This window comes from Monodelphis domestica, chromosome 1 (assembly GCF_027887165.1).
Source record: "Monodelphis domestica isolate mMonDom1 chromosome 1, mMonDom1.pri, whole genome shotgun sequence".
In the NCBI taxonomy this organism is placed as follows: Eukaryota; Metazoa; Chordata; class Mammalia; order Didelphimorphia; family Didelphidae; genus Monodelphis; species Monodelphis domestica.
The window spans coordinates 570,121,274-570,265,452 of record NC_077227.1 but is presented as its reverse complement, the minus strand read 5'-3'; the positions used below and the strand labels follow the sequence as shown (position 1 = coordinate 570,265,452).

Genomic DNA, 144,179 nt, shown 5'->3' with positions numbered 1-144,179 from the left:
AATGTCTTCATCTATTAAATGGGAATGAGTTGTACTGCCTCATAGTGTGATGTAAAGGAAAGCACTCTGTCCTCTGCAAGCCTTTAGAGAAATGTGAGATACCACTACTAAGACTACTGTCATCATGTCTGCATCATATGGTCTTTATGGAAATCTACTCCCTTGGGCAACTAGGTGCCTCAGCTTATAGAGTTCTGAGCCTGGAGTCATCTCTGTGAGTTCAAATCTGGCCTCAGATACTTACTAGCTATGTGACCCTGAGCAAGTCACTTAACCCTGTTTGCCTCCATTTCCTTGTCTTCCAGGGACAACCAAGAAAACACAAAAAAGGGGTCATGAAGAATTGAACAAGACTGAACAACAGCAACTCCTTCTCTCCCATCTAAATCAGCACAACTGAAATCCTACCTACAAGGTAGGATTATCTATATCCTTAAGCACCTGTAGGCACCATGCTAGGCACTGAGGATACAGATATGAATGGTAAATTATTTCTTCAATTTCCATAGCACTTCTGAGTTTCCAAAGCATTTTCAAAATGTTCTCTCCTTTGATGCTCACCATCACTCTGGGAAGAAGCCAGGGCTAGGCTGGGCAAGACACAGGGGACTCCCCATTCTTGGCCCATTGCTCTTTTCATACCTTTCCCATCCTCCACAAACAGGCAGGGATTATATGTCCATACACACCTTTCCTCCCACAGATAAAGTATTAATTTTAGCCTAATGTGTGAAGGCAATCTCAGGATTTGGCAGTTAATGTTAGAGATGGATAGAAGGCAAGAATCGAAGGAAAAATAGAAATTAATTCATTCTCATGAAACCAATTGGAAGTACTTGATATTCACCCACAAAACAATAATGATAATTATGGCTAACACTTACATAGCATTTTATGCTGTTCAGAGTGTTTTGCAAATATTATCTCATGTGATCCTCACAACCCTCAGAGGTGTGATTATTATCTCCATTTTACAGATGAGGAAACTGAGGCTAAAAGTAGTTAAATGACTTGTCCAGGTTCACATGGCTGGAGGAAGCAGGTGAATTCAGAGCTTCCTGAATCCAGGTTCATTCCTCTACTAAGAAACCAAGCTGTCTTTTCCAAGCTGCTTCCCAACAAACCTTTTAAGGACTGAGTCAGCATAAGCCAGCTAGTTGGCACTGTGGGCAGAGTATCCAAGCTGGTATCAGGGAGACTTATCTTCCTGAGTTCAGATCTGGTCTCATATACTTACTAGCTGTGTGACCCTGAGCAAACAACAAGGTTACTGTTTGCCTCAGTTTCCTCATCTGTAAAATGAACTGGAGAAGGAAATGGCAAACCACTCCAGTATTTCTGCCAAGAAATCCCCAAACGGGATCACAAAAAGTCAGATCTGACCAATACTGGTTTCACTCTGTGTTGGAAGTATCTGTTATGATTTTTTTTTCTCCTTTAAGACAGATACCGTGGATGTTTAAAGAGAAAGACTATTAGGGCCAGGGGAATAGCAATAACTTTGCTTTTATTTCAATGCTTAAAGCATCTGTGATGCATTCAAATACACACAATAGCAAGGTATACACTGACTTTTATAGCAATGTAAAACATGGTGATACTAAAAAGCAGTTCTTGCCTACAACTTTGATGAATTGTAATGAATAACATTGTCCCTTGGAGAAGAGTTAAGGAAACATATCTTCCTCCTCTTAGTCCTGAGGAAGAGAGGGAATCTGGACATAGTTGCTGTGTTAGTTGGCTTCATTTAATTGTTTTTCAGTGTAGAGAAATTATATTGAAATACAATTATAATTTTATTTTTAATTCAGAGATGCTGAGTTAGGAATCTCCGAGGGAGGAGGTTGATCCAAGGAGTTTCCTGGCCAATTAGGTGAATTTACCAAAGAGTGAGTTTTTATATAGGACTTTGGGTAGGTAGGGTTGATGGTGAGAAAAAGGCAAAAGACAAAAGGCATTATTAAGTACTACTTTATGGCAGGCTCTATGCTCTGTGCTTTATAAATTTAAGTCATTTGATCCTTACAATGACCCTGTAACCCTTGTAAACAAGGAGTTGCTGGGAAGTAGCTACTACTTTTATCCCCATTTTTTATTTAAGAAAATTGAATCAGAGATTAAGTGACTTGTCTAGAGCCGTGTACCTATTAAGTATCTGAAGCCCAATTTGAATTTAGGTCTTCCGAATTCTAGGCTCAATCTTTCTCCATTACACTACCTAGTTGCCTTTGGGTAGAGGCACATAGTGAATTGAATGTATTCAATATAAATAAATAGCTGCATTACTTCAGTGCTTACATAAGATCCAAAGGACTCCATATTTGTGTCTAACTACACTCATCAATTTTCCAGAGTAAACTCTAGGTGAGGGAATAACAAATTTTAAAAAGTGGGTTGTTTGTTTTTTTTCCCATAAGACCTTGTCCATGTAATCCCAGAGCTTCTGGGCTTCATCCTTTTTATGAGAAGGAAGAATTCAAGAGCGAGCGATGTACCAGGGTCAGATCAAAGGCTGGCCTCAAGAGGGAGGTGACCTCTCTGGTTTCAGAAAGAGAAGAATCTTCAGAGAAATGGGTGAAGAGGAGGGTGGGGTGGGGGAGATAAAAAGGGAGAAGGGAAAAAAAGAGGTGTAATTTTGGAGCTGGGAAGGAGTTCCTCTGAATGAAGGGAGACAAAGACTTTACACTGGATGAGGTTTGGGAGATTTGATTTTTTTAGTAGTTACTTGTCCTGGGGGTGGGGAAGTTGGAACCTAGAGGCAACAGGCATAGGGAAGAAGACAGACATGGGGGGGGGCACTACCAGAGGACAGAATGGCAGTATCCTTCCTGACATCTGCAATAATTGGCATTGTTCTGAGAGTGAGGCACAATGGAAAGGGCAGTGGCAGAAAGACCTAGATGGGAGATTCTAGAATGGAGACCTTGAAAGTTTTGATGGTACAAAGAATATAGAGAAAATAGAGAAATCAGATTATTTAAAAGAGTCAAAATCAGGGAATAAGGGTCTAAAGTAAACACAGAGTTTGCTTTAGCTTTATCCACTTTATATGAAGAGATAATGAAGAGAATGAAAGAGATCCTTTTTGGAAAGGAGCACAAAAAATGAAATTTTTGAAACTAATGAACAGTTCTAACCAAAGGGGAGAAGATAAAGGGAGAATTTTGACTAACAAAGGGGAAAAAAGAAGATAGAAATATGTAACCACATAAAAATATGTAACCACATAAAACCAAGAGAGAAGAACTAATTAACAAAACCCTAAAGGTAAAGGGGTAGGAAAGAAAAGAAAGATTGTGAGGAGAGGAAAAGAGCCAGTGGTAACAGGACCAACTTAAAAAAAGACTAAAGTAACTGAAGGATCATAATACTCTGGATTGTGGAAAAGTCATAATTCTTTTTAAAATATTTTAAATGGAGGAAAATAGAAGTCTAACTCATAATTCTAAACATGAATGGATTAAGCAATACAATAAAACAAAAAGAGCAACTGTGCAGATAAGAAAACAAAGTCCTACAATCTGTTTACTTATAAGAAACACATTTTTAAAAGACATACATAAAATAGAAGGAATGAAAAGATAATTTACAATGCATCAAATAAATCTACTAAAGCAAGAGTTGCCATTATGCTTTCAAAACAAAAGCAAACATTCAAAAAATAAAAAGGGAAAAACAAAGAAAAAATATTATGCTGAAAGGAATCATAGACAAAAAATACCAATTATCAGTAATAAACTTATATGTCCTACTATGTGAAAGGGCACAACAGATGTGAAAAGAGAGAAATGTTCAACACATATTTTAGAGAACATATACAAAAACAGAAGTTGGTTCAGGTAACCACAAATAAAAATCATAGATCTAAATGGAGATTTAACTATGAAATCTTTAATAATAAGGGGGTCAAAGAACAGATCATAGGACCAGTTAATATCTATGTAAAGAAATTAAAATGATGAAATAATATAGGAAAATTTCTGGAATGCAACTAAAACAGCCCTCAGTGGGAAAAATCATGACATTGCAATCATACATTAATAATAGAAAAAGAAAGGATTAACAAATGTAAAGCACATTTTTAAAAATTAGAAAATAAACCTAAAATAAACACAGAAGAGGAAATATTCAATATTAGATGGAAAATAGATGAATTTGGAAAAATACAGATATGATAAATGAAACTAAAAATTAGTTCTTTGAAAAATTAATAAAATTGGGACAGCTAGATAGCACAGTTAATAAAGCACCAGGCCTGGAGTTGGGAGGACCTGGATTCAAATCTGGTTTCAGATACTTCATAGCTATATGACCCTGGGTAAATCACTTAACCCTGATTGCTTAGCCCTTGCCACTCCTCTATTCTAGAATTAATACTGTCAGAAGATCAGAAAGGCTAATAAAATTGATAAACCCTCTGCTAATCTGATTAAAAAGAAGTTACCAGAAAAATCAAATCAATAAAATGGCAAGTGAGCCAGGTGAAATCACAGCAAAACCAAAAGATATCTAAAAAATAATCAGAACTTATTATATACAATTATATGCTATCAAAACCAAGAACACAAAAGGAAGAAGACTACCTTCCAAAGTTTAAAATACTCAAAATATTAGAAGACCAGATAAAGAACTTGAATAACCCAATCTCAAAAAAAGAAATTGATTTAATTATATAAGGACTTCTAAAAAAAGGGAAAAAAAGACTTGGACCTGATGGATTTGCAGAAAAATTCTATTAAACTTTTAAAGAATAGCTAGTATCCATACATTCCAAATAATTCTCAAAAATTGAGAGCAAACAATCAATAAAAATATTTTATTTTGAAAAATAATTGAGACAAATATACTTAAACCACAGAAAGAAAACTATAGGTTGATATTATTGATGAACATTAACTTAAAAAATAAACAAAATCCTATCAAACAGACTACAGCAATTCATCCAAGACATCATTCATTAACTGGAATCTACACCAGAGATGTAAGGATGGTTCAACACTAGCAAACCATTCATTAGGACCAAGTTGGATTTATGTCAGGGGTGCCAGGATGGTTCAACATAAGTAAATCAATCAATATAATTATTCATATTAAAAAAGCAAACATCCCAAATCACTTGATCATCTCAAAATAGGCAGAAAAAATCTTTGACAAAGTACAATACTTCTTTAAGCTAAAAACCCTATAAGAAAAAGTAAAGCCATAAAGAGTCCTTCTTTTAAAATCATAAAAAGCATTCATCTAAAACCAAAGATAAGCATCATGTGTAATGGGGATACCCTAGAACCTTTCCCAATAAATATTAGAATGAAGAAAGGATGGCCAGTCTCCCCACTATTACTTGTATAGTTCTGGATAGAATAAGAATAGCAATAAACAAGAGAATGAAATTAAAGGAATATAGATAGGTCAAGAGGAGATAAAACTATCCCTGTTTGCTGATGATAAAGAAGTTTACTTGGAAAACTCCAAGAAGTGGACAGATTCTAACTGAGACAATTAATAGCTTCAGCAAAATAGGCAGAATCTCTATTAGACTTCTCAGGAAAAAAGGAGGGGTGAGATGAGGGAAGGAGGGTGGGAAGGAGGAAAAGAATATGGAATTCGAATTTTTTAATGAATGTTAAGGTGGCATCTAGGTGACTCAGTGGATAGAGAGTCAGACTGGAGATGAGGGTCCTGGGTTCAAATTTGGCATCATATACTTCCTACCTATATGGCCCTAGGCAAGTCATTTAAGCCCCATTGACTAGCCCTTACCATTCTTCTGCCTTGAGACCAATACATAGTATTGATTCTAAGATAAAAGATAAGGGTTTTTTTTAAGAATGTTAAAAATTGTTTTTAAATGTAATTGGATAAAAATGAATTTTAAATAGTGTCAGTAAAGTTTCAGGCTACAAAATATATCTTCAAAAATCAACAAAATTTTTACCTAAGAATAGCAAAACACAAGAAGCATTAAGAAAAAGGGAAATCTCATTGCAAATAACTACAAAATGCATAAAACCTCTGGAGATTCAAGGAAAGATTCAAATGTGGAGGTAGTTAGGAAAGGGAAACAGGTTAAGGAAAAATGAATTAGAGTATAAAAACACAAGACAATCACAACACTTAAATAAAATAAAATGAAGTTAGACTAAGTGGTCTCAAAAGACCCTTTCTACTATAAAATACAGTATGATTCATTATTCTAAACAAGGCTTTCAAATATTAAAAGTCTTAAATGGTTGACTTTGACGCCATCAGAATGGGTTGCCGTCTCCAAAGACTGGTACAGATCTCAACCTCTCCATACTTTGATATCTACTACAATTCTTGTCCATGTTTTCTTATAAATACTCATAGACTTTTGGCATCATAAGTGGGTCCTTGTCTTGCTCTATCATCTTCTGGTCACCAGTAATCCATATGGTACCCATTACTCTCCCTACATGATCACTCTACTGGCCCTATATGACTTTTATGCCTCTGCTCACATGAAAGTCATCACTGGAAACTATTACAACTTAGACCTACCATGTGCCATTTGGTTTCTTTTCTGGGTTGTATTTTTCTGAGATTGTGACCTTCTTGCTTCATAGCCATATAACATCACTAAAAGAATATTGTTTTTAAAGAGATGAGTTTTTATGTTAGTGCTATTTGTGATCACTGAAGGCAATACACAGCTCCTAAAAGGTGATCCAGAAACTGCTCTCCTTAATTCTAGACTTGGTCCATTACACATTTGAAGAAATCAAAAGTGGATGCATTAATGGACTCATTTTCAACGGGTTGCTTCTCCAACTGCACATTATAATCTGGAAACTATCCGTTTTTCATCAACTTTGTTTTTTAATGTGGGTGATTAAACCAATACTTTTTTCATTGCTGTAGATTTCCCCAAAGAGTCTTGGAAGTTTTCCATGACTTGATGTAATTAGTATAATGTTACCTTCAAATAGGAGCATTTGGAGAACCTCACAATCAATGGGCAATCATTTCATTTGAATATTATGAAAAATATTTTCTATGATACTTTATCTGGGGAATTCTTAACCCTTTTTTGTGTAAGGAACACCCTCTGATAGTCTGGTGAAGCCTGTGGGCCCCTTCTCAAAAAAATTTCAATACATAAAATAAAATGCAGAGAAAAACTCCATTATAGTGGATTATGGTTATTAAAATACCTTTTAAAAATTCATGGATAGTTTTGTTCCCTTCCCTTTCCTTCTTCCTCTCTCCTCTGACTGGCTTGGGAAGCACCCACAGCAGTCATGCTCAATTCATATTCAGACCAGCCTATGACTCCCCAGACTACTTCTCCATTTTGCCACCAAGTGGGTACTTCCTTCTCCTCTTTTTCAAGTCCCTTCAATATGTTATCCCCCACCATGAGAATCCTTTAGGGCAGGGACTTTCTTTGTTGCTTATATTTATATTCTATAATGGGAATGGGAAATTCCCTACCCCCTTTTATGATTATAATAGCATTAGCTTTTATGATTATTTTTATAATGCAACCATTAGTTTTCAGTTAAAATTTAAGTAATATAGGTAGCCTTATATGATTTGGAAGCATTAGCTAAGAAAACTAGAGCTTAGCGTGGTATTAAATCTTACAGACAGGCACTGTGACCCTTCAGCCTGTAACCCAAATGTTTCTATCAAGTCTACCATGCTCTGATGGGACGGAAGGTTAATCACAGGAGGTGCAATGACATAGATAGTCAGACAAGGGATGTGTGTCCCTAAAGGTGGGCTGACCTAGATTTGCTATCAGCTTAGGTGACTTGCTCCTGACATCCATCAGAACTGTTTGTATATTAGACCCTCTTCCCTTATTTTCCAAGAATAGCAGGGGCCTTGGGAAGGCCAGACCTAAGAATAGATACTGAGTACCTCCTGTAAGTTATAATTCTGTACTTTCCAGCTTATTCAGCATCTGTGTCATCACTGAAGTCATGCCCATCTGGAGGATGTATACCCATACTATTCTGATTCTAATGTATCCCATCTTTCTCTTGATCTGACACTAGATTTCTGTGCATAAAAGAAAAGGCCATCTCCTAAGGCTTGGTGTCTCTGGTCTTGACCAGGGTCCGGCTTTATTGTGAGACCAGCCCTCTCTCAATAAACCTATTTCTTTTTGACTTGGAGATTTTGTTTTCTTTATTGGTGTTTCTGTTAATAAATTTCCCCCATACTGCTTTGTATTAGCAAAGTAATATATAGTATTATGATTAATATATAGTAAGCTTAATAATATATATGTATACTAGTAAATAAATAACAGTGTTTACAAAGTAATACAAAGCAGTTTCAGGAGGAAGGATATTCCAATTTTCAAGGGATCAGAAAAAGCCTTATGTAGGAAGCCATAGGTAAGGCATATTAATGGGGAAGCATGAGAATCTATAAAGTTAATTGACCCAGGAAGCTCATTTTGGGGGCAAACTTTATCATCCTTCAAGATTCCATTAGGCTTAGAGACTCCACCTTTCACTATCCTCTGTCCCTCTGATTAAAGGGTGGAACCATGAATTCTAAAATCTGTTTTTAAGGAGGGAGCTCAGTTCAGAACATCTCACTACTCTTGAACTTCTTTAATTTCTCCATCATTCCCCTTCATAGGACAACTGCCCTGCCTCCAACTTTTCAGCTTTCTTTTGTGTATTGTCTTCCTTTATTAGATTGTAAACTCCATGAGGGTAGGGATTGTCTTTCTTTTTTAGTATTTGTATTCTCAACACCTAGCTCAATGCCTGGCACAGAGTTGGTCAGCCATTATATTATGATATGAACAATAAATGTTTACTGAGTACTGACTGAGACAGATGGGAAATAATTTATGCAAAAGCAGAGGGATGGCAAATGGGATATTGTATACAGAGTACAGCTATCAAGGCTGAGAATGAGGTATGGGGAAACAATATGAAATAAGATTGGAAAGGTAGGTAGGAAACAGATTAGGGAGCCTAAAGATTATGTATTTTGTCCCTTGGATTAGCGGCAATTAGGGATCTTTGAAGACTGAGATTTGGGGCAGTTTTATAGAATTTTCAGAAAGGTAACTCCTGACTGAATAATTACAATAGTCTTTGGTTGGTCTGCCCCTGCCCCATGTCTGCCCATTCTAGCCCATCTTCCACTCTGCTATCAAAGCAATTTTCCTAAAGTGAAGGTGATCATGTCACAAATATCTTCTTCCCCAACCCAATAATATCCAGTGGCTCCCTCTTGCCTCAGGATTGAGTAAAAAGTCTTGGTTTGACATTTAATGGACTTTCTACCAAATATGTTTTGCAGGACTACACATGTGTGACCCATATCAAATTGCTTGCCTTCTCCATGAGCAGGATAGGGAGAGAGAAAGGGAAAGAATTTGGCACTCAAAAAAATTTTAAGTCTATGTTAAAAAATTGTTTTTGCATGTCATTAGAAAAATAAATAAAGGGCTTCCTCCCTTTCTAGTCCAAGCATTTTATGATTCAACCTCACTGTCCTACTTGCTGCTCCTTAAACAGGAACCTCCATCTCTTAGACTAGTGCTTTTTCATTGGATGTCCCCAAACCTAAGATGTTCTCCCTCTACACCTCTTTATCTCCAGGCCCCCCTGACTTTCTTCAAGACTCAGCTCAAATTACCCTGTTTGGAGGAGGCTTTTTCAGATCCTCTAAGTCTCTCTCCTTCTGAGATTACCTTCTATTTATATCTTGTGAGTACCAGTTATTCACATGTTGACTTCCCCTTTAGAATGTGGTAATGAGAGACTGTATATTAATTTATAATTATTTATTAACGAGAGTGAGAGAGACAGAGAGAAACAGAGAGAGAAAGAGAGACAGAGACAGAGAGAAAAGAGAAGAGACAGGAACAGGGACAGACAGACAGAGAGGAGAGAGAGGGAGAAGAGACAGACAGACACAGAGGGAGAGAAATCACTGAGCCACCGTAACAAAAAGCCTCGGAGCCACACCAGGCTTCCCTGGCTCCAGCTCCCAGGCATGGCTCAAGTGGAGCATTAAGTGCTCAGAAGGGAGCATGTCACGTTACCAGCCAGAGGATCCAGAGGGAAAAAAAGAGCGACTGCTCGGCCCCTTTCTTCTAGGGCTAATAATATCACTCCTATTGGGGCTCTCTGATTGGGCAGTCCGGATCCCAAGTCCTGACTTCCAGACACATCACCCATCCTATGCAAACTTCTGAGAGCCTGCCAGGATGCCATGTAGGCACATGTGGGCTTGAGCCATCCTCCTCCAAGAAGCCCCAGTACTGCGTGGGTGGCCAGTCAAAGAATGGGACTATCAAATGGAATAAGAGGGTACGTTTTATATTAAATTTACACAGTGCTAAGCTGTTTCACCTTCCTTTGAACCCCCAGTACTTAGCATTTCGCTTAATGAAATTCTTGTTGATCCATTGACAGATGTAGTATAAAGAACATTGACTTGGGCTTGGAACGAGTTGTGCTACCTTGGGTAAGTCGCATCATTCCTCTGAGACTCAGTTTTACCACCTGTAAAATGGAGTTAGAGAGGGAAACAAGCTTTGGATTTTATATCAAAAGATCTGTGTTCAAATTCCAACTTTCCTAGAGACTTCCTAAAGAAAACACTTCCTCTTTCTAAGCCTAATATCCTCATCTGTAAAATGGCTCCAATGAGATGAGTTATAAGGGCCCTTATAGTTTTAACAGTCTACAATTTAGAGAATAATTTATTATTTAAAATTATTATAAAGGTTCTAGCTGTATCTCTGCTTTTAAGACATGTATTGTTGGTCTAATCTCTGGCTTATTTGATACCAAATCATCAATCAGGAATTCAACCCCTAATTATAGCATTGCTTCTGTAGGAAATTGTGATTCCATTTAAGACGATCTGCTTTACAATGTGGTTTTTAGCAACGCTTTGTGGTGAAAAGTGGAGCCTGTATATATGTCAAATAAAAGGAAATTATTGCTCCCAGCTCCCCCTGGGAAATGCAAGATTTGCAAAATCCAAATATGTTTTCATTTATTAGAGACCTTAATCAAGACATGAAGTATTTCATTAAAATAAAAATCAAGTTTAAGAATAGCAAGCTAAGCAAAAATAGGTCATTGATTTGCCAGTATTTCTTGTCTTGCACTTGACCTTAACTAACACTCACTCAGTCTTTCTCCATGACAACTTTTTTAGGGTGCATGTCCATGCACCTGCCTTCTCTCCCCAGACTGAAAACTTGATGGAAGACCTGGGAGAGTGTTTAGTCCACTGTAGCACATTGTTGGAAGATGACTTAATAAAATTAACTTAAATGATAGCTCTGAACAGAGAGGAATCTTGGCAAAGAAAGGATGAATTAACACATCATTAATGAATTGAATGAGTCATCCTGGTTAATCTGCTACAACCATCTCCTCCCATCAGTCCCCAGAATCTTTCGATTGCCTTTTGTGCAGCTGGCAGTTATGATTCTTCTAAGCAATAGGGGTAACTAATTGCCACAATGGATAGTGGGCTGGGCTTGGATTTAGGAAGGCTTGAGTTCACATCCAGTCTCAGACATTCACTAGTGAGGTGACCCTAAGTGAGTCATCTAACCTATTTGCCTCAATTTCCTCACCTGTAAAATGAGGATAATAACAGCACCTTCCTTGCAGCATTGTTGTAAAGATCAAATGAGATCATATTTGTCAGAGTGCTTAACACGGTGCTTGGCACCTAGTAGGCACTATATAAACACTCCCTTCTTCCCTCCTTTCTCCTTTCCTGATTTATGATTTTATAGTATTGCTAAAAGAATATGAGTATAAAAGAAATAGGCTTTAGCAACAAAGAGAAGCTTGAGATCAAAGTTCATAGACTAAGAAATGGAAGGGACCACGATGGCCATCAAGTGCAATTCCCTGATTTGATAGATGAAGAACCTCCTAAGACAAAAGAAATTAAGTGACACAACCAAAGGGACTGGGTAACGACAGTCCTTTTAACTTCAAATCCAGACATTCCTGCTTTTGTTGATCACTCACCTCATCAAGTATAGGTGGAAAGGCAGCATGATATAGTGGGAAAAGTGTTTAATGTTAGAAGTTATTGTTGCATCATTTTCACTGCCTCCAACTTTTCATGGCCCCATTTGGAATTTTGGTGGCCAAGATGCTGCAAGACTGTAGCAAATTAACCAGGATGACTCCAGGGCAAGTTATGTTTCAATTCATTAATGATGTGTTAAAAGGGTGGTTTGCCATCTCCTTTTCTGGCTAATTTTACAAATGAGAAAACTGAGGCAAACAGGTCTAAGTGACTTGCTCAGGGTCATCCAGCTAGACAAGATTTAAACTCAGAAAAATGAGTCTTTCTGACTCTGGGCTTGGTTGCTTGATGTCACCTTTAACATTAGAAGTCCAGAGTTCAAATCTTGTTTCTTGACACAACCCATTTGATGAATAAGTTATTTAATCTCTCCGAGACTCAGTTTCCTCCTCTGTAAAGCATAAATAAGAAGTTGAAGAGGTTTATTTCTATGGTGTCTTGCAATTCTAAGTCTATAACCCTGTGACATAGATAATTCTAATACAAAGAAGAATAAAATTGTTTATAAAAGAAGTACAAAGTGCCATGAGATATCAAACTATTTCTAGCAAGGTCAAATCAGGGGATGCAACCTTGTGAAAATGGTATTTGAGTTGGGCCTTGGAAATGGATAAACTGTCAATGGGCAGAGATGAGGGTGAGGGTAGAGAAAGAAGGGCACAGGATGCCGAGTCAGAAGCCCTAGATTCAAATCCAGCTCCTTCCCTTATAGTCTATGAAGCCTTGGTTAGATCACTTCCCTCTGGGGGCTTCTATTTCCCCATTTACAAAAGCAGGATAGGTTTTGAACAGAATGGCCTGAGATTGCTCTCAGCTCTAAATCTGATCCTAAAACCAATGAAGCACTCACTACTTATTCTCCATTTTGAAGAACTGAGTGTCTGATTTTTATAACTTGGGGTTTGGCATCCCTTGGCTGAAAAGCACCCCATCCAGGAACAGAAAAATTTGCCTCCAGCCATATGATGTGAATTACCAAGACGCAAATAGAGGGAGAAGAGGCCCCTATGAGTTGACGATTATTAAATATGAAGCCCTTTTGTCAGGAAACCTCTGTTGCTGTAAACAGTAACGAAGACACCATGGAAACCCTTGCTCCATTTCCTTTTCCATGGCCTCCCAGCCAGACTATCACCTCCTGTTTCATTGCTGGCCTGAATTTTCTTTTTTCAATCTTCAGCCAAAATTCCACAATATGATAGTTCAGTTCTCAAGCTCGAGAGAATAAATATTACAAAAAAAGGAGGTGGGGGAGAAAAATGAGTGGAAGCTGTTGCTGCCAGACCTTCTCACACACACTATCTCTCAGTCTCTGTCTCTGTCTCTGTGACTCTCTCAGTCTCTGTCTCTCTCTGTCTCTCTCTGTCTCTCTCTGTCTCTCTGTCTCTCTCTCTCTCTCTCTCCCCTCTGTCTATTTCTGTCTCTCCCTGTCTCTGTCTCTCTGTGTGTCTCTCTGTCTCTATCTCTGTCTCACTGTCTCTCTGCTTGTCTTCTGTCTCTGGCTCTGTCTCTCTGTCTCTCTCCCTGTCTCTCTGTTTCTGTCTGTCTCTGACACTCTCTCTCTCTCTCTCTCTCTGTCTCCTTCTGTCTCTCTCATATTTGGTATTATATATGTTATATATAATAGCTACTGTATTCTTTAGCAAAGGCCTTTCTTTTTTTTTTCAGCAAGATTGATCATCCTGAGCAAAGCGATGCCTTCCGAAGGCAGCTTCCCCTACTGTCTCACCCTCTACGAGCAGCCAAATGAGTTGGCTCCTTGGGCAGACTGCCCTGAGACAGCTGTGCTGGGGCACTTGGGGAAAACTCCAAGAGAAAAATAAACTCACTTCAGGTTATTTTCCTAGAGCTGTTCCCACTGGCCAATCTTTGCCACACGCCATTCTAGAGCCTGTTTCTAAAGAGGCGAGAAACCCTGCACTACTTACTTCAGGTGTTCTGATAGGTGGAGCATCTGACTTGGAGTCTCTGAGTTCAAATCCAGCCTCAAACACTGACTAGCTGAGTGACTTTCAGAAAGTCATTTAACCTCTGCCTGCCTCAGTTTCCTCAATGGTAAGGTGAGGATAAAAACAGCACCTGCCTCCCAGGACTGTGAGAATCAGATGAGAGTCTGTGAAGCACTTTGCAGACCTTAAAGTGTACCTTTATTACTGTTCTGGTCATCCTCAGTGCTTCAAGGATCTGTGACAAGTGTGGTTAGTTGACCCCCCACACCTTAGGACATGACCCTCATTGGCGATAGTGGTCCAAGGACTCATCCTCTGATGGCCATGCTCCAGCTGACAAGCCTTTCCAAACCCTGCTAGGCAGGACTTCCCAAGAGAAGTAGAGACACACAGTCCAAGGCAGCCTGAAAGTTTTTCAGTTTATTAGGGCAAGTACTAAGAAGTGGTCTAGGTGGCACCCCCTCTCACAGGGACTCCAAGTCAGAAAACACAGGGACCGGCTTCTGTCCTAGAGGAGACTGGCCCCAAAGGAAGGGGAGTCATGATTTGGGGTTCAATCTCTGGCTCGTCATGCCTCTACTCTGGAGTCTTAAGGAAAATATCTCACTCATATCTAGGGTCTACACAAAAGGAATTAATGAATTTCTTTTTTAGAATAGTTGCTCAGGCGTAGCTAGGTAGCACAGTGGATAGAGTGCCAAGCGTGGAGTCAGAAGGAGCTGGGGTCAGATCTGGCCTCTGACACTTCCTGGCTGTATGACTGGGCAAGTCACTTAACCTGGATTGTCTAACTCTTGCTGCTCTTCTGTCTTAGAGTTTATACTAAGGGCTTTAAAAAAGAAAAAACAAAAACCTACAAGCTAGTAGATGTCAAATATTGAACAACTACTTATTTCTTCTGCCACAAAAAAAAAGATTCAGATAGAAAAGACTTGCTAGTGTTTACTGGTAAATACTTAAAATATGTTGCTATAACTCATAACTTTTATGTTGTTCTCCTAGTAGGTAGGAAAGTCACCCAGAAGTCTTAAAGATGCAAAGAACCCACTGGAATCCATAAAAAGAAAACCCATCTCTCCTATTATGTTCTCCTGGAAGGTCAAAACTGCTAGAGAGCTGAACAACTTGGTGTATGTGACTAGTCCTGCTGGTATCTCTGGGGCCAGGCAACCCCCAGAAACTCCTCTCTAACATTCATTCACAAGGCAACCACCAACACTAGAAACAAGTAGCTCAGGATCACTGTTGTTCAGAGAAAGAAACACAAAACAGAAAAAGTAACCATAGTTAAAGTCTAGATTGAGATTCAGAGGCAAGCACATGTTTCATTGCTGTGTACGTGTAGTCACCAGGGCTGTTTCTGGGGATTCCAAGGACGAATTGTTAAGAGTTTCCATTTGTATCTTTAAAAGAGAGAAAGAGAGAGAAATATAAAGCTGCTCCTCTCTTTTTTTTTTTAAACCCTTGCCTTCTGTCTTGGAATCAATACTGTGTATTGGCTCCAAGACAGAAGAGTGGTAAGGGATAGGCAATGGGGGTTAAGTGACTTGCCCAGGGTCACACAGCTGGGAAGTGTCTGAGGCCAAAATTGAACCTAGGACCTCCCATCTCTAGGCCTGACTCTCAATCCACTGAGCCACCCAGCTGCCCCACCCCCCTTCTCCTTTTAAAGAATGCTCAGTGGGTAATCCTGGGTTCAGCAGCCAATCTTTGGCCCAGAATTCCTGGGGCACAGAGACACACAGGCTGTATGGTCCCAGGCAAGTCACTAAATTCAGTACCCTCAGCAATTCTCTAAGACAATAAGTTGTAGAAAGGTTCCAACCTGCACTGGTAGAAGGATTTCCTCTCTTGAGAGCTCTCCATGCCAATGAAGTGACAGACTTAATCTCAATCCCTTTTCCCTACAGTTAGATTTACTTTGGAAGTAAGAATGATAGAATTCAAGCTCTCAGTATGAAGGGTATTTGGAGTATGTACTTAGAATCTCAGTGTTGTTAGGGGCCACCAAAGTCATTTAATTCAACCTTATCTGAGCAGGAATCTCCCCCCACATCCTCCCTGATAAGCAGCCACAATTCAAAGTAACCTATTCATTCTACATTGTGTCAGCTTTGGATGTTAGAAAGTTTTTCCCTTTTACAAAGCTAAAATCGAACACCCCAGAAACATCTCCCCATTGCTCCTAGTTTTAATCTCTGGAGTCAGGCAAAAGAAATTGAATTCCTCCTTCTAGTAGTAGTCTCTCGGTAACTGAGGATGACGATTGTCTTTGTGCACTTTCATCTATGATAGATGAGTGTGCACAAAGACACTTGTACGTGAAGGAGATAAGTGGAAAAGCTGATGCACAGAGACAGTCCCACTCTCTCGGCGTTGGAAGCCTGGGTCCATTGGCACGAAAAATCGTTACACCTGGAGACTTCCTCAGCTGCATTGGATGGCCGTGTTGTCCTTTGTGCTCCAACATGCCCTGAGCACTCCACAGTGCTTTGCTGAGTCGCCATCTCAGCCGTTGAACCTTCTTGTTGGTTTTTTCCGCCTGTTCCGCCGAAGCAGTCTTCACATGCTGGGTGAGCAAAGCCCTGGTTCACCAGAGGTCTGCAACCCAATGGCTACCCTCACAAGGTTTAGCCAGCCTGTCGAAGCCGTTGCCTGGGGTGTGGCCGCTGCCGCATGCTAGCAGCTACTAGGAGCCACAAGTGAGAGCTGGGTGTCAGGTGAGGGTCAGAGGCTAGAGAGCTGCCCTAGGAGGGCATGACAAGCCCTCCATACAGAGATACTACTCCTCCCTGAGCACCCCAATATCTGAGCTTAGTGATTCTCCCTCCAACATCTTTTCTCAATAATAAACATGCCCAGTTCCTTATAGCAGTCAAGCTTCCATGGCATCCCTGTACCATCTTGCTGGTCTTTTTTTGAGGATGTTTCCACTTATCAAGGTCCTTCCTTGAAAACTGTGAGACCTAGAACTGAAATGAATGTTCTCTCATTGTGAATGCTAGGTGGTTTTTAATTTATTCTAAGATTGTGTAGGTTTTTTGGATTACCATGTTGCATTTTTTGCTAACATTAAGCTTGCAGTCCAATAAAAGTACAGGTCCTATTCTATATCTCTGCTATCTTGAATTTCAACCATTGTTTTTTTCTAATACACAGAAAGAGTTTTACATTTGTCTATACAAAGAGCTTTGGAGATATTATCTTATTTTACTCTCCCAACAGTACTTTGGGGTAGGGAACAAAAGTCTTCTTATCCCCAAAGCGGGTAGGAAGCCAAATCTCGGTGGTGAAGCTACTCCCCTTGGGATCATGGAACTACTAAGTATCTCAGGCAGGATTCAAACCAGGTGTCTCTTAAAACCAGTTCTAGCCCTCTTTCCATTAGGTCAGTCTTCTTCTAGGGACCTCCCTTTCAACTTGTTGCCATTGATATTTGTAAATTGTCCCTCTTTGCTGTTTCACTGGTAGATCTTAACATTTCCCATGGATTCAGCCATGATCTCTATGCATATTATTTTCTCTCTTAACCCTCATTCTTATACTGCCAACTGCCTTTTGGACATCTTTGAACTGGATATCCTACTTTGTTGTTCAGTTATTTTCTGTCATGTCTAACTCTTCGTGACCCTGTTTGGGGTTAAAAGATGTGGATGTTAAGGCTTCAAGAGATGGTAAGGTTGAAAATATTTCTGTCTGTACCAGGCTAAAAGACCAAAATGGCTGCCTTCAGACCTGGATCTCTTAGTAAAGCAACCTGACTTCCATATTAAAATAATAAAAGGTTTAATATTGTATATAAACAAGGAATGGAATGGAAAGGAGGGCTGAGATAGTTCCCTAACACTCTTAGCTCTATTATTCCACCCTCTGAGCTAAGACGCTTGCAAAAGTCTTTCTTCTTTGTCTTGCTGCTAAGTACCTACCCTACACTATCTATCTGTAACCCTAAATTCCTAAATTCTAGCTGTCCTGACTAAGGCCACTCCAAAACAGTCTTTGGGAAAGGCAGTATAGTTCAGTTGCTGAATAAGGATGGTGACTGGATGTCAGGCAAAAGGCTGAAAGTTTCCTTGATTACAGACAGGTACTTCTCAGGGATACAACGGTATCTTAAAATTCAGGACAAGAACAAAGAGGCAGGAACCAATGGAAGCTAAGTCCAGAAGCTGAAAAGCTAGTCCGAAATCTCAGCTAGCAGGGCACTGCTCCTCTCAGGGAAGGTCAGTCAACTACTCCAGGAAGTTGTCACTCCAATGTTCCAATGCCAACAGGAACTCTCCCAGGGGGCAGCTGGGTAGCTCAGTGGATTGAGAGCCAGGCCTAGAGATGGGAGGATATGAGTTCAGATCTGGTCTCAGACACTTCCTAGATAGGTGACCCTGGCAAAGATGCTAGAGTGGTTTGCCATTTGCTTTTCCAACTCATTTGACAAATGAGGAAACGGAAGCAGACAGAGTTAAATGAATGGCCATAGATCACATAGCCAAGTGTCTAAAACCAGCTTTGAACTCAGAAAGATGAGTCTTCCTGACTTCAGACCTGGTACTCTATCCACTGAGCCACCTAGCTGCCCTACGATATCCTACAGATGTCTTTAACTCAACATGTCCAAAACTAAATTCATTGTCTTTCCTCCCATATACTTGTTTCTTCCCAATTTTCCTATTACTGTCAAGGACACTGCCATCTCCACAGTTATTCAAGTTCAAAATCCAGGTGACAGCCTCAATTCCTCACTCTTTCACCACAACCTCCCCTATCCAATATGTTGCCACAGTCAGTCAATTGTACTTTATCTCCTAATACTTGGCTTATTACTGTAGCCTGCTGATTAGTCTCTATGCCACAAATGAGACTCCCCCCACTACACTACAGTCTATTTTCAAGTTAGCTGTCAAAGTGATCTTCTTAAAGCAAAGATCTAACCTTGCCACCTTCCTACCGAATAAACTCATACCTCTCTATTACTTCTAAGATAGAAATTTCTATATTTCATATAAGTAGATGCTTATTTTGTCTAAATATATTCAAATTATATCCAAATAGAAAACCCTACATTTAGCATTTATTGCTCCTCCCCACCACCTTTCCAGTCTTCTTATAGCTTACTCATTCCTATATATTCTGTGAGCTAGTGACAATGGCCTCTTTGCTGTTCCTGGCATAAATCATTCTTTCACCCAATTTAGAACATATTGATTTGTTATTCCTCATGCCTAGAATTCTCTCTCTTCATCTCTGTTTTTTCAGGTTTCAGCTAAAATTCAAATTTATTTCTATAGGAATTCCTTCCTGCTCCCTATAAATTCTAGTGAATTCCCTTTGTTAATTCATTCTAATTTATATATACATAAATATGTATATATATGCATATATGTGTACACATGTACATATAGAGTTTGTACATAGTTTTTGCATGTTGTCTCCTCCATGAAACTGTGACCGTCTCAAAAGTAGAGACAGGCATTTGTCTTTCTCTGAATATCTTATAATAGCCAGTGTAGAGGGCTAATGAAAGTTTATTGATTGACTAACTGATCCAGCCTCCATTTTTCCATCTTGCCTACATATATACAGTAAAGAGTGGCAATATAAATAAATGATAATGTAATAAATTGATGAATAAAACCAGCTCTGTCTATAGAATTACCAGTTTTAGAGTTGACACAAATATATATCAATTAGTTGGCTCAAATTTTAGGTTATTCATAGTGTTAAATTTCTCATTTATAGTAACTCTCTAAGAACAATAAATAAACAAGGATTTTGCAGTCTGCCTTGATGGAAGAAGTACCCATGTTAATGAAATTACTTCTCCTTATAATATTGAAGTATTTAAGTTAATAGAACTTGAGGATTTTTTCATACATGGACAATTCCCTGGTATTGTCTAGCTTAAGTGACATTATTAAATCTATTATTAAGTTTAGCTTAATTGGAATTATTAAATCAAAGGAAAGAGGAATTAAATTAGAGAACCTGGGCTTAAATTCCAGTTTTACTATTTGGTTCCTATATGAATTTAGGTAGATCATGTCATGGGGTAGGAGGCACTTAGAAATTTCCTTCTAGCTGTAAACCATATAATCTGTTTTATTTTGCCACTATTTATCCTCTTTTTCTCTTCTGTTCTTTCCTCATTCAGAATGCAACCAAAACATTTCTTTCCTAATCCCAAGGAAAATAAAGAGGAACAGTTTGGCTTTGCTCTGAAAGCTTACATTATATATTTTCCTTCTGTACTTAAAATTATAATGTAAGTTTATAGATAATCTATTCTAATATCACTTTAGATAACAGACTGGTGGCCAGAGACTTTCTCAACATGTACATCTCTAATAAGGCATTGGAGCTACCTAGTACAACAATCCTGATGGTTTTCCTAGAAGAAAATATACAATATATATCTAGGAGATGGTTCCAGATGAAGAGTGGGAAAGTAAGTAGCTCCAAGAAGAATCTCTTTATATATCCTATTTCTTCAACTAGCAAAGAGAATTCTAATTCCAGACAGCAAGAATGAGTAAAGGAAAAAAGAGAATATATATAAGCATAGCTGCAGTCTTCAGTAAAGTTTCCACATGGCAGAGATTTAGCATGACTTCCACATCCCTCTATAAAAGAAAAACTGGAGTGTCTCCACTAGGGTAATAAGGGAGATAGATCAAAAAATGTAGAGGCCTGGTATGAAATTCAAGATGAGAGGGAAAATGAACAAGGCATCTAGAAAAGGTTGTAACACAAGGAGTAGTGTGCTGTTAAGAAAACAATCCAAAAATATTCAATAGAAAAATAAGGAAGATGATAATTCTTCAGGAATCCCAGAAATAACGATAGTCAGAAATCCTAGAATGATTCAAAGAGAAATAAAGCTATCAAAAGAAGAAATTAGAGGGAAATCAGGGCAGAATTCAGAATTCACAGTAGAGAAATTAGACATGAAAATATAATAGGAGCTTTGAAAATGAAAATTACTTTCATACAAAATGTAGGAATTTCTTGTGCTTGATTATATTTATTTGGCATAAGGAAAAGCTTCCACTTGGTAGGAAAGGTAATTGGGAAAGAAGTTGGTGAGTAGAATTCTTGGTTCTTTTTGAAAAACAAAAAAAAAGAGTTTTAATAAAAGAAAATTTGAATATACTGAAGAAAGCAAAGATAGTTCTGAAAGGGACAGAAATAAACAGGATAGTTTTGTTGCTATCATGTTAAATTTTGTACACATTTTTAAGCAACATTTTATATAAGAGAAGGTATATATAATTGCTTTTTCTGTTCTTTGTATATTGAAATGTTCATTTAGTTCCTATCTTTAAAGTTTATAATGAAAAAGAAAAAATTAGTGATAAAGAGAAACTCCAACTTCAAAACACTAAACATGTATGTTAAATTTCAGCATTTTTTAGTTATCAAATAAAATCAATTCAAACCTCTGTATGAGAATTCACAGAATAGACTGCAATGATAGTCCCCTCAAAAAGAAAAGAATAATGGTATACACCCCAAAATAACATATCCTGCCAAGTTGAACCTAATCATCAATGAAATAAAGATAAACTTTTAATAAGAGGAAAACATTTGAGTCATTTCTCCAAAAGAAACTACAGAGTCTAATTGCTACAACACTATATTTGAAAGATTATAGAGAATGGAAGATTTACTACAGTTGTAGAAAAAGACAAATGTTTCAACTTTTCAAAAAATGAAAAAAGAATAGAGTACATAAATTCAAGATCAATAAACTTGACTTCCTGGGACAGGGGGAGGGGTGGATTCTTAGCTGGATTGTTAAAGAGATTGTTAAAGAATGTCTTTAAAAAAGCCATGGGACAGTATGGTATCATTAAGAATACATTAAATGAGATTCACCTAATTTCCTTTTTTGACTGGGTTACTAAACTAATAGATCATGGAAATGTCACAAATATAGTTAACCTATATTTTAACAAAACATTTCATGAAGTCTTGCATGCTATTTTCATGGGGAAGATGGAAAGATAAAGGCTAGACAGTGGTAGTAGGATTCAGAACTAGAAACATTAAGATTCAAAGCTTAATCATTAATTGTTCAACCAAGATTCCCTAGGGATATGTGCTTGGATACATGCTTGGACTTGCAGTGTTCAGCCCCTTTGTCAGTGATTTGAATAAAGGTACTGATGACATATTTATCAATTTTGGAAATGACACAAAGTTTGGAAGAAGAGCTGGAATACTGGATGATGTCAGGATACAGAAAGATTTTGATAAGCTTGAACATTAGACTAATTAATAGTGTAAACTGTATTTTTACACTTCATCTTTTTTTAAAAGCATCATTAGTTCAAAACAGAGAAAACAATTAAATAGCAATTTGCCTTTAAAAAGATCTGATTGTTTTAGTGGGTTGCAAGTTCAATATGACATAATATGAGTGATATAGAAGCAAAAAAAAAAAACCAACCTAATACAATATTGGGCTATTTTAAGAGAGATATAATTTATAGTAGTAAGGAGATAATAGTCCCACTGCATTTTGCCCTGGTCAAACCACATCTGGAATATTAAGTTAAGTTCTGTGTACTACATTTTAGGAAGAACATTGATAAACTGGAGTTTGTCCAAAGGAGACCACCCAGGATGGTAAGGAGCCTCAAATTTGTGTCATAAGAATATTGGTTGAAGTAATTGAGGATGTTTATGCTGGAGAAGAAAAACTCCAGGGGGAGCCTTGAGAACTATCTTCAAATATCTAAAAGGCTGCCATGTTATAGAAAGATGAAACTTGTGATGGTTGGCTCTAGAAAGTGGAAATTACAAAAATAGGTCTAGGCATAAGGTTAGGAAAAACTTCCTAAACAGAACGATCCAAAAGTAAGATGGGATGCCTCAGGAGGAGATGAGTTTCCCCACAATGGAGGTCTTCAATTGGAGCCGGATTGACCACTTTTAGGAAACCTTGTGGTAGGAAATCCTTTTCACTCATGGGTTGAACCTCTTAGTCCCTCATGTCCCTTCCAACTCTGGGGTTGCAGTGGGAATAGTACTCAACTTTCAAATACTTCAAGCAATAGAAACATAAAATGATCGTGAGGCTGATGAGGTAGGAGGAACTAGAATAAGCAGGAAAAGGGAGGAGGAATTAAATTAATATTCTATGGACTGAATTCCATGTTTTCTCATAAGTGAATGAACTTTTTTTTTCCTTTTGCCAGCAAATGGAGTAAGTGAAAGGGGAGTCACCTGAGCAGGAAGAGGGGAAGCAGGAATCAGAGGAAAGTTGGTGATGCACTCCTAGATTGATAAGGAGAGAGAAGGTATAGTAATTTCTTCAGCCTATCCACTTGTCTAGAGGAGTGGGAGAAAATAGGTTATGATCAGAGGAGAGAAATGGTTTCACCCAAGAAATAGGAATGATTAGGAGAAGTGGGTATTTAAGTATTTCCATGGTAGAAGAGAACAAGAAAAATCTTATAGTGGGTTTTGTTGAAGAGGGGGGATAAGAAGGAAGTAAATGCACATTTTAAGAGGCCACTTTCTCTGAAGTTGGGTCTTAATTTCCAGGACTTCATCCCAACTCTGAAGAAGTATCTAGGGCAGAAAGGTGAACTTAGGTTCAAAGGCAGACTATACTGGCTTTAGGAAGGGTGGATGGTGAAGGTAACATCAAGAGGCAAGCCTGGGTTTCATGACTCAAGATGTAGAGAGACTCACTACATCATACTGCCTATTCATGATTTTGTATTTCTATGAGTAAGGCTCAGAAGGTGACTCCAAAAACAAACAAAAGGCATGAATGGAGTGCTCCTTCAATTGTCAGATGACACAAAAACTTGTAGAGATATCTAATGTGTTAGGTGGCAAATGCTGGCTAAAATATTTCAATTCCTCAAGAGTTTGACAGTATCTAGGAAAATTAAATATAATGAATATAAGAGTAATAGGCTAAAATAGGCTAAAATTGAGATTTATAACTACAAAATAACTATGGGAAAGACACAGAGGCATGGCTATTTGCCCAGAAAAGTTGAGGGAAGACGGGGAGATTAGTGTGGAGTGAGTTCAATATCAGTAAACAATATAATAAGACAATCCAAAAAGATAATTAAATCATAGACTATTGAAGGGCTTAGGGGCCAATACTAGGGAAGTGTTGCTACCACAATTTTCTGATTTTGTCAGACTAAATTTGAATTATATTCAGTTCTGGAAACTCCATTTGAGGAAGATGAAGAGCATGCACATGACGGCAGTCAGGTTTGTGAAAGGACCTCAAGGTAGATGACCATTTATCAGGTACATAGTAAAGATTCTTGTTCAATTATGAGTTGAACTCAGTAGGCATTAAGATTCTTTCTAATTTTGAGATTCTGTGATTGTTCTGAAGGAAAGACACCAATAGCTTCCTTAGTAAAGAGCAGCATAGTTTGAGGTCAGAAGATCTCAATTCAAGTCCTTCCTTGTTACTTGCTAGTTATGTAATTCTGGATAGGTTCCTATCCCTTTGGGGACTTCAATGATGCCCTTCACACATACTACTCCACAGCCAAATTGACCTATTTGCTCATACACAGCATTCCATCTCTTATCACTAGGCCTTTGCAAAAGCAGGTCCCTTTACCTCAGCCTTTTGGAATCTCTCACTCTATTCAAGGATCAAGCACCAACTCTGACCTAAGATCATTCCCTATACTTCTCATTTTTAGCACTCCTCCCCCCACCCAAAAAAAAATAAATTTATCTAATTTCCTGTATACATGTCCTTCCCCTTCCTTCCTCAAGTAAAATTTAAGTTCCATGTAGGAAGGAACTATTTTCATTCTTGTTTGTGAATTCCTAATGCCTGGTTTCACTTATAATAAGAATGTCAAATTTGTGATTATTTGCCTCCTTAACAATATGTCTACTCACTGGTCACTGGACAATAATCCTGCATGTAGACTATTACTAGGAAATTAGTGAAAATATTAATAGTAAAATTAAGGTTTATACAAAACCTAAAAACTGTATTCTCAGATACCTTTCCCCTATTTTCTAACAATCAGGAACTGCACCTTTGTCCAATCACTACCTGCCCTTAAGCTTCCTTTTTTAATGTTATCTTCTCTTTTAAAAAGTTAAATTCCTTAAAAGTGAGGACTTTCTCCTTGTACTTATATTTCTAGCACCAAGGACAGTGCATGACACATAGTAAGTGCTTACTTAATAAATTATATTTGGCTGGCTCTGTACTGTCTCTGAAGAAGCAAAAGAGTTGGAAAGAGAAACACATTTTCATTTTTCTTTGTTTCATGGATTGTCAAATATTGAAGAAGGAAAGGAAAATGGATTGGAGTGTCCCCAGAATATTGCCAACTTCCTTTAATGCTTCCCATGAAAGCAAAGGTCTATCTTTTTAAGACCAACATTCTTCCACAATTACTGCATGGTAGGTAAACACCTACCATGAATTCAAATAACTAAAAATTTTTAATTATCACAAAAAAGGCAATAAAAAGGCATGCAGGGTGGATGAGTGGGGCATGAGCAGGTTGCAACACATAACCAAGTAATTTCAAAGAATAGTAAAAATGTCATTAGGGAATTATATGACAGAAAGAGGAAAAGAACTGGACATATGGCAAAAGGGAATAGGTGGATATGCAGGATACCCCACTGATACCATCACATATTAAAAGAAAATAAAGAAGGCCTGGAGCATATTGAGTGACCCCCTGTGGAAGGAAGGCAGGAAAGAAGGCAGGAAGAAAGGAAGGCAGGCAGGCAGGTAGGAAGGAAGGAAGGCAGGCAGGAAGGAAGGAACGAACAAACGAACGAATGAAGGAACGGAGAAAAGAACGAATGAAGGAACGAAGGAACAAAGGAAGGGAGGGAGGATATTTTGTATCTGAGATATTTGTGAAGCAGTTTGCAAAGTTTGAAGCACTGTATAAATGCTAATATTATCTCACTTGATCTTCATATCCCCATTTTTCAGATGAGGAAATTGAGGCTGAGAGGGTTTTAAAAACTTACCCAGGGTTACCTAATTAGTATCAGAAACAGGATTTAAGGTTAGGTTTTCCTGACTACAAGTTCCATAGTCTATGTTGTGAAGATTGAATTTAGCTATCTCTTGATTATAACAATGAATATACTTAGCTCTTTCTTTATTGAGAAGATAAAATTGTAATCTCCTGATTCTAACAATGAAGGTACTTAGCTCTTCCTTTATAGTGAAGCTAGAATTGGAAGCTACAATCTATTTTTAGTTTTTAACCACAAAAAAGTGTTAATTAACTAAAAAAGTGAACTTAATAAAAGAGGTGTTAAGTAATTAAAAAAGATAAAATCTAACCATAGAAGGTGAGAACTAAAGAATGGGAAGTCCTAGAGAAAAGTGTCTGCTGTGATTGGTAAATGTGAAAATTTAGAGGAGATGACACAAGAGAAAAAGGTCTTTAAATAGAGGAAACAAATACTGAAGAACACAGTCAGTCACCCAGGTTTGGAGTGAAGGATGGAGGAGCAACTGGGAGACCGACACTCAGACTTCTTTTTTAGACTGTCACCATTGGTGGGTGTAAGACTGACTTAGTGGACTTGTTTTTCTCTTCCGCTGGCTGGGGCTTAAAAATTCTAACTAACTTAATGATCCCACCTTTCTGGAGGCCTGAAGCCTCCAGGTAAAGCCCATCTTCTTGAGACTCTCTTCCCTGGCTGGGGCTTAGAGATTCTAACTGGTATCAGAAGAAGCCAGAGTTTTCTCTCTCTCTCATTCCTTAATATCTTCCTTCTATTATAAATATTTGCAAATAAACTACCATAAATTCCATTTACTTTAGTAATTCATTTTGGGATTTAGAAATTAAATCCCTGGCAACCACCTACATATATATATATATATATAATATATATATATATATATATATATCAGAGTCCAACCACAATTAATTTTAACAATGTCCTAAGATATTTTCCAGAATGATAGTATTCCATAATATGCTGGATCTAGTAGGAAAAAGACTACAGTAAAAGTGAGACTAGTGTTTATCCAAGAAACTAATGCATTTCTCAGAGGATTTTTTTGCAATTCTCCTATCAACCATTGGCGTCACTAATTTGGAGTCATAATCCAAGGGTGGGAATTATGCTGTCATGTATGTCATATTAAAGCTGAAACACTGGCTAAAACTGACATGAGCTCTCCAGCTTAGGAACGTAGAGAAGAATTTCAGGCAGTGAGAGCCAGCCCCAGCTGCCAAACCCCTGGATAATTTTCCAGCTGCCTTAGTCCTAGAGTGATGAGTTGGCCACCTAGTTTGAAAGAGCAAACTAATCACTCACAAATTTTGATTTTACAAAGGGGATATACATGCCAGGGTAGGGTGGGTAGTAGAATGGGTAAGACCAAGTACTTACCCTACTTCTTATTCTGATATTCAGTCTTACTTTTTTGAAGCTTCTCACCCAGGCATTGTTTTTATGCCATGCCAGGGGAAATGTTGGTAGAAATTTGTTTTCTCTTGGGTCCATCCCATTTCACTATCCCAATTCAATGCCAAAATCCTATTTTTGTTTCAGGTTAGCATTTAATAGAACTAATATATACTAATCACTGGACTAAAGGCATATATATCTGTGCAATTTCAGAGGCAAAAAAAGATACATGACTAGAGAGTTGGTGGTCAGGATAAAAGTATGGGATGACCAAAAAGTCATTATAGAGGGTGCTGGTCAGATCAGAAGTGAAGGTCCTCAGGGGTACAGGGCACAGAGGAAGAAAAAAGATAGAAACTGGAATAATGAGGATGAATAAAATCCAGAGAAATTATAGAGGGAGACAAAGGGAACTACAGAAAGTTTCATGTTCCTAAATGGTACCTGCTTAATTCAGGGCCTGGGGACTCAGTGCATAGTTTACAGGTTTTTAGCATCTTAATGTAATTAACAACTCAGGATTAGCCCAGATGAGGAAAATAAATACTATCCTCTCATTACTAGATTGAGGTATAAGAAGGTATTATCACCCCACATAAGAAGTTAAAATATCAGTTGCTTCTCAGAAAATCATTTGAACAAACTCTTATTGTTGGCTTTCCAAAGAAAAAGGTTTGCATTTGGTAAATTAGAGTGGAAAGTAAATTAGTGTGATTTTGCCTTAGAGAACAAATATTACTCTCTAAGGAACAGCTTTAATTTTGAATATAGTTTTTCAAATTTTTCAACACTCTAAATATCAAGCATCTGTAGCCAGTTAGTTCATGATACATAATGAAGCCAAAGTTGTCAGACTGATGTCCCCAAGAGACCAGTTGCTTCCCTGTGTTCTTCTCAACCAAAACTGATTAGTTAGCCACTTTTTATCTGAGCCCTTACTCACAAGAGACACACAGAATATGCACCTAAAATCACAGATGCCCTGAGGTCATTATTCTGAATTTAGAATTGGAAAGGAATTCAGAGCCAAAGTCCAACCTGCATATGAATAAGAACACCCTAACCCCCTCCAAAGCATTCCTCACAAGTGGTCAGACTCAAGCTGCTCCTTAGAAATATGTAGTGATGAAAAACTCACTACCTCTACCAATTCCCCATCAGTCCACCTCTGATCAGATCTAACTGAAATAGAATCTGGCTCTGCGGTTTCTCCACATTGCTGATTGTTTCATCTGCTCTCCCTCACTAAAATACTTCAGATCACCTTGAGTCTGGCTCCTGCCTTGCTCCCTTGAATGTCATGGTTTGTACTTAGGATGCCCATATCAAAGTGGTATGGGTTTAGGCCTAGACAACCATGGTGCGAGGTTCCCTTGCAGCTCTATCCTGGGATGGAGCTCTTGGTCAGATCTCCCAGCCTCCCACTGAGCAGGCCTCCAGCCATGTAGAGCCATCAGCACCTTCTGGCAGCTTGGCTCCAACTTTGTAAGCTCCCTTTACACAGGATCTCCAGCTTTCCATCAGGCACAGTAGACCTTGGTACTGACATTAGAGCTTTTCACTGCATGGCTCCTTGCTAGTTTTCTGGTCTCCTCACATTTACAGTCACGTCCTACTTGCTGTTCCTCACACACGACTGCACCTCCTCTCTCTGCCTTTGAGCCAGCTGTTCATCACGCCACAATGCTCGTCCTCGTCACCTCCACCTAAGAGAATCTTTGAAGGATACCTTTCCTGTTTCACCCAGCTGCTAGTACCTTCTCTCAGGTCGCCTTGGGCCTAATTTGCACAGATATTGTATATAACTACCTATGCATTTATTCTCTCCCCCTGTAGAATAGAAGGTTCTTATAGGCATGGGCCATTGGCAACTTTTCTTTGAATCTTCATTATTTAACCCAGTGCCTGACGTGTATTAAGTACTGATTAACTCTTTCAGCACTTTTATTATTTGCCTCTCTATGTTCTGTGCTTCTTGACTATTCTCCATTATTCTCAGCTTTTTACTTCTCCCCTTTTTTCCATTCCTTTTCCCAAGTTTTTCTGCTGGGGTGTATGAGTGTTCAAGGACAACTAGCATCTCTGTTGTGAAGGCTTGCTGAGCCTTTTTCAGACCTGCTCATCCACCTTTGGTGTCCACCTATGGTTCCAAGAAGTTGTAGCATATGCAGCAGCCAAGGCCCAGTAAACCTTCTCGGCAGATGGGTTAGGCAGGAAGAGGGTAACTGATGGGCCACAAATGTGTCAGTGACCTGGGGGAGTATCGACACCAAGCACACAAAGACTTCTAGTGGAATGAGTGGATGAGGAGAATCTGTTCTGATAGCCACAAAGGCAGCTGAAGTAGGTGCCAGGATGTGCTTAGAATTTGGTCAAACATTGAAGATACCAAAGTCATCCACTGCATCCTAGGTCATCACCACTCATCCTGACTTTCAGCTTGCCACAGGACTTCAATAACTCTGAAAGAGAGTGAGGCTGATCGATGACTGTACATCTCTGCTTCACTTAAATCTGATTCACACTTGAGACAAGATGTCACTCTGAGGTGCCATTGTTCATCTTCAAGTCTTTCTGCCTCTGCCATCATTACTGGGAAATTTCAAATCCCATTACTAACAGTTGAACAGTAACCTTTCCATCCAAAATGAAGCACATGTTCAATTTTATTTTTAATTTCTTTACGTACCAGTGACAATTTGTGTGCAAGATGGGGTGAAACATGATTGAGTACATGTAAGACCAGAAAGGAAGGTAGGATGGTCATGAAGTGAGAGATTCCAGAGGGAAAGCCAAAGTGACCCAGTGGTGTTACCAATATAAAAACAAAATTAAAAACAAAAGAAAGTGCCCCATGTTGCCATGGATAAAAAGATGTAGAGGAATTTCCATATGAGATAGCAAAAGGAGTACTGGTTTCTATGAAAATATTGAATCAAGCACAAAAAGAATTTTTATTGAAATACTATAATATTTAACTATTTAAATACTATAATTTATTTAAATACTATAATAACCTTAAGCTGTCAAAAAAAACTTTTTAAAATTTCAGACACCTTTTTATTTCAATCACATATATATTTAAAGCATATAGGTCAAAATTGACAAACAGTTCTGGGGAAATATTCTATCTACTACAAGGGAAATTATATCTTCAGCTTCTCATGAATTTAGTACTTTAAAAATCACTAGCAACTTAGAAATGAGCAATTAATTTTGTTAAAAGAATAGATAGAGACAAAACTCAAAACAGACATATTCTACAAACTAAAACAAGCCTATGTGCATTTTATAAAAGAAAAAAAAATCCCTAAAACACCAAGTTGACCAAATATAAGAACAGACACTACAGGAATACAAAACTATAGATTTTTTAAAAAGCTTTCCTATCACAGGGGTCCATGGAGAGATTTCAAGGAATCTTTAATTGAATGGGAAAAAATTATATCTTTATTTTCTCTGACCTCTAACTCTAAACTAAAATTTAGGATTTCCTTTAATTATTTGAAAACATTATTCTGAGTTCTCCAAATGCTTCACCAGACTGCCAAAGGGCCATTTGGACATGGTAGAAGGGCTGAGTTAGTTTTTAATCTTCTATCTCAATTCAGAAGTACTATTTTAGAACAATGTATATACTTTCCAAATGAATACAACTATCATTTAAAAAGCAAAATAAAACAAGGGCCAATGTCACCTAGGTTTTCATTGAATATGGAAGTAGTTGGCTGAAACATGTAAGTGTACATCAGGCTTGGAGTTTGTCACCTCGTGAGGTCATTAATTAATACCATTGTACTTCCCATACCAATTTCACTCTCCCAACTTCCAAGGAACCTGGCAAGTGAATCCCCCAGGGGACATGACACACCATCAAAGAGGCATTTAATTTTTTCAACAAATCCTAATGATTTCCTGTATAGACATCTGATTTTTGCCAAAACCCTTGAAATATATCATTCCTCCAAAACCATTCATACCTAGTTTATATCTTTGATTAAATCAATAACTCGAAGACACTGTTACCTGATAAAGGATCAAGACATAGGGCATACTGTTATTTACAATGAGTTTGATGTGTCACTTTGAACTTGTCAGACACTCGATGAATATTTATTAAGGGATGACTTGGTGGCTCAATGAATCGAGAGCCAGCCAGGCCTAGAGACAAGAGTTGCTGGGTTCAAATTTTGCCTCAGACACTTCCAGGTTACCTGGAAGACCCTGAGAAAGCCACTTAACCCCAACTGCCTAGCCCTTACTGCTCTTCTGCCTTAGCAGCAATATCAATTCTAAGGCAGAAATTAAGGGTTGTTGTTGTTTTTTTTTTAAGAGAGAACCAATGACAAATTTCAGTTTGTCTTGTCTTTGATCCAATTAAATATTTAGACACACTAATTGTAATCATTTTTAATTTGGTGGTGTCTATATTGTTTTTGTTTTATAATCCTTTAAATTATTCAATTGGTCACAATCAAGAGAAGTAAATTTATTTCAACGCATGTTGCTTCGTTTAAAAAATAAAAGCCTAAAATGGAATTTTTTATCCATGTGTTTATGTGTATTAACTAAAGATGACCTAAGAGGAAAGATTCTTTTTTCTTTTTTTACTGATGTTCTATAAAAACAGGACTTCTAACATTCCCTTTCAAACCAGGGTATAGTGGCAGTACTATAATTCGAAGAATATGCCTACAAAATCATACTGTCCGCTTCCGTTGTACCAATTAAAACATTTCTGTCATTCAAGAACTGGGAGGAACTATAATTTTCACTTTAAAGATAGAAAAGCACAACACCCATTTCCCTCCAGTCTCCTCAAAGGCAACTAAAAAAAATCAAAAAGAATTTTGCAACTCCCACTATAATGATTAGTCTTGTTTTGAGGAAATTTTTAGGTTTTCAAAAAATACTATATGATCACTTTTCAAGGAGATAGAACAAAGGATAATGTTAAAAATATTCAATGTGGTAGAACTAACTAATGGAATTATGGATAAGGTATTCTGAATGCTCTAAATAGGAAACTATTAAAATCAGGAGTGAGAGAAATTTAACTTGATATAGATACACATTGTGAGAAAATTCTCCAGATCTTGTATACTATTAAACATAATGATTCATTTAATCCCTAGGAATGACCTTTATCAAAATTATAGAATTTAAAGCTAAAAAGGAATTTAGAAATGATCTAGTCTAAACAATGAAGCAACAATTTTATATATGATTAAACTTAAGATCAAGAGAAGAAAAATTACTTACCAAAGTCACACTGATAGAAACAGAATCACATTGCAAATGTTTTCAGATTCAAAACCCAGTGATCTTTCCATTTCACCATGGCTTATTGTTAATAAAAATGGTGTTTAAAAAATAAGCAGCCATATTTTTAATAGCTATACCAAAAAGCTTTTATCTTCTTCCAAAAAGTTTTAATGTTTTATTACTAACAGCAAACTTAATGCTCTACTATATGTAGGTAACTGCCAAGAATGCCTACCACAGAGAACCTACAAATTGTTCTGCTCCCCAATTATCTTAAAGCTATGTAAATGACTAAGTCAGCAAACCTGAGAAGAATTCATTTTCATCACTGCTATAAAAGCCATATATTCTAGCAAAAAATGGATATGTGATTTGAAGGGGCAAAAGGCATATTGCAGAATAAAACACCAAGAAGAATTTGAGAGTTTATGTTCTGCAAATGAACCTCCTTTTTGTTTATTTTTCCCTTTCTCAAATAAAAGGTTGCAATAAATTTTGGTTACATTATTTAGTCAAACATCAGTTCTTTTTAAAAGTACCAGTAAAGTGGTTGGGATGAACATTCAGAGTTGTAAAAAATGGAGACTTGAACCCAGGACTCCAGTCCCGAGAAGACCTTGCTCACTTCTCAGAATGCTTTGTAATTGCACTGAATTCTCATCTGGGCAAGATCATAAATTATTATTTAAAGGAGTTCCCCGCCTACTGAGGGTCTTTTTCCTACTTCCGCTTCCCAGCAGACACATCTCTCATGATGTAAGTGAAATTGAATGGGTCTCTCTGGGCCTAGACACATGCTTTCTTATTCTGTATTTCCTTTAATCCTTAACCTTTAATAAACCTCATAAAATATAATACTCCTTGACAGAGAGAAACTAATTTTAACTGTTACAGAATTGATGGTCTATCCTGGAAACCAATGAAAGAAAGCACAAGCAACATTCTTAATACACTATACAATCTGTAACACAATTACAGTAGCATGCACTCTGATTACTGATAATCTATTACTTCAAAATGCAGTTATCAGTGAGTTTTTTGGTTATCCCAGCATACTTCTGTCAATTTAACATGAAGAAGGCATGTCCAATTGGCTTAGAAAGTGAAACATTCATATCAGAGAACAGGAAACAAAGAGGTAATTGATAAATACATCAAGACAATATAGATACTAAAATATCCATGAATTATAATATAGTCAAATATATTTTATATATACAAAAGGAATGTAGCCATTGCAAGGTGAGGAAACCTAATAGGATCCTTTCTAATGACTGATACAACCAGCAAGGTAAGAAGCTGGATGATTCAGATTTCATAACTTGTTCTTTAAGACATTATTACATTCTTTGATATCAACCTCATATTCATACAAGTTGATATTTCTAAATTTGTGCAAACCCAAAGACTTAAGAGTTCACTACCTTTAATCCCTTACTTCAACCAATTTTCAACCAAAATTCATGTTTATCACTAACTTTTGCATAATGTAATTTGTATCATACTTAAAATGGTGACTATTGGGGTAGTTTTGATTTCTAGAACCAAGTAAAAACCTGAGTTAAGATGAATGTAGATGTAGGATTTTCTGCTATAAAAGATTGTCATTTTCACATGTAAAACCCAGTGAAATTGCATGTTGGCTATGGGAAGGGGTGGTGGGAGGGGAGGGAAAGAACATGACTCTTATAACCAAGGAATAATGTTCTAAATTGATTAAATAAACTTTAAAAATAAAATAAAAAATAAATCAAACTGTAGTTCTTCAGTGCAACTTCATAGATACACTCCCAAATATGGTATAGCTTATTTAGGCATTTGAATCTAATTTCTCTTCTAGCTCTTCCTTCTGGGTTTTATTGTTCACATAGAAGAATGCCAATAATTTATATGGGTTTAAGGTAATTTGTATTGACTCGGGTTTTCTAAGTAAATTATATATGCAAAAAAAAAAGATTGTCATTTTAAAAAAAATAGCGCTTAAAGCAGCTGTACTATCAAAATGATCCCACTTTCATATCAAAATTAAGGTTGTTTTTAAAAGGACTTTAACTTGAAATTATTTTGAATTCATAAATATTAGCAGATTCTGTTTTAAGTATCTTATAACTTTCATAAATTCATAGACTTTGACAATTACCCAAACCAATTTTTTAAAATGCCTACTCAAGAAATGAAGAAGAAAAACATGATAGATCACATGATTCAATGGGGATATGTTTTGGGTTCTGGCTTTAAAAGTGCTTTTAAAAAGTTAAAGATCATTCTACTGCAAATAAGAATAACATGAAAATAGGTTTCGAACAATGATACATGTATAACTCATTGGAATTGTTTGTCAGCTCAGGAAGGGGGGAAGAGAGGTAAGAAAAACTATGAGTCATGTAACCATAGAAAAATATTCTAAATAAATAATTATAAATTTTTTAAAACGCCTACTCATTTGGTGTGAATGTTCACCATAAATTTCCTCTAATTCCAAAAGTCATGGCTATCTTTTGAATGAATAAATCCTTTTCTAAAAATCTTTTCTTTTGCTTTTTTTATCTTTATTTCCTAGGAATTCATTCTTGTTGGGCTTGTATCCAATCTGCATTTTTCTTTTGAGGCTTTCCTTGTTGTTTCCAAGTTGTCTTCTTCTGAGTTTGTCTTAAGCTGTCACCTTATGACCTTTTATGTCCTTTTATGTCTTGTCACCTTTTTTTTATTGTTTGGTCATTTTTTTCAACCTATTTCTTGACTTTGGGCTTTAGGTTAGAATTGGAATCTGCTTACCTCTGGTGAAAATAACTGCCTTGAATGGAATTTCCCCTTTTATATGTTTCTGCTTTCACAACTTGAACTGATAGCCTATAGGATTTGGTGCTTCTAACATTGTGTAATCCACAGAAAGGTATGGCCATTGTCCTCCTGCTCTGTGCTCAGGTTCTTATACAGGTATGGCCCCTGCCCCCTCATACTCTGCCCCGGAAGTGCAACAAAGAATGGAGTAATAGGCAACAGAGTTGCTAAATGGCTCCCAATCTTGTGCTCAGCACTAATATGAAGGTTTCCTGGAATCTTTTTCTGATGAAGAGTTCAGTCAGTCTTGTCCTTTACCCTCCCTGGCTGCTGCTGGTGTCCCACATTCTGAAAGTAGTCCCTTGCTACTTCCACACTCCACTTCTGCATTACTAGTGAGCTCCCAACCCCATTGTCCACATCTTAATTTCTTCCTAAGCTGTCCTGGGATGGAAAAATGACTCACTTGGCTTTCTTGCTCACAACTGTGTTCAATGATTTCTATGGTTATTGTGGAGGAAACTGTTTTTGGGATACTTGAACAGTTGTGGCCTTTCATTTATGCATCTTGATTCCACCCTAAAATAAATCCTTTTCACAGCAATCTATTCTAGCACCTCTTGCTGATCAAAAAAAAACCCAATACTTTGACTATTATAGGCTTATATGAAAACACATATGTACAGAAAAAATTCAACATTAAATAAATAAGGTTTTCCTTATCCATGCTTTGCACTGATTGATTTTAACAGTAGTATGTCTATAAGCCATAGTGACTTACTTGCACTGATCATCTTAATAACTATAAAATGGACATGACACTTCTGCAATGAACATCCTAACATTAACTTTATAAATCATAAACTACTCTATAAATCTGTATTATTATTAATATATACCTTAGTGTTTGCCAATTATACCAATTAATTTATCAGTAAATAAAATTACAGTGAGGATTCACTTTTCTAATTTTATATGATTTCTTTAATAAAAATTTTTCCAGCACCTTTTTTTGGCATCTAACTTTTAAAACTATCCCTATTTGAGGGGGCAGCTGGGTATCTTAGTGGATTGAGAGTCAGGCCTAGAGACAGGAGGTCCTAGGTTCAAATCTGGCCTCAGATACTTCCCAGCTGTGTGACCCTGGGCAAGTCACTTAACCCCCATTGCCTAGCCCAGTATTGACTCCAAGACAGAAGGTAAGGGTTTTTAAAAAAAACAACCCCTATTTGTAATTGTGCATCTTATTTCCATAAATAAGTTACTTTATATCATATTAATAATTTATCAAGATACCTTAATAAAATTAAGACTAGAATGAATACTGCAAATCCACACATGATGAAATCACTTATTCAAAATATCAGGTCACCAAAAGTTCTAATAAACAAATTGCCTATAGATGAAAGCTTTTAACTATATTTATTTATTGGGGAGGAGTCTGAATTTTATTTAATGAGTCTCTACAAATCTGAATCTTTAATAGAACTACTGTGTTGTTTCCATTCATATCAACTTGTTCATAAAATGCCAGTGTCGTACACATAAGCTGAATTTCTCTCTAATGGAGACATCAGAATACCTAATAATCTCAATTTTTACACCAATCCTTGGTAACAAAAAATACCACACTTTGTATATCTCAACTTTGTAAAACTTGAAATTCCTAATTTTTTCCATTATAAAAATTAATTTTAAAAAAGGGCAACAAGTATTCTAAGAGGAAGAGACTGAATTTTCTTTATTTTCCAGAATGTCCCATTTTTTCCAAGTTAAATATTACAAAACACTGAGAAAAAGAGAATTAAGCAAACAATAAACATATTATATTCTCCTCTTCCCTCCCCCAGATCCTAATAAAAAATAATCTAGTGCTACAATAATCAATCAGCAAGCATTCATTAAGCACCTCCTACATTTGAGTCACTGTACTAAGACTGGGGATACAAATGCACAAGTAAGATAATTCCACTTGTTAAGGAGTTTACTTTCAAATATGAAGTCACTGAACTTAGAAAGTATGATATCTATTATGTTCAATTCATATATTAACACTAGATGTAAAAATGTACATTATATGTATTTCATTTCAAATAGTCATTCCTCTCCTTTATATTCTCACTGCTTAGTTAAGGTTTTCATTATCTCCCACGTGTACTTTGCCAGCTCCAATGTCAGATTCTCTCTCCAATATCTTCATAGATACAGCTGTCAAAGTAATCTTCCTAATATACAAGGCAGATCACATTTCTTCCATGCCTAAAAGCTTTCCAAATCTCCCGATTGCCTACAAAATAAACTATAAATTCCTTAGTCTAGCCTTCCACAATATAGCCCCAATTTACCTCTGGCTAAACCTTATTCCACGCAATTCTCCTTATTGCATTGTACATTCCAGCCAAATTAAACTTCTGTTCCTGATTTCATCTTCCCCTCTTTCACCTCTATACATTTGTACACACTACCCTCCATATATAATCTCTCAATAAATACCTTTGCCTACAATGAACCACCCTGATATTCTCAACTTCAAGCCTTCACCTCCATCTTGAATCTCTCAAGTTAGAGTCTAATTTGTAAAGTCTTAGCAAAGCCTCTAAGGTGTGGAGAAAAGGGCCAACAGATATAGAATGAACATCTTCTTAGAGGGATTCTGATATCAATGAAATCACTAATCCAGCCTTTCTCTATCCTCTTTTAATTTAAAGTATGTGTCTTCCATCCACCCCACTAGATCTTAAGTTCCCCAGAACAAGGGCTTTCATTTTTTATCTTTGTATCCTCTAACATCTAGTACAAAGTCTTTCTTGTATAAAATAGGTCTAAAAATGTTTGTTGAAATTTAAATTACCACCTCAAACCAGAAGTTTCCACTTCTGGCATTAAACCAGTTGAAGTAGCATTAAACCAGTTGAAGACTTTGCAAAGTTATTCATATTTCTTTCACTACAAATTTATCTCCCAGGAAATCAATGTAGAAAATGCAAAGAATAAAGCCCAAGAAAAATGAATATGATACAATGTAAACAAATCCTTTACATATGTACATATAAATGTGTTCAGCTTTGTTCAGTCAAGCCTTCTCAATGCTCTCCCAGATGAAGTCAAATCATAACTAAAGAAATTGCAGTCCTCTACTACCATGAGGAGTCAAACTGGCACCAAAGAACTACAAAAAATTGATATAATTAAACAGTCAAATGTACTTATGTCACTGCATGAGACTCTTCAATGAGCTAGCAAGAGATTAGCATTGGTGGCAGTTTCATGTTTTTGTGGTTAAGAGGCTCCAAATTAGACATACCAGTATTGATATAATTTGCAAGCATTTGGTAGCATCCCTAGTCTGTGTTTTCAAGAGCAAGATGAAATAAGTGATTCAGCTACCATGAATATAGGATATCACTACCATAAAAAGTTTAATATCTATATTTTAGTTAGATGAACAAAGGGCATCCTCAGAATATGTATGTGGTAAATTCAATGAAAAAAATATCACTATAAGAGAACTTACTTGACATTACTCAAATGAGCTCCAAGTTAGAAAAACCTAATGTCCTAATATATAACTTCCTCCTAAATTCTTACTATCTTTGGGAAGTTAAAGGGTTAAATACTAATTAAATTTAGCCAATGAAATTTTCAGTTTACAAGTTTTACAAATTAAAAAAAAAATCAAAATAAATCAAAGCCACACATCTTCATATCTCATTTAGTAAAATCTGAATATAGTTTTCAGACATTGGCACATATCAACACTAGCTTTGGATAATAAAATGCACTACTTCATTGGTCTGAATGAATAAAGCATGGCACAGGAAACACTGTATATTTAATAAAATAAACCCCTCTTCAGAGGACCAAAACTTGAGCCTTAACAATCTTTTAAAGAAAAATGGTCTACCTGACAGAGATTTCATTATTCAAAACAACAAAAATACAAGTTCAAAAAATATAAGAAATCATTTTCACAAAAAAACACTAAGTAAGTGGAAAAATAATAATAGTTGATAAATCTCGATTTAATGAAATAAGGCTAAAAGGGGATGATTTTAAAAATCAAGTTATTTGATACAAGAAAGCTTCTTTCACTGTTATCTCCTTTGCTGTTTCAGATGTACTTTATTCCACAGTAACAGATTTGGCCAGATTTCTTGGGAAATCAACCTATAATGAAAAAAAGGCAAAAATAAAATGAAAAATTAGAAGTTATTTTTTAAAACAGAAATTATACACTGTCCTACTGACAATAAGAAGATATAAATTCATCTAGCTCTCACATGCCCATTAAAAGTAAGTCCAATTATATATCAATGCAATTAGCATGGGAAAAAAGGAAAAAGTTATTTCTAAATTAATTTTGCTAGGTTTTAGGAATATCATATCAATTTTCTCCTGCTGATAGAACACCATTTCCTTGTATCTGTTAAATAAAATATGGTATGACAGCAACACTGTGTACACATCAGGAAATATTTAAGTAATAATTGCTGATCAACTTATAAACTTTGTATCAAAAAGTGATCAAATGAGTCATTTGATCAAAATATTTCTAGAGGAAACTCAGATGAATCTGTGATTTCATCAATCTAAATATTCTCTTTAGAGATACAGATTGTAATCTATCCATCCTCATTAATCCTACATTACTCTCATCCAAATCTTCCCATAAAGTCACTACAGGACATCCACCTAAGAACCTGGAAACCTTCCTTGCTTTATTTCAACACCCTGAGAATACCACTAAAGAACTCATATTACCTACCTGTCATCCCTCACTCTTGCAACAACACAAGTCCTTCCTTTGGTATCATAAATTCTTTGATTATATTTTTATTCCTATCCTTTCTCAGTTCCTCAATGAGTATATGTGGAGGCCAGCTCACATTCACCTCTCCATTGCCCTTGATGTGATATTCTTTTTCAGCTCTGCAGAAGTTGCTATGTTACACATTTTACAATAGTACCAGCAGAATATTTCTACTAAAAAGATTGGCCACCTTTGTTTCTGGGGGAAACTTTGAGTCATTAAAGGAACTCTGTAATTACCTGAAGGCAATTAGCCCATTCTCCTATTTAATTCTGGACAATTTGTCCATTTGTATTGTGTCAAGTTTATCCCCTCTCTCTCCTATCAAACATTCCTGACATAGCATAGTTGTGCCAGGTTTGCGTCTGCACACGTTCGGTACATCAATAAAGGTCAAGGTTTGGGATTTCTGAGTGGGAGAATCGAGAGAGAATCGGGAGAGAACAAAGGAGGAAGAAGTCAGGATGCAGAGCAGGCAGGTGAGGGAAGGAAAGGGGAAAGAGACTGGCAGGGTAGGCACCACGCGGTCAGGTTACTTATAGGAACATTTGTCTACCCTTCCAATAAACTTTATAAAATATATATCTGGGTAGAAATATTATTTTCAATTCTTACAGTATCATCTGTCCCAGATATACATACTGATGGACAAACTCCATAATCTGTCTATCCAACTATGGTCATAATCTAGGTAAGAGGCATGCCTTATCCACTTGGTCTTTGCTCTGCAGATGGTCATGACGAACTCTGAGCAATTACAGATCTCTTCTGGAAAGGACTACAAAGGTTGGAAGTCTGATGCTCATCATCTACAAAGAATCTTTCTTCAACTCAGATTATATGCTAGATAATCACCTTTAGCAAGCAAACCTCATTTTATAAACTTTCACCTAATGTTTATGATCATAAGGTTCAAAAATAAGGTCATTTGTTTTGTTATGTTCATCAGGAATTTTGAATGATTTTTACATATGTAAAACAATGTTGGAAATGTCTTTAAAGTAACAGTTTGTTCTACTAACTAAAATCTTTTTATCAAGATTTTCATAAAAGTATAGATCATTATGAACCACAGATTAAGGTCTACTTGTTCCCTACCAATATACAAATTGAGAATGCCTTCAATTCATATGTAGATGAGTTTCAAAGATTTTATACACATGGAAAATGAAGCATACAAGATAATGGCTGCTATTTTTCAGCAGTCACTTTTTCTATTATTAATAACGTTGAGTTTCTTTCCACACCTTTGGTATCTTCTTTACATATCTGGTGAATCAGTCCTTCAATGTCCTAACAACTGTTTCATCTGTAGCACCAATTGCTTCTATGTCCTGTTGGTATAGTCCAGGGGCTTTCTTTTGTTTTGTGTCCTTAAGTGACATTAAGCTACTGTATTATCATTTCTTTAAGAAACTGATGCTAAAGTTGAAGTGTATATTCTACAGTCACTGATGGGAGAAAATAGTTTGTTGTAAACTTTGCAGATTTTTTTTCTCTTTTTCTTCAGTTTGGTTTTCTTCTACCATTTTCATTCTTAAATTCTCTTGGGATGACTTTACTTAGTTGGATATCTCTTCCCCTCCCTGCCCAATTACATGCAAAAACCGTTTCCAACATATTACAAAGAATCTTGAGTTTTGAATTCTCTACTTCTCTTCTTCTCCACCAACCTCTTATTTTTTTTTTTGCAATGTAAGCAATCTTATATACATTTGATATGTGCAATTATGTAAAACATTTCCCCATACTAATCCTCTTATGGAAAGAAACTCAAATAGGAAAAAATTAAGATAGTGAAAATAGTTTGTTTTGTTCTGGATTCAGTTCTTTTTCTCTGGAAGTAGATGGCATTTTTTATCATGCCATTTGGGATAGTTTGGGATCATTGTATTGCTGAGAATTGTTGTTATTCGCAGTTGTTCATTGTAAAGTATTCCTGTCACTATACAATGAGCTCCTGTTTCTACTTATTTCATTCTGCTTCAGTTCATGTAAGTCTTCCTATGTTTTTTTTTAATTCCTCTTACTTGTCACTTCTTACAGCACAATAGTAGTCCCTTATAATCATTTATTATAATTTACTCATCCATTCCCCAATTGATGGGTATCCCTCCACTTTCCAAATCTTGAAACCCTCCTTTAAGAGCTACTTTAAATATTTTTGTACTCATAGGCTTTTCCCCTTTTTTAAATCTCTTTAGGAAACAAACCTAATAACAGTATTGCTGGGTCAAAGGATATGTATTGTTTTATAGTCCTTTGGGCTCTCCTGAATGGTTGAATCAGTTCACAACTCTCCCAACAATGCATTTGTGTCCCAGTTTTCCCATATTCCTTCAAGTGTTGTCATTTTCCTTTTCTGTCATAATAGTCATCTGATAGGTTAACTAAGAGTTGTTTTAATTTGCATTTCTCTAAATAATAATGATTTAGAGCATTTTTTGCATATCTATAGAGAACTTTAATTACTTTGTCTAAGAACTACCTATTCATAACCCTTGATCATTTATCAACTGGGGAATGACTTTCTTATATATTCAACTCATTTCTTTATGTATTTGGAAAATTAGTTATTAGACTTGCAAAAAAATTTTGCACCATTATGATTACTGTCTATGACTTTACATTTTATTTACCCATATTTAGTTTCTGACCTACACCTGCCCCCAATTTGCCCTCTTTTCTATTAACTCCAACCCCTTCTGTTTTCCCCTTTTCCTATTTTCCTGTAGGGTAAGATAGCTTTCTATACCCAAATGACAGTGTATGTTTTTCCCTCACTGAGCCCATTCTGATGAGAATAAGGTTCACACACTCTCCTCCCTATCACCTCCATCTTCTCCTCCACTGTGAACTCTTTAATGCCTTTTTTTTATGTGCAATAATTTGCCCCATTCAATTTCTCCCTTCCTCTACCTCCCAATGCACTCCTGTTTCTCATACCTCAATTTTGTTATTTTTTAAATTATTCTATCACATTCAACTCACACCCCCAGCCGATGTATATACTATTTCTAACTTCTTTAATAATGATGAAGATGTTTGGAGTTACAAGAATCATCTCCTCATATAGGATGTATATAGTTTAACCTTCTGAATGTTTTTTTATTTCTTTTTCCTGTTTATCTTTTAGTGATTCTTTTGAGTTATATTTGAGAGTCAAATTTTCCATTCAGCTCTGGACTTTTTATCAGGAATGTTTGAAAGTCCTCTATTTCACCAAATACCCATTTTCCCCCCTAAAGGATTATGCTCAGTTTTGCTGGGTGATTCTTGGTTGAAATCCCAGCATCTTTGCTCTCTGGAATATCATATTCCAGGTCCACTAAACCTTTAATGCAGAAGCTCCTAAGTCATATGTTATCATGACTATGGCTCCAAGATATTTGAATTGTTTCTTTTTGGTTGCTTGAAATATTTTCTCCTTGACCTGGGAGTTTTGGAATTTGGCTACAATATTCCTGGGAGTTATTTTTTTGGGGTCTCTTTCAGAAAGTGATCAGTAGATTCTTTCAATTTCTATTTTGTCCTCTGGTTCCAGAATATCAGGGCAGTTTTTCTTGATGCTTTCTTGAAAGATGATGTCTAAGCTCTTTTTTTTGATGGTGGATTTTGGATAGTCCAACAATTCTTAAATTATCTCTCTAGGTTTTATTTTTCCAGGTCAGTTGTTTTTACCACCAAATATTTCATATTTTCTCCTATTTTTTCATTCTTTTGACTTTGTATGATTATTTCTTGCTGTCTCCCAGAGTCATTAGCTTCTACTTGCTCAATTCTCATTTTTAAGGCATTTGATTTTATTGAGTGAGCTTTTGTACCTCCTTTTCCATTTGGCCAATTCTAATTTGTAAAGAACTCTTCCTCAGTAAATTTTTGTACCTCTTTTTCCAAAGGGTCAATTCTGTCATTCAAGAAGTCTTTCTCTTCAGTGCATTTTGATATATCTTTTTCCATTTAGTCAATTCTTTTTTGTTTTAAAAAAGTTCTTTCATTCTTTGAATTTTTGTGCATCTTTTACCAATTGGTCCATTCCGTTTTTAAGATATTTATTACTTCAATATTTTTTGTGCCTCCTTTACCAAGTTATTGACTCTTTTTTCATGATTTTCCTATATCATTCTTATTTCCTTTACCCATTTTTCTTCTAGCTCTCTTATTTGATTTTTAAAATCCTTTTTGAGCTCCTTCATTAATTCTATTTTGGGCTTGAGAGTAAAACATATTTTTCATAGCGAGGTTTTGGATGCAGCACTATTGACTTTGTTGTCTTCTTCTAAGTTTGAATCTACCCTATCTCCAAAATAATTTTCTATGTTGAGTTTTTTTGTTGTTGTTGTTTGCTCATTTTCCTATTTTTTTCTTTTCTTTTAGTCTAAAAAATCTATTAAAGTTAGGCTCTGTAATTGTGGTATATGGAACACTGTTTCAAACTTCAGGTTCTTTGTGCAGCTGCCTTCAGAGCTGGCACTGATGATGATCTATCTACTTTCAGTTCCTCCAAAGTGATATGATGAGAGATGTGTTTAATACTCTACCCGATGGTGCTCTGGGCATGAATAACCCCAAGCATTCTTTTATCTCTTGGAACTATAACCAGGGTCCCCTACTCCCCCTGTGGCAGCAAGTGCTGATATATGCTGGTCGCTCCTCATTCGGCAAATATGCCCCTTTGCCCTGGTTCTGCACATGGGCAATGTGACAAGTCTTGCCCACAGAGTCAGCAAAGGGACCACTGTAATCTCCTTCTGAGCAATTGTCCAAGCCCCCTTATCTGTGGCTGAGAATTCTGGAAGCCTTCGCTGCTACTTCAGTTACACACAAAGCCTGTTGCTTCACTGGGGCCTGCCCTAGTGAGCTGCACTAGGCACCTTTTACCCTCTGCACTAGATCCCTCATGTTGGCCTTTCAAGTTGTTTTGGGCTGAAAAATAATTTCACCTTGTCTTTTTGTGGGGTATGCTGCTCCAGAATTCATTTGGGGGCATTATATTATTGCTTTGTAGAAGGTAATTTGGTAAAAATCAGATGGGTTCCTGTATCTATTTCACCATCTTGGTTTTGCCCTGTCTTCATTTGATTTCTTGACAAAATTTCTTTAAATTAGTTTTACCCTTTACTATTTCTCTCTGTTTTAGGAACTGATTATAATCATCTATCATATTTTATCATTACTATTTTACAAACCCATCTTTATTCTAACATATTACATTTGACTGCTACCTTTCTACCTGACAGTCAGGTGTAAAAATCAGGTGTAAAAAAAGTCAGGTGTAAAAAATACTAAAGTATTTTTTAAAAACCCTTACCCTCTCATCTTACAATCAAGACTACATATTGGTTCCAAGGCAGAAGAATGGCTTAGGCAATGGGGGATAAGAGCCTTGCCAAGGGTCACCTAGCTAGAAGGCGCAAGGCCAGAACTGAACACAGGGCCTCACGTCTCTGGGCCTAACTCTCAATCCATTAAGTCACCTAGCTGCCCCCAACTAAGGTACTTTTTAAGCTCCTTACATTGATTAAACTTTTGTATAAAATTATAATAATTGGTTTCAATGTTGTTCTACTGTCTAGAAATAATTTTTTATTTTTAATTACTTTTTAACTAGAACTAGTTCAAGACTAAATGGTTTCCATTGCATTCCAAGTATTTTTTCCTTATTATTACTTTTCCTTCTAGTTTTTAATACTTATTCTGATATTTTCTCTAATAAGCCAGTAGGCAAAATAAATAGAGAACTAATTAAAGGATGATGTCAATACTTATTACCAATTATTCATGATTATAATTTTTCTAGCTATTCATATAGTTTTCATTTTATCATTTTTATGCTCAGTTTTGCCACATCCAGTGCCTACAAAAAATTTTTGAAGAAAATATTCAAGATATAATGAGAATGTAAAGAAAGATGATGAGTTAGTTCCTCCAGTGTTGAGTCCATTACAAAGTCACTAGAAAGGATTTCATATTAAAAGACCAAGAGTCAAGTTAAAGTTTGCAAATGACCTAAGAACTGTGTGATTTCTTTCGATCCTCTGCCTCTTTTCTGCCACTTTGTCACATTACTGGAAAAGTGGAAGAAGGTAGCACAGGACTAAAATCCATCTTTTTTCTTCATTTATTTCATGAATTTTCATGGGTAAAGAATTTGTCATCAGTTAAAGACACCTGATGATCAGAAAAAAAAGTTGAATATCATTTCATAAATCTTTTTGCTAAGTGTTAGTGTTACATGAAAAGCTTATAAAAATTTATTAGGAATATCTGGTTCAAGTTCCACCTCTCAAACAAACTTGCTGCGTATGGCCTTGAATTTTAAAATCAATAAAATAAGCAAACAAAGAAATAAAGCATATAAAACATTCTACCATAATCATCCACTTACATCATATCCTCTCAGAACCGCAAGGTGGAAAGCCAGTAGTTGCAAGGGAATAACACTGAGAATACCCTGCAGACAATCCACTGAATGGGGCACCTTGATTGTCCTCTTAGTGTTCTTGATGGTTTCAGTATCTTCTTTGTCACAGATAACTACAGGTCGTCCCTAAAAAAAAATAAAAAAGATTTAACCAAAAAGAATTAGCAATAAAACCAGGGGAATAGACCTGGAAAATAGGACTTCTCCCTTCAATCCCAACTCTCCATATTTAATGAGATTCACCAAACTAGTGATTTGTCATGGTTACTCAGTAATTCCATTGTATCTGTGTCCTCATGACATAGTAGACCACACTGTCTATGGGTTTTCTTAGCAAAGACGCTTGGGTAGTTTGCCATTTCCTTCCTTTATCTAGCCATCTAGATGATTAACTAATAACTAACTATTATTAATAATGAATTTTTTACATTATGTCATAATGCATCATTGGGTTAAATATTGTCTCTCTCTCAAAATATGATAAACTCTAAAAATCTCTTTAAAAATGAATATATGCCTATATAGATATAGACACATGTGTACAACAGTCACACAAAGAATAATTACACAAAATTAAATATTTTTTAAAACTGTCATCTTTGAGAGAAATTGCTTCTTAATATCTCCATCCCAAGCTCCCTCAAGAAAGGTTTGTTTTGTAAGGTCTCTCTTTCCACAGATGGAAATTCCTCAATTTCCTACTTTTATCCATCTCTTGCTGAACTATTGTATTTTCTCAACATCTCCAACAAAAACATGTCAGGCACTTTAGAAACCAAGAACAAATGCAAACTTCTCCACCTCCTCCAACTCTCTCCAAACTCAACTGCCTTCATCATCTTTGGCCAGGATCCAGGCTTTCTTAGGCCCTAAAGCTAAGTGCACCAAGTAGTCTCTAAAAAGAAAGTTCTTTATCACTATGTAGACAGGGAGTACTTGGGTTCCAGAACTTCAACAGACTCTTCACAGCCAAGCTAGCCAAGAAGGCTAACAAGAACAAGCTACTCTAAGGTGTCTTTTTTCTCTTTTTCATTCTTTTTTTCTCACTTCATTGACCAAGAATCCCAACATTTCAGGTGAAAAGCATGAAAATTCTCCATAAAAATTAATACTTCAGCCTCCATTTCCATTTGTGATTTATCACTACAAAAGCAACACTGCAACTCTAAACAAAGATCTCAAGAGCCTAAGCCTCAGGGCAAAGCACAAATTCATTTAAGAAACTGGAAGGAGGAAGAAGGGGAAAGCTTCAAGGATACTGAAATTATGTATTGCAATGGGTTTTTATACAAACCAGATTTGGGGGGAAACTGTGACCTATACTTAGATCAATGTAGTATCTCTTACACAGGATAGTAACTCATCCAAATAAAGTTGTATTTATTTCTTTAAGAAAACTTAAGTCAAATAGATTAAGCCATTTTTACTCCCCAAATACCACTTACTAAAACCTAAACTAGTAGTTTTCCTACATAATGAAGTACAACTGGAAAATTAATTTAAGGGCAATAAATTCTTCTACTATAGTCTTCCTCCAAAGCCTTATCTCAATGTAAAAACAACTTTGGTTTTTTAAAAGTTATATCAGCTAGCCTACCCTCAAAATATTCTTTAAAAAAATCTAGTCAAAGACAACCAGGTTAGCCAAAACTAAAGAAGTTATTTGTCTTCTTGTAAGAACAATGGTTAAAAGGTGACGAATTTTTCTTACTTCAACAATTCAAACTATCTATTAAGATGTGGATATTAGGCAATCAACATTGGTGAAAATACACACACACATACACACACACACACACACACACACACACACACACACACACACACAAAATGAATCATAAATCAGTCAATTCCAACAAAGCTCTATTAACCAAATCCTTACATTTCCAAAGTAAATGAAAAAAAGAAAACCAACAATGCGATGCAATAATATTTGACTTACCTGCCGAGCAACAACTTGCTGTAGAGCATTCTGACATTTGGCATATGTGTTATCTCTCATGATGATCATGATGACAGGCATCAATTTATCTACCAAAGCCAATGGGCCATGCTTTAATTCACCTGCTAAGATACCTTCTGAATGCATGTATGTGATTTCTTTGATTTTCTAAGGGAAAAGAACCAGATGCATTAGTCCCTCATTCAGTCTTTCCCCTCTCTAGTTCTAAATAAAAAGAAATCGCATGCCTTCTGCTAACTAATAGATGTCTCATACTGGTATAAAGGTAAGGCAATATGCCAAGAGGACTTGGTCTCTGATAAGGAGTATTCCTAGGCAGTACAAATTTGGAAATGTTGCAAATACAGGCTCAGTTACAGTATGCATTCCTATTGTCAGATGACCATATGTGCTAAATCTGGAGAGTTTCATGAGCAGAAAGATGGCTATCAGACCTAAATGCTGGGGATGCAAAGTTAGACAATAATAGTGTCTGCTCTCAAGGAGCTCAGTATGATGGAATAGATAACATGCAAACAACTATGAGGAAACAAAATATATATAAGATTAATAAGAGATAATGTCAGTGGAAAGGCAATAAGATTGAGGAAACTGAGAAAGACTTCTTGGAGAAGGTGAGACTTTACTTAAAAAGATAAATGAAGCCAAAGAGGCCAGGAGTTAGAGGTAAGAAGGGAAAGTTCCTGGCATAGGAGATATCCACTGAAAATAAATTGAATTATCTGTGTGACCCTGGGCAAGACACTCAACCTCCACTGCCTATCCATTACCACTCTTCAGCCTGCCTTGTAACCAATAAACAATATTGATTCTAAGATGGAAGGGAGGGAAGGAGGGAAGGAAGGAAGGAAGGAAGGAGGGAAGGAAGGAAAGAGGGAAGGAGGGAGGGAAGGAAGGAAGGAGGGAAGGAAGGAAGGAAGGAAGGAAGGAAGGAAGGAAGGAAGGAAGGAAGGAAGGAAGGAAGGAAGGAAGGAAGGAAGGAAGGAAGGAAGGAAGGAAGGAAGGAAGGAAGGAAGGAAGGAGGGAAGGAGGGAAGGAGGGAAGGAGGGAAGGAGGGAAGGAGGGAAGGAGGGAAGGAGGGAAGGAGGGAAGGAGGGAAGGAGGGAAGGAGGGAAGGAGGGAAGGAGGGAAGGAGGGAAGGAAGGAAGGAAGGAGGGAAGGAGGGAAGGAGGGAAGGAGGGAAGGAGGGAAGGAGGGAAGGAGGGAAGGAGGGAAGGAGGGAAGGAGGGAAGGAGGGAAGGAGGGAAGGAGGGAAGGAGGGAAGGAGGGAAGGAGGGAAGGAGGGAAGGAAGGAAGGAAGGAAGGAAGGAAGGAAGGAAGGAAGGAAGGAAGGAAGGAAGGAAGGAAGGAAGGAAGGAAGGAAGGAAGGAAGGAGGGAAGGAGGGAAGGAGGGAAGGAGGGAAGGAAGGAAGGAGGGAAGGAAGGAAGGAAGGAAGGAAGGAAGGAAGGAAGGAAGGAAGGAAGGAAGGAAGGAAGGAAGGAAGGAAGGAAGGAAGGAAGGAAGGAAGGAAGGAAGGAAGGAAGGAAGGAAGGAAGGAAGGAAGGAAGGAAGGAAGGAAGGAAGGAAGGAAGGAAGGAAGGAAGGAAGGAAGGAAGGAAGGAAGGAAGGAAGGAAGGAAGGAAGGAAGGAAGGGAGGAAGGGAGGAAGGGAGGAAGGGAGGGAGGAAGGGAGGAAGGAAGGGAAGGAGGAAGGGAGGGAGGAAGGGAGGGAGGAAGGGAGGGAGGAAGGGAAGGAGGAAGGGAGGGAGGAAGGGAGGAAGGGAGGAAGGGAGGGAAGGTAGGGAAGGGAAGGGAAGGGAGGGAGGGAGGGAAGGGAAGGGAGGGAGGGAGGGAGGGAGGGAAGGAATAAGTTAAGAGATGGATCATTTTATAAGAGGAACAGCACAAAAAATTCTACCTACCTAATTCCTCCTAACATCTCTCTGTTGTTCCACATTTTCCAAGATATTATGCATATATTTATACCATAAAGTTATTTAAAATATTCTTTTTTTTAAACAATGTCTAACTTGGGTTGTAGGCATAACAAAAATAATCCAGAAATTATATTCAAAATAAAATTTGTTCAAGTTTAAAATTAATTACATAATTGTATGTAATATATAATTTCAAACCAAATACAGGCTACTCCTCACAGATGCCACATCCCAAAAGAAATTTTTTAAAAGAAAACAATTGGGGGAGTGGGTCTACAGACTTTAAAAAATCACACTGATTACAAGTCCTTCAACTATTATACAAGCCTGTTTTAAGGGTGAAAAGTGTAACACATTTTAACCAGTATGGCATTTTTATTCCAGATTTTTTAAAAAAAGCTTGTATAAAGAAAAATTATGTTATAAGACTAATAGAAATGTAGTCCATCAGCAGTAAGAAAACAATTCAATATTCATTATGAAAACTATTCATTATTTCTATGACTACATCCTCAATTATTCAATGTTTAAAGTTTTAAGAACTTTTAAACAGAGAATTTGAGAAGCACAATGTTTTGTCTTATACTTATTGCTACATAAGTTTATAACTACTTCATTTTTTATCTCCCCAATTGGATGTTAAATGAGGCATAATGGAAGACATATCTTAAAACTTAAAAGTCAAAGTTCAAATCTCAGTCTCTTCTTACATTTACTGGCTAGCTGTGCTTCCTTTTCTTCTTCTATAAAAAGGAATTATACTACCTAAATGTGATTCAAAGCAAACTATTAAACTACAACAAACACTTGATTTGTGCTTCCTAGAGAGAAACCAAGAAATATATGAGCACTTTGACAAGGTTCCAGATTCTCTAGTCCCAGAGAAATATTTATTGTGAAAATGACTTTAAAATAAACAAGCAGACTACTTACTAGGGCTCCTTCCAGACATGTAGCATAGTGATATCCACGTCCCATAATCAATACTGATTTTTGATGATAAAGTTCTATGGCCAGTTTTTGAATTTCATCATCCATACTCAGCACTTCCTTTATTAAATCTGTAAAAGAAAAGAAAAAAGGATAACAAACAACTGCACATGTATGTTCACAATAAAGAATTAGAAATAATCACATAAAATATCAGTTCTTAATCACTTAATTACTGATTCTGGTTGAGGAGCAATAGAACTTCTTTCATTATGCAATAGATTTTAGGGACTATTTTAGAAGTTCTATCTCCAAAGTGTTTAAGGGGGGCAGCTGAGTGACTCAGTGGAATGAGAACCAGGCCTAGAGATGGGAGGTACTGGGTTCAAATCTGGCCTCAGACACTTCCCAGTTGTGTGACCCTGGGCAAGTCACTTGACCCCCATTACCTAGCCCTTACCGCCCTTCTGCCTTGGAACCAATACACAGTATTGATTCTAAAACAGAAGGTAAGGATCTTTTAAAAATGTGTATAAGAGAATTTTTCAGAAACAAATTACATTTCACCTATAATTACATCTAGAAAATAGAATAAGGAAGAATGAAAAAATACTCTATTTCACATAACCTACCAGGCAACCCCTTCAAGCCAAGTACTATTTCTTTGCGTCTTTCTTGCATTGAGATCCTATCATCACACATCATAAGGGCAAACATTACCAAAGATACAAATTGGCTTGTATAAGCCTAAAACACAAAGAGAAAATGAGAACATTATTTTCAATCACATTTTAACAATTTGTTCAAGGTTTATATTTTCCTTAAAGCTAAAGGGGAAAATACCTATGTAATCTGACATCATAAGATTGTCCATGTTTTAGTAACAGCAGGGCAGTATGCCAAGAAACAAATAGAAGTTTGGTTGCTACACCCTATTCAAGATTTTTGGCAAATCATTTTATCTGTCTGTATTTCAGTTTCCCTATTAAAGTAGAAATACTTTAACAATATTATATTCATATGTAATGTGGTGGTACACTTTCTCTTTCTTGAGACCTACCTTCTAACATTCCCTCCATTTCTGTTTCTCTATTTTTCAATACCCTTCATAAGTTGACTACTTTTACGACTTTTATCTAATGCTGCTTTTATTGAATCACAACCTTGTCCCACTGTTTTTCAAGGGCTTTTGAAAAAATGCTTTTCTTCTAAAAGCCTAGCCTACTAACTCCTAAAATATGTTCTAAAAAAAAAAATCAAGCTAATTTCATCATCACTCCAATAAAGTACCACTCAATTCTCCATTAATATCAATAACTTTTACTATCTTCACAAGCAGCCATATTTACAACATTCACAAAAAACTAATTTTTTCACTCTATTATAATTTGTTTAAAAAAGAAAAAGGGCACCTAGGCAGTATAGCTGGTGGTAGAATAAAGAAGACTCAAGTTAAAATCTGACCTGAGACTAGCTATATAACCCTGGACAAGTAAGTCACTTAACTTCTGTTTGCTTCAGTTTCCTCATCTGTAAAATGGGGGTATTAATAGCACCTCCATCCCAGGCTTGTGATAATATTTGTAAAGGCACTTGGCATGGTGAGTGGCCCATAGGAACCACTAGATAAATATTAATATTTGAGTAAGTGCTTAATAAATTTTTTTCTATTCATTCATTCATTCCTTTGTCCTCCACCAAAAAGAAAATCATTATTCACCCCTAAAGTCTGTGGACTTCCACAAAAGAACCCTTCTTGACCCACAGTGCTATAACTATTCTAAACAACTACTACATGTAAAGCACTATACTATAGTATAAGAATACAAAGATCAAATAAAACATGTCACCTGACTTGTAATAACTAACAACTGAGTAGAAATTTTGAGAGACTATGATGTATAGTAGAAAGAACACTACAGATACAATATGGAAAGGTCTAGGTTTAAATTCTGCCTTTTAACCCTTGCCAGCTGCATGACTACAAACAAGTCAATTTCCTCATCTAAAATAAAGTGATTTTACATCAGTTGTAACTTACCTAACACAGGTATAGTGAGGCTCAAAGAAAAATAATGGATGCAAAATGCTTTAATACTAAAATACTATATAAACTATTAGGGAAGAAAAGACAAATTAGAAAAAGGTAGCTGCAAAAGAAGTTTTCAAAGTTTCAAATCACTCAAAAAGAAATATTCAAGAAAGGAAAAATTTCCTCCCAGCTAAGGAGATTTGAATAGGGCCTTCAAGGATTGGAAAATTTTCAAAAGAGTAGATAGTTTCTAATCTAAACATGGAACATAACTTTTTTTTTTTGAAAGCTTTGAAAAACAGCAGGACAAGATTGTGATTCATTGAAAGCAGGATTAGATAAAAGGTTGGAAAGTAGTCAACTTACGAAAAGTAAAGAATTTGCACTTTGTTCAGTAGGCAATGAGGAGTCACTTTTCAAACAAAATATATGCTTATATATATATATATATATTATAAATATATGCTGTATATTTCAGTCTTGTGTTCCATCCAACAAGCCTGGTTAATAACTCTTCAGTTTGTATTTATGTCCTTGTGTTTATTGTCCATACACTGCACACTGATGTATAGACTCCCACAGCGATAAGAATAAATTATGTTTGTTCCTATGTTATTTTCTCCTGAAAAGACTGGATACATCCCAACCACTGTTCTTTCTGTCATACCTATGGTTCTCCACAGCACATGATTCAACAAGGTTCATATCTGAGTACTTTTCATCTTACTATATTTTTAGTTTAAAACCTTCTTTGTCATACCAGAAGGACTGTGGGAAAAATATATTCTATGTATTCATCAGATGTAATCCATTGCTGGCCAAACTAGCTCAGCATCCTTCTATATTAATTTATGATCACCAAAAAGAAAAGCCCATTTTTTCCTTTGGCATCTTAATCATTTGCTAACTTATAATCTCTTTTTTCTAAAGACCCAATCTTTGCTTGCAAATAATTAAGCACTTAGCATAGTACCTGGTACACAGCAGGCATTTAATAAATACTTTTTTTCAAATTATGAAAGTACCACTTGTCCCCACCACAAGATATTTGGTTTCCAGGCTAGTATTCCATGATCCCTTTCCAGAGATTCTTTCTAGGATTCTCCTGGTGCTATCATTCAACCTTATATGAATAACAAGAAGTAGGTAGCATGTAGTAATAAAGCTCAGTCAATGTTCAGTTGTTTCACAGACAGATACATACTATAGGACCAATGACAAAATTCTTTATACACTGGTACATATATTATCCTCATTATCATTCCTTGGAATATGAAATGCTATTTTTGCTTCAGAAAGTTCAAATCTACTAAGGAAAAAGTCTCATATTTAGTAGAAAGATTCAGAATTGCTTTTCCTCTTCCTCTTTATATAAGGCATAATCGGTCAAGAATGCTAATGTTCAGAAGTAGAGGCTAGTATAAACTATGCTGGAGAAAAGAAAAAAATCAAAGAGGGGAGAAAACTATGAAAACTGGTAAGAGAGAAGGCAGGAGATGCTCAATATTTCTTTTGCTTCTGTTTTCTCTAACAAAGTAATTGACATACAAAAATGCTTTATAGGAAGCTAATATCCAGGAATAGTAAGGAGACAATAAAGAGAACACCTAAATGTTCTTGATGAATTCAAAACTACCTTTTGTTAAAACTCTAATTATAGTGTCCTTATAGTCTCTCTGAATCTAAGTTATACATTCCTCACATTTCAATATTGTTCATTCATTGCTACTAAATGCTTTATACATATTATATATATATATATATATATATAGGTTTAGGCAAAACCCAAGTGATACAGTAAGATGTTCTAGCTAAGATCATGAATCTCTAGTTACATATGATAAAAACCCACCCAAAAAAAAGTGATGTTAAATATATCAATAAAATAATTCTTCTGTTGGCTCATTGCTTTCTAAGTTAAACCTAACAGTACTCTTGATTTTTCTCACCACTAACTCTCTTTCGATCAAGAAAACCTATTCACCACCTCTATGCTCTTATATATGTATGTGCAATTATATTATTTTCTTCACCTATAATGTTTTTACGTTTACTGACTTCCTTTGCCTTTAAAAAGTCTCAAAAAACATTTTCTGCATCCAACTCAGTAAAATGAAATCAATGCGGGGGGAGGCGGGGCTGCGCGGGTGCAAAGTCAAGATGGCAGAGTAATCCTCAACAACTCTGTGCTACCATGAGACCTCTCCAACCAAGATTAAAATAGCACCACAAAACAAAAGAACCAAGAAGGAGACAGAGTGAAACAACTTTCAAGAAAAGAAAAACCCAAAATGTAGGGAACAAACATCTGGGGGACTGGGGTGAGAGGAGAGCAGAGACAACAAGAAGCTGTAGCAAGGGGGGAACAGCAAGCCAACACACACACACACACACACACACACACACACACACACACACACACACACACACACACACACACACACACAAACACATCTACTGTCTGAGGTTTGAGAACCCATTCCTGAACCGAAATCTAGACCTGAGACCCTGCCTGAGCAAATAAAGGTACAAGCCAACCCATACCTCTTGAAATTTCAAACCTGTGGTGAAGTCGGGAGCCCTAGCCCAGGGAATTCTAGTCTGGGCTATTGACAAGGACTTAATTCACACTTTGGGGTGGATACTACTAAGTACTAAGTACTGATCTTTTTGCCTAGGCTCAGGGTGGAGCTCCAAGACAGGACAAACAAGGGTATGCCTGATTGGATCAAGTAGACAGTGAAATCAAAAACTTGAGACTAAGCCTGAGGCTAGAATTTGATCAGTCCCTGACCTGATCAAGATCAGAGTGAGATCAAAAGCTTGTACCTAAGCCTGATTACAAGGGCCAACTGAATTAGCAGGGGGAGGGGGCTCTCAGAGCTCTCAGCCCTCAGAGTATCACATCATCCCCACAAGTCCACCTATAATTAGATAGGAAAAATGAGCAAACAACAAAAAAGCATCTCACACTAAAGAATTTTTATAGAGATAAGGAGCAAGATACAGACACAGAAGGGGACAGTGAACGCAAAGGAACCACACCCCATAGTCCAAAAGGAAAATATGGATTGGACATGAATTCTGGAAGAACCCAAAAAGGATTTTAAATACCAATTAAGAGAGACAGAGGAAAAATGGGAAAGGGAAATGAAAGTGATGCAAGGAGAAAGGAAAGTGATGTAAGAAGAAATGAAAGTAATGCAAGAAGAAAAAATAGAGGAAAACATGAAATATCTTATTGAAAAAAACAACTGACCTAGAAAATAGATCTAGGAGAGACAATTTGAGAATTATTGCACTACCTGAAAGCCATGATCAAAAAAGAAAAACAAATAAAAACCTGTGGATATTAAATTACAACAAATTATCAAAGATAACTGCCCAGAGATCATCAAACAAGAAAATAAAATTGAAATTGAAAGAATTCACAGATCACCTCCAGAAAAATCCTCAAATAACAACTTCCAGGAATATAATAGCTAAATTCAAGAGCCACCAAACCAAGGCAAAAATACTTCAAACAATCAAAAAGAAACCATTCACAATCAGGATCACACAGGACCTAGAGGCTTCTACATTACCGGATTGAAAGGCATGTAATATGATATTACAGAAGGCAAAAGATTTGGATTTACAACCCAGAGTCACTTATCCAATAAAACTGAGTATATTCTTTCATGGGGAAACATGGACATTCAATAAGACAGATTTCCAAGCATTCCTGAGGAATAAGCAAGACCTAAGCAAAAAATTTGAGGTCCAAATATAAGCCCAAAAAGATAAAAAGAAAGAGAAAATCTAAAGGACTCATTAAGGTCAAAAAGTTTATATGTATACATGAAAAAAGATTTCTGTAATTCTCAAAAATTACTCTCAGTAGTAGAGAAGATAGAAGGAATTTGCTCATAAAGAGGGTGGTGAAAGTAAGCTGATTATAAGGATATGATGTATATGTAAATGTGATGATATATAAAGATATATATGTATGACATGATATGTATGCATATGAATAATATGTTTAAAAAATCGATCAAGGGATGAAAGAGGGTTTCACTAAGAGAAAAGGGAAGGGAAAGATGGAATTGGATAAATTATATAACATAAAGAGGTGGCAAGGGGCAATGCTTAAACTTTACTCTCATCAGAAAGGGCTCAGAGAGGGTAAAACAAGTATACTCAATGGGGTATATAGAATGCTATCTTACCCCACAGAGAAGTAGAAGGGGAATAAGACAAGGGAAGAGGGTGTTAATTGGAGGAAAGGGGAAGAGGGGGTGTAACAAAAAGCAAACATATCTACAGGCCATGGGTTTCTCACTTATGAACTAAAGGAATTGAAGCAGATGATGAGCATGGTCTATTTCAAATCTAAATCCAATCAAAATATATACTTTAGTATCTCAGGTAAAGGAAAGGAGTTCAGTTGGAAAGAACAACTATGATCTAGGCACTGAATTGATAAAGGATGGACAATGTCCTAGGAGTCAAAAGATGACAGACACTGGGATCAAGACTGGGTAAAAAATGTGCATAGAGGAACAAGGAGAGGTAGCTGAGAGATGGCAACAAAAGGAGAATCCAGAAGTAGCAATTTGAAGCTAGAAGTAATCTCACTTCCTTCCTGGAATCAATAAGTTGGCCAGCATGAGAACAAGTACCAGTACTAGAAATCACAGACAGGTAGGGATGCAATGTCATCCAGGAATAGCTGAGGCTCTTGAGTAGAAAAGATAGGAGCATGTGAGCAATTTGACAATAAATAGCACAGCATCGGTTCATAAATGAATCAATAAGTGGTTACAAAAAAATCTTTTTAAAACCTCCCTTGTCTAGAAATTTATGTTCTGAAAAGAAAACATCAATGTAAGGGCAATAAAAACATGTGGAAGATCACTCTAAATGTGTTCTAAATGCAACCATGGGTCAAAACAAAAGAGTAGAAAAAAGAATTAGGAAAGAAGTTGGGGAAGGGGGAATATTTTTTTCCCATTTTATTATTAGTGCCTGTATTCTGAGGAGTGACTCCCCTTTTAAACTTCTCAATTCAGTACCTGTACCTATAGTCTTCTCTCTTTTTTGGGGGGTAGGGGGGAAGGAATGAGGAGAGAACCAGATTTGTGATTTACTTGAGTGGGGTGAGGGAGCTCCTGATTTGTGATATGAATACCTCCTCCACTGATCTTCACTGTCCTCTATATTTTCCAGTTTTGTGGATGTGTCTAATAAGTTAAATGACTTGCCCACAGTCATACATCCCTTGGACCAACACTTGTCAAAAGAAATATTTTGTGTGTGGCAAGACTTAAAACTTGGTTGTATGGACTCCAAGGCTAGCATTCTGACCACTATGCCAAATTTATAAATTATAAATCTCTCTTTTTGAGAACCGCTCAAGAGAAGACCTTCACAAACAAACATACACACATACACACACACACACAATATATGGCATCTACTCTAAGAAGCACTAAAAGGGAGCAACTAGGTAGTGGAGCAGATAGAGCTCCAGGCCTAGTCAGGAGGACTTGGGTTCAAATCTGATCTCAGGCACTTCCATCTGTGAGACCCTGAACAAGTCACTTAACTTCGATTGCCTAGCCCTTACCACTCTTCTGTCTTAGAATTGATACTAAGAAATAAGGTAAGGGTTTAAAAAAATGATTATAATGTGAGCTTCTTGAGAACAAAGACCATCTTCCAGTTCTAAAATCTATATGCTCAGAACCCCTACCAAATGCTTTGTACATAAAGAACTTCACAAATGCTAAAAGCTTTTCTAGATTAAATGACGTTTCAAAAACATATCTAAAACAATTCAGTTTGGAAGTCTTCTCAATCCTTAATTCACTACAGTAGGTTTTATATGTAGTATGCAATCAACAAGTATTTACTAAGTATCCATTATTTGTCAAGAACAGTATTGGGCTTTGTGAATACAAATTAAATGAATGGAAAAGGAGTTTTTGTTCCAATGGAATTAATAACATTCTCTATGTCTAAGTCATAATAGAAATATTATCTCTATATTCTAGGATTGTGGTAGGGAAAGAGGGCAGGATTTGGCAAAGGGCCTAGATTCTAAGACTCACAATCTGTGGAACCCTAGGCAAATCATTTTAACTCTCTATGTCTCAGTTCCTTCATCTGTAAAATTAAATGGTTGAACTAAATAACTCAATAGTCTCTTCCAGCATTAAATCTATGCATAAAATCTCCTAGGAACTTTAGGGAACTTTAAGGTTCCATGACCAAAAGGAGAATATGTCAAAGAAACTATATTTTATTGGCAACTTGCAGTTCAGGAAGGGTTTTAGAAAACAGGAACTCTACTGTAATGCTACTGTATTAATCTTCATTAGCCTTCTGGTTTTATTAGGCAGCTGGTGGTACAGTAGATATAGCACTGGACCTGGAATCAGGAAGGCAATTCCCATTTGACCCCAGATACTAGCTGTGTTATCCTATGTATGTCAGTTAACCTGTTTGCCTCAATTTCCTCATCTATAGAACAAGAACACCTACCCTACAAGATTATTGTGAGGGTCAAATGAGATATTTATAATTTGCTTAGCATAGTATCTGGCACATAAAAGGCACTTACTAAAAACCTGCTCCCTTCCTCCCTCCCACAATGTTATAAACAAAAAATATGAGATCTAATTCACTAAATAAAGTTTTCTTTTCAATACGTTTCCAAGAGTCTAAGGCCAATACCCTGAAGATCAGAAATTACTTATAGTTTACTAGTAATTCAGCTACAGAATGACTCCACAAATACAAACATTTTAGGTGTTTAATTTATCACTAAGAAAAAGCAAAGAGGTTTAGGAGGTGTGATCAGTAAGATACTGGTAATACTGAAACAATCCAGGAACAAATGACTCATTCCAAAGTTTGAAAAAGTATGAGTTTTCCATGATCAAAATCCCCAAACTAATTATTTTTAAAGCTCAAATGTGATTTTGCCTAAAATTATATAGATTATATAGATGTATAGATTACATACATCTCCCAATTACCTAAAATTTTTATTAAATTAAAGCAGATTTTAATGTATAGCAAACTATTACTAAACTAAAAGAAATACTAGAAATTAAACTTTTGAAAGTAAGCAAAACTCTTTCTCCCTAGCTGAAGCTACAGGAAAGAAAGAAGGTTTACGACTAACAATTCTTTTTAAAATATGGACCAGTTTCCAGTTCCAATTTTCATTATCAACACTCTCTCTGTACCTACTCTACTTCCAAAGAGCAAAACAGTCAAATCAAAGCTTTAAAGGAAATAAATGTGTACTTAAGTACTTTCAATCCTCAAACAAGCATCACATATGAAGTGTCTAAAATGGATGTATTACTTTTATATAAAAGTATAAAATATATATATATACTAATTGCATCATTTTCCCTGGTTTATGCTTAATAGGAGAAATTATTTTATTTAAATACTTACAAAAATATTAAAGACAAAATATCACATACAGACTTTGATATAGTTCTGATACAATGCTTATTTTTTAAAAATGAATTTATCCAATACATTTAATATATAAAGGAAAAACTTTAGCATAACACAAATTTCACTTTGTATTATGCACAATTTTAACCTCAAGAACTCAGAAAACTGTACCACATCACAATAACTGACAAGCTGCAATTCAAACTTTTCCAGTGCTCATTTGCACAAGTAAACTTCAGGTCTTTTTCAAGGTAAAGTGCCATGTTCATTGTATAAATACTGGTACAGTAGGAGCTGTGGGCAAAGAAAGGCGAATCCATACCCAGGTATTTCACTAGAACTCTACCCTTCTGTCCTCCTACTCATGCTTGCTCTTTCCTCCAGCTATAAACTTCACAAACCCAGCTGAAAGAATGGCAGCCTCAGGCCATGGATGATGCTACCATGATTTATTGTAGTATTTATGTATTTCTAACTATTTAATATCTATGAAACTATGCTAACATTTTTGAGTGCATATCTTTTCTATATATCACTGTCAACTTTTTTGAGTGTTTCCTTTAAACCTCTTTTCCCCATAAGCTCTTTAGTTTTTATTGAATGATTTTGTATAGCATCATGATTTTAGTAACACATTATATCCTGCTACAGTATAACTAACATATTTTGAGAGTATTTCCACATACTTACTAGAACAATCAACCCATAAATAAGTCTTGAGAATAAAGACTGAAGGACTTTAATTGGATGCTTGCTGACTTAACAAACAAAAAAATTATTTTATGTAAATTTGGTCTCCTCAAATAGTCAATTCCTCAAAGACAATAGTGGTATGCTTCCCTGTCACTCACTACCATGTCCAGAAAATAACTGGAAATATAGTAGATTCTAGGTGGTTATTTTTTGATTATGGCAAAAGTAAGGGGAGAAAACATCACAGTAATTGAGTAATGGTGATATGAGCATGAGGAAATGAATAAAATGCATTTTTGCATATGAAGGCAACAAAGGCCATGGTGTCTTCATGCCACATATGCATCTCAAAGTTGAGATTTTTATGGTATTTCCATGGTTACATTTTAAATTGTTCCCATTTCTGTTATTTAATCCACCAAAACTTTTTCAGAGAGGAAAATGAGGCCAAAAGAGTTGGTTTTTGCCAAAAGTTCTCAGGCAATAAATGGAAGAGTTGTAATTTAAACACAGACATCTTCTATTTTCAAATTTATTTCATTTCTATTATGTTACATCTCATTCAGAGCTACTGATTTTTTTAGTATAATCTTGAAGTTAGTTACTTATCTTTTTAGGACTTGTAACAACTTTTAGGGGCAAAGATTATTACTTTTTTTGTTATTTTACTTCATGTATACTGAAGTCTGGGACTAAGAAGTTTGGTCTAGGGATGTTTTAAGACTTCAGCATCACTGCTATACTTCTACACTCCTTAACACTAAAATTCCATTCTCTAAACACAATTTTCCATTATTCCACCTCTCCCATGTTTTTACACTTTGCATACTCTTATTATGACCTTCAATTCATTGCCTCTGCCCTATTTTCCCAATCTGTCATAACAAAATTACTGCTGTCATTGCTATGTGATTCCACTCTCCATCTCTCTAACTTTCCAAACCATCTTTGTCCTTAGTCATCGCTGTCCTGTATGTTTTCAGTTTCCCATTAGAATACAAGCTCCTTGAGGTCAATGCCAAAGTTCACTTTGTACTTTTATTCCACTGCCTGGCACATTATAAATACTTAATAAATGCTTTTTCATTCACTTACAGTTTGTTATGATGTCTGTGAGTTCAAGCTAAACTATATTTAGCCATTTAGTGGAAAGAATTAGACACCATCTAAAACTCTGTGCTAAAAAAGGAATTCAGAGGTTGTAACAACATCAAAATTCAGAGTTTTGACATGGTTAACTACTTCTTCATCAAAAACATCAAATAAAGCATAATTTCCTTAGCTATTCACATGACCAAAATATCCCACAAACTAATCCTTAACTTCCTTCACAGAACTTTCTCTGTAAATTATAAGATTAAAATATATTTACATGTGTTTAATAGATTTTCTGGCTTACAAATGAGATGCATTGAATTTATTGTCTGTATTTGTGGCCTAACATTTTTCTTTACTAAAACATGTATGTCATTACTATTAATATTGTATAAAATTTATAGACTCCAATGAGTAATAAATCTCCCTTATAGAAAGATGTTTTCCTTACACAAATTTTCTTTAGTACCAGAATCAACTGACTTCCTTTTCTTTAAAGGTATTTTATCACATGATAAAATTAAAATTGCATCTAAGCCCTCTATTAGCTTATTATAAGCAATTAATGAATACCATAATCTTCCATCTCTCATCAAATTGGAAGATGTTTCAAAAGTCTATTATTTCACAACTTACATGTAGGAGAAAAGAAGTTAAAAACATATGTGACAAAAGAATATCTCAAATACTATCCATAAATGGGCTTAACAATAATAGCTTCCATTTATAGAGCACCTTAAGTTTAACCAATATATTCCTATCAGCCTGATAAAGTTTTGTTGTTCAGCCATTTCAGTCATACCTGACTCTTTGTGACCTCATTTCTTTTAGTCTAGTAATAGTTTGCTATACATTAAAATCTGCTTTAATTTAATAAAAATTTTAGGTAATTGGGAGATGTATGGAACCTATACATCTATATAATCTATATAATTTTAGGCAAAATCACCTTACCTGACTCTTAGAATTTTATTCCCTTCAAAACTCTGCTTATCAACTATTGTCATATAAAAATTACTTGTTAATTTTCCTAGCATCTGGTGCCTTCCTCCTCACCAAAATTATATTATATATGTTTATTTAGGTACACATTATCTTCAATAATAGAATATGAACTCCTTAAGAATAGGTACTATTTCATTTTTGTCTTTGTATCCACAGGATATGACACATACTAGGTGCTTAATAGAACATAAAGGTACCTATCAATGTTTGTTGACTGATTATATAGGATGGAGTTCAATGGGGACTAGCATCATTCCTGGTATTGTTTCTAATAATGAAGCCTAGCACTGTATTAGTTTTTTTTTTTTTTGGGGGGGGGGGTGACAACCTTACCACAATGTGGGCTCAGTATGCAATACACTAAAATTCTTAACTCTCTTCTACAAGAACTCATGTTTCCTTAATGCTCTACATGTAAGCTGACATTATAAACTTAAGCAGGTGCCTTTTTACTTATCTGTAGTAGATTTTCTTTTTTATTTTGACTGATCCTTCTTTCTAAGATAATTACAATATTTTAAGATCCTATCTTATGATCTCTGGATATTTGCCAAATCATTTATGAAAGTTTTAAACAACAGAATACAGAACTAATTTATTAATCAACAGTTTGAAAGTAATATAATTCATAGAGTTTAAAATCTACTTTTCTATCAGAGCGAGCAGCAATAGGTAGAAGAACAAAATTTGAGTCGAGACCTCAATGTGAATCTCAATTAATTATGTCATCTATGATTTCAAGCAAGAAAGTTCAATTCATTCCTTTTTTTCTTCATTTGTAGAATGAGGATAATAACGAATATACTAGTATTTTTTAATACTTTTGCAAATTGTTAAGAGCCATATACAAAAATGAGCTACTATTCACATAATTCATCCCACGCCTCTCTATTTGGCTTAGTTACTGAGAAAGCTGGGTAGAAGCCTAGTCTCTGAACCAGAGTAGAACACATCAAAATACCACCATAGCAGTTACCTTAGTTTCTTCTTTTACTTTCTAAAATTTGAAATTCACAGCAATTCAAAAATTTATGTGCTTTACTTTTAGGTAAAGAGTAGCCTTGAGTATTTATATACTCCTGTTTCAATGCCAGATTTGTACCAAGAATTCATTATTCATTTCTTCAATCTGGCTAGACACCTCTAACATATATCATTGCTTCTATTTCTCTGTCCTTCAATCCTTACCCAAATGTTCACTTCCAGTCATATTCATCAATTGTGGTCCAAGTAAATGAATATTTTCTTGATAGATAGTACTGCCCTGCCATCTTTCCTTTCTAAACTGCTCCCTTTGAACAATGTCTACCCTTTCAGTGCCATGTTTCAGTATTAAATCTATAATGCTAAGCCTTAAAGATAAAATAAGGTCATACATTCCTAACATACCCACAGTTTTCCTTTGTTCACTACTCACAATCTGTCCATGTATGTTTAGACATCTAAGGATATGAGTATCATTTTCTTCCCTTTATTTTCTTCAGCAAATTACTAGATACCAAATTTCTTCTCTAGGTTATAACCTTTCTCCGTAATATCTTACTTAGAAGATATACTTGGGGACTATACTGTTGAACCTTCCTTTTTTCAGCTTATAACCCTCTTGATCAGATTTTTCACAAAATAAATTATATTCTACTGGCTAAATCCTCCATCTAGAATGAAAGAATCTAACTAAAAAGCATTTAAGTGATATGCACTAAATACTAAACTAAGTGATGGGGCTACAGATAAGAAAACTCAGTCAGTCCCTGCTCTCAAAGAGCTAACATTCTAATGGAGGTAACAATAGTTATTGTAGACTTCAGCTGCAAAGCAAATAGAAAGGTCCTTAAGGATACGGTGGCATAGTGGATGCTAATGCCTCTTCTTTAATGTCATTTCTAGTGATAAAACTCTATTAGCTTATGATGTTGAATCATCTGACAGTATTAAGGACTTTAGGGGCAAGAATTTTCTTTACAGGGCCTTTAGTACCTGTGGTGACAACACCCACAGATGGTGGGGTCAGAATGTGTATCTCTAAAGGGGAAGCTTCCCCCCGGCTAGAAGGAGGACCCTGTGGTCTAGGGAGTGCTGTCACATCCAAGGTTCTTAGATACTGGATTCTTGGCCACCTCTTACTTCCCTTTAAGGATGCCTTGCTGCCTCAGATTAAGCGGGTCACCCGTCCTATAAGTGGGAGCTGGTAAGCAATTTGTAGGGATGACTGATGCCTTATGTAGAGAGGTTGATTCACTAAATGATGGTTTTAGGGGTGGACTAGCAGAATTAGTGGTCTAGGTGTTCCCAGGCTCTCTGGCTTACCTAACTGTCTTTGCCATCTTTTCACACATACATACACATCCTCTTCCTATTCTCTTTAATATCTCTATCTTCAGCTATGAGTAATAATGCTCTAAAGTCCTTCAATTTTCTATCTTCATGATCCCAAAACTTCATAATCTCTAGATCAATATTGTTCATTTCATAAATCATCATATCCACATTTAACAACTTCTTCCCTCAAATAATCAATGCCACTATAGTTGACTTCTCTCCTATGTAGTCTTCATACATATGTGTGAAATACAAACTTGCATTTCAGGAATTTATGTATACTTTGCCTGCCTGCTCCCATACACATAATTAAATTAGGAACTTTTAACACATAATCTATGCTGGTTTTTTGTCATTTTATTCCCAGTGCATAAAACAGTACACTATGTACTAGAGGCAACCAGGTGGCACAGTTGCTAAAGAGCTAGGCCCAAACTCATCTTTCTGAGTACAAATCTGGCCTCAGACACTTATTAGCTCTGTAATCCTAGAGAAGTCACTTAAGCCTGTTTGCCTTGGTTTCTTCATCTGAAAAATGAGCTGAAGAAGAAAATAGCAAACCTCTCCATTATCCTTTGCCAAGAAAATCACAAATGGGGTTATAAAAAGTTGGATATGACTAAAAATCAACTAAGCAACACATAGAATAGTTTCTTAATAAATATAGTAGGTATGGGAGTTATTCTCTGAAACAGACATTAACCAATACTTTCAAAATAACATTTTAAACACAGTTTTTCAACATTCAATAATATTGGCAAAACTCTCTTCCAAAAAATTCTTTCCTACCTTGGCTTCTATGGAACACTGTTCTCTCTTGATTCTCTTACTTATCCATTACCCATTCAGTTTCTGCTCAGTCTGCTTTGCTCTAACCATTTTTTCCTTATTAAACATATTCTCCAAAAATTTACCCTAGCCCCTCCTGTTTCTCAATACTTTTTTGGTGATCTATTGTGAAGTGTGAACACTAAGTAAGGGAGTTCATAAGTCACTTGCTAAAATGAGTGATAACTCCAGAAAATGGGTGATAACTCAATTAGTCAGAAACTTGTGAATTCTTTTAAGAGTTCGGACCCACAGACACTTTTCAATCAGGAAACTGAACCTTTTTGATGAGAAATTGACCTTCAGAAGGTGAGAACAGGTTCCCACAAACACTGAGACAATTTGGAAGGTGTAACTGATTGGTCCCTGTGAAAAGAGGAAGAGACAAGAATATGCTATAAAAGGCCCTGAATTTCTGGGCCTAAAGGAGGAAGTCGATTCCAAGAAGGAAGTCAGCTTCAAGGAGTTGGACTTCAAGAAGGAAGTCAGCCTAAGGAAGAAGGTTGGCTCAAGAAAGAATGTCAGCCTCAGGAGTCACCTTCAGCTTGAGTCATAGTCTTGACCTGCCTCTTGGAGGGAACTTGGGTGAGTGGACAGCTGTTTTTCCCTTCCTATCTTCTGGAGAGTTTCATTCTGGTTGAAGGTCGATAAGTCCTGGCTGAGTAGGTCTTCTCTACCCTCTTTTTGTATTTCTCTACTTTCACTCTTTCTACCTCTTTTGTAAATAAAAGCTATTAAAGGTCACTTCCACTTTGAGCAATAATACTTTGAATCATATATTTTAGTCAAAGCCTTAATTTTAACCCTTACACTATCTATTCCAATATTCATCTCTTACAAATGACTCAAAATATAAATATCTAGATACATACATACAAACACACACACACACACACACACACACACACACACACACACACACACACACACACATTCAGCAGTAAAATCTCTCATAAACTCTAGAGTCCTACTTCCCCCACTGCCTTCTATGTATCTCTACCCTGTTGTGCCACTAGCATTTTAAAGTCAATATGTCCAAAATGGAATATAATTTGTTTCCTCTAAACCCACTCTTCTTCCAAACTTGTTGATTTCTGTTACTGATACCATCATCATTGTAATCACTTGGGTTCAGAACCTCACACTCATCTCTGCCTCTTCTCTCCTTCACCCCTTAAAAATCCAATTAGTTGCCAAGTCCTGATAATTATAATCTTGCAACAAAAATTTCACATCCATTTCCTTCTCTCAACTCATAAGGCCACCACTCTAGTTCAGGACCTCATTACTAATTACTAATAGGCCCTTCTTTAATAGTCTGCTAATTGGTTTCACCACCAATGGTCTCTCTTCCAACCAATTCAGCCTTCATATATCTTCAAAAATAATCTTCATATGAAACAAGTCTAACTATGTAATTTCCCAATTATAAAACCTGCAGAGGTTCTCTATTGCATCTAAAATCAAATACAAACTCCTTGATCTGACATTTATGGCCCTCCATAATCTACTTCCAAACTATATTGCATTATTACATTTCCTATTATCTTGCCCCCTACTTTAAGACCTTTAAGTTCTAGTCCACCAGGACTACTAGTAGTTCTATGAATTCAGCATGCCATTTTCTACATCTCTGCACATGTGCCCCCATACCAACAGCATATTCCCTCTTCAAATGTAATTTCAAAACCTCATCTTTCTTCAAGGTTCAGCTATCATCTCTTGTTTTGCCTTCCCTTACTCACCCAACTAAAAATATTTTCTCCTTTAAATACTCCTAGACTATGTTGTCTAGTTCTCCCCTTTGAGTTCATCTTATATATTATTATATTTGTATATTACATATTAAATTTCCATGTATGTGTCATATGTCCTCCCTGTCCCCTAGGTGATTGAAAACTTCTTCAGGGCAGGGATTATTTTGTTTCTGAATCTCCAGGATATATATTAGTACAAACAATATTTGCAAAGTCAAATTAGAAAGCTAAATTTAAATTCTATACATATGAATTTAAATCTTAACTCTTACACACTTGTCCCTAACAACATCCTCTCAGACAACATAACTATCATTATTATGTCATTTTACATATGTTGCCTAAATATTATTTGCTAAAAATCAGATATTAGAAATTTAAGAAACTACAATTTGTTTTATACATTTTTACCATATGAGAAAGAGTCAATTCAATTTACCTTTGTGCTGGCCACACCAATCTCTGGACCAGCATTAATATGAACTCCACAATCTGTCTCTCTTGATATGGAGCTGCCAACAGTGTTTGTAATTCCTACTGTTAAGGCTCCTCTCTCTTTACAATACCTCAGGCCCATTAATGTATCTGCTGTCTCTCCTGTTGAAAAAAAAAGTGCAACAAATATACACATATATATTATTTTGATAATTCATATTTACATAGTGATTAAGGTTACAAAATATTTTATATGCATTAATTCATAAGTAAGTTTTAAGTGAACTTCTTAAATTACTATTCATTCTAAAATAATTATTCCTGAAGAGTAAATAATTTATCACTAGAAATCATATAAATATTTTCAGTGTATATTTCCTTCTAAATCATCTTAAATTTGGATCTTTTTTGATGCTATGACCTTCTAGCTACATATATGCAGAGAGCAGATTATTTTTTTAAACCAAATATTATACAAATGGTATTTACATTGGTCATGTCATTAGAAATAATCATTATGCTTTTTACTATCTTCTGACACCTAAAGATGGTGGAATCATTAAGAATAACATTAAGACATCATTTAAAGTATTTCAAAGTATTAATGGGATGTCCATCAATTGAGGAATGGCTGAACAAATTGCAGTATATGAAGATGATGGAACACTATTGTGCTTTAAGAAATGATGAATGAAAGGGAAGAGTTCAGACAGACCTGGAAAGACCTTCATGGATAAGCAGAACCAGGAGAACACTGTATATAGTAATAGCAACATTGTAGAATGATAGACTGTGAAAGATTTAGCCACTCTCAGCAATGCAATGATCCAGGACAATTCTGAGAGACTTATGACAAAGAATGCTACCTACCTCCAGAAAAAGAACTGCTGGAGTTAGAATGTAGATCAAAGTGCATGATCACTTTAGTTTATCTGAGCTTTTATTTTGGGGTTTGGGTTTTATATGAGTATTCTCTTACAAACATGAATATGGAAATGTTTTGCATGATAATACAAATTTATCCCAGATCAAACTGCTTACCATCTCCAGAAAGGGGAGAGAGAGGAAGAAGGGAGACCATTTGGATCACATAACTTCAGAAAACTTATGGAGGAAATTGTTAATACGTGTAATTAGTAAAATGATATCTTTACAAAGAAATCAAGTGTTCTAAAATGTGTCAAATATAAAATTCACACATATAAAAACTTACTTTATAATTCTAAATTAATATACCTGACTGACTGATGAAAAAGCAAACATCATCTCGAAAAACTGGAGTGTTTCTATCCAGAAAGTCACTGGCAAGTTCCACCATAACAGGCAATTCTGTCAACTCCTCAAGTACTTGACGGGTCTGTAAAAGAAATATCAAAGTTATATAGCTTTTAGTGTTTTAAATAGCCTTTTCACTTAAAGACGGTGGAATTTATCTTTTAATCTTAATTAATTAATCTTTTCTTCACTCCTCAAGGCTCAAGCTTACACCTTTTCCACTCAATCTTAGTAAATTGGCCTTGTTTCCCAATTAATTGATAAAATTAAAACTTATAAAAAATCTCTTACTTCCTCTCCAATTCCCTCTATGCCCTAAGCCATCATTCCCCCAGTCCTCTGTGACTTTGCTCTCCATTCACTGTCTAACCTTAATTATACATCTCCAACCTTGGTGCCTTGACTTCTTCCTATAAAAATGATCACAGCTCTTACTATCCTAAAACTTTTTCCCTTAATTCTCCTACTCTGTCAAGTGATCATTGCATTTTTCTGCTATCCACCACCAAACTTTTCAAAAGTATACACTACATACTCTTTCCACTTCCTAAGTCACCTACAATTTGGATCTACTGCTCTAAAAAAATTGTTCCTTCATTATTAATTATTTAATTGCCAAATTCCAGGAATTTTTTTCAATATTCATCTTCCTTAAATGTTTTCTTTCCTTGGTTTCTGTGATCATTTATTCATCAAATTATTGAGTACTGTGTACAAAGAAGACAAGTGGTATATAATGTTTGAGTTTTTGTTTGGGGACTTTGGGGGGGATTATATCTGTGATTTTATTGGTAAAGGTAATCATTGCCAAACTTTTTTATCATGACCTCTAACCACAAAAATATTTTGAGCAGACACACTCCCAACATATGTATATTTATTTGTAAATTACATATTAATACAGTAGCATATATATAATAAAATGTTTTAAAAGTGGACATTTTGAATGAGATTTTAACTTTATTGATGATACAAATAACCCTTCAGTACACTAAAAGAATTAATATTAGTAATATTTTTAGTGAGAGTGATGTGTTTGAATACTCATTACTTTCTAAGATCTTAGTTTAATAGTTTGTGATAGTGATCAAAGGTCAGGTTCAATATTTCTGTTAATTTCAATTCTTTGTTTCAAAGGCTATCCTAGCTAAGAAAAACAAAAGCTGACAAAACTAGGTACATCCAAACAAGTACATTGATGTACCTATTACTCATTTTCAAGAACCATCAACTAATTATGAAAATATTTTTCACTGAAATTCAGTTAGTAAATTCTCAGCTATGCTGATGTCAATCAGTTATTCTTACAAAATAAATGAAAGATGTTGCATTTTTATCCTCTTAACAAATGGACTCAAACCTTCTAAAATTCTTCATTTAGAAAAATTTAAACAGGTTAGAAAAGTATGTCTCCAAATTATGTTTTTTTGAAGTAAGCAAATATCAAGAATGTTTATAGGTGATACCCTTATGTTCTTGCTAATTGTGATGGCTTCATAATAAAATTAGCTAATATTTTAAGGTACAATATGTTAGTGGGGTTCGTTATTAACAAAAAGCAATGTATCACTATTTCACATCATCATCATTTCACATTTTAAATAATTTCCTTTAGAATTTTGAATTTGGGGAGACTCAATTTCTTATCTGACCTGATAGAACATTGCTTTTCGTTTATATTATTGATGAGGAAGAGAACATACCACTAAAGTATCAATTCAACTATATTCTTGTTCTCTTCAGTTTTCTAACAGTATAATCTTCAATCTAAAGTTTCTTTGCAGGGATCTTTTAAAGGTTCTTGTCAATTTGCTGAAGGTTTGTTATGTTACAACTAGATAATATAATCCTTAAATTCATCAAATTCCTTCTATGAAAAAATATGGTCCAGATACCTAAACCAGGTATCACAAAGGGGACACATAAACTGCAATATGCCAAAAACAATGAAAGCAAACAAAACAAGTCAGGTTTCCACTTTGTGAAAACTCCTTCCTGCCTGCCACAGGACAGTCACTCTTCCCCCAGGCTGCCCCACGTTCAACAGCAGGAAATATAGGGAAAAAATGCAGACTCTGAGCCTGGGATTTCAGTGGTATAGTATTCTCTCCATGGAGGAGATACAGGTCAGCACTTTTAATTTCCTAATGTGCCACTAAGATATTATTCTTCTATAAAACAACTTCATTTTCCTATAATTAAAAATATAAATAAATAAAATAAATGAAAATTTCTCTTTGCAGTTAAGGCTCTGTACAACCTAAGATTTAGAAAAGATTAGTTTCATCATACTTTTATCACACTGACCAGTGGATTTTTTTAATTTTATTTGCATGTTATTTACAAAAAAGCTTTTCATGTTCAAAATACCAGTATTACTTAATATACATATTTCACAAAGTTTCAGGTCTAATTTTTTTTTTACTGCCCCCTTGAAGAACAGTTATATGGTGTTTATAAAAACAGTGTAAAAAATAAAAACTTTACAAAAAGATAGAAAACCCTAACAGTAATTAACACAGGACTTACCTTACCTTCAGGGGAGAAAACTATCAAAGTTTTTAATTACTTAATCTAAAAAAAATGATCCTCTGAATTTTTAGCAACATCAATAAACTGTTTTGTTTTTACAAAAAAGCTATCTGTGTATAAAACATGTGAAAAATGTTTTCCCTTCAAACATACAGAGATTCAATAATTTATGTTTACTCTATGGGATATATACTAATTTAAAGGCATATTTTTCAGAACAAAGGAAAATAGATATCCATGACTGGCCATTTATTTTAACTGTGGATAGTTTTAAAATAGCATCACAAAAAAAAGATGTCTGTATAAACAGATGGGCTATTCTTTGAATGGAAAACTATTGCTATTACATAACAATTAGAAAAATATGTTTTCTTCCCCCCTGCCATGATGCAACAAAATCAAATAGGGACCATTAGAGCAGATGCTTCTTCTGGAATGGTCTGATTACAGTCTTGTCTCCAGTCAGATGAAAGAACTGGATTGCTACTCCTCAGATTTTTTTTTAAGCTTTCAAAGCATTTTCTCAGGAGAAAAATATCTGTGATTCATCTACCTGCTCAACTCTGTCAAAAACAACCCCCCCAAAAAAACCGCACTAGAATAAATGAGATTGCTTCTGAAGAAACACTAATGAGCTGATATCTGGTTTTCATCAACTACCATAAGCCAATTATTTAATGGAAACAGTCATTAATGCTGAAAGACACCAATTAGTAGTTAACTTCTAGTTTTGGACAAAAAATATCCTTGCAGTTCAATGGCCCCATATTAAAAATACACTCTAAGTCAATTAATTGTCCTTAGGCTAGTATTTCACCTTCTAATTAAAAATATGGCAAAAAAAAAAAGGTCCTACAAAAATCAAAACATATTTTTTGAAGGTACAAAGAGTTCTCCTGTCAGTAAATCTGCTGAAGTTTCTCTGATTCTCAGTAGTCAAAAATAAAGAGAGAACTACAGATTTTTTCCAGAGCAGAAGAAATTTTACTTCTTCTGAGGTCATTTTTCTGAGATAAAATGACCCTATACCAATATAATAGCTTGAAGCAGCTTTTAAATTTGAATCAATTTCACTTTTGTAGCAAAAGTGAGAAAATAACATTTGCTTTTAGAAAAGATATTGTATAGGGTATGTTATCAGAGAAATTCTGAATATACAATAAAATCAAGTGCACCAGAAATTTTAAGAAAACACTTACTGCAACTCCCGCATGATAACTTGTCCCACATGCAATAAGGATCAAACGTCGGCATCTCTGGATTTCTTTGATGTGATCCTTCAAACCTCCCAAATTTACTGAAATAAAGGTTTAATTACATTTTTAAAGTGCTACATTTGATAATATTTCACAAATTCTTATTGCCAATAATACTGAATACATGCAGCACCTTTCTAAAGCAAAAAGATTTTTTCTATTAAGATTTCACAAGTAAATAAAATACTATTTCTACCTAATTAGAAGATCTGATTTTATAACATATATTTAACATTTCAAGGAAAATTTTTCAGAATTAATTCTTGAGAATTATAAAAATAATTTTGGGCAGTATCAGAAATAAGTTCATTATCCTTAGGAGAAACTGGCTCATTTGCATGACTTTACTACTTACTGTCATGATACTGCCATTTTCCCAATTAGTCATGTTCAAAATCAGTATTCTCAGTTATTAATTCCCACTAATTCCACTTCTACAAAAATCTCTAGTCTATCCTTCCTTCCTATTTCCATTCCCACCCTACTTCATCCTTCATATTACAGACCTTCATGAATTTTTGACTTAATGATTATAAACAAAAATCTCCTAATGAATCTTTCTAACTTTAGTCACTCCCTTATCCAATGTATCCTTCATACTGCTAACTAACTGCATAGATCTTATATTATTCCATCATTCAAAAACCTTTATATCTATGTCTACTGTCAAACCCAGTGAAGTTCTACTTCCTTAGCCTACATGGTTAATATTTATTCAAATGCCTGTTTAATTTGCCCACAACTTACAGTCTTCCTTCATAATGTTCCCCTTTACATCACAGTCAAACAAAACTAGAAACCATTTTACTGGCATATCCCCGCCACCCTGTCACATGCCTTTGCTGAAACTTTCTCTATGTATATAATGTCCTTGCCTTCATGGTCCTTTAGAAAAAAACTACCCATCTTTTAACATTAAAATCAGATTTTCCTCCTACTCATTCACCAAAGTCCCTTCCCTCTTCAAGAAAAACACCATTTAGCAGAACTGGGACAAGAATTGATACCAACACATTTTAAAGAAAAATTCTGAAATATAATAACTCTGATCAGTGCAGTGATCAACCACAATTCCAGAATATCTATCCACATCATGACAGAGGGATAAAATATTCAAGATGAAGAATGAAACAAACATTTTCAAATACAGCCAAGGTAGGGATTTGTTTGTTTACTTTCTTCATTCTATTTTTTTTTCCTCTTCAATGCAAAGGGGAGTAAAAAGGAAAGAAAGATAGCAATGAAGTTGTCAAGAAAGAAAAAGAAAAGAATGAAAGAAGTCACTGAAGCATTCTTTTTTTTTTTTAAAGCAATGAAAAGGAAGCAAAAAACAGGTAAACAAGAAGGACAGCAATGAAAATTCCATGTCAAAACTAAGTACTATGCACACAGGGAGATTCACTTTCACATACAATCCTTTTTTCTGTTCTACTTTATACATTTCATTTGGTGTTTGCTAAGCTCAAATTTTTTAAATAATAAAATTAGGGGGGAAAAGTCTATAGCATTTCTGGTTTAGACAAAAGGTCTCCATGAAATAGCCTGTAAGATGTTTGAGGGTAAAGAGCAAGTTTCACTTATATTTTTTTATCACAGCTGCTAGTCCAGTGGCTCTCAAAGACTGTGCTGCCACCACACATCCAACTGTTCTCCACCTCTCCAACCCCAGAAGTGCACAACACCCACCCTGCCCTCAATTAAAGTCTGTTGTCTTCTCACAACAGTACTAAGTACAGAGGAGAAAGGGATGAAGAAAAAGGACTGAGAGACAGAGAAATCCCTACGCTTACATTAGGACCTAGAGGCTCTGAAAATCCTTCTTTGTTGCCATATTCAATGTTCAATGTGCTGTGCTTCCCTAGAAGAAAAAAGACTATGTTGTGAGGGGAAAAGTTTGAGAATGCTTAGTCTAGCAAATAGGATTTCGTTTTCTTCTGTTGCTATTTTAATATATTCAACAAGTGGCATCACAATGAAGATTTCCATAACCAAAGAAAACATCTTTGAAATGTCGTTTCATATTTCACAATAGTGACATAGAAGAGTTCTACTCTAGAAAAGCTAATATACCTCCCACCTTCTGAAAATAACTTTGTTCCTACCTGTTTGCCTGGGTACATATCAATGCCCATTTCTACCAGTGCAGGTCTCTCTCATTCTTCGGATTGAATTCAAAATTTATTACCTTGCTACCCCTTAAGGAACTGTCATTTCTTTCATTCTCCCCATTTCCATTCATCTCTTCTCGGTTACCACTGTTACCTACTGCTTCATTCAATAAAGGCTAGACACTGAAAGAACACCAAGGATGTGGTCCTGGATCGCTAAGACCTTACCATCCAGATAAGGGCATTAAAATAGCTGCAACACTCAGACTACTGGTTTATTCTGCCTGACACATGATCCTTGAGAAGTTAAGAATAGCCTAACTTCTCTTACTAGTCATTTATGGCTCTCCACTCAAAATTTCTCCAAATCTTTTTAAAATTTAGTTACAACTTTTAACTATTATCAGAACATACTTTTAATAAGTTCCACAAGCTGGATACCCACTCTGAAATCACATTTCTTTTTATTTGCCTAAAATTACCTTAATCACATTTCAAAGAGTAGCCTTTTCATCCTAAGATTTCAGGAAGTGAACAAATGCATGTTTACCTGATTTCTTATGGTCAGCTCCTTGTGGAGCAGGATTATTTTATTTTTAACATTTCTCTAAGAAATATATTAGAGTGCAAGCAACAATGTTTTTTTGGAAATGGGTTTGTGTTTTATTGCTAACCTAATAGGTTCAGGGAACTGAGGGTGAGGCCTAGAGATGGGAGGTTCTAGCCTTGGACACTTTCTAGCTATGTGACCCTGGGCAAGTTACTAAACCCCCATCGTTTCACCCTTACAGCTCTTCTGGCTTCGAACCAATACATGGTATCAATTCTAAAACCGAAAGTAAAAGTTGGGTTGGGTTTTTTTTAAATAAAGTATACTGGACTTTTACATTACCTGTTTCAACCTTCACAAAAGGTAAGATGAAATGTCTTTAACTAGTTAGGAAATATACATTTAATTACCAGTATAATCATCAAAGTTGACTCTTCCTCTCATTGTATTAACAACAGATTCAGGTTGCTCAAAAATTTCCTTCTGCATAAATGAACTGAAGTTGCCTATAAGCAAAGTAAATTAAAATATCATGAGGACAACCTGAAAATCAATACAATAAAAACAAAAAGTAAGAAGCTTCAAACGACATTCTATTATTATAAGAGCTAGATTTTGGTTAATTTGGTTAAATTTTTGCAATAATTTATATATATAATATATACGGGGGAGGCTTAAAAAGAGGAGGGAACCAGTAAAAATAGATCAGAATATTCAATTGGGAAATATAAAGAATAAGCACAATTTTCATCTTAAATTCTAAAAGAATTCTGGGAAAAAATAATCTAATGAAGTGGAGGTGAAATTATCTTAATTAGTATCTTAAATTATCTTAAACAACACAGTAAAGAGACACATTCAAAAGTTGTTATTTTAAAAAATGCTTGCCTTTGTAAATAATTAGTATGAAAATTAGTTAAAAAAACTAAGTTTTAATAATTTTACTCTTAATTTTTGGCTTAGAATTCATTTTTATATCTGTAAACATATGAGCATCTGTATTTCACTTTAAGAGGATTTAACCAAAAATAGTAGTAGCTAATATTTACATAGCATTTTAAGTATTTTAAGTAAAATTTACATAATGTATTTTATAAATATTATCTCACACTGCCCTAGGAAGTAGTTGTTATTATTCTGTTTCACAAATATGGAAACTGAGGCATTCAGAAGGCTGACTTGTCCAGAGTCATATAGCAAGTCAATATCTAAGGCCAAATTTGAACTCAGATCTTCCTAACTCCATATCCACTGCAACACCTAGCTATTTCTATAAATAAATGATAATGGAGTTAATCAATTAAACCTGAAAAAAAATACTAACAAAAATTTTCCAGTTATAAGAGTTAAAGAGATTAGTTTTAGGTGATTATAAAGACTGAATATGGCTATAATCTTATAATTCAAAGTATTTATATGAACATTCCTATTAACATCATGTAGAAAGGAGAGTAAAATTATTCTGCTTATCTTCACAGGGACAAATAAGATTAAATGGGTGGAAGTTGCAAAGAGGTAAATCTAAGGTTGGTGTCAGGAAAATCTTTTTTAACAATAAGAATTATCCAAAATAGGAAAAGATCCAAAAGTGGTAGTGTGTGGAGATCCAACAGAGAGCTATATAACACTTAGCCAATACAATATAACAGGGATTCCTTTTGTGTACGGGCTGGACTGCTAAGAGCTCTTTCAACTCAAAAAATATATGATTCCGTGATGCCTGTCATCAAGATAAGCACATATTTTTCCACAGAAACAGCATTATAAATAGTTGTTGGGTTCTAAAGCAATGAAATTCATACCCAAGGAAAGTTAAACATATAAGTGACATAATATATTAGAATCAATCTACTCAAGTCAGCTAAGAGACTCAGTGGATAGAGAGCCAGGCCTAGGTTCAAATGTGGCTTCAGAAACTTCCTAGTCATGTGACCCGAGACAAGTCACTTAACTCAACTGCCTAGCCCTTACCACTTTTCTGTCCTGGAACCAATTCTTAATATTGATTTTAAGATGGAAGGTAAGAGTTTAAAAAAAAGAATCCATTTATTCAGCTTAAATTTAGGTTCTGTAGGTCTTGGAAACTAATCCTATTTATAATACTGTTTCAATGTTAAAATGCATTTCCATTCCTATAAAATGATTTAAAATGTGCTCAAAGAATATGACTGGTAAATTGATGACTATGTTTATTTTTTTTTAACTCTTACTTACCTTCCATCTTGTAATCAATACTGTGTATTGGTTCCAAGGCAGAAGAGTGGTAAGGGCTAGGCAATGGGGGTCAAGTGACTTGCCCAGGGTCACACAGCTGGTAAGTGTCTGAGGCCAGATTTGAACCCAGGACCTTCCATCTCTGGGCCTGCCTCTCAATCCACAGAGCCACCCAGCTGCCCCCCCCCCCAACTATATTTATTAAGGCATTTAGGAAACGTTTCCATCCTTCCCTAAAGAAATAAAGAAACAAAATACCTTACCCTTCATGATCTGCTGTAGTTCCATCTGTAGTGTCTGAACAGCTCGGCCAGGGTGATCTCCTGCAGTACGTTTAATTCGGTGAATAGAAAGACGGCCATCTACCACGGCTGCCACATCATCATCCTCAAGAAAGATAACACGGTTGGTGTGTTCTATGACAGCACTAGAAAAATTTTAGGGAATCAGGATAGAAAGGAATGTTGTATCAGGAAACAAAAACCAAATACAGACTACATCATGCTTTCTATCTGAGGTAGCTAGTTACTCATTCAACAAATATTGATTGAGCACCCACAATATATAAAGTGCTGTCAGGACCTAAGAGAAAATCTCATTTCCCTGTAGAGCTCTCTACATTTTGAGGTTACATGTCTTAGTTTCCCAAAGTAAAGAATAAAAATCCCTTGATGGCAAGTTGAAAATTACAAGGAGACAAAGTTCATCTCCATGTAAGGAAAACTTAATAATTAAGAGCTGCCCAAACATGGAATAGAATGTCTTTGGACATATTCATTTTTCCAGTACTGCTGAAGAAAGTGGTTGGGTGATCACTTGTCTGGTTTGCTATAGAGGTTCCTGGTTCCCATTTTCCTAACTTCAAATCTGCCCTCAGAAACTTACTAGTTTTGTGACCCTAGACAAATCACTTGACCCTATTTGTCCCAATTTCCCCATCTTTTGCAGATGGGCTAGAGAAAGAAAAAAATGGCAAATCACTCCAATATCTCTGCCAAGAAAACCCCAAATTAGATCAAAAGAGTCAGAAACAACTGAACAAAAAGTTTCCTTTCAATTTTTGATTCTGGAATTTGATACTAGTACTTTTCTGCATAGTTGTAAGCACACAGGATGCATTCAATAAATACTTAATGATTTAACAACTACATTAAGAAGCACATTAAACAGGAAGATATCTTTTAAATTAAATTTACTGTCTTCTCAGGAAGCTTAAATGAGTCTATTGAGGGAGAAAACAAAACTCCTCATAGATAAAGTATTCTAGAACAAATTTCAAAGAACAACTTTTTTCCTCATTAGAGTAGGTTGTCAATTCATACGGGTATTTGGATGCGTGTTTAGGTGTATTAGAAAGTAGCTATAATGTCAAAACAAAATGAATCCATTTTGAAGAGTAATTTGTTTCAATTATTCAGTTTTGAGAAAAGAGATGCCACCTCAAGAAGAGGTTCATTTATGACTCATTCTAATAAACTAATATATTTTAATTATAATAGATTTACTACAATTCAATTTAGCACTAAGGTCTATTACATGTATGAAAATACAAATATGATAACCTCATCATGTTACAAAGGTAGCAACAAATTATTTTTAAAGTTATATGACCCAAATGCATGTTTTGGCAAGTTAAACTAAGTGGAAAAGATGTTGAAAACAAGCCCATAGCAGATGATTAGTCCTTTGCTGAAGGATCAGCCAAATAGTTATGGAAAAACAAATCACTAAAAGATCAGTCATCGGGGGCAGCTGGGTAGCTCAGTGGATTGAGAGCCAGGCCTAGAGACGGGAGGTCCTAGGTTCAAATCTGACCTCAGACACTTCCCAGTTGTGTGACCCTGGGCAAGTCACTTGACCCCCATTGCCTAGCCCTTACCACTCTTCTGCCTTGGAGCCAATACACAGTATTGACTCCAAAACGGAAGGTAAGGATTTAAAAAAAAAATTAAAAAAAAAAAAAGATCAGTCATCAATTGATGACTTTCTAGAAAACAACGCATGAGGGGGCAGCTGGGTGGCTCAGCAGATTTAGAGCCAGGCCTAGAGATGGAAGGATATGAGTTCAAATCTGACCTCAGACACTTCCTAGATATGTGACCCTGGGCAAGTCACTTAACCCTCATTGCCTAGCCCTTAACACTCTTCTGCCTTGGAATCAATATACAGTATTGATTCCAAGATGGAAGGTAAGGGTTTAAAAAAAGAACTCAAGAAATAGACAAAAATATAAAATGGAAATTGTACCAAAAGATATTAAAATAATTTTCTTAAGTTGCCATGACAGGAATAAGAAGACCAGAAACCACCTCATTCAGTAAACACCGTCTCTTTGCCAACCTAGGGGACCTAGAAAGCTAATGCCAACACCAATTCAGAATTACATGTTTATTTGTAACGAAGAATATGTGTTGATGAAACTAGAATTGCACCATCTCCCATTATCAAAAAATAAAAAAGATCAGAAATAGAAAAGGTCTACTGCTACTTTTCTAGTGATATAGAATGACAGTGGAACTACTTACTACATATATAGTCTCTACAACCTTTCTACCTGATGCACTATGGGAGGAAATAGTATGGCACCTAAGATGAATCTGGAAAAATCAACTGCATATCCAGAAGAAAGTCATGCTATGGTATCATATTGAGTCCCCTCTACCTCTACACACACGAGGGGATAGTTTCGGCACTCAGTCGCTAAAATATTCACCTTCACTGTTATAGGATATCCAGTCATAAAATATTCAGGAATCAATTCTTGAGAAATCTCTAAGAGAAGTGATTCCAAAAAACGGGGGGAAAAAAATCATACTGCCCCTCTCACTTCAAAAAGACATCAGAAATTACTGACCACTATACTTTCTTTTTTATCTCTAGCACACCTTCCTAAACTGGAAAAAGTTTGATAGTAGACCATATCCTCACAACTCCAGAAGTGCTGGAGAAAGAGGTAGTGAAAATGTAAAGTTCTAGTACATTCACTGGTTACTGATTTTTGAAAAAGCATTTGACTCAGAATAAAATATAACTGAAAAGGAAAAGCAAACTGTTTCCTATGCAAACACATTAAAATCACATGAGTAAGAAGGAGACCACAAAGAACAACTATAACAATCCTCTAGAAACTGACATTAAAATGTTAAATAGCAAAATATATTCACCTATAAAGTTTACTAGCTTTTTAAATGTCCTGGGTAAAGTTTTTTCAAAAAAGGATTTCCTACAGATGATAAAATTCTCTAATATTTCTTATTCAAAAAAGATATTGTACTAATAATATCAAGCTTCAGATACAACCAAGTCTTCTCAATGACAGCCACGGCAATGTGAGACCTATGAAACCATCCATACCAGGAAATAGCAGTGGACAAAAAAATTAATAATACCCAGTTTGTGACATAAACCAGATGAGCAACTTATCAAACGGGTCCATCAATAAATCCATCTTAGACAAGCACCAAAGACAGACAATGAGTTAGACCCAAAACTGAATGCAAACAGGAAGATAAATATGCTGGATTATATTCAATAACTGTGCAGTGCTCTGAATGATTCCAAATTGCTTGTTGCTATAAAAGCCCCATATTTCAGCTTTCATCTCCTAAATGGAATAAGGCTACAAACCAGAGAACAACATAATCTTATAAAAAAATAAGATTATAAAAGTCCAATGAACAAGAGAAAGCATTATGGTGGGTTTATGCAAGCTATTTTATAACATATTACCAACAAAAACTTGTATATAAGAAATCATATAAAAGGCATTACACCAAGAGTCTCTGAGATTAGAAAAAGAGAGAAGAAAAGTAATGACTTCCAAGTTTCAACCCTGGGTGAACAGGAAAATGGCTGTGCAGTCAACTCAATGAAGCCTCTAGAAGGAAGGCCAGCTTTAGGAGTGCTGGGTAACTAAAAGTTGTTTTAGATGTGTTGAGCACAATATAAGGTAGGGCTAATGTTCAGTAGGTAATTAGAAATTTAGAACTAAAAACTCATAAGAAGGAATCTACATACATAGTTTTAGGAGTCATCAGTATAAAGATGAAAACTAAACCCAAAGGAGAAAATGAGATTGCCAAAGGGAAAAAATAAGAGAAAATAGAAGAGGATCAAGGATCAAGGACAGGGTAGATTTACTACAAATGATGACTTTCCTAAAGCATTAAGTTTTTCTTAAAATTCTTTCAGAAAAAATAGTAGAGGGGACAACTGGGTATCTCAGTAGACTGAGAGCCAGGCCTAGAGATGGGAGGTCCTAGGTTCAAGGCTGACCTCAGACACTTCCTTCTTCTATGTGACCCTGGGCAAGTCAGTTAACCTCCATTGCCTAGCCCTTACCACTCTTCTGCCTTGGAACCAATACATAGTATTGATTACAAGACAGAAGGTAAAGGTTTTTAAAAAAAGAAAGAATAGTAGATGCTCACCTTGCATCAGAAGCAAAGTAATATTCAACAGCTTTTTCTTCAACAGGAAAAAGGCAAGTAGTGCTGTCCACACGAGAGAGGCTACAACTTCCTTTCTTGTCTTTGCCTGGGGTATTATTAACAGACCACATCTCACATATTTAAAGAAAAAGAATTAAGTATAACCTCAAGTAAAACCCTTATTTATCTACCAACGTAAAGCAATTCCAGCATTGTTATTGCCCAAACAGCAATCAAGGAAGACCTTCAATGACTGTAGTGCTAACCATATTGCTTTCTATGTCACTGAGTCACCAAAATAAAGGATAGGAGGGCATGCATGGTGTTAAATATAAGTCATTACATTGTAAATAATTCTCAATAGTTGTGTTGTCTTTTAAAAATTTTGGATGTTTCAGTTGCAAATTCAGCATCACTAAGGCTTTTTTGTTTTGTTAAATGCATGTATAATCTGTTTCCACCCCAATTTTTCACTTAAAAATTTATATGTTTTTATTTAATAAATTACAATGTTTCTATGGAAAGACAAAATGAGCAGTAATATTTTCTTTTCAATTATCTCCTAAAAATCTAATTTGTGGAAAGATTAGCAGGTAGCCATTACAAAAAGTCAAATCTAATGCTTTGTTTATGTTGTACTGATCTCAAAAATGGTGAAACAAAAGAGTTTTTCCTACTATCTATAAAGAGATGAAAGACAAATCAAGAAAATATTAACTACTTTATTGCTAATTTCTAAAAATAACCCAACCAAATCAAAACATTGTCATTCTTTGGCAAAATAATGTTCAACCATTTACAAGACAAAGGCCAAAATGTTAAAAAAAATTATTTTTATGAAAATGTAATACTTATTATGTATAATATCTATAAAGGAATATAAGAATTCAGGTGTGTATGAGACATGTAATTTTAAATATTTAAAATCCCAAAGTCAAATAATTATGGCTTATGGTCAAAATTGACTTCGTGTTGATTTTTTTGAGAAGAGGTATTTGTTTGTTTTAAGTAAGAGTTAGGAAAATCAATCAACTAAGTCACCGATGTATGCCCCACCTTCATTTATTTTGAAATTACAATTAGGAAACTTGGGATAAGGGAAAAATAACCAGAAGAGGGTGAAAGTTAATTTTTCAAACAATCTTTCAGCTAAAGTGCCCAACTCTTGATTAAAGCATGCAAGTAGATTTCTTTTCCAAGTCTTAAGTTTGCATACCAACATCTTTACTGTGTAAAAATGGCTTTCTATAGATTCATTTTATTCTTAAAGGTTGTATAAATTAACACATCTTTTATTTTGTTCATTCATTCAACAATTTATGAAGCAGCTTCTGTGGGTAAACTAACAAGTTCTCTTTACTCTTCAGATTCTGTTTTTCAGGTTAATTTGGTGACCTAAAATTTTTTTTTTAAATCCTTAACCTTCTGTTTTAGAATTAATACTGTGTATTGGTTCCAAGGCAGAAGAGTGGTAAGGGCTAGGCAATAGGATTCAAGTGACTCACCCAGGATCACATAGCTAAGAAGTATATGAGGTCATATTTGAACCCAGGACTTTTCATCTCTAGGCCTGGTTCTCAATCTATTGACCCACCTATCTGCTCCCTGATTAAAACTTTTAATACCACTTGTGCTGAAATTATAAATCTAAAATATGTTTTTAAAATATATAATTTATTAAATTATTTCTTTTCATGATAGAATTTTCTTAATTGAATAACATTTTTGCAGAACAACAGACAAACTAGGGATTAGATTATATTAAACCTAAAGCTTTCCCACCATTTAGTTATTCATTTCTAAATGAGTCTTTCAGAATGTTAGTTATAAGACACTCTAATTTAGCTATGGGAAATGTCTTAATTGTCTTTAAAAGAAAAACCAACTGCACAGCTAACGTGACCGTATCTCCTCAAAAGATAATAAGCTAAAGGTCTTATCATTTTCTGACAAAAGGGGCTTGTTTTTACTTCATTTTTTTTATTAAGTCTTCATATTTAGAGCTAGACAAGTTTAACTTTTTACAGATAAAGAAACTAAATTCCAAAAGGGAAGGGTTTTGCTGAACCAATACAGTCAGTAGAAGAGCTAGAAATCAAAGTCTCAATTCCAAATCCAGGATCCTTTCTACACCAGGTTTCCTACTCCTAATACTTATCTTGGTACATTTTTAAGATACTTTAAAAACTAATACCTCTCAATGAAACCTCAATGGTTCTCCTTTGCTCACTCTAACTAAAGTTAAAGAATAATAGAAAAATTAGAAATTCTGCTAAAAAGTTTTGGACAAATTATCACAATCTGGAAAGGATAGAACATTATAAATCTTACTAAATTTAAATAAATGGTCAATGAAGAAAGTGGATTTTTTTTTTCTCCATTGACCCACAGGACAAAAGGACCTTAATGGATTTTTATTCAAAACACATAGATTCACGTCCCACCTCTGTATCAACTCGTATCTATATAATCTTAGTACCTCTAATCCTCATTTTCCTCATCTATAAAATGCCTATTATTTCTACTTATTTCACAAAGTGGCTCTGATTATCAGAGATCAATGGAGTAAAGGTATCTTACACACTACTGTATAAATGCCTTATCAGGATATATTCACATTATAACTTTCCTACAAAAATGCATTCAAAGTCATTGTTACCTATAAATTTTTAATAGAAAACTAGCCCAACATTCACAATTACCTAGAAAACAAGACTGTCTTTCAACATGTATCTAAAATCTCAGAAATTGGGCTAAAGTTGTTTCTAAAGACAAAATCTCAATATCTAGATTTTTTTAATACATTCTGATTTGTTTGTTAGTAAGAAATCTCTATTAGGCAGCATCTCACTGTATTTCCTTTCCAAATTTTGATTCTATTTTCCTCTAGTAGCTAACTTGAGTTAGCTTAAGTACCTGAGTGCTTAAAAGAATCTCCAAAATGCACTGCTCTTAAGTCTTACTAATATACTTCCATTAGTTCTAAAAATCATATTAGAAAAATGTACAAGGTAATATATTCCACCATACCATTCCACCATAACCAACAACTGGTTAAGAACTAGAAGCTCTAGCTTCAAATTGTCTGTACTATCTAGAAGTTCCATACCTAAATAGAGAAGACAACAGTATCTTCATTAAAAGCACTGGTCAGGAGCAGCAGCTAGGTAACACAGTGAATAGAGCACCAGGCCTGGAGTCTGGAAGACTTAGGTTCAAATGTGACCACAAACATGTCCTAGATGAATGACCCTACTCTAGTCACTTAACCCTAATGGCTTAGCCCTTGCTGTTCTTCTGTCCTAGAACTGATCCTAAAACAGAAGGTAAGGTTTGTTTCTTTGTTTGTTTGTTTGTTTGGGGGGCAGTCGGATATTGGTCTTAAAGAGTTGGAAGACCAACATTCAAGTTTTGGTTCTAGAACTTAGCAGCTATGAGACTGTACATCAATCAACCAGTACTTATTAAGCAGCATTATTAAACAATGCCAGGCACTGTGTTAAGCACTGAACATCCTAAGTCAAATAATCTCTCTAGCTTTCAGTTTCCTCATTTACAAGATAAAAATAATAATATTTGTATTAGTTAACTTGCATGGCTTTTGTATAGGCACTTGCAGACCTTAAAGTAATTCAGAAATGATGCAGTATTAATCCTTCTAAGGACATTCTGAGAAAAATTTAAGTGAAGTTATTGATTAAAGTCACTCTGCTTTTTTAAAAAAAGATTAGTTAAAAGCAACTATTATCTATAGAACTAAACTAGATATCAAATTTTAAATTTCTTAACTTCCTTACTTGTGGCAAATTAACATTTTTTTAAAAAGAAAGCAATAATTACACATTAATGATGTGGTTCCCAGTTTAGTTCTTGTAAGTCCCCCTTCCTATCTTCTGTGATCACAAATTTTAATATTAAAGTAAATACACTATATATATGTACATATCAAGACGGCACCTTTTTCCTGTTTTATGGATATTACATCACTAGAATGATCCAAAGTTTGTACAGCTGAAAGTACAATGTAAAAAAGACACTTAAGTGAATATAAAAAACTAAAATAGAAATAAAACTATTGACATGCAGAATAAAAATATTTATCAATCAAGCTAAGATATTCTAGAACAGCCATACTATTAACCCCCACAGAAGATGTATTTTGCTAAATAATGCATAGCTTATATAAAAATGAATTATTTAAAATAATAAAATCTAGTGCATGATGTTAACAGAGAAAATGAAATTAAATGTTTTATGATTGCAAATTCAGAAATTTTTAAAAATCTCATGTATTTCCATTTTTGTTAATAAATAAATTAAAAGTATTCACCTAAAAGTCAAATTCAAGCAAGCCAAATGCAAATTATAAATTAGAAAAGGTAAAAATGAAGCATCCTAAAAAGTAAGAGCACATTTAGAGGCCCAGGGCATTCACTCCAAGAGCAGGGAATTAATGGAAAATCAACAAAAGAGAGGCTCAATCCTCTCTCTGTCCATGCAATCAAAGGGCACGCTTCCCACCTCTTTCTCCCTGTGATCCCCATTGTGTGAGGGTTGATCCAATCTGAACCCTAGCTAAAAGGGTACACAACAGGAAAAAAACAACTACTAGTCATCAAAATCATTTTTTAAAAACAAAAGTTCTTTTCAAAATGTTACCTAAACAGAATTACTAACAAATACAGTTGAAGAAATGTTTCTTTGCACAAGAAAAAGAGATCCCATATACACTTGGTTGTACAAGGTTTCCTTCATGTTTGGTGTGTATGAGAAGAATTCCTACCTGTTCGGTAGAGTATTGGAATATGGTCCGTGGACAGTTTATGTTCACTTCGTACTCCAATCAAGAGGGGGCTTCCTCTCCTGCAAGTACAGTGATGCTGAGGTTAAAACCAAGACCTTACAGAACAATGGATATTTGGTGTAAAAATTCAATCTGCTTTAAGGAAGAGTCAGATTATCCCTCCAAGATTCATGCCAACACTAATAACTGAATGCTTCAAAAAAGAATCAAATGAATACAGTGTTGTTTTACTAATGTTCTGGAAAGAAATCTACATCTACATAAGAATAGAAAAAGAGGCCTATATTATCAAGAACTGTCTCATCAATCAGTTTAGAAAAACAGGATGAAAAGTACTATTTCTAACTAAATTAATACAGTTTAGCCATGATTTAGACTTTCAATTTTAACCTCGTACTTTCTTACCAATTACATATTCACCATTTTCATTTGTTTTGGGTAAACCCAATAAGGAAATCTAGGTCTATAAAAATAATAGGATAATTACATGCTTCATAAAAAAGTGCTCCTTAAATAACAAATAACAATTACTTTTTAAATAATTTAGGGCAGATAAAATGCAAAAATACAAATCATACATAAAATGATTCAAGTCTTATGAAATATACAGAACAATCTCAACATTTTCCTCAGCATACAAAAAGCTATACCAAATTCTAAATAATCAAATGGTTCTAAACTTAGAACATCCTCAAGGAAGCATTTCTATATTATCCAATTCTTTATCTTTTTAATGCAATTTTAAAAAGGGAAAGATATTTATCTTTTCCACTACTAAAATTCTACCTCTGCAAAAGTCAGCAGAGAAGGCAGCTCAAACACAATTTCCTTTCTTGGAATGTTCAAATTCAAATTGGGCATCTTGGGATTCCTGATTTGGCAAAAGAATTGAAAGGAATTGTTCACCTTCTATACAATGGTAGGGAGCGCCATGGGCATGGGATACAGGATATATTCTCAAATGTGCTGATTAGTATTACTGAAATTTTTTTCTCTATTTTATTCTTGATCATAAGGAAAGGCTCTCTGGGTAGAGGAAGGGTAGGAAATGAAGGTACTACAAAAAACTACAGCTAGTCATTTTTTTTAACCCTTACCTTCTGTCTTGTAATCAATACTGTGTATTGGCTCCAAGGCAGAAGAGTGGTAAGGGCTAGGCAATGAGGATTAAGTGACTTGCCCAGGGTCACATATCTAGGAAGTGTCTGAGGTCACATTTGAACTCATATCCTCCCATCTCTAGGCCTGGCTTTCAATCCACTGAGCGACCCAGCTGCCCCCAACTAGTTATTTAAAACAAAACTGAAAACTCTTCTTTGGCTTCAATCCCAGCTGACATCAGTTAGGGAATAATAAATAAGGCAGATCACATTCAAATGTACTTTCTTAGGTTGAAAAAAAAAAGGGAAAACTTAACCAGAGAAGTCACATAATATAATTTCAATATTTTCAAGTAATAATAAAATTATTAATTAGGAAACATATCAGTACCTTGTACCAACTGCTTGTCCAGGATAATGCACACTTTTAAACACAAGAGCAAAGGCACCTTCCTAAGGGAAAGACAAGAATGTCTGATCACCATATTTTCCATGATCATTTGTTAAATCTGAAACTGTCAATCAATAGTTATTTAATGAATGTTTACTAAGTGCCCAGCATCCCACTTAGTGCTGGAAATACAAGGAAAAAGCAAAGTCATGCCTACCCTCAAGGAGTTAACATTCTAATAGGAGAAAGAACATAAGCTAGGTAGAGTAGTTAAAAAATGGTAATTGTGGGAGAAGCCTTAGCAGCTGGCAGCCCTTGTAAAAACCTCCTACAGGAAATGGAGCTTGAGTTGCATCTTAAAAGAAGTCAAGGATTCTATGATGGCAGGAAAGCATTGCAGGCTTGGGGGAAAATCAGGACAAAGGCATGAAGGGGAGAAATGGAGAGCCTTGTGTGAAGAACAGCAAGTAGGACAGTATGACTATATGGAAGAGCACATATAAGAGAATAATGTGTTAAAAGACTAGAAGGAAACTGGGAGTGGAGGGGATGACATGGTCAGAAATAGGCTTTAACAAAATCATTTCAGTAACTGAATGAAAGATGAAGTGGGGAGACTTGAGACACAGCATCCAATTAGAAGACTATTTGCAATGGTCCAGGGGAGAAGTGATAAGGGCCTGAATTAAGGAGGTGGCTTATGGTTAGGTTATTGACTTCAAATATTTAAAAGGTCACTTAAATAAGAGATTATTAAACTTTTCCCAACAGGGAAAACAGGAATCAATGAACTCAGGGAGATAAATTTAAATTCAATTCAAGGAAGAACTGTCTAACAATGAAAAATGTCCAAAAATAGAATGGATGACATTGTAGGAAAGATAAGTTCCCAAAGCTATAAGTTTTCTGGAAGAAACTGATCACTTGTCAGAGACATGTTAGGAAAAACTCATGCTTCAAGTAGGAAGTGTATTAGATAACTTTCAATGTCTCATCCAACTCTAAGATTTCATGATTCTCCATTGTTATTCATGTTATGATTTTATATAAAAACTGCAACAAAAATCAGAAAATACTCAAGGAAAAAACCTAAGCCATTTCAACAAATAAAAAGGCAGAACTTGTATACCACCAATAATTTCCATTACAATAAATTGTGACAAATCTTTTTCTCTAAAATGAAATATTATTTTAAATACCAGTTGTTGAATTACTCTCTCCACCAGTGTCGTGAAACTGATATCATCACTTTCTCGGTTGTCATACATGTATTTAACAAGTTTAGCAATTGATTCTGTGTCTGTTTCAGATTCAAAATCATAACCTTTGCTTTCCTGTTAAGAAAAAAAATATTTAAGGAACTGTGCACATCTTTTTCTATAAACATTTTCCCAAAACTTCATCAAATCTCCTCCTATTCAACAACTAAAGTAATAAAACCTAGGATTTATACTGCTTTAATGTTTTCAAAGAATTATCTCATTTGATCCTCTCAATAACTGGATGTAGGTTTTATTATTATCCCCATTTGGTTAAAAAAATTAACAAATGTCTATGTCTGAATTTGAACTCAGATTTTCCTGCCTCCAAGTCTAGCTCTCTCCACTGTGCCACCCTGCTGCCTCCAACACTGTTAAAGTAACTGTCTAAAGTGCACTAAAGTGTACTAAACACTTAATCCACATTGAACATAGAACTGTTTCCTTGATGACTTGGAAGTCCTTCAAGTTGTACAGTGCGTTGAGGTTCTTCTTATGATTATCATAACAATATATAAAATAAGAGTCATGGCTCTAACTATATTGATTAGAAGAAATCCATGAAGAGTGTTTCTTTGTCCATACAAAATGTTGGAGACTTTCAGCTCAGAGTCAGGGACTGGAAGATAGAAAGAGGTGGATGCAGGACACAGGGAGAAAGAGTTATCCATTTTTTAATGTGTATAGGTTTAAATCAGTAAAAAAATTGAGGAGAAGCTTTATAGTGAGATAAAAAAAAATTGCTGCTGACTTCAATCTAGTCCAAAGATTTATTCAATTGAAAACAATGCACTAGAATCTGTTTTTTAAAATAAATCTCTAACATTAGATACAAATGGAAAATAAACCAGCGCACATAATTTTTTAAAATAAAAGTCAGTTTAGCCAAGTTGAGCTTTCAGCTGTTTTATATTTCAGATAAATGTCATTTGAACTATAAACAAGCAAACTAGCTCTTCTTTTATTTGAAAATAAGAAATTACAGTGACCTACAATATAATTGACATACTTATTAGGAATCTCTTTGCCTCACCTTAGTAATATAATACTTTAAGGCAGGTTTAGTAACATGGAACTAACAAAGAAGACAACTTCTGTAGGCCTTATTAGAGAATGATTTTAGGAGTATCTGTGGCCAAAAAAATTCAATTCATTAAGTGACCAACCTTCTGATACTTTTCCAAATTTACCTAGACCATGTCTCAAATGAGAAACATGTGATCTACCACCTCTCCTAATGTGCAACTTCTCATTCTTCTTTATATTATGTAAGAATTCTAATTTATAATTGAAGACTTGAGGTCTTATTTAGGTCCCTTTACTTACCAGAAACTTTCTCAAATCTTTATAGTTGGTGATGATGCCATTGTGAATTACAATAAATTCTAAAGAAAAGAGACATGTATTGGTAATACAAATCAAAAATATATAAATATATAAAATACTTTTGCCAATTTCAAAAGGAGAGTATTATCTCCAATAATATGTATTCCAAAGTGATATTAAAAAATTTTTGCAAAAATGTACATATTCACATCAGATTTTTAGTTATTTAGGGGAATCTGTCAAACTATAAGGTGGCCCTACAGTTTTTTTGGTTTGTTGTTTTTTTTAAACCCTTACTTCCATCTTAGAATCAATACTGCATATTGGTTCTAAGGCAGAAGAGTGGTAAGGGCTAGGCAATGGGGGTTAAGTGACTTGCCCATGATCACACAGCTAGGAAGGGTCTGAGGCCACATTTGAACCCAGGACCTCCCATTTCTGGTTCTGACTCTCAATCCAGTGAGCCACGCAGCTACCTTGGCCCTACAGTTTTAAGCTTTAATAACTTCAGAAATAAAAATGCTACAAACTTTCCAAAAAGAAAACTACTATTCACAAATTTAAATTTTTATACATATTTAGTTTTGGGAATTTTTAATAATAAATGCTTAATTTTAATTTTTGTTTAAGTCCTTTGAATTGAAGATGGCTAACACTGAAGAAAAAAAAATCACCTCCATTCTCTAGCTAGTAGAACTTAAGTCCATAACAAGAGTAGGAATAAAATAAGCTTCCATTATAGGAAGACTCCCCATAGAAATTTATTAGCAAGAGAACCTATGACTGAAATTCTGAATGCATTTAATGAGTCCCAAAAATCAGTGAGCTGTGTCTGCTGAACTGAAAATTCCAAAAAGTACAGTGCAAAGGATCCAAACAGTGATTTATAAGCATACTTACAAGGTTATAATTGTTCAAATGCTACAAGCATATATTTATATATATACATATATATATAAAATGAAGATAGGATTAACTCTCCCCTGCCTATTTTTTAGATTATAGCCACCAGGAATGTATACAACCCAATGAATCCTTAAATTGGGGGGGGGGGGGTGTCTATGACCCACCTGCACCAGAAAGTAACAAATCAAAAACAACTAAATGCCACCGGACAGTCCAAAGCAAAGCAAAAGTTGCAATTGGTTCACATAAAAGTGGAAGAAAGGCATAGGAAGTGACACAAAGAGTTGTTGTTAAAAAGACTGTTAAGAAAATAAGGGGGGAATAAGAAGAGAGGGTGTAGAAAAGCAAGTAAAATAAGGGTGGGAATTAGGGGGACTGATTAAAAACAAAACATTGGTGTAGAAGGAAATAGTGAAAGAAGAAAAGGCAGGGCAAGGAGTAGAAATCAAAATGCTGGGAAATACACACCTGATAATCATAATTCTGAATGTGAATGGAATGAACCCATAAAATGCAAGCGAATAGCAGAGTGGATTAGAATCCAAACCCCTACCATATGCTGTCTACAAGAAACACACATGAGAAAGGTAGATACCCATAGGATGAAAGTAAGAGCTCAAGAATGAAATAGATAGAAAAACTATACTAGTGAGAGACCTGAACCTTCCTCTATCAGAACTAGATAAATCAAACAAAAAATAAATAAGAAAGAGGTAAAAGAAGTAAATGAAATCTTGGAAAAATTAGAGTTAGTAGATATGTGGAGAAAAATAAATAGGGACCAAAAGGAATACACTTTCTTTTCAGCAGCACATGGTACATTCACAAAATTTGACCATTATTCTAACTAGAAAGTGAACAAATTAAAAGTCCTCAGATGAAGACTAAATTAGAGATTCTAAAAATCAAAGGAGAAATTAATAAAATTGAAAGTCAAAGAACTATTGATTCAATAAATAAGACTAGAAGTTGGTACTTAAAAAAAACATAATAAATAAATAAAATAAAATAAATAAATAGACAAAGTGCTGGTCAGTCTAATTAAAAAAAGGAAAGAAAAAACCAAATTGACAGTATCCAAGATGAAAAGGGAGACCTCACCTCAAATGAAGAGGAAATTAAGGCAATCATTAAAAATTATTATGCCCAATTATATGGCAATAAATACTGAAACCTAGGTGATATGGATGAATACTTACAAAAATATAAATTGCCCAGACTAACAGAGGAAGAAATAAATTACCTAAACAATCCCATATCAGAAAAAGAAATTGAACAAGCCATCAAAGAACTCCCTAAGAAAAAAATCCCCAGGTTCAGATGGATTCACAAGTGAATTCTATCAAACATTCAAAAAACAATTAATCCCAAAATCATACAAACTATTTGACAGAATAAGCAAAGAAAGAGTTCAACCAAATTCCTTTTACGACACAAATACAAACAAAACCAATGCAACCAAAATTAGAAGAGAAGCAACAAATTGGGAAACAATATTCATAACAAAAACCTCTGACAAAGGTCTAATTACTCCAATTTATAAAGAGCTAAACCAATTGTACAAAAAAATCAAGCCATTCTCCAATAGATAAATGGGCAAGGGACATTATTAGGCAATTTTCAGTTAAAGAAATCAAAACTATTAATAAGCACATGAAAAAGTGTTCTAAATCTCTTATAATCAGAGAAATGCAAATCTAAACAACTCTAAGGTATCACCTCACACCTAGCAGATTGGCTAACATGACAGCAATGGAAAGTAATGAATGCTGGAGGGGACGTGGCAAAGTCGGGACACTAATTCATTGCTGATGAAGTTGTGAATTGATCCAACCATTCTGGAGGGCAGTTTGGAACTATGACCAAAGGGCACTAAAAGACTGTCTGCCTTTTGATCCAGCCATAGCACTGCTGGGTTTGTACCACAAAGAGATAATAAGGAAAAAGACTTGTACGAGAATATTCATAGCTGCGCTCTTTTTGGTGGCCAAAAATTGGAAAATGAGGGGATGCCCTTCAATTGGGGAATGGCTGAACAAATTGTGGTATATGTTGCTCAAAGGAATAATAAAGTGGAGGAATTCCATGGGATCTGGAATGACCTCCAGGAATTGATGCAGAGTGAAAAGAGCAGAACCAGGAAAACATTGTACACAGAGACCAATACACTGTGGTACAATCGAATATAATGGACTTCACCATTAGTGGCAATGTAGTGATCCTGAACAAGTTGGAGGGATCTATGACAAAAAAACATTATCCACATTCAGAGGAAAAACTGTGGAAGTAGAAACACAGAAGAAAAACAACTGCTTGAATACATGGGTCGAGGGGATATGGCTGGGGATGTAGACTCTAAATGAACATCCTAATGCAAACTCCAACAACATGGAAATAGGTTCTGATCAAGGACACAAGTAATACCCAATGAAATTACACATTGGCTGCGGGAAGGGTAGGTGGAGGGGAGGGAGGGAAATAATGTGATTATTGTAACCAAGAAATAATGTTCTAAATTGACTAAATTAATTCAAAAGCAAAAATAAATAAATAAAAATAAAAAATAATAAAAATGGTGGTAACATCCTGTGACCAGTTTTTTCTCCTTTAAACTTGGTCTTGAAGGAGCTCCAGCTTAGGACCTCAGACTGCTCTTGGATCTTCACTTAGGACTGCCACGTGGTCAAGTGAAAAAGCTGACTCCTTTTCCTGGCTTTTCTGGAGGTACTAGCCTCTGGAGAGGCCCCTCGTCTTGGGGGAGGCCTTGTGGCTATAACCCTTGTTTAATTTACGTCCCCACCCCACCACACCCCACCCCACCCCCGCTAGGGCCTCTGAAGCTTTGCCTGGTTCAGACCGGGTTAGAGTAATTATCTCTCTCTTTTTTCTCCTACTTTCGCTCTATTTTGTAAATAAACTATCATAAAAGTCATTCTGATTTGAGTAATTAATTTCGGTGATCACATTTCTCATAAATTTAGTCCAACCTTTAATATTTTTACTTCTACATTTCTGGCAACCAGGAAGGGATTGTATAATTGTCATAAAATTCTGGTTTTATAAAAGTTATGAAACTTTCTATCTCCCAAAATCCAGGAAGTGAACTGCTTGGAGAAGACACCATGGAGATACCTGCAGAAGCCTCATACTGCACCGAAAGATCCAGAATGAACTTTGGGTTGTAGTGAAATTGCACTGTGGGGAATTGTAACACATTTATTTTGTATGTATACTCTTATGCTGAAGGGTACTACCCCCCATTATCTTTTTGTCAATGCCCCTAGTAATCATTGGTTTTGTTCTCTTTCCCTTTTCTCTCCAAATTATTGTAATTTATAAGTTTGTTATGTTACAAGATGATAAGAGATGGGGAAGGAAGGTGGGTGGAAGGCTCTCTCTCTCTCTCTCTCTCTCTCTCTCTCTCTCTCTCTCTCTCTCTCTCTCTTGACTTTGGAGGAGCTTGGGCTTGATATCTCAAACTGTATCCCTTTGGACAGACATGTGGTAAGTGAAAAAGGCTGACTCTTCCTGGATTTTCTGAAGGGACTAAGCCTCAAGAGAGACCTACCCTCTTGAGAGAGGCTTCCTATATCCCCAGATCCTCAGCTCAAGGCCAAGGCCCCTCCAGCTAAGGACTAATTAGTTCTGCCTGGGTGAGCCAGGGATTGAAGCAAAATACTTAGTATGTAGGCTAGATATCTTACCCAATTCTCTCTCTGATTTTCTTACTTTCACTCTTTCTATATTTTATAAATAGTTAAAATAAATCTCTTTGCAATTAATTAAAATTCCTGGCAACCCTACTCTTGAATAATACAGTTCAACCTTTTATAAAAACCCCTCATATTTCTACCCCTTACACCAGCATAACTATAGTTCCTAGCACCCTACTCTCTTCCTGTCGTTACGTGCTGATGTAGACAGAAGATAAATTTGGTGGGGTCCCATCTCTCGGCTTTTTCCTTCCTGCGGTGGTTTTGGTGGAGTGAGCTTTTTTAAGCAGGTAGGAAACTTAGTCACATGTTTCTATTTTGTCAGATAATAAATTTTATAAATATAATACTTGAAGTATTGGATATAAATTTAAATCTACAATGTGAGGTTAGACTTCTGTCAAATGCTGAAGTGAAAAATTGAAAAGTCTAATGATCTTGACAAGCTGACCTTTTCTGATGAAATGATTTTGTACAGAGTGCCAAAGTTAACCATCACAATTGCCCTATCTATCCATATATAGAAAAGTCTCAGATACTCAATAAAGAGCAACAGAAAGACTAAAAATTAATTGGAAACTAGATAATTTTATCCTAAAGAATAAATGAATCAAAGAGCTAATCACAGAAACAATCAACAATTTCATTTAAAAAATGACAATGAGGGGGCAGCTGGGTGGCTCAGTGGATTAAGAATCAGGCCCAGAGACAGGAGATCCTGTGTTCAAATGTGGCCTCAGATGCTTCCTAGCTGGGTAACCCTGGGCAAGTCATTTAACCCCCAGCACTTAGGCCTTACCACTCTTCTCTTAAAACCAATAACCATTATTGATTGCTCATGGATAGGTTAAGCCAATATGCTGAAAATGACAATATTATTTAAATTAATTTATATATTCAATGCCATACCAAACTATCCAAAAATTATTTCAAAGAACTAGAAAAAACAAGAGCAAAGTTCATCTGGAAGAAAAAAAAAAGGCCAAAAATATCAAGATAATTAATGAAAAAATATATGAAAGAAGGATGCCTGGTTGTACTAATATGAAAATATACCCTAAAATGGTAACCATCAAAACAATCTGGTACTGGCTAAGAAACAGAGTGGGGGGGTCAATAGAACAGATCAAGTAATCAACATGTGGCAGTTAATATCTATAGCAGCGTAGTGTTTAATAAACCCAAGTATTCAAGCTTTGGGGGCAAGAATTCATTATCTGACAAAAACTACTAAGAAAATTAGAAAACAGAATGGCAGAGATTAGGCATGAACCAACAACTCACACCCATACACCAGAATAAAGTCAAAATTGATACCTGATCTAGAAATAAAGGGTGACACCATAAACAAATTAGGAGAACATGGAAAAGTTTATCTGTCAGACTTATGGATAAGGGAGGAATTTATAACCAAACATGACATAAAGAATAATCTGAAAAATAAAATAGATATTTGATTACATTAAATGTAATGAGTTTTGTACAAATAAAACCAATTCCACCAAACACATTTGGGAAACAACACATTTGGGAAAAAAAAAAACTTTATAGCAACTATCTCTGACAAAAGCTTCATTTCTCAACTATATAGAGTACTGAACCAATTGAAAAAATGATCAAAGGATATGAACAGGAAGTTCTGGTAAAGAAATTAAAACTATCCATATCCATGAAAAATGTTCTAAATCACTTTTGCTTAGAGCAATGCAAATTAAAACAATCCTGAGTTATCACTTCATATCTATCAGATTGGCTCACATGCCCCAAAAAGGAAATGATAAATACTATCTAATACTAATCAATTCCAGCACTAATACACTGCTGGTGGAACTGATACAACCATTCTGAAGATTAATGTGGAACCCAGGCTCAAAGGGCCACAAAATTATGCCTACCCTTTGACTCAACAATGCCACAACTGGATCTATGTCCCAAAGAGATCAAAGATAAGGGGCAAGGACCTACCAATACCAAAATATTTTCTAGCAGTTCTTTTTGTAGTAGCAAAGAATTCAAAATTGAAATGGATGAACAAGTGATGATATCTGGTTTTAACGGAATACTATTGTGCCATAAGGAGCAATGAACAGGATGAGTTCAGAAAAACACAGAAAGCCTTATCCTAAACTGATGCAAAGAAAAGTGAGCAGAACCAGGAGAATAATATTATACAATGATCAACTGTGAAGGATTAAGCCATTATCAGCAAAGCAAGTCTCCCAGATAACCACAAGTGACTCATGAAGAAAATGCTAGACCACAGCATAACACCTTCCACTCTATTTTCATCAAAAGATGTCTATACTATGTATGATGTATGTCTTCTGACATGACATGAGCAATATGGAAATATGTGTTACATGAAAGAATGGATATAGCCTACATCAGACAACTCATTGCCTCAGGGAGAAGGAAGGATAGGGAGGAAGAAAATCTAAATTTTAAATTGTCAAAAAAAATACATCTACATGTAACTGAAAAAAAATTTTGAATTGGGAGGAAAAAAAGCCTCAGGAAGTCAAGCAATATGAAAGACTCTAAAACAGTGGTGGCGAACCTAAGACATGTATGCCAGAGGTGGCCCTCAGAGCCCTCTCTGTACACAGGCCATTGTCCCAGCAGAGTGCATTACTAGAAAGCCAGAGGGATGCAGGGCTAGGCTGCTCACCTCCTCTCTCCATGGGCGCCTGAGGGCACTTCTCATCACCCATCCCTCTAAAAAGTTCACCATGATTGCTCTAGAAGTTGTTTGGTGAACAACTAGAAAGCCCTACATTATGGCCCTTTCTTTTTTTGAAGACTATATAGTCAATGGTAAATCTTCAATATCTCAGAATTGTTTTATTCCCTAATTGTAAAGGTTATAGCTACTAAATAACACCATTTTTCCAAAAATTTCTTCATCATGAAGAAATGTCTGTGCAGTATTTCTGGATGACACTCTCTTAGACCTATAGATTGGTCTAAGAAGTCCACTTGCTTGGTCACTTCAGCCACCCTATCTATGTCCATTAGTTTCTTTCTTGTAGAGGGCTGTTAAAACTATCTTATATGATTCAAACCTTTGTTGTTGGATGGTCTTAAAGCTAGGATTACAAATGCTATCCTTTTAATCATGGAGTGGCAGCTAATGAAAGTTTTTGAGAAGTTCTAAAAACAACTACAAAAATGTATAACGTGATAGTGGCTATGTTTAATTTTAATAAGAAATGTTAACATTTAAAAATTTATAATTAATTTTTAAATTTTTATTTTTGCAAGTTGGTAGCATTTATACTTCTAAAGTAGTTAAAGCTTAGAACTATATTGACTTTTGGAACCTTCTAAATAGATCCAATTATAAATAGTGAACTGTTAAAACCAAAGTTTTTAGCATGGTATCTATAATTCTAAGCCAATTCAATATTATCTGAACTACAATTTCCAAGTGTAATTAAAAAAAAAAAAACCTATGGTTTTCATCTTGCCTTCTACCATATGCCCTGCTGCATCTGAATCTGTCCATACCATTGTTTTTGTCAGAACGTTGCGGATGGCTATTAACTGGATTAGGTTCCCCATGGGTGGCCCAACGGGTATGAGCTATTCCAAGATGGACATCAAATTCTATATCCAAGTCCATATCCTGTTGCTCTGAAAAAGATATAATGGAAAGTTATACTCTTAAATCATGCAATCTTTATCACATCACGAAATAACAAACATAGGCACTAAAATATCATTCAACTTTAATGGAAAATTAACTGAACAAAATATCTTGTTCAAAAACATTTAAGAGTTAATGTAGTACCCCATCTAATAAATGGTCAAGTCATGAACAGGCAACTCTACAGGGAAGAAATCCAAAGTTCTTCAAAATTTTCCAAATAACTTAAAATAAGAGAAATGCAAATTAAAGCAATTTTGAAGTTCTACCTCGAACCATCTGATTGGTAAAACTGACCAAAAAAAAGAAAAAAAAATTGATGGAGGAGCGGCAGGAAAACAAGCCCAACGAGGCACATATGGTAGAGTAGGTAAACTGGTCCTGTCATTCTGGACAGCAATTAGTAAATAGGCCCAAAAAGTTATTGAACTGCGCATACTTTTTGATCCAGCAAATCCCTTCTCTCTATTTATGCAACTATCACATTAGCTCAAGTTTCTCTACCTCTTGCCTCCAACAGTCTCCAAATTGGTATCCCTGCTTCACACCTCTCCCCCTACTATAGTCTATTTCTCACATTGCTGCCAAAGGAATTTTCCTAAAGCACAAATCTGACCATAACACTTCCAGAATCAATAAACTCCAATGGCTTCCTATTGCCTTCAGGATGAAATATAATCTTTTCTATTGAACTTTAAAAATTCTTACACAACTTGGCCCCAACTTCTCTTTCTTTCCTCACTAGATATAACCCCTCCCTCCAACTCTCTGCAATATAGTCAAGTTGGTCTTCTTACAAATATGGTTCTTTAAATATGATATTCCACCTCCCATTTCTATGCCTTTATACTAGTTACCTCAAATGCCTATAATGAATTCAATCCTCACCTTTGAGTCACAGCATCCCTCTCTCTTCAAAATATAGCTCTAACACCAGCTTCTAAATGGAGTTTTTCTGGAAGCTCCACCCTCCTTGTCAAACTACCTTCCATTTAACTACTTTGTATTTTATTCTCTATAATTCATTCTATATCAACATATAGATGTATTTATGCATAGATATCTAAATGCAAAGATCATATATATAGATATATGCTTGCTGTTTCTCTATTAGAACACTAATGCCTTATAAAGATTATTTCTTCACTAGATTCATATCTCCAGTGCCCAGTTCATTGATTTAGTGATGGCAAAAGGCTTCTCCCAAATGCCTAAACACTAAACCTTGAAATCATCACGAAGTCTCTCAGTCACCAAGTCCTTCACCCTTTCTCTCATTCACCCCTTCCTTTCCATTCACACATTCACTACCCCAGTTCTATAACCTCTTGCTGAGACTATTATAACAATCTCCTAAGTGGTCTCTGCCTCTACAGTCTTTCAATCAGTCCTATATATCACTACCATCTTCCCAAAACATAGATCTTATTTTCGGTTATTTGTTCAAATAGCTTCTTATTATAAAGTAGGTAAATTCTATCTCCTAAGGTAACTAAAACCAGCAACATGGCACAAAGGTACCTTTTCTAGCTTTATCTGATTGTCTACATTTAGAATCATAATTGGAAAAATATCATAACTGGAAAGAACTTCAGAGATCAGCTATTCTAGCATGTACTTGACTGAAACTGGTCTCTATTAATTCCCCAGTGATAGTCATTCAGCCTCTACTTGATGACCTCCTGAGGTGACCTAGTTCACTTTTACATAGCTCTAATTATGAAGTGTATCATAAAGAAAAACTTCCTAAATCTGCTTCTCTATGTCTTTTAATATATTGCTACTTTTTATGTAGTTTAAGGTCAAGTGGAATGAGTATAATCACTCCAAAACTTTTTTTTCAAATAGCTGAATACAGCACTATGGCCCCCAATGAGTCTTTTCTACATTAAGCTGAACATTGTCAATTCCTTCAACCAGCCCTTAAATAATGGCCTCCAGGCCTCTTTCCATCCTAGTCAATCTCCTCTGGATATTCTCTAGCTTACCAATTGTTTATTCAAATATAATGCCTAAAATGAACATAAATCTCTGTTTTTATATAAATCAGGTCTAATTAGTGAAACATACAAAAAAATTCACATTCCCCTCATTGGAGCCATTGTGTCTCTCTTAATACCCTAGGATGACCTTACCTTGTTGGCACCATGTCATATTAGTGACTCAAATTTAACTTGCAGTCCATTAAAACTCAAATCTTTGCACGAAAATTTATTTTACCCTGCAGTCAAAACAGATCTCAGTCAATGCTCTCCAAATCTCTTTTCTTATTCCCTCAGGGGAGGGACCATCAGCAACATGGCATAAAGGTAACTTTCTAGCTTTATCTCTGATTATTTACCAAATCTGAGTCACAATATAACAACCTCAGCCACAATCTCTAATTCTTATGTCAAAATCCCAACTTTGAAAGCCTAATATAAATGCTGCCTCTTTTATTAAGGCCTTCCAGACTCATACCCTAAATCTCTGATTCACCATTTTTCTAAACTCTTAATTAGCATTCTGACTAGACTTCTCAGATATCATGTATATTTCTTTCCTATATTTTAATTATTTGTATATTTGCCTTTTTTCCACTAGTAGAGTATAAGCTCTTTAAGGGCCAGTCCATCAGCATCTTTATATCACCTACAATGTGTCTAAGATGATACCTTAAAATTCAAAGTAGTAACTCAACAAATTTTTGAATGAATCACATTTTTACTTATTTACAAATGTAATGAACTATGTCTTTTCCTAAAGCACATTAGCATCAGAGAACAGGGATATAGAACCCTGAAATAGGGCCCACTGATATATTAGAAATACATATTTACTTTCAGAAATGTATTTCCTCGAGAATTATACTTCTATGATAACTTTCTTTAAGACTTTTAATATTGTTCCATACATATCATCACTTGTTTTCCTCCTCCTTGATTTCAATAAGCATTTTAAGAGCCATGGGTAATTTACCTAATGAACTTCATGTACTCTGCTAATATGTCCTGCCAATCTGCCTTTCCATATGACACACAGATTCAAGTTCCTTTTTCCTTCCTATCAATTGCCAAGTTGATAAAAATTTCAGGTAAAAATGAAAAAAATAGTTTGAGGGAGTCCATAATAAAAGTTAGTACATTACTGTTAACTTCTTCATCCAGTGCCTTAACTTTCCCTTTCTTCTTAATAAGCTGTATTTTACAGGCATTGGCTTCCCAGTCTTTGTCATTGCCTCCATCAACTCCAACACCTAAACAATCAACCAAAAAGGGAAGGAGGGGGGAAAGGTTACATAGTTGCTCAGGGAATGATATACATATTAGACTTAAAGAAAAAAAAAACAGAAAACAAATTTCTATAGAATTACTTAACATTTGGTTTGGTACCATTAAAAATGCATGGCCTAGAGATGGAAGGTCTTTAGGGCAAATCTGGGCTCAGACACTTCCTAGCTGTGTGACCCTGAGCAAGTCACTTAACCCAAATTGCCTTGATACCCTGCTGCCTTGGAACCAATACTTAGCATCAATGGTAAGTGGGAAGTTAAGGATTTTCTTAAATAATTGAATAAAATAAAATAAAATAATGATTAATAATGATGTGCCTAGAAAATAATGATTAAATATTTATCAAACTGGAAAGTTTATATTCAAGCTATATGCAAAAGACATTTTAGTAGACTGCTAAAAAGAAAATATTAAATACCTGCAGAATCATATCCTCTATACTCCAGTCTCTGAAGTCCCTTGATCAGAGTCTCTAAGATCTCTCTCCTCGTCCGTGGAACATGATAGTTCAGGTATGCAAATATACCTAAAAGGAAGGAGAATCAATAAATAATTATTACAGGTAAGCAAGAGAGGCTAACTATAGGTATTGCCAACTATACAGTTTAGAATTCAGTTAAACATATGCTAGACTCATAAAAAATAAGTTGAGATTTTCAAAAAACTTTCTGGCTTTCAGAGTATCATTTTGGTGGCTGAATGAATAGAAAAGCATTTATGAAGCATTTACTGTGGGTCAAGCACTGACCTAAGTCCTGGAGATTCAAACTGAAAAGCAAAACAGTTCTTGTCCTCAAAGAGCACATAATCTGGGAGCAGCAGGTAGCTTAGTGGATAGAGAGCCAGGTCCAGAGACAGGAGGTCCTGGATTCAAACCTGACTTCAGATACTTCTTAGCTGCGTGATCCAAGGTAAGTCATTTAAGTCCTGCTACCTACCTCTTACTGATTTTCGGCCTTAGAACCAATACCTAGTATTGATTCTAAGGTGGAAGGTAAAGATTTTTTTAAGAGCACATAATCTAACTGGGTAAGATAATTTAAAAGAATTTGGCTATAGAATGAAAAGGTCAAGAAGTCCTAAGAATGCTCAATCAGGATGGAAGGCAGATTAAAGGAGTCTTAAGTATAAATTAGCACATTAGATGACAAGAGTTGAGGAGAGAGGGTAGCAAAAGGACAAATGATATGGTTCAGAATTCCTTAGAATTCAGTGGGGCAAGATAGATGGCAAATCCTCCACCTTGCCAAAAGATCACAATTCTGCACATTTATTTGGTGTGAACAGCCATGTCTCCTCTAAAATTGGGAAGGGAAATTAAGCCTGAGGATACTGGGAAGGGGAAGAAGGGAGGGGAAGAAGGATTCTGGATTCCCTCCTACAAGAATAAGGATGGGAAGAGAAGGGCATCCCATGGTACTTAATCAAGTTTTCTAGCACCCAGCTATGTTCTGGACAACCTGGGACAGGACAAAGAGAAGAAGGGGAGGCTGTGTAAAAATTGGATTGGAATAGGGAGAGATCAGACAAGAATGGTAAATATAAGGATATAGCAATAGTTCAGACAACAAGTGATAAGGGCTTCCTAAGGTAAAGGCTGGGTGAGTAAAGGAAAAGGGAAGATATGCAGGAGGTGTTACAGAAATATAAATGGCAAGATGTGGGGACTGAATATGTATGAGTGAAAATTCAAGGAAATGGGTGCAACTGATAATAACTTTTAAAAACAAAATTATTAATAATCTGAAGAATTTCATATTGTGCCTAGAAAACATATGACCATGGGGGCTGCCTTAAAAAAGTAATAAGCTCCCTTTCACTGAAGTTCATCAAGAAAAGGTTGAATTACTACTTATCAAGTGGCACCTTGATACACAAGCACCTTAAGTCACAAGCAATTTGAGATATGAACAGTCATGATTGGGATTTTTTTTGCTTTAAGTCACAAGTGGATACTTGAATCATGAGCTTCCACCACCATCCAGTAGATAGCCTGCCAAACATCATTTCACAAGTTACACAAGGCTGTCTCATTTAGTGCGGTACTGTGCTGTGCAAGCATTTGTATTGAATTGCTTTGGCTTGATGTTAACTACCTCCTCAAAAAGCACAGCTAGGTACAGACAACCAAGAAATTGAAGAAGTTACAGTAACAGTACATGGAGGTTTTGCAGGAAATTAGTGAGGAGGAAGCCAAAGTGGATGAGGTAATTAGTACCAGTGAGATTAAGTAAATGTTGAGTACTTGGGAAAAAAATTAAAGTTTATTGAAAAGACATATCCAGAAAAAGTTGTTACAGGTCATGCATGCATTGGAGCTGTGTAATGACACTTGTTTCACACATTATCAAAAACATTCTGAAAGGGAGGAAGAAAAACTCCATGGAAAGGTTTTTTGTGGCCAGAACAGATTAACTGAATTTCCAGTAATTTAAATGGGTAAATTCAATTTGACACATGAGCAAACTGAGTTACAATCTTGGCCATGGAATGAATTTAAACTCATGTGTCAAGGTACCACTACAGTTACTTGATGGGGGAAAAAACAAGAAGAAAAACATTTGACTAAAAGTGATTTCCAAGAAGTGTCCTATGAATTAGACTTTAGTACTGAAATGGCCTTGATGACAAAGACTCTACAACTCTGGTCCTACCCACCAAGGGATCAGTAGTAGCTAAGAGATTCTTACAGATTTCAGTTAACTCTGAAAGTCCATAGGAAAGACAAAGTATAATACAAAACACTAGATTTTTAAAGGGGTCTTTTAAGATCAACATGTAAACTGTACTGGGAAGCAGATAATGGAGGACTTCTGGATATTCTTTCTACCGGAACAGAGATGCCTACACATGTACTCCAGTAAAAATCTAAAATTAGCATAGAATAATAATAATAACCAAAGAAGTCCAATGAGAAACTATAAAAGTGATTTCTTTAAAAACTGAAGAAAAAGTAAACCAGAAACCCAAAGGCAATAGGAAAGAAGGCCTGCCAGCAAAGCCAGTCTGCCAGCATACACAAACAAGACAGTAGCCTCCCAGAGTAACTGGAAACCAGCCAGAGAGGTGAAGCCTATAAGGATCTGTATTCTGAGACAATAAGAATAGAGGGTCCCACAAGAAAGCTCTGGGGTATTTAAGAAATCCACATCAGATACCTTGGAAATGAATAAGTACAATCAAAACTAGTCTGGGCATAGTAGCATTCAGACTAGGACATCACAGCACCAAAGTCACTAAGGTTCCTAGCATTCCGTGCTGAGATAGCATAAAGGCCCCAAAAGATCCAATGTTCTATAAACCTTAAAGATTGGTGGTGGAAGGGGAACAAGAGAAAAAAAAGGGAGGATGTCTTATCAAGAACACAGAGTATTCAGGTTGAGACCAAGAAAGGCAGAACACATCCCACTCAAAAGCAAAGCAAGACAAAGAGTCTAGAACCCTGTTACCCAGCTCTAGTTAAGTAACTGAGGCTATAGAGATTAAAAAACACAAGAAGATACAGAGCACTGTAAATAATTATAATAGATTCAGAAATACCTCAAAATCCAACCTAAATAGAATACTACATAATAACTGTAAGCAGATACTCAAAGGGGAAAAATGGATATTCCACAGGGATTATATGAATACCTAAAAGAAATGAGCAAAGAAATTTTACAAAATAATAAAATCTCTGAAGAAAACAAGTGGAAGAATACATAGCTTAAAACAGAAAATAGTAAATCTTACCAAACTATGAAAATTAGAACAGATAAAACAGAAATCAATAATTCTGTGAAACAAAAAAATTAGAATGAAATAACTAAAAAGAAACAGAAGAAAATGTAAGACATCTGATATTTAACTTAGAAAACAGATCAAAGAAAGATAATCTAAGAATCATTGTACTCCCTTGAAAATCATGATTCCTTCTCCCAAAAAACAGTCTAAGCTATATTTCAAGAAATTATAAATAAGGACTGCCCACATCTTTTAGAACCAGAGGGCAAAGTGAAGAGAGACCTAAAACCTGAAAGTACTGTCAGTGGGAGCAGGAGAGAGTCACAAGAAGCCTAGGGTGCCCTAGGAGAGGAGTGAAGTTCCAGGGGATTCAGAAGCAAGCAAGATTCTGATTACAGATATATGGCTAGGAATTGGCAGCACTGACTAGTAGGCTCAAGGGGGTCCAAATTCTGCAGCACTGATCTGAGATGCTCCCTTGGGCCCTTAAGAAGGGAACAGTCTGAAGCTTACTGACCCAGGGCAAGGATAGGCAAGTGGGAGGGCCTATTTTTATATAGGGTCCTGAGAGTAAATAATTTTTTTTTAATTTTTAAATACAATAAAATTTTATTTAATCATATAAAAACCATTATTTTAACTTGGGGTTCCTACAAAAACAAATCCATTTGATCAAAATTCTGACACTTATCAGCACTATGAGTACAAACACACCAGAAATAGAAGTCACCAAACACTATTTTCTTCTTTATCTTCCCAAAGTACCTACAACCGAGCCTTACAAATAATATATACTCAATAAATAGTTTTGGGATGATTAAATTAGAAAATTAAATTAGAAAATGTAGCCATGAAGCATAAATACATATAATTACATGAACAGAGGTAAATATAAATGAAATAATGTTTGTTTGTTTTTTAAGTAGGGGTATTGCTATGTAAGGCATACAGGTGGAATAGTGGATATAGTGTCCAGCTTGGATTCAAGAAGACCTGATTTCAATCCAGTTTCAGCTACTTCTATCTGTGTGACCCTGGATAAGTCATTTAACTGTGTTTGCCTCGGTTAGCTCATCTGTAAAATGAACTTGAGAAGGAAATGGCAAACCACTCTAGAAACTTTGCCAAGAAAACTCTAAATGGGGTCATGAGGAGTTAGACACAACTGAAACAACTGAAAAACAGCAATTGTTATCTAGGCAAGATTAAAAAACTTAGGTTTACAAAAAAAGTTTAAATCTTCTATATTACTTTGTTTGACTTGTAAAGGAAGTCAAAGTGTTTCACTGTTATGAACTTTTAAAGAAATATGTCTAAATTTACAAACCATATAGAGGAAATACAAAAAGCAATTTCCATAGAGAATTGCAAGATTAAGAAAAATATATCTTTCTTCCTATTCTCAATTTTTAAAAATATTTCCTAGATGTCCTAAAAGTTCCAAAGTAACCTTTGACTCTGAAATTTTACATAACATCATATAAAATAAGTTTTATAGAATGGATATGTATGTATTACTTTAATGTTCACAAAGTACTTTATATCTATTATCTCATTTGATCCTCATAACACTGAGAGAAAGGTATATATTATAATCCCCATTTTACGAATAAGGAAAAAATGTGAGAACAGTTAAATAACTTGGACAGGGTCAACTCACACAGACAGCAGGTATCTGAGGGAGGATTTGAAATAAGCCTTCTAACTCTACCAAACAGTCTCTAAACAGGTAAGTAAAGAAAAAGAGAAATATACCAGGTGAAAATCAGTAAATATAAAAATGGGAAGAAAGACCAATAAAAAGCTGTAAGGACTCTTCTACACATTGGATTTCCTGATAATAATCCAGAACTATGTAATTAAGTGCCAAGTAAACAAAGTAAAATTATAATCTGAAGTTGTAGAGAAATGAGTCATTAACTAAGGAACCACTGACAAATTAAATTTCACAATCCACCTAGAAAAATGCACATAAAACCTTTGTGATACATGTTATACATCTATGTAACAGGGGAAAATGCCTCACATAATAAGGTTATTTTAATATTTTAATAATAAAATACCACTGGATATAGAAGAAAAAACTTGGGTAAAATCCACTCAATACAAATATACTGTTATGACTAGATTCTGGTAAATTTGTTCTTCTTTATTCTGATAAATCATCCTCAAGAACTCACCTCACTTCCCCAGTGATAATTACATGTTCCATTCATGATAGAGAGGAAGTAATGGAAAAAGTAAACAACATAAAGAACAACAAAATTAATGTGAATGCTATGTAATTATATTGAGCATCTTAGCCCTGGAGGAGGGGAAGGGAAGATTTCATGCCTTGTTAGAGAGTGTGTTTGTCGGTGATACTGGGCAAGTCACTTAATCTCTCATTGTTTCAGGTTCCTCATCTATAAAAAATGACAGTTATATTGAGTTACTTCTAAGGTTCCTTACAGGTCTAACTCTATGAACCTATGCATTTTTTTAAAAAATCCAAAAAAGGAAAAACATCTGGTAAAAAAAACTGGAAACTAAGGAAGTTACTATGTATTGTAGAAAGTTATAGTATATGAAAACAATGGAGTATCACTGCCCTATAAGAAATGATGAAGAGGATAGTTTCAGAAAAATCTGAAATAACTTAGATAAACTTATCTTAGAGGGAAGTGAGCAAAATCAGGAGATGGGAGGGAGAGAAAATTATTTTTGTTAACTATAAAAACTGAAGTGAAAAATATCATGGCTTTCTAATATTATAATAACATCTGCTAGATGGAATAACATTATCTGCTATACAGGACAAGAATACCAGAGTAAGAATCAGAAGCCCTGGATCTTAGATCAGGTTCTGCTCATTCAAATATACCTCCATTTTCTTATCAGTAATATCTTGAAGAGCTTGGCTATAGAATCATTAACATCTTTTCTAGTTTTAAAATATGACTATAATATTTGAACATGGATAATTTATGATAACAAGGTGGAAGGAATAGACTTTTTCCTCTTGCAATTACAAACAGAAAAATCACTGCATTTGACACAAAGTTTTTTATTTATTTGGTTAAAGAAGGTAATTTAACCAAATAATTTTTCAAATAAAAAATGGTTCAACAGTAAATATTTGTTCTAGACTAATTTATAGTTTCATTTAATGGCCAAAAAAAGGATCAAATGATCCATTCTGTAAGGATTAAAATAGGGATTTTGACAAAAGAGCAGCATTTAATAATTTAAGTTTTACTGAGAATATAGTAGAGTTGTAAATTAATATTATCCCTTTAAGCCAGAGAAAAGAAAACTAACAGCTTTTAACAACTAACAATTTAGTTTACTACCTAAAAATGTCTATATCTACCTATAACTACTACTAATAACTGCCATTAGAGAAAGTCCAGTTGATCACCCCTCAGCTAAGCTCACGAGGCATAATCAATATATAGATATAGATATATAGATATAGATATAGATATAGATATAGATATAGATATAGATAGATTAGATAGACAGACAGACAGATGATAGATAGATAGATAGATAGATAGATAGATAGATAGATAGATAGATAGATAGATAGAGAAATATATCTCCCAACCACCAATTAATCACCAATCCACACCACTAGCAACCAACCCCCAATGATGAACTTACGCCCAGCCACCAACTTCCCGGCAACTGCCAGTCCTAACTGTCAGCAATGCGCCCCCCCCCAACTGTCAACAACTGACAGCCCCCAACTGTCAGCAACTGACAGCCCGACAAACTCACGCTGACCAAGCAGGGGGCTCCCTGGTTCCTACTTCCTGTCACAGAGCACTGGTTAATCCCTACACATCTCTATGGTAAGAGGACCTCCAGGTCCCCTGTTAAAATAAAAAATGAATAAAGAATTACTTTTTACAATTCCCCTGTGGTCCTTTGAGAGGCTAGACTCCCCAGTGGATCAGTTAAATATAACTAACTTATACTTCTAAAAATCTTCTAGTTAAAGGTCCCTATAATATTACACTAACAGAAAACTAAAACAATAATAAGGAAAAAGGAAATAAAAGAAAAAGAAAGCAAAACCAATGGTAGGTAGGCACATTGACAAAAAGCCAATTAGGGAGCAATCCCCTTTGGCATAAGAAATTTACATTCATGAAATGCATTCAACTTCCTTCAGTTGAATCAATACTTCCCATAGTTCCCTTTAGATCTTCGGATGCAGTGTAGGTTTCTTTATGGCTTCTTAAAAGTTCATTTTTCTTGACTCAGGGAGTTAACAAATCACATCTTGGATTTTACAAAATACAATTCCCAATTACAAATAATACAATTCAAAGTCTTCAAATTTATGAAAATTATACTCTATGGAAAATAAGAACCTGGAGATATCAATTTAAATCTAACAGATACTACATAAAAAAGTACACAATCTAACAGGTAATACATTAAAAAAGTATACAATCAATTCCCCCAAGACAGGAGTTGACCAACACTTATAACACTTTGTAACACTTATCATTTACTTATTTTAGCTTTTCTCTATAGTCCTACAAAAGTATAATAATAAATATTTCTAAACAGAATACCTGCCAGTACACATATCTAAAACAAAATACAAATTCTATACCATAATATAAATTATACACTTACCCATTGGCTAATGGATGACTAAACTCATTCTACTGTAAAATCAAAAAAAAATTATTAATACTGGTATCATGTGCTTCAACTACAAAGAAAAATCAAATATCCTAAAAATAAAAATGCCAGAGTTCAATGTCAGTGAAAAATTGCGTCCAGTTGCCTCTGTAGTTTTATCTTCAATGCAAGTGACAGGAAACAGTCAATCAGTTTCAATGGAAGGTATTCATTTTACATGGGAATAATGTAGCCACCAGGTCTTTTCTCCAATTTTTATATAGCTTTTAGAGTGGTTAATAGTACTTTAAATGGATCCTTCCCAGGCCAGCTGAGTTGCCCCTGTGAGCTGAAGTTTCTTATATATACTTTGTCTCCTGTGTTAAGATCATGAAAGGAAAAGTCTATAGGTTCTGCTTGTTCTACAGCTCCAGATTCTTGAAGTTCTCTTAATTTTATTTGTAAATCCCATATATAGGAAGCAATAGAAGTATCTCCCCCCTAGCAATGATGTGTATGCAGGGGGAAAAGGCTTAAAAAGTTCAAATTAATTCAGGCCCTTCTAAGGCAGTGAGTTTTATGGCATTATCTGGAAGCTTCAGTGTCTAAGAAGCAATCATAAGAAGTATGTCCGATTTTCAGGGTTACATGCAGTTCATTATTATGTTGGGGAGAATGGAGTAGAATACCTTGTGTTAAGATATCAGTGTCCTGGAAATCAAAGGTTTTACTTTCTAATTCCAGAGTCCTTTAACTGTAAAGGATAATTTTAGCTTTGTGACCTAAACTATATTAATTATTGATCACCGTGAATATCCCAAATAAAAATACCAGTCAGCTGGAAATTTATGGTGATTAAATTAATATAGTGGAAAGAAATTAAGAAGAGGGGAGAAGGAAAGGGTGTAGGATTTCTCCCGCATGGCTTATGCCAGGGGGAAGATTAGAGGCTCTAGGAAGATAAAGTTTTGGAGAGTAAAGGAAGAAGGAATCATCCTGAACTCCAAGAGGGCTCAGCCAAGATACCTGAACCTGAATTAGCTCAAGGGCAAACTCACTGCCAAAACCCAGACAAATAACTGCCACCACTCCAAGATGTCCACTTAGCACACTGCCAGTCAGAGCCACCTCTCCAGGAAAAGAGACAGCCGAGAGGAAGTCCCGCGGGGGGAAAAAAAAATCTAGACAATTCTACCTCCCTTTCCTATGTCTCCCCCGCACCAATCATAGCCTAAGCTTAACTTAGGACAGCCCAGGAGTCTGTCAGCTGTTTCTGATTTGTCAATTTCTCTATCAAAGGCCATCCTCCTAAACAATCAATCTTCAAGCAGGGTTACAGACACTCCCAATTTTGTATACAAAGTAGGGTGTAGTAATGCAAAGTTCCCAAAACATCCCTGATGCTGTTAGAATAAGCATCTTCATTGTTACAAATCAGGAGATAGCTAAATCCAATCTTCCCATCTCCCCTTTCAGACCATCATAAAGGTCCTTAGCCATTTCTCTGGGTTTCCTCTCAAGGAGGGGGATCTCTGCCCTGAGTAATGCATAGATGAGCCCCATATTGGAAATACTGTTGTAAATTATCATTTGCCTCATTTGGATTAGTAATTCTAAATGTGTTTCTATTGTTGTTATTGTTTCTATAATTGTATTCATTTCTAAAGTTATTATTACTAGAATTCCCATTATTTCTAAAATTTATGTTGAGTACCTGATTCCAGTTTCTATTACATGACTCCTTTTAAGTAACACATTGGTGTTTGATTTGTGCATTCTTACAAAGAAGTTATGACCACTGGTCAATTTGCTTTTTCTCTTTCAATTTCCTCCTTTAAAATTTTAATTTCTCTCCTTAACATCTCTCCTGTTCTCATCTTTCTTTTCATGGCTGTTAAATACATAAACTACTACTCTCCTCAATTCATTAAGGTCCATACTAGCCCAATTGAGACAATTGGTCTTAAAATAGTCTTTGACCACTTTACAATAGTTTTTCACAAACTGACTCCTTATTTGCCTGACATCCCTTTCTCTGGTAAGATCCAGGTCTATACATCTACCTCCCAGATCAATATGTCTATCCATAAATTGGGACGGATTTTCATTGGGATTTTGTTTAAAATTTTCAAATTTCATTCATGTACCAGGCCTATCAGAGCAAACTCTCATTGAGGTTAATAATGCCTCTCTAGCCTGGCATAGTCTTTTGTGTAATCTTGCTTCTTGTTGGGGTTCCATTTTGGATCTTACAGAAGCCAATGAAGTGTTCTCCTTCCCTGAGCCTGATCGACAAGAGAGACGATTTTATTTTTCTCTGTCAAAAAAGCTTGGAACAAATTTTCAATATCAATTCATCCAGGATCATAACTACGAAAAATGTTCTCTAGCTTTGTAATAATCATAATTGGCTCAACCTCAAAAGAGGGGATATATTTTGCTTGAATCTCTCAATATATTGGCAGGGGGGGGCATTATGCCTTATGTGAGATTTAAAATGGTTGAGGTCTTAAACTGTAGTGACTAAAATGGTGGAAGATATAAATTGTGATAGATATAAGAGAGGGTGAGTAAATTTGACCACAGAAAATATGTTTCACTACAGTGTCTTGGTTTTAAATCAAATATAAGGTGGTCACCAGGGAAATATTCCCAATTATTCAAATACCCAAGTCAACTGGGTTTTATAGAGATTTTTAATTAATAATATAATGAGGAATTAGAGAAAGAGAGGAAGAGTAGGAAAGGAATAATTATGAAGGGCCTCAAGCCAATATGGCCTAGACCTGAGTCTTAAGAGAGAGAATCAGTCAGTCAGTCTTTTAACACTCACCACAAGGTCAGCCTAAACAAGGATTCTAGTGACACCAGGCCAGCTCCATCTCAGCTGACTTCACCAGAGAGCCTTCCAGCCAGAGACTGTTCCAAAAGGCCTCTCTCCAGAGCCTCCAGAGGGACAGAGTCCCCTTAGAGGAGCTCCAGGGAGACCTCCTTAGAGATTGTCCTCCAAGAGCTTCCCTTCTCAAGAGTCTCTCTCAAGAGATTCTTCCCAAGCAATCCTAATCAGAGATCCTCCAAAAGGATCTCCCCTCAAGAGATTCTGCTTTTTCTTATATAGGGGTTTTTCTCCCATGTCAACTCCCCTAAGTCCCTACATCTACCAATCACTGTAGACGCTTTCCAAAGGACTACCCATCTAAATTCCTGCTAAGTGGACCAATCTCCTCAGTAAGTCTGAATCAGAAAAAATGCAGCTGTGTCGACCAATCTCCTCAGTAAGTCTGAACTAGAGAAAACACAGCTGAGTCAACTAATCTCATCAAGAGAAAACTTGCCCGACCCTTTTAGGTACCTAGCATCCCATTGTATCAATTCTAAAAACAGGCCTGGCTCAAAGAACTCCTTGCTTTATTATAAGCATGGGTCCAAGTACATTCATTGTTTAGCAAGGAGTTTTCTCTCCTAAAGCAGTCTTAAGTACAGGTAAAGTAAAGGTCCTCCCATAGCAAGGAGTTTTCTCCCCTAAAGGAGTCTTAAGTATGGTTGAAGTAGAGGTCCTCCCATTTCTGGTCCTGGCGAGTTCTCACATCAAAATGGGGTATGTTTCTCAATAGGGAATTTGTTCCAATTAAGAATTCCCCGATGGGGACATTTTTAACATTCACAAGTCTGAGAGATTTCAAGATTTACACTTAGCAAAATTATATCTCCACTCTTATTAAAGGTGGGTACTACTTTTAAGGGAAACAGGTATGTAAATGAATTTATTTTCAGTTTCTGCCTCTTTGCTTTGTGTTTGAGTTGCCATAGAGCAGGTAATGGGTGTAGGTGGGGAAATAGGTTGAGTGGAAGGAGTTTGGGTAAATTTAGAGATAGTCAGAAAAGGACGAGGAGTTGAGGTGGTTTGAATATGAGCAGAATTGAGAGGAACAGGACTGGACAGAGAATGAGTTGGCTCTAATAATTAGGGAGTGTTGAGGGATAAATCTCTCTTCTAATTCTGGGGATTTTTCAAGCCTTTCTCAATGCTTTTTACATAAGCTTTTAGATCCCCAAACTCTCCTCCAGCTTCTTCTCAAGCTCACTTGAGTTTTTTTCAACATGAGCTTTTAGTTCAGCTTTAAGGTCGAACAAGTTATCTTTTTGTTTTTTCCTAAGGAATAGGTAGAATGCCAGGCCTCCTATCAGTATAAGTACAACTAGGAACAATGCTATATAAAGCCACTGTGTAATATTGTGTGGATAATAAACCATTTTAGATAGACAAGAAACAACATCACAACTTGAATTAAGACTACTCAGAATAATACTTATTTTAATTGTTAATTTTGTTTACAATTCTACTTTCTGTGAGTAGATGGTGCTGTCTAACAAAGGATCAATAGCTATAACAGAATTAACTGCTAGGAAATTGACTTGGGGATAGTTTCAGCAAAAAGTAAAGAAAATTATCAGGGTTGTGGGTTCGAGGTTCCTTCGTGGTCACCAATTAAATGTAAGGATCAAATTAGGGGTTTTGACAAAATAAAAGAGCAGTTTTTAATAATTTAAGTTGTAATGAGAATATAGTAGTAATAAATTAATAATATCCCTTTAAGCCAGAGAAAAGAAAACTTCTAGCAGCTTTTAACAATTAACAATTTAGTTTACTACCTAAAAATGTCTATCTACTTATAACTGCCACTAATAACTGTTGTTAGAGAAAGTCCAGCTGATCACCCTTCAACTCAGCTCACCAGGCAGAATCAATATTATCTCCCAACCACCAACCCACACCACCAGCAACCAACCCCCAACAACCAACTCAGGCCCAGCTACCAACTTCCATGGCCAGTACTGTCAGAAACTGTCAGCCCTGTCAGCAACTGACCCACCCCCCTCCACCCCAACTGTCAGTAACTGACAGCTTGACCAACTCACATTGACCCAGCAGGGGCTCCCTGGTTCCTGCTTCCTGTCACTGAGGGCTGGTTAATGCCTATACATCTCTATGGAAAGAGGACCTCCAAGTCCCCTGTTAAATTAAAAAAGGAATAAAGAATTCCTTTTTACAATTCTATGACTGTGGGCATTGCTCCAGGGTACTTAAGGGTCCCATATTTACAAAAATACTTATAGCAATTCTTTTTGGGGTGGCAAGAACTAGAAATTGGGGGATATTCATCAACTGGGAAATGGCTAAATACATTATGGTGTCTGGATGTGATAGAACACTACTGTGCTATAAGAAATAATGATGGGATTGGTTTCAGAAAACCTGGGAAGACTATCAACTCAGGTAAAATGAGCAGAACAGAAAAACAATTTACTCAGTAACAGCAATGTTTTAAAGGTAATAGTGGGGCAGCTGGGTGGCTCAGTGGATTGAGTCAGGCCTAGAGACAGGAGGTCCTAAGTGCAAATCAGGCCCAGCTGTGTGACCCTGGGCAAGTCACTTAACCCCCATTGCCTAGTCCTTACCACTCTCCTGCCTTGGAAATGATAGTTAGTATTGATTCTTAGGCAGAACATATGGAGGTTTGTTTTTGTTGTTGTTGTTTTTTAATAAATAAAATAGAAAAGTAAAGAATGAGATGGAAAAAAACTGCAGAGGGAAGATTCAATAGGCTCAGTGTTAGCAAAAAGAAAACTCCTCTCCCCTCAACTCCATGTCTTTTTATCAGTTGTTACCCATACCTGAAATGCCCTCCCTCCTTACCTCCAGGCTTCCCTCAAATGCTACTTTCTGAACCCCACTACTACTGTTAAAGTTTTCCCTGCATTTACCTCCCATTTACACTGTATGTCTCTTGTATGTAGTTATGTATGTAAGCTCCTCAAGGGCAGGGACCTTGTCTTCATCTTTTTTCTATCTCCAGAACTTGACACAGTTCCTTACCCATAGAAGTAAACTATGATCCTCAGAACACAACGTACTACAGTGAAAACAATGATCTTAAGGTTAGGAGGAATGTGCCTGTGTTCAAGTCTCAGCTCTAATTCACTACCTATATAACCATAGGCAAGTCAGCCTCTGTGACTCAAATTTCCTCATTGTGGCACTGCCACAGGATAGGAAAATATAAACTCTAAAGTGATATGTAATGTAAATATTAATTATTTCGCCTTATAAATGTCCTTTAAAATATTCCAAAAGTTTAGAATAGTCCAAACGAAAATTAGCTGCCTGATTTTTTCCAAGAATCAAAGCTTATTTTTTAAGTAATAGATTATTTTACCAGAGAATTCTTAAGATTTGATTTATATATGAAAAAATAAGATTTAGGTTAAGTTATTAGAAAGCCACAGTGATATATAAAAACTGAGCCATCAATGAAAGATTTTTAAAATCTGGGAGAAAAAGAATGATGATTTGAAATTTTCACTTAGACATTTTTACTTGGTTCCTTAGACATTCAAAACCTAAAGGGCTTTTTTCTTTTCTTTTTGTAAGGCAACAAAGATGAGCTAGATATTAGCCTCAGAATCAGACAGGCCTAAAGGCCAAATTCTGCCTCTGCTATTTATTAGCTATATAACCTGAGCAAGTTACTTCATCTTTCTGAGCCTCAAATTCCTCATCTATAAAATGAGAATAAACGATAGTGTCTTTGTGAGGTTCAAATGGGATAATATATAGAGTTCGGCAAATGTTTCCGTTTTGGTCATTGCAAACCTTAGAAATCATCTTAGGTACTTGCCTTTCCCTACCAAATCTTCTCAGTTGTCAGCTATTGAAAGTCTTCCTCTACATTTCTCATATTCATTCCTTAGTCTCAATTTACAGTGATACCACTAAAGGGGAGATACTTCTCATCTCTTGCCAAAACTATTGAAATCCTCTTCTAGCAAATCTAACTTCTACTCTATAACATAAGTTTCTAAAATCTTTTTAAAGCACCAGTCTGATATCACTTAAAAACCTTCAACTGTTCCCTTTTGCCTATGGAATATAACTCAAAGGTCTTTGACCAGACATTTCAAGATTGATATAATAAATATGGCTCCAACCAACCTTTCTCTAGTCTTCTTTGACATAATTCTCCTATATACATTTGTTTCAATAAAACTAGACATTCCCTGATCTCATCCTTGTATTCCCATTCAAGCCATTCTCCAGGCCTGGAATTTATTACATCTTTATCACTTCCTGTTCAAATTCAATTTAATTCAATAAACATTAATTAAGCATTTATCATAAGCAAAGCAAAATGCTGGGTGATAGAGACAGAAAAATAAGAGGTTCCCTGCTCTCAAAGACCTTCTATTTAATTTAAGAGGGTAGAATGTGTACCCCCAATAGATGGGAGAATGGGAGGAGTGAAGAGCTTAAGACCCAAGGTTCTAAGCATTTAGGAAAAGTCATAAAACTTTCAAGTAGGAAAGCAAAGAAGTCTACCCAAAAAAAGGTAATTCATGAGCTACTGAGTGTTGAAGGAAAATAAGGAAGCTGAAGAGAGGAATACATCTCAGTCAAGACAGAGGGAACAGTATACAAACACAAAGGTAGAAACAAAAATCAAGTATTGCCCCAGGACAGAGTAGTCCAGTTTGGCTGGAATAATAAGAGTATAAAAAGTAGTATGAAATGAGCCTAAATCTGTAGACCCAGACTGTGGAAGACCTGCATGAAAAGAAGTATAAATTTATTCAGGAAACAAGAATATATAAAAGATAGCAGTTTTGATCAGAGATCCCATTTAGTCTAACCTTCTCATGTTACAGAAGAAGAGCTTACCTTCTTGATGTGCCCAAAATCACAAGGGAATTTATTACCAGAAATGATAAGATTCAAGCCACTGATTTCAAATCTCACACATATTTTAACAGAAACATGACAAAGCAGTATCTTCATGAAATCTAAATATTACTTGAAGGCAGCATAGGCTGTAAAGGGGAATAGCAAGAGATATAACTAGAAAAGTAGACTAGATCAGCATTAAAGAAAGCCTTTAACATAACTTAGGGCTTTTATTTTTCAGCAGATGAGGAGAGGAAGCAGGAAAAGGATTTCTGAGTTAGACACCAGCCTTTATAGCCAGAAACTCTCTCCTTTGGTTTTCCTGACACTACATTATTCTGACACTTCTAACCTTCCAACTGCTTCTTATGCCTTCTTGAAAGGCATTTCAATAAAAATTATTTTCCTTAAGTGAAAATCTGAACCTGTCATACCACTATTCAATTAATTCCAGTGGTTTCCTAGTATTTCCAAAAGAAAATATAAATTCTGCTTAGGTTATAAAACCCTACGCAACCTGGCCCCAATCCATCTTTCCAGCTTTACTGGATATTATTCTCCCTACTGTACTCTTTGATCCAATCCAACTAAGCTTCCATTTGTTCCTTATACACAGCAGTCCATCTCCTGGCTCGATGCCATTGCAAAGGCCTTTATGCCTAGAATGCATGGCCTCTTTATTTCCACCTCATAGGGTCCCTCTCTTCCTTCATGCTGCAGCACCAATATCCTTATAAAATCTTTTCTAATTTCCTCAAATTAGTACCCAAATTACCTTATATTTAACTACTGTATAGATTTGCTTTTAATAACTTTGTATTTGTGCTGTATGTTTTTATATGCCAGATGAATGGTTGAATATTGATTTTAAAAGATCTTGGGTTTTAATGGAATAAAAGCTCCATATACATTCACAATGTGATATGGCAGCCAAAAAAAGTAAATGCAATCATAAGCTACATCAAGAAAGGCAGCTTCCAAGCATAAAGAGATGATAATCCCTAGAGAGTTTACCCTAGTCAAACCACATCTTACGTATTACATTCAGTTCTGGGTAGCATGCTTTAGGAAGTCTACTGTAAAATTGATGAAGAACTTTCAGTGCAGTCAACCAAGATGGTGAAGGGTCTTCAGTACATATCATATAAAAGATCAGCGGAAGGAATTGGGGATGTTCAGCCTGCAGAAGGCTCAAGATCAGACAAGGTAGCACACACCTGTAATCTCCTATACCTTGGTGTGAATTTAAAAACTACTCCACCCTACTCAGACCATACTTTAGAAGATTTGATTTAGCTATTTCCTGATTTGTAACAATGGAGATACCAAGAATCAGGTCTTGGGAACTCTACATTGCTCCACCCTACTTAGTTTAACAAGGTCAGGAATGTCTGAACCTATACTCAAGGATTAAGTATCTAAGAAGATGGCCTTCAAGAGACATGTGCAGAAACAGCTGATAGACCCCTGGGCTATCCTAAGTCAAGCTAAGCTAACACTGGTACAGATGAGATTCAGGAAAGTGACATAAAACTGTCTATATAGGGCACATCACTTCCTCGCTTCACCCTCTTTCCCCGGAGAGGCGGCTCTGGCTGGCAGCGTGCTAAGTGTTCCGACATCTTGGAGTGGTGGCAGCTATTTGTTTGGGTTTTGGCAGTGAGTTTGCCCTTGACTGATTCAGGTTCAGGTATCTTGGCTGAGCCCTCTTGGAGTTCAGGCTGATTCCTTCCTCCTTTACTCTCCAAAACCTTACCTTCCTAGAGCCTCTGGTCTTCCTCCTGGTACAAGTCAGGTGGGAGAAATCCTACACCCTTTCCTTCTTCCTTCTTAATTTCTTTCTACTATATTAATTAAATCACTATAAATTTCCAGTTGATGGGTATTTTTCTTATATATTTGGGATATCCATGGCGACCAAATAATTAATATAGTTTAGGTCATAACACAAAAATTATCCTTTACATTGGGAAGGCTGATGCTGGTAGATCCCATGACCTCAGGAGTTCTGAGCTACAATAGGGTAAAAGCCAACCAAATCAGACACCAATACAGTGAGATCCTGAAATGGAGAGGGAAGACCAGCAAGCTGACTGAGAAGGTTCAAATAGATCCAGATCAGAAAAACAGAATCCAACATATCCAAGTCAATAAATACTGGGATCAGGCCCATGAGTAGCTGCATAACCACGTTTATTAAGAACCTACTTTATGCCAGGCATTGTGCTTAAATGCCTTACAAATATCTCATTTGATTCTCAAAACAACTCTGGGAGGTAGGTACTTTATTTTATCTCCATATTACAGCTGAGGAAACTGAGGCAAAGCAAAGTTAAGAGATCTGACCAAATGTCTAGGGCCATATTTAAACTCAAGCCCAGAAAGGGGTCACCATATCTGGGTGGCCTCTGGATTTCAGAGCCATCAATGATCCTTTCCTACATTAATAATTTCCATATATGGAGAAGAGAGAAAATATTAGAAAATGCATGCAAAGAATAGAAGCTGGAGAGGGGTCAGCTGTCAGTCAAATGAAGATTCCTTTTGGAATGTGACGGGGAAAAGCAGTTTGGAGCCAAGTCAACTGCTAGACTTTTTCTGGGTTTTTGGGCTTTGAGTTTTATCTCTGGGACTTGGGATAATCAAGTTGGAGGTGACCTGGCTGATTTGAAGGAGGACAATAGTCCATATATCTCTCTCTGACTGGCTGTTTCATGCTAGTGCCTGAATTGCCATTTCTCTCAATATCCTCCAACCTAACACTCATTATAGATAATAGGGATATCCCATTCCTCTTACCTCCATCCTCCACCCTTGTCCTGTCTTCCCCAAATAAACCCCTTGTTTGACAAAGATTAAGAACTATTTCACTGAAATCTCACATCTCACACTGAGTGACTTGAGAGAGACTTAAGGGGGCAGGGGAGGCTGAAAGGCTTCTGAAGAGGGAGGTACAAAAGGGAGGAGGTTAGGCAAAAAGAAGATAACTATGTGATTCATTAGTTATCTAGTAACCATCAAATATACACCCTCAAGTATCATCTATTACACATATAGAAAAAAAATCAAAGAAAGGCTTCCTGGAACAGTTCAAGGGAAAGAGCTGACTTTCTGGAAAGAGAGGTTCTCAAACCAAAATTCTGGACATGGGTGAAACTCTTTACATGAATAATAATTGCTGCATAGCTGTAGGAATTTAGAAGTCTTAAAAGGTCATAAAAGGAAGGTGCAGTGATCATTTCAGGAAGTTTAGCAGGTCAATTTGGTATAACTCTTAAGAAATCCTCCCCAAACCAACTCTCAGCAATAATTCCGTTGCTAGTGAATTGTCCCTAGCTAATAAGCTTTTCTCAATGACAAAGAAGTGGGATGGGAAACAAACTATTTTTAATGGTTTCTCTATAATTCATATACAACTATACAACAACATATACAACATATACAACTAATTTCCATAACTTTTCTCATATATTTTATAAGGAAAAAACATTCTAAGCCTTACCAAATTCCAATCATACCTGGCACTTTGCTTTAGTGGGTAATAAAGAACAAAGAGACAGAAGTTCTTCAAATGTTAAATTAAGTCTTGGGATTCCTGTATCTAGTAATCATTTTCCTCATCAATAATGATTGGATTAAGTGTGATTTGGGGATGTTTGCTAAATATTTTTTTTAAAAAACAGGTTAAATGGCTTCCACCCTTCCTATAAAGCATAATATACAAACTCCATAAACATTTCTGATTTGTGCCTAATTAAAATACAATACTTCTTTCTACTTTCCATTTTTCCAGGAATAAGAAAAAACAGATCAATAGCCAGAGGTACTTTATGTACATTTTACTCACCATTCAGGAAAAGTTCCTTAAATACTAAATGAAACACTGATTGAGGAGCCAGTTTAAAACTATATTAGTATGCTTTTTTGAAATTAAGCTGTCAGTTGCAAAATGATTCTACTGATTAACAATGAGATTGATTTCTGGCATTTTATACACTTATTTATACTATCATAATTTTAGCAAAATATTTATAATTTTTCAAGTCAAGTCTATTCTTAGCTTTAATCCAGCTTTCATCTTCTGAGGCTGAAATCAGCATAATTTAAATTAAACATGGAAAAAATATTGATAAACAATCCACATACTTCACAGTTCCCACCTAGCCTCCATGATTCTACTATAACTATAAACTATAAACACTATAAGATGAAGGAGGATGATATACAGTTGACAATTATGGGCTTTCATTTGACAATTCAAAAAATATTTCCTAAGAGCCTACTTAGAATGAAAATTACCTATTGTTCAGAAGACATGTAGTTAATTGGATGGGAGACTGATAGCATTCATCTAACAGTATAAATATCTTGAATAAACATGGAATTAAAAGGACCAAGAGCTGGGTCAAGAATTTAGCAGGAAGAGGACAGCAAGCTAAGTTATTTTAATGAGTCCCAAACTTTTCTATGAAATTGACTACTCTTTTAAATAACTATTCTTCTGGGAATACTGTAAGGCTGCAAGTCATGGAACATGAGAGTATCTGATGAACTGATGCTGAGGACAATTAAAAGTCAAAGGACAATTAAAAGATTCATGGTAGTGTGAAGATGAAATTTAACTCTCCCCTGATTGTGAAAATTAAATTAATTCCCTTACCCATTTTTAGATTTAATCACCAAAAGTGTAAACATCCCACTTAATCATTAAGTGGGGAGGTCTGTGACCCACCTAAGCAATTGTGGGTGACGAATCAGAATCAAACTGACTGCCCCATGAGCTGGCCTAAGCAAAGCTTCAACTGTGATTGGTAGACACAAAATTAGGGGAAGGCACAGGAAGTGATGCAAAAGAAAGTGTCATTAAAAGGGAATTACAACTTCCTGAGTGGAGTTCAACTTGAACTTCGTCTTCTTCTGGAGTTCGGAGTTGGAGTTGGAGGCTGGTAAGCAATCTCCTGCTTGGACCTTTTCCTGGTGAGACTGACCTTGAATCTCTTCTTTTGGACTGACACATGGTGAGTGAAAAGCTGACTCCTTTTCTGGATTTTCTGAAGATTCTAACCTCAGGAGAGACCTACCTCTTGAGGGAGACTTCCCCAGGTCCTCGGCTTTGCCTCTAAGGACTAACTTTCCCTGCCCAGGGCCGGAAGTAAATTACTTAGTGCTTAGCCTAGATATCTTACCCTAGCCTCTCTCTGATTTTCTTACTTCACTCTTTGTATATTTTGTAAATAAATTATAAATAAATCTCTAAATTCCTGGACCCTATTTTAAATATAATCCAGTCCAAACTTAAAAAAAAAAACTTAAAAAAAATTTTTTTTCTTCTCCTTTACAGTAGGCATGGGTAGGCATGAGCAGGCTATAATACATTACACAAAGGAATTACTTTTAGAAAAGCAAAATATAGGACTCTATTCCCAAAAAACAATGATTAAAATAGATGGACTGGGCAGATGGCAAGAGCAAGGGATGACCATGGGACAGTTCTCATCTTCCACCAGTATCCTCAAAATAATCAATAGAACACAAGAAAATATTGGATGAATTTGCTGGGGAAGAGGATTGGGGAATTATGGAAGGACACGATCAAAAATTAGGATTAAAAGGCATGGATTACCTGAATCTTTGGAAGAAACACCCAATCATATCATAGCTCCAATGAAGTAATGGAAAAAGAACTGTATACTAGGTGAAAGTGAAATGAAGACATAATATTAATGGAAAGTGGCTGAACAAATTATGGTATATGAATAAAATATTATCATACAATAAAAAAATAAGTAAAACTAATACAGAAAAACCTGGCAAGGCTTTTATGACTTAATATAGAGGAAAGCAAGCAGAACTAGTTCAATTTACACAATGACCACAATAATTTAGAGGAAAATAACTCTGAAATACTTAAGAATCTTAAATAAAATAATCATTCATAACTTCAAAAAGTTGATAATATAGCATACCTCTTGCTTCTAGCAGAAGTGTATTAGCAGTACAGAACAATGAATACAATTTTTAATATAGTGGCTGATTGGTTAGGAAGAAGAAATAGGCAACTATAATATTTTAAAATACACAACAAAAATAAATCAGAAGGTGACACAACGGGCAATTTTGCTATTAATTTTAATATAGATTTGGGTTTTTATGCATGTAACAGGAGTTCATAGGTTCAAATATAATCCTCTTTTAAGTTAACTCTTTGTACAATAAATGTTTGTAGAAGACTAAGTTATAAAAAATAAAGAAAATTTTTAGAAGACAATAATCCTGGCCTTCAAAACATTTGCAGTCTAATAGAGTATAATGTACACACAAATAAATTCACATATTATATTTTCTAAGGACAAAGAAGAGATAGAAAAAAAATGTTTTTTTTTTTTTCATGAAAACTTGAGGAAGGCCAAGAGAGGCCTTACAAGTCAAGGGGTCAGAGACTTCATGGAGTAGGTGGCACGAGAGCTGAGTCTTAGAAGAAGAGTACTTCACAGATGGAGAAACAGAAAAAGTACATTCTAGGATGTGATTCAATAAAGAAGCAAAGGACACAGTTGCTCTGACAGATGGCAATAAATTGCAATATTTTATATTGTATCCCAGATAGCAGAAATACATATGATCCCTTAACAGATGTTAAGGGTGTGTTAATACATACTTCAAGATAATATACTAAAAGAGACAAACATTCAGAAACAGAGACTATACACTAGCCTTAATTTTTAAACATTCTTAGATACACTTTAAGTAGACACATTCCATGAATTACTACAGATTTAAAAAAATAATAATTTTATTGGTGGTTAGCTTCTCCAAAACCGATTAGGCTGATCTTTGGAATAATTCTGGTTCTTAAAAGCTATGTTTGCATAGGACAAGTTCTTGTAGGGTCAGCAGAGAAATGAAGGCTGCTACTTCACTGTGTCTGGTTTAGATGGTACTATATATCAGTTCTGAAGAACTACCTAAATCTGGAAACGATAGGGCTGATCATTAAGTACCTTATGTTTTCATTCCAGATCTATTATAGTCCATACATTAAGGGGAGAACCCAAGACAAGACCAATATTAGGAATAGCTGTGCACTGAAGACCATCAACTCTGTTTACTGTCTGGCCTCCCCTTTCTCAGCCATCAAGGGAAAGAGAAATTCCTGTGAAAGGGGGTCCAGTCATCCCAATAAACACCAATAAACTTCAGGGTAAGCAAGCATAAGAGATTCAGAATAAAAGCACTGTTCAGAAGAGTAATGCTTGTAATGTCTACTATGCCTCCTTAGGAGCCATAAGTGTAGTGAAGATCCAGAAAAAGAAGTTCTTACCATCCAAATCTTTGGCATGACCAATAGTTTAATTTCAAATGGATATGGTTTTACCAATGGAAATGACATTAAAGAAGATGCATTTGCATCTGCTTTACCTGTTACATGTACCCTAAGGATCCCCTGAGTTTTCCACCTAGCCTGCAGCTGAAAACTGTTAAGTATGCTGTGACTTCTTGTTAGAATGTGAGCTCCTTCAGAGTTGGAACTGTCCTACTTTTCTATTGGTATCCCCAATATTTAACAAGGCATTGCACTTACCCAGCCTAAATTACATTTTCATTAAGATGCTGTACTATGCATGATAGATTCTTGAAGAAATACAGGAAATGGAGGGCAGCTGGGTAGCTCAGTGGATTGAGAGCCAGGCCTAGAGATGGGAGGTCCTAGGTTCAAATCTGGCCTCAGACTCTTCCCAGTTGTGTGACCCTGGGCAAGTCACTTGACCCCCATTGCCTAGCCCTTACCACTCTTCTGCCTTGGAGCCAATACACAGTATTGATTCCAAGACAGAAGGTAAGGGTTTAAAAAAAAAAAAGAAAGAAATACAGGAAATGAATCATATTACTCCTTTAAAAGCACAGTTATGTACATAAGGTAAGAAGAGACTGTGTACACATAATGAAAATGGGCCTGTTATCTCTGATGAATTGGGCATCTCATTTGCAAGAGACTCCTAACATCCTTACAATAGGAGGATCAAGTATAAGGCCCTGCAATTACAGTTATTTATCAGATCCACTGATATGGAAATAATTTCAATAATGGATGAGGACAGAAGAAACTGGTTTGATTTTTAATGCTTTATAAGCATCCCCAAGCCTCTGATTTTTTTTTAATGGGGCATGTACAATAACCCCTATATATTAAAAAAAAATAAAAATAGGGGGCAACCGGGTAGCTCAGTGGATTGAGGGCCAGACTTAGAGGCGGGAGGTCCCAGGTTCAAATCTGACCTCAGACACTTCCCAGCTGTGTGACTCTGGGCAAGTCACTTAACCCCCATTGCCTAGCCCTTACCACTCTTCTGCCTTGAAACCAATACACAGTATTGATTCCAAGACAGAAGGTAAGGGTTTATTTAAAAAAATAAAAAAAAATAATTAAATAAAATAAAAATAAAAAGGCTGGAAAGAACCAAAGTAAACCAAGACCTCACATACTGAAATCTCGCTCTCAGTCTAACTTAACTCTCAACTTTAACAATGATTAATAACTAAAATAATCGCTAACACTTATACGGCATTCTACTTCTGTACCAGGCACTGGGCTAAGCTCTTTACAAAATTATTTCCTCATAGAATTACGCCTAGGGGGTCCTAGGTGGATTCATAGGGCTACACAAATCCCTTCCACAGTCCCCAAGCAGTCCTACAGGCACCCCCTTGAAGACCACCACTGAAGGAAAACTCACTACTCCAGGAAATAGCCCTTTCTACTTGGGACAGTTACTAATTATTAGCCAATTTTTCAGTTCGTCAAGGCTAAATGGGCCTCCTGGCCACTTCCACCCACTGTTCCTAAATTACCCCCTGGAACCAAACCACACTTTGGAGGCTTTTCTGATATTTGGGAAGGACTATGTGGGGGCTTCCGCCTCGGCCCCCTGACGTCCTGTCCTCTCTGGCCTTTAATAAAAACACCCCCAGTTCCTTCCACGGTTGTAGGATCTCCTCCAGGCCCCCAGTTTACTCCCCCTGCACGCACAAGAACTGGAGCAATCAGGGGCGGCTCAAAACGCGGTCGATGACCACGCCCCCTCCCCGACCAGCCCCCCTGAGATACCGGTTCCGACCTCCCGCGTCCCCCTCTCTACACTCAGGGGCCCCCTCTCGGTCACCCCCTCCTCTTTCCCACCTCCTGTAGGCACCAGGGCCCTTCCCCGCCTCTCCTCAGCCCACCTACGTGCGGGAGGGAGGAGAAAGTTCCTTCCTGAGCCTTCCCCAAACTCCAAGGAAGGATGGAGGAGAGGGTGGAGCAGACCCTCCCACGCTGTTAGACCACCCGGACGAGGAGGGAGGAGAGGGGTTCGGTGCTCAGCCCACCCGGGGGATTAGAGCAGCGCCCAGGTCCTCATCGCCTCCGTCCATACCTGCTCCCCCAGCCACCCTTTCCTACTTCTAGGGAACTCCCCCCTCAACGGTACCTAACCTTCCTCCCTCCCTCGTAGCCCCACTCTTGGAGCCCTGATCTTCCGCCCGCCCCCCCCCCCATCTTACCGCACATGGTGAGAAGGAGGTGCGCGCAAACTCGAAGCGGGGGGCGCGGAAAGCGCAGCAAGAGGAGGAGTGTTTGGGGGGTAGGCGGAAGATGCCCAGAAGACTGTAACGCGTGCGCGAGAGAAACCCAGAGGGCGAGGGAAGGCCGGAGGATGCGACGTCCCGATCACTGTCCTAGCTATCCTTCAGTGTGCTGGTCTACCGGGCTACCTAACTGACTGGGCGGCTGACTCTCCCAGTTCACTACTGCAGCGGAGGCGGGGCGGGCTTCCTGCGGACGCTCCCAGGTTCAGCCGCTAGCAACCGCCTGGGCTCCGCCTCTGTCCCGCTCACACCTCCCCGCGTGCATGGCGTGCCGCCATCCTATTGGGCCGTCGGCCCGCCCCTCAGACTAAGGCTCCACCTCCCCAGTTTCTTGGCCGTCGGCTTTCCTCTGCCAGTTTCTCCTCCCCCTCTTTCCTCCACTGTCCCTCCCTCCTTGCGTCGCGCTGCGCTGCTGGCATGATAGACGTGGCACCCAGAGCTCGTCCGCCCCCTCCCCGCAGCATCCGTTTAGAGATCCTGGTGTCTGGGCGAGTCTCCTCAGGCCGCCCGTAGGAGGGGCAAGCGGGGAAAAGCAGTGAAGGGGAGCCCCAACTGATCGCCCTAAGGGGCACACGCCCCTCTGCTTTTCCGGTGCTTGGTTCCCAAATTGGTATGCATAATATGGAGCCTGACAAAGAGGTGAATTGGAGTTCCGCAGAAAAAGATCAAGAAATAAAAAAAGATAGGAAATAAGAGAATAATAACAATAGCTAACATTTGCATAGAATCATTTTATTTAAAAGATTATCTCATCACCCCAATTATTAGAGCCTAAAGGGGGCTTTCAAAGTCAGCGAGATTAAGCTACCTGTAAAGAGGTTTGCCATCCATCAGAACAGTCTTAGATCTGGAAAGGACCTTAGAGATATTTAAAACCCAACTCATTCTTCTTAGGAAGAGGAAGTAACTGCACCACGGTCACAGAGATAACAATGGCACAGTGTATTGCCACTATAAGTTTTTTAAGAAATGTTTGTTGAATTTGTAGCACTTTACGGTTTACAAATCGTTTTATATACATCATCTCCTTTGTGCCTCACAAAAACCTCTGAGGTTAGGAATCATTCCTATTTAAGATATGCAAAAATTGAGGCTAGAGGTTAGGTGAATTAGCTAAAGCCATAGAAACAAATAAGTGACAGCAGGGCATCTCCACAGAACTTCTTAAAACCGGACCCTCCGGAGTTTTCAGAGTGGTTTCCTTGCAATAACCGAATGAGGTAAATAATACTGAATTAGACAAAGAACAAATTGAGGCACAGAGATTGAAAATGACCAGTCTCCATAGCTGCCTCCTGAATTGAAAAAGGAAGAAAGGTACTAACAAAAAGAGCAATAATAAAGATATTAGAGATTAGAAGGGAGAAAAAATCAGAGACAGGAGAAGGAAGGAAAGAAACATTGTGGCTAAAACTTTCTGATTTCAAACAGCTACTCAGAGCCAGTCTTTCTGGTAAAAGCAAATTCTTTTCCACTTTTTTTTTCTTTTTTTTATTGCCTAAGGATTCGAAGTCCTTCATTAGAACTGCCCAACTCTTACATTTCCCAATCTTTCACTTTAATGCAACTAAATAATAATAGTGACAAAAAATAACTATAGAGTTACAAAATAAGCATGCACTTAGAAAAATCTGGATCACCAGATTTTACTTTTTTCTCTCCCTAATCTATATGGTGGAGATTAGTATGGTACATTAATGCTTTACTATGCCATTTTGCTAAACCCAAAACCTTGGTCTAATGTAACCCCTAAATGATGCTGGTTATACTTGAAGAGGACCAAAAATCTAAAAATGACATCACTATGTTGGGGCCAATGTACAGTGTGTCCAGCTGTGTCTGATGAGAACCAATACAAATTGAGAAGATTACCACAAGTGAGACACAAATAGCTTATATGAACATTTGGATTGGAGATATCTAAATTCACACATCATTCCTTTCTTTTAAGCTACTTCAGTTCTGCTCAGTTGATAGAGAATGGCTTTCTTTGATACAGGCACACCATGCCCAATGGGCAAGTACCTGGGTCCCTCAGGTCTCAAAATCAATGCCAAAGTTCTTCAGAGAGACCTTGAGAGTATCCTTGTATCACTTCTGATCTCCATGTGAATGCTAGCTTTTAGTGATTTCTCCAGAAAAGAGTTTTAGGCAATCATACATTTGGCATTGGAACAACACATGGGAGTTTCATTATCTGTAGTACAATCTGAATGGTTGGCAGTTCAGCTCAAAAAAGGACCTCAGAGGTCAATATCTTATCTTGCCAGATGAACTTCAGGATCTTTCTAAGATAATTTGAATGAAAGTGATTCCATTTCTTGGCATGGTACTTCTGGGCAGACTGTCTAGGTTTCACAGGCAAACATAATGAGGTCACCAAAATGAATCTGTAAACCTTCAGTTTGGTAGGCAGCTTAATACCTCTTCTCTTCCACACTTTCCTTTGTAACCTCCCAAACACTGAGCTAGCTCTGGCATCAACTCATCATTTATGTGGTCATCCCTGGAAAATATACATGCAAAGTAAATGAAATTATCCACAGCATTAAAAAATTTTCCATTTGCTACAAACAATGGTTCCACATATGGATGGTGTGGTGCTGGCTGATGGTTTTCTATACTTGTCACTGTTGCCTTTAAGCCTCCACTATTGTGCTTCCTATCTACATAAAATCAGTACAATAATACTATCATCATCTCAATCATAAAACATTTACTTAATGATAGGGCAAAAGCAGTAAGTATCATCACAGTTATTCAATTTAAAGCATGCGTGAAAATGATCAATACATCACTGTTCACATATAAACATAGGTCACGATTTCATAAATATACATAATAATTATAAAGAAGAGCAGACAGATACTTTCCAAAATCTAGAAGGGAAACACATGAGTAATAACAACTCGTGTTAAGGGAAATTCACAACTCTGGACAACAGGTCTTAATGCCTTGATCTTTGTCACAGAAACCCTCTGGACCACACAAAGCTGCTTCTCTTCCAACTGATTCCTTTCTGTTCTCTAGGCAAATTTGTTCCTCTTTTACTCTCAAACTGATGGAACAGTGACGAGCACTTTTGATTCATAATCACCCTTAAAAGAAAACTAAGCTAGTATCACATTATTATAAAGATAAGTAGTTCACTTAAACCAAAAAACTCTGAACCTCTTTAATATGGTTCTCTGAATGATTCAGAACAAACCTAGCCAGTCCAACAGGATGCTCTGACCATCCATCCATTTATCAATTCCATTTATATTTACAACAAAAAAAAGCTTCAGAGTATGATTTTCCCTTCTACTTTTCCCTGTTAAATCAGAAAAGATCAATGGACAGCAACCAAGCACTTTTGAAAGATTTCCTCTCTCTAATTATAGGTGATTCGAAATGGCAATAGGCAAAATTCAGCTGTTTTCTAATGAGCTTTTTATCCTTTCTCTTGCCATCTTCCAACAATCATCTCCTGCTGCCCTTTTAACTGCCCCTCTTATCTTTGTAATTCCTCTCTTGCAGTGTTCTTCAATATTCTTACCTCAAATACAAACCTCCTAGCACTCTTATAAGGAAAAACTCATGAAATCTATCTTTCTCTTAGTTATAAAATGAACAGTGCTAATTTAATCAGTGTCACCACCACTATTTAATTTTGTCACTTTCTGAGTTTTCACCACTCAAACTCCAAAAACTGACATGCAAATGAGCTGAGTGACCATGGTGCCCTATTCACAAACTGATTCAATCAGTTTCTACGTGGTCCTCCTGTCTATGTGTCTCATACACATCTTAAAAAGTGAGTGCCTACATCCTTCATTTTATTTGGAAACTATCATTCCTTCATATTTTAATTTCTTAAGATTTTAAAAGATATTTTCTGCCTTATTTCATAACCAAATTGTTCACATCCTAAAAAGTGAGTGCCTACATCCTTCAAAGTTAATTTAATCCTTTTTCTTTACTCTTTATTAACAGTTGTCTAAGCAATATATTTGCTGCCTCCAAAGGTGATAGCCTTCTAAGATAAGAAATCCCATGGAAGAGTCAATCAGAAAGATGCAGAGGACAGAAAAAGAAAATGATAAATGTCAGAGGGGACATAGGAAAACTGGGACACAAATGCACTATTAATGGAATTGTGATCTGATCCATCCATTCTGGGGAATAATTTGAAACTATACCCAAAGTGCTCTAAAACTGTGCATACCTTTTGATCTAACAAGATCACTAATAGGTCTGTATCACAAACAGATAATAAAAGAGGGAGGAAGGGAGGGAAGAACCTATTTGTACAAAATATTCATTGTAGCTCTTATTGTGATAGCAAAGAATTAGAAATTGAAGGGTTGCCCATCAACTGGGGAATAGCTGAACAGTTGTGGTATATGATTATGATGGAATACTACTGTGATATAAGAAATGACAAGCAGGATGATTTTGGAAAAATCTGGAAAGACTTATATGAACTGATGGAAAGTGAAGTAAGCACAGCCAGAAAGACATTGAACATAGTGAAAGCAATATTTTTGATGAACAACTGAGAATGACCTAATTATTCTCAAAAATGCAGTGATCCAAAACACTCCCAGAGAATCATGACACATAATACCATCTATCTCAAGAGAAAGAAATGATGGAGTGTAAATGCAAATCAAAGAATATTATATTTAACTTTCCTCCTACTACTCTTCATTCTTCTTTTTTCATTTGAGATCTGTTCCATAAAAGGACTAATATGGGAGAAAGTTTTACATTATTGCACATGTAAAATTGATAGCAAATTGCTTACCCTCTCAGGAAGCAGGAAGGAGTAGGAAAGAATGAGAGAGGGAGGGAAAGAATTTGGAATTCAAAAAAAAATTTTAAATGAATTTTTAAAATTGTTTTTATATTCAATTGAGGGAAATAAAATATTATTTAAACAATTAAAGGGGTTACATTAAGAAAGGAAGAAGGAAGAAAGAGAGAGAAGAAGAAAAAGAAAGAAAGAAAGAAAGAAAGAAAGAAAGAAAGAAAGAAAGAAAGAAAGAAAGAAAGAAAGAAAGAAAGAAAGAAAGAAAGAAAGAAAGAAAGAAAGAAAGAAAGAAAGAAAGAAAGAAAGAAAGAAAGAAAGAAAGATGAGGAGGAGGAGGAAGGAGGAGGAGGAAGAAGAAGAAGAGATATAATGAGGCATGGAGTAGGTGTGGTAGAAGGATCATGGCACTGGAAGCTAGAAGACCTAACTGACTCTTGGCTCAGCTCAGGCACCTTAGTGGTTGAATGAGCTCTCTAGTCTTCAGTTCCTTCATCTGTAAAATATAGGGACTACATGAGTTTGTTGTGGGAGAACTCAAGGTGAACCCCAGGTTCATGACAGGTTACCCTTTGCAAGAATATAAGACTCCAAAACTTAGCTTAAAAATAAAAAGATAAATGTATTAATTTGGAAATCATGTTGAATGGCTGAAGAGAAAATGTGCAGGTGAAGCATTGGTTCCTACAGGAGATGTGTTCTGGGTTTTATATTCCCTTTTGATAACAGGGTCTCTATGACTAGAGAAAGGATGATGATGGCATGTTACTGGGTCTCTGGAACCTGATGTGGGTCATGTGGTTATGGCCTTTGCCTCAAAGGCAAAAGGAGGTGGAGTGTCCAGTTTAAAGGATTATCAGATATCTGGGATATAAAGTAGATATTTATCAGGAGAGAACTGGAATGTGCCCATCTGTGCTCATTAAGAATGAAGGAAGAGTGGGGGTAAAAACACCGAGGAAAAGCAACTGCTTGACTACAAGGGGAAGGGGATACGACTGAGGAGAAACTCTAAATGAACACTCTAATGCAAATACCAACAACATGGAAATGGGTTCGAACCAAGAACACATGTGATACCCAGTAGAATCGTGGGTCGGCTATGGGAGACGTGGTGGGAAGGGGGTGGGGGAGAGGAAAAGAAAATGATCTTTGTTTCCAATGAATATTGTTTGGAAATGACCAAATAAAATAATGTTTAAAGTAAAAAAAAAAAGAATGAAGAGGTCAGACAGCCTCAAATTCATCTTCATAAATGCAAGGAAAAATTGACTCTTTCATGTACTCTAACAATCTGGGGTTTTAGGGTGTCTGGAGAAGCCTGTACCCTAATATCAGGATGATCTCTGAAATTCTTTCCAATGACAGGAGGAAGTTACAGCTGCTCCCCTATAGGCCTCATATTGTCATAAAAGCTATTTTCTTTATCATTTTTTTCTAGGATTCTTGGAGGGGAAAACCCTCAAATCAGTACTCTCAAGTTTTCAGAGACAGTGTTAGATTTGTTACTTATTGAGAAGAAAGCCTTAAACTTAGACCCCTTTTCTTAGTCTTTCAGATGCTACCTAGTTTCTACTCAAACCATTTAAGGAAAGTCTGCCTAGTCTACAGATTAAATTCTTAATCTGGAGTTTGTGATTTTGTTAGATAGATAGATAGATAGATAGATAGATAGATAGATAGATAGATAGATAGATAGATGGATGGACAAATAAACTTCATTTCAATATAGTTTCCTTCATAATCCTATATATTTTATTTTGTTCATTTTAAAATATTCTGAAGAAGGATCTATAGATTTCACTAGACAGCCAAAGGGTCTGTTGTACAATAAAGGTTAAGAATCCTTGATCTAAGGTAAGAGTCAACACCCAGAATGCTTCCTAATAAATGATTCATTGCTGCTCTAGGGAAACTGGACCATGCTGAATGCATATAATATAATTTAAACTAAAAGATAATCAAGTATTTTGACTTGGCAAGGGCATAGGGATAAGATTCCCTTGAAAGGACTTGAATGGTGTTACCATGGAATCCAGACAAGACTCTCAGATTACAAGAATGGAGATTTCCAACCCTATTACCATTTTCAAGGTCACTGTAACTCTGAATCATCCTGATCCATCCCTTTCTTTGATTTATGCCTGCTATTTCACCAGGATTACCAGTCCCAGTGAGTTTGTAATGCCTTTCTTGTGAGACTACGATTAAAACTTGTTTGTCTAGTGAGGCAGAGGGAGAAAAAGTTAAAGGTTTATTTTTTTCTCAAATTAGATTAGAATAAAATACCCACAAAAGTAATCTCCTAAGGCTTCTTTCAATTCAAATAATTTTCCATTACACTATTGATCTGATTCTGCGCTAATCAGACATCTGGGCCATTCAAGAAAAGAGCCAAATCAGAGATCCTAAGCCTTAGCCCAATTCTGCTCCCAATTCTCCATCCTGACTATATACCCTGGATTCCTTTTTGGACTGCTCATCAGTACTCCCCAGCAGCACCACTCAATTAAGCTTTGGCAACCACCACAAATCACTAATACTACTGAAAGTGTAACTAAAAATAATGATGAGTTCCAATTTTAAAGTTCTTTAAATTTTACAAAATGTTTTTTCTTGTGTAATAAATAGAGTGTCCTCAAAATCTCAGTTCAGTTCTAAGCTTTTGGGGAATGCTATATGGCCTGGACTATCTAATATATATTGGTAGGTCCTTGTAGGGCATGGATAGATATCTGAAGTGGGAATCTGGCCCAACCCAACTTCAAGGGAGAATGAGATTTCTGCCTTTAAGTAGGCCACAATTAGACATTACTCCCTTATTCTACTGTCTAAAAGAGGAATATTGGGCTAAAATCATATTTATCTATTAAAATTTAAATATTGGTGGTTCAGAGATATGATGCTCTATTTTAGGAATCCAGAATAAAAGTCACTTTCTCTGGTAATCTGAAAGGGGTATTTTTATTCCCACTTTATAAATGAGGAAACTGACATGTAGAGAGGTTATTTTTTTCAAAGAATTTTTTAAAGTATTTTTTCATGCTTACATGATTCATGTATACATATATTATCACTCAATACTTATTTCCATATTATTCATTTTTGTGATAGAGCAATCTTTTAAAAACCCAAACACCCCCCCCCTTCCCCAAGGAATTGATAGAGAGAAAGGAGCAAGACCAGGAGAACATTATACACAGAGACTGATACACTGTGGTACAATCGAATATAATGGAATTCTCTACTAGCAGCAGTGCAATGATCCAGGACAATCCAGAGGAACTTATGAGAAAGAACACTATCCACATCCAGAGGAAGAACTGTGGGAGTAGAAACACAGAAGAAAAACAACTGCTTGATCACATGGGATTGATGGGAATATGATTGGGGATGTAGACTCTAAAAAATCTCCCTAGTGCAAATATCAATAATATTGAAATAGGTCTTGATCAATGCCACATGTAAAACCCAGTGGAATTGCGTGTTGGCTACCAGAGTGGGGTAGGGAGGAGGGGAGGGAAAGAACATGAATCATGTAACCATGGAAAAATTTTCTTAATCAATTAAAGTTTTTTTTTAAAAACCCAAACCCCCAAATTATATGCCTATATAAACAAGTGATAGATTACATGTTTTCCTTCTGTGTTTCTACTCCCACTGTTCTTTCTCTCAATCTGGATAGTGTTCTTTCTCATAAGTCCCTCGGATCGTCCTGGTTCATTGCATTGCTGCTAGTAGAAAAGTCCATTACATTTGATTGTGCCACAATGTATCGGTCTCTGTGTACAATGTTCTTCTGGTTCTGCTCCTTTCATTCTGCATCAGTTCCTGGAGGTCTAATATAGAAATCAAGCAGTTCATCATTCTTTATAGCACAATAGTATCCCATGGCCATCATATACCACAATTTGTTCAGCCATTCCCCTATCAAGGGACAACCCTTCATTTTCCAATTTTTTGCCACCACAAAAAGTGTGACTATAAATATTTTTGTGTAAACTTTTTTTTATCTCTTTGGGGTACAAACCTAGTAGTGGTATGGTTGAATCAAAGTGCAGTCAGTCTTTTAGTGCCCTTTGGGCATAATTCCAAATTTCCTTCCAGAATGGTTGGATCAATTCACAACTCCACCAGGAAGGCATTAATGTTCCAATTTTACCCACATCCTCTTCAGCAGCTATTATTTTCCTTTACTGTCATATTAGCCAATCTGCTAGGTGTGAGGTGGTACCTCAGTATTGTTTTGATTTACATTTCTCTAATCAAGAGGGATTTGGAACACTTTTTCATGTTATTACTGATAGTTTTGATTCCTTCATCTGAAAACTGCTTATTCATATCCCTTGACCATTTGTCAATTGGAGAATGGCTTGCTTTCTTGTACATTTGACTTAGTTCCTTATATATTTGGGGAAATAGAACTTTGTAAGAGAATTTCATTATAAAAAAATTTTTCCCAGTTTGTTCATGCAGAGAGGTTAAAGGATTTGTGGGTTCCATAAATACTAGGGGGGAAAAGACCAGTGGGTAAAACTTGGGAATGAGGTATTTTTTGTGCAGCAATGACCAGTGAAAGGTAAGATGAATTCATAAAAACAGGGGAACTAAAAGACTGCTCATGAAATCATTTTCTGCTGGGAAAAGTATAAAACCCATTAAATAACTTTCTGGAAGGGCAGATGAAGAGAAAGTCTATGAGACTTGATCTCCTAACTGGATTCTCCCCTGGGATCTGGTGATAGCTGCCCTTTTGCAGGCTAATTTAACTTAAAACTTGTAACTTAACTTTAAAAATAGTCTACGGGTTGGCTTGGTGGAAAGAATAGGAAACAACCAGAGACTGAATATATAATCTACAAAGAAAGGTGTGTTCTTGGTGGAGGAGTGAATGGAGTTATTATAGCAAAACTTCACAGTGGGGAATATTATCATCCAATCAGGCTGGTGATCAGAGGGGTGTAGCAAAGGAGGACCTGTAACAAGATCCTTCTGCACCTATTGCTGAATAACATCATTGAGCAAAGCTGACTGGCCTCAACATTTTCAGCATGGCAAAGGACCTGGACATTTCTCCTCAAAATCCTTCCAAATTATGGTTTGAGAAATAGAAAAGCTACTCATCAGTTCTGACATCTAGAGAATTATTCAACCTTAAAATCAAACTACTTTTTAAAAAAAAAAAAGGACATTCTTGACCTGACACTGGTTTCATTTTTGGTATATTTTCTAACTGCTACATGTTCCAAAAAGGCAGTGTGTTTAATGAGGGAATATCAAGCTTCTTCAAGGTGATATTTATACACTTTGAAAACTTTCTTAATTGTCAATAGTTTTCCCCATATATAAGGGCATACCTATGACTATGTGAGCTATGACTATATATTTTGTGTGTGTGTGTGTGTGTGATGTGTGTGCATATTCTTTTTTTTTTTAAACATTATTTTATTTGGTCGTTTTCATACATTATTCACTGGAAACAAAGATCGTTTTCTTTTCCTCCCCTCCCTTCCCCCCCCCTTTCCCTCTCCCATAGCCAACACATGATTCCACTGGTTATCACATGTGTTCTTGACTCGAACCCATTTCCCTGTTGTTGGAATTTGCATTATAGTGTTCATTTAGAGTCTCTCCTCAGTCTTATCTCCTCCAACCCTGTAGTCAAGCAGTTGCTTTTCATCGGTGTTTTTACTCCCACAGTTTATCCTCTGCTTGTGAGTAGTATTTTTTTTTAGATCCCTGCAGATGGTTCAGGGAAATTGCATTGATACTAATGGAGAAGTCCATCACCTTCGATTGTACCACAATGTATCAGTCTCTGTGTATAATGTTTTTTTGGTTCTGCTCTTCTCGCTCTGCATCACTTCCTGGAGGTTGTTCCAGTCTCCATGGAATTCCTCCACTTTATTATTCCTTTTAGCACAATAGTATTCCATCACCAACATATACCACAATTTGTTCAGCCATTCCCCAATTGAAGGGCATCCCCTCATTTTCCAATTTTTGGCCACAAAGAGCGCAGCTATGAATATTCTTGTACAAGTCTTTTTGTCCATTATCTCTTTGGGGTACAAGCCCAGCAGTGCTATGGCTGGATCAAAGGGCAGACAGTCTTTTATCGCCCTTTGGACATAGTTCCAAATTGCCCTCCAGAATGGTTGGATCAATTCACAACTCCACCAGCAATGAATTAATGTCCCCACTTTGCCACATCCCCTCCAGCATTCATTACTTTCCTTTGCTGTCATGTTAGCCAATCTGCTAGGTGTGAGGTGATACCTCAGAGTTGTTTTGATTTGCATCTCTCTGATTATAAGAGATGTAGAACACTTCTTCATGTGCTTGTTGATAGTTTTGATTTCTTTATCTGAGAACTGCCTATCCATTTCCCTTGCCCATTTATCAATTGGAGAATGGCTTGATTTTTTGTACAATTGATTTAGTTCTTTATAAATTTGAGTAATTAAACCTTTGTCAGAGGTTTTTATGAAGATTGTTTCCCAATTTGTTGCTACCCTTCTGATTTTGGTTACATTGGTTTTGTTTGTACAAAAACTTTTTAATTTGATGTAATCCAGGTTATTTATTTTGCATTTTGTAACTCTTTCTAATTCTTGCTTGGTTTTGAAGTATTTCCCTTCCCAAAGGTCTGACATATATACTATTCTGTGTTCGCCTAATTTTCTTATAGTTTCCTTCTTTATGTTCAAGTCATTCATCCATTTTGAATTTATCTTGGTGTAGGGTGTGAGGTGTTGATCTAAGCCTAATCTTTCCCACACTGTCCTCCAATTTTCCCAGCAGTTTTTATGAAATAGTGTATTTTTGTCCCAAAAGCTGGGGAGCTATAGGATTCTCTATAAAAAAAGATATGACCTCCAATGCACTAGTTTTGAACAAAAAAGGACTTTGGGTCAGGAAATGCTAGGAGAAAAGCAGTGGTGAACCTGCTTTTCATCTTCTGTGATGCTGATCCTGCTATATCCAGCCAGTAGGATGACCTGGTGGAAGAGGTAGTATATAGTCTATTTGTGATTGGGACTACAGGAGAGGAGTACCCATTAATTGACTGTCTATACTACCCCTAAAAGCCTTGGTGGTTCTTTACAGTCTTGGTAGACCTCCAAGAAAGCACTGTATCAACTTTTAGAAGATCATTGTCTATACTCTATTTGCCTATTAGATGCCAAAGGAATTATGTTCCTTCCTTGTTGAATAACATTTTCCTGAGCTCACTTAGAGGGAAGAAGGAGAAGGAAAAGGAGAAGAAAGAAGAACAAGAAGAATGATATCTCTTCAAGATTTCCAAAAGTCTTTATATTCTCACAAAAGTAGGTGAAAACCACTCATATTATTTGCATATAATATTCAGGTTAATATCTAACTAGATCGTTATCTAGAAGATCTTTTTTTAAGTTCATAAAATTCTGGAATATGAAAGGTACATGAATAATATAAAGCATATCTAGATTTGAGGTGCCTAAACTGCTCTGGGAAGAAGGAACATTGGTCACTCCTGAAATGTGCATAATGATATATGACCTTTAGATGTCCAGTTATAGCCACAGTGGCTTTCCAAGATTGGCATTAAAGGGGAAATAAAAGAATTTTACCATAATTCACTAAAGGCCTGAAAATCATGGCACAATTGTAATTTATCATCCGTTCAAAAAAAAGAGTGTAGGTACCTAAACAGGTAAAAGGGAGATTTGGAGAATTCTTTTTAAAATTACTGTCGATTCTAAGATATAAAATGTCTGAGTCAAATTTATGAGAATAAAAGCTATTTCCCAATTGATAAACTGGTCAAAGGATATTGTAATAGATGATATTTGAGGGTGTATATTTGATGGATACTAGGTAACTAATGGATCAGGTAGTTATCTTCTTTTTGCCTAACCTCCTCCCTTTGTACCTCCCTCTTCAGAAGCCTTTCAGCCTCCCCTCCCCGCTTCAGTCTTCCTCAAGTCACTCAGTGTGAGCTGTGAGGTTTCAGTGATATAGTTCTTAATCTTCTTTGTCAAACAAGGGGTTTGTTTGGGGAAGACAGGACAAGGGTGGAGGATAAGGTAAAAGGGGTAGGATATCCCTATTCTATACAATGAATCTTATGTTGGAGGATATTGAGAGAAATGACAATTCAGTCACTAGCATGAAACAGAACCAGTCAGAGAGAGATATAAAGACTATTGTCCTACTTCTTCCTTCAAATCAGCCAGGTCACCTCCAACTTGATTATCCCAAGTCCCAGAGATAAAACAGCTTCTTCTTTCACATCAGCCAGAAGTCCAAAGACCTTCAAATTCAGTCAAGCAGTTGACTCTTGCCTCCCACTATTTCCCAGTCACATTCCAAATGGAATCTTTATTTGACTGTCAGATGATAAATCTCCAGCTTTTGTCCTTTGCATGCATGCCTCTTCCACAATATGAATAGGAAGTTTTTAGGGGAATAAATCCAATCTATCAAGAGCTACATGATATCTAAATCACTAATAATTAGAAAAATACAAATCAAAACTCTGAAGTACCACTTCATATCATCAGATTTGTCAAATTGACAAAAAATGAAAATTTAACATGCTGGAGGAGCTATGGGAAAATGGGTACTTTAATAGAGTTGAAAATTGGTCCAACCACTATGCTCCAAAAGGTATACATACTCTTTTACACAGTAATACTGCTACTAGATCCATATCAAAAAGAGATAAAAAATAGAAGAAAAGGACATATATATGTGTATATATAAACATTTATAGGCTTTCTTTTTGTGGTGGCAGAGAATAGGAAATAAAACATCTATCAGTTGAATGGATAAATAAGTTATCATTTATTAATGTGATGATACACTATTGGGTTGTAAAAAATGTGGAAAAAATTAGGAAGATTTGAATTAACTAATACTAAGTAAAGTGAGCAGAATCAGACAACAATTTATATAATTGCAATATTATAAAGATAATAAGCTTTGGAAGACTTGGGAATTGGATGACACAATGACAAACTACATGTTCAAAGGACCCATGATGATATGTGTTATCGCAAAATATAGATTTAAGCATATTTTCTTTCTTTTTTTAAATGAGGGAGTAAGTAGGAAAATATGATGAATGCAGGAATTTCTTATGCATGAATATATATTTATGTAATGTGCTTTGTTTTTCTTGTCTTTTTAATGAGTGGATGAGAAGAAAGCAAGGAGAAAATTTAAAACCAAAAATAAAATAAATTACTGTCAAATTCTGCTAGGGCTCATAATCACACAGGACCTCAGAATTGGAAGGATCTTCTAGTCTAATTCATACATACTTCAATAAGAAATCTGCAGTAAGTAGCACTCCTTCTGGGTTGTGCCACCTTCAAAATGCACTCAAAGGAAGTCTCCAGTCTCCAGGATGAGTGACCATCTCCCAAGTTCCTAACACCTCAGTACATAAGCATTTACTGAAATGGCATGTGGACAGTAGTTATGAAACAACCCCACCTCCATTCTAGACCTATAGTATGCAATATACATTTCTATTTATGGTGCACACTCATTGTATTAATGGCAAGAGAGGACACCCACATGCACAAATAGAGAAGCTTACACACCTAGGAAACACAAAGGACTAGAGCAACTCACTCTTTCAATGCTACAGGATTTGTGACAGAGGCTATCACTAGAGAAAAAGTGCCAAGCTGAAGAGTATATGAAATTGATCACCTCAAGGGGGAGGGGGGATGAAAGGGGCCCCAGGAGGGGAATCTGGAAGGAGGAGTAATCTCTAAAGATTTTATCCTGAGGGTTACCCA

General features: G+C 36.0%; 1 protein-coding gene across 5 annotated transcripts; it reads right to left on the bottom strand.

Annotated features, from left to right (window-relative positions):
• Positions 1–37,173: 37,173 nt before the first annotated feature.
• GFPT1 (glutamine--fructose-6-phosphate transaminase 1) lies at positions 37,174–129,880 on the bottom strand. 5 transcript variants are annotated; one of them, XM_056813443.1, is made up of 23 exons: positions 129,510–129,823; positions 125,593–125,660; positions 112,262–112,293; positions 104,325–104,432; positions 103,762–103,869; positions 100,496–100,621; positions 92,370–92,428; positions 90,984–91,118; positions 89,785–89,846; positions 88,273–88,352; positions 88,011–88,064; positions 87,447–87,500; positions 83,490–83,595; positions 79,323–79,486; positions 77,256–77,351; positions 74,131–74,228; positions 70,361–70,481; positions 69,129–69,286; positions 52,135–52,249; positions 51,506–51,633; positions 48,636–48,803; positions 46,658–46,819; positions 37,174–39,626 (listed from the first exon to the last, which is right to left on the bottom strand). In XM_056813443.1, the coding sequence occupies exons 3-23, from the start codon at positions 112,263–112,265 to the stop codon at positions 39,582–39,584; spliced, it is 2,151 nt and encodes a 716-aa protein (XP_056669421.1). In that variant the 5' UTR covers positions 112,266–112,293; positions 125,593–125,660; positions 129,510–129,823; the 3' UTR covers positions 37,174–39,581. The 5 variants fall into 5 exon arrangements, with proteins under 5 accessions (XP_056669421.1, XP_007476334.1, XP_056669422.1 ...); XM_007476272.3 differs by lacking the exons at positions 112,262–112,293; positions 125,593–125,660 and having other exon boundaries at positions 129,510–129,831; XM_056813444.1 differs by lacking the exons at positions 87,447–87,500; positions 88,011–88,064 and having other exon boundaries at positions 129,510–129,822.
• Positions 129,881–144,179: the final 14,299 nt, after the last annotated feature.

Coding starts and splice junctions, on each gene's coding strand:
- GFPT1 (XM_007476272.3), bottom strand. Junction 74,229..77,255: donor CAACTTTGATGATTATACTG/GTAATTAAATGT, acceptor CCTTTATTTCAG/TAAATTTGGGAGGTTTGAAG. Junction 39,627..46,657: donor CGGTTCTGAGAGGATATGAT/GTAAGTGGATGA, acceptor TTTTCATTATAG/GTTGATTTCCCAAGAAATCT.